Raw genomic sequence first — 117,652 nt, 5'->3', positions numbered from 1 at the left:
CTCAAAAATAAGAACTAAGCCACAGTACCCTCCCCGCCCCCTTAGCTACATAGTCTTTCAACCAACGAGGCGGTACCCTTTCACAGCACGGTCTCTGCACTCGACTAGTAGGTGTAGATTGCTCAGAGGACTTTCTTTTAGTACCTGCCGTAGGTAAGGAAGGAGTATTTCTCCCATCATTTAGTGGTTGTGGTGCTTCAATCGGCAGTGAAAGAAATACATCAGTCCAGAGGTAGCTTCAGCAGCTACCTCTGCCAATGACAACCCACTCTGGCCAGAACGCTTTCTCAACTGGTCAACATGGCGATGCCACACTGATCCATCAGCATGCTGGACCTTGCATGACACAGGCCCAGTGACCTCAGTGATAGAGGAAGGGACCCACCTCCATAGTTCCTAGCAAATGCCTGATCTTGCGGGGCAATGAATGGAGAGGAGGAGCTGAGAAGGCAGCACCCAGAGCTTGCTCCCGTTTGCTTTGTAAGTCTTCAGCTAAATCTGGGTGGAGACGGTCAAGGCAAGTTTTTAGATGCCACCCCATAAGAAACTCTTCAGGACTGGCTCCTGTTGTTGCACAGGGAGTAACAGGCTGAGCAACAAGAAACCCGGCAAGGCGTGCTGGCCAGTCTCCTCCCACAATGCACTTCAGGTCACCTTTTGTTGCCTGCATCATCCGTTCAGCTTGGCCATTTGCTCGGGGATGACGAGGTGCAATGGTGACAGCCGGAATAAGGTTCTTGTCCACAAATGTTCTAAATTCAGCAGATGTAAAAGCAGTCCCATTGTCTCAAACTATAGTATCAGGCAATCCATGGGTTGCAAATAAATGGTGCCATGCTGTGATTGCTACAGTGGCTGTTTGTGATGGTAATAAGGCTACTTCAAGTCACTTGGAGTAAGAATCTACCACAACCGAGAAGGTTTTTCCTTGAAATGGTCCTGCGAAATCAACATGGATTCTTGACCAAGGTTTCTTGGTCACTTCTCACGGACAGAGAGGTGCCCTTGTTGGATTGTGCCTAGTGGCTTGGCAAGTACTGCACTCACTTACAGTTTTTTCAATATCTGAGTCAATACCAGGCCACCAGACATAGCTCCTGGCCAACGCTTTCATGCAAATGCTCCCTGGATGAGCTATATGCAGTGTGATAAGGGTTTGATGACCCTTATCTAGAATAACAACAAGCAGTCATCCCTTATGGGCAAACATCTCCTGCTGATGGCATTTGAATGGCTTAAATTCCGCTGGCAGTTCCTCATCTAGCCATCCCCTCCATGCCCAGTTTAAAACAGGAGCCAGTACAGGATCTCGAGCAGTCAGCCTGGCAATTTGATCAGCCTGAAGAGGTGGCTTAGGAAGGGTTTCTAGCATCAAGACTTCCAGCGGCAGAGGAGGTACAACAAAATCTGGAATTTGAAGTGGTACCTGACTCAATCCATCAGCATTAGCTATTGCCTTCCCTGGCTTGTAGACAAGTGTATAATCATAAGCATGGAGCAGAATGATCCAGCACTGCATCCGAAGTGATAGTATGCAGGGAGTAGGCTTATCAGGAAAGGAAATTCCTAAAAGAGGCTTGTGGTCCATGCTTATTTCAAAAGCATGGCCATAGAGATAGTTGTGGAACTTTTTGACTCCTGCAATAACAGCCAAGGCTTCTCTGTCAATTTGTGCACAGTTCCTTTCAGTGGATGACATAGTCCTTGAATAAATAGCTATTGGTGCCTCTGTACCATCTGGAAATTTGTGGCTTAGCACAGCACCAACCCCATAAGAAGAAACATCAGTAGTAAGGTTTAGTGGCTTTTTTCATCATAATGTATAAACACAGAATTTGAACTCAACAAGTGTTTGACATTATGGAAAGCATTCTCAGGCTGGCCTGTCCATTTCCATGGAACTCCTTTTCCCAGCAAGCGATGCAGTGGCTCAGCAATGGTAGCCTTTTGTGGAAGAAACACATGGTAGAAATTGAGAAGACCCAAGAAGGCTTGAAGTTCCTGCTTTGTTTTTGGAGCAGGTGCATGGTGAGTTGCACGTATTTTGTTTTCAGTAGGGTAAATGCCAGAAGCATCAATCCGATAGCCCAAAAATGTTATGCTGGAGGCTCCAATTTCACATATCCCCTTTTTTACATGAATGCCAGATGTGTCAAAATGATGTAGGACTTCTTGATGTCATTCAGCAAGTCCTTCTTCTGTTGATCCCATGAGCAGGACATCATCAAAATAAAGTACAAGACCTGGAATTCCAGAAAATAGGGTTTCTATGAATTGTTGGAACAGTCCAGAGGCCACAGAAATTCTGAATTGCAGACGCTTTATTTGGAATGCCCCTCGATGAGTGGTTATTGTTTGGGCATCTGCTGTAGCATCATCAATGACCCACTGCTGATATGCTTGGGTCAGATCAAGCATTGCAAAGACCTTCCCTCCACCAAGAATAGCGAGGAGTTGATTGACAGCAGGCAGTGGATATGGATGCTGCTTAAGTGCCTTATTCACAGTGCACTTGTAATCCCCATACAGTCTCACCTTCCCCTTAGGTTTTAATGCTGCCACAATGGGTGTAGCCCACTGGGTCTGTGTAACTGGTTCTAGCACACCTTGTTTGATGAGATGCTCAAGCTCTTCTTTGATTTTTTTCCCCCCGTAATGCAAAAGACACGTTCCTGGCTTTCATGCAGATTGGTGCAATGGATGGATCCAGATGGAATGATACTGGCTTCCCCTTGTATTCTCCCAATTCTTCAGAAAATACCTGTCAGGGTAGAGACTGAGCCCAGAGAGCCCCAGAGCAGGTCTGATTCTGAGGAAGAGCAACAACCCATGGGAGAGGAGCTCACTCATCGCTCACGGGCACAGCGGCAGGGAGAGATTCCTGCCTGCATTCCTGAGAGAGATAGTGACCCTGGCAGCGAGAGAGCAGGGGATGGGGCCTTGCTGGATGCTCGGCGCAGACGCAGGGAGCGGTGCCTGATGAAGGGCGCCGAGAGGAGGGTGCTTGGCACTAAAACAACAGTCGTGTCCCGAGGACCAACGGGTAAGAGGAAGGACCTCTCCATAGCCCATAAATTCAGAGTCTTCCTGCGGTTCTCCTTCAAACGGGGACCAACTGCCTTACCTGGAGCTTAGGCTACCCTGCTAACTACCCCAGTGCAGTTCCTGGCTTAGTCGTTGGTGATTAGCATTTGAAAGAGTCATTAAGTTGTAAAAGGAATAAAGCCTTGGGAAGAATCCTTTTTGTCTGTGTCTTGAGTTGGCTATTGGAGGGGACTGTAAGAGGTAGCTAGGGCGCTCCTGACAATACCATTGGAAATGCATTAACAATTGCTGCAAGCTGACTTGTAGTAAGGGCATGAATTCCTTGAATGCTGGTTCCTATTGATGAGAACCAGTTTCTCCCCAAGAGGTTTTTTTTGCTGCCCCTCTACAATTATAAGTGGAAGCTTCCCTTGGAAGGAGCTATACACTATAGTGTACATCTACAGTGCAGCATCCAACAGCATCAACCTTCTTTGCAAATGCATGATGGACTTGACAACCTTGGAGCAAGGGTCCCGAAAAATATGTGCTTGAAGGTGTCCCTGTTAATTATGGATACCCCTGACCCTGAATCTACTTCCATTTTGCACTTCCGGCCATTGATTAATACTGTTGCATACAAGCCAGAATCATGAGGTTCCTTGCCACAGACCTTCCAAATGTGATACAACAGTTGAGCTTCATCACCCTGTGGACAATCGACCCCATGGGACACTAGGTGGAGTGATTCCTTGTTATAGTTCCTTGACCTTGTGTTGACATATTTTGAATGGCAGACTCACTCAAGGTGGCCTTTTTTCTTGCAAAACCTGCACTCAGCATCCTTGAATCTGCACAGAGAGCACTGTTGTGGTCCTCCACAGCCTGAGCAGGAATAGGTAAGCCACGGCCTATCTGCAGATTTTATGGAGGGTGCATTTCTTGTGTTCTGTTGACCTTGCTGCCCAGAATTCTCAGCCTGCTTGCTCCGGATGGCAATGACATCCTCTGCATCTCTCTTGGGTTCTGTGACATATTGTGATGCAGTCTCATTGGCTGATGCCTTTTCTTGAGCCATTGCAAATGTCAAGTTTGGCTCAGACAGGAAGCGTCACTGTAGTGCTTCATAATAAACCTCACAGACAAGGTGATCCCTCAACATATCCTCCAGAAAATCCCCAAAGTTGCAGTGTTGAGAAAGATGATGCAGTTCTGCAATATAAGCAGCAATGCCCTCTCCAGGTTGCTGCATACATTTGTGAAATTTAAATCTCTGCACAATAACTGAAAGATTTGGTGAAAAATGTATTTTCAGTAATCCTAAAAGTTCATCAAATGTCTGAATTTTGGGTGAGGCAGGAGCAGTGGGGGATCTTCTTATGGCAAATGTCTGTGGCCCACAAACAGTTAAGAGCACAGCTCACTTTTGTTCAGGATTAGCTATCTTATTTGCTTCAAGATAAATGAAAGCCATTCTGCATAAGAATCCCAGGAAGCAGGGATCAAACTCACATCAAACTCTTCAAAATGTCCAAGAGCAGCCATTTTAATTTTGAAATGTTTTTGCACAGGAGTTGCTCAAGTTCTTAAGGGGGCCTAGTTGACTGCTTAGCAGTTAGCTATAACTGGATTCACAGTCCTTGGTGTCTGTATAGCTCTCAAATCCCATCCTCGCTGCCCCAAAATGTATAGGTAGTAGTAATGCCTGCAAGACTCAGCAGGCCTCAAACACAACTGTTCTTTAATTCAGCACAGGCAGATTTGCAGAACTTAGCAGAAGCTCCCCCCACTGTTGCTACTCCCTACTCTGCAGATGCTGCCAAGGCTCAAAAACAAGAACTAACCCACAGTACCCCCCCGATACATAACAATAATATAGATAATTAAAACCATGATATTACACAAATGATAGTGAGCCACCCTTTCAGCCAACTCCCACATGCCTGTTGGCATAAAAATGATTTCACACATCTCCAAAACAAAACCAGAAAAGAACACAAAGAAGCCTTCCAGGGGAATGAATTCCAGAGCTCTGAAGCCACATTCTGAAGCATCCCCATATAGAAGACTTACTATTTATTTATTACATTTATATCCTGCCGCGTTTCCTCTTTAAGAAACCCAAGGCGGCGTACATAATCCTCCTCTCCATTTTATCCTCAGAACAACAACCCTGTGAGGTAGGTTGGGCTGAGAGCCTGTGGCTTATAACAATCCAGCTGAGAAGTAGGAAAATCATGAAGACAACAGCCAGATCTCTGTGTTCATGATAGGGATTTTAGAGAAATCCGCCGTGGATTCAAATGAGAATTTGGAATCCGCAGTGGGACAGCCCCACTTACCTCTGCTCCAGGAGGATTCCGTGCGGAACTGCTCTTGGCTGCTTGCTTAACTGGAGCCATTCCCCTCCGTGCCGATCGCCATTAAAAAAAAAAAAGGCAATCAGTGGGATGTGCCCATAGACTTATATGCAAAATAGAGCCATGAATCTTGTGTATAAGTCTATGTGTCTGGCTATGTGTCTATGGACACATAGACGTATACGCAAGATTCATGGCTCTATTTTGTGTATAAGTCTATGGGCATATCCTGCCGATCGCCACGTTGCTTTAAAAAATGGCAATCGGCAGGATGTGCCCATAGACCTATATGGAAAATAGAGCCATGAATCTTGTGTATAAGTCTATGTGTCTGACTCTATTTTGCGTATAAGTCTATGGGCACATCCGTGTTCGGCGCGGAGGCAAACGGGTCCAGGACGGACCAGGTAAGCGGTCCTCAAGCCAGGTGTCTCTGCAGAATCCTCGGATCCACTCCGGAGGACTCCGGGTGAGGGGGAGGAATGGATCGCCTCCCCCTCCGGGCATATTCCCCACCGAAATGGATGGTGGGGAATCCGTACATCCCTAGTTCACGATAGATGTAGCTGGTGAACCATCTGAACCTGAGAAAAAAGCTCTCTGTGGTACAGCTACCACTAAGAATCCATTAGTAATGCTGGGTTCAAGAGTACCCCTAAGCCATAAACGGAATCCTTGCAGGAGATCACATCCAGAATAGGGATGTATGATAATTTTGTCTCAGTTCATTAAGCACCAGAACTTGCTTCATTTGCAACCCTGAACACCAGAGTGAATTAGAGCACATTTCTTGGTGAAGGCTCCCATATTCCCGAGCTTGCAGTTGCATTAGAACAAAGTGTCCACTAGAAAAATGTGCATGTTAAAAATGGACATTTTGAAAAGAAAAAAAACACAATTTTACATGGTAGTCAATAGGGTGAGTATTCATTTGAGTGCAGATGTTAAAATATTGCGCAGCCAAAGGCCCATTTTTCCTGTTCAAAAAAAGAAGAAAGAAATTTACACACTGCCAAAAATGATCTCTTTGTATTAATGGATCAATTTTTTGCAATACAAATTGCAGGCATGGAGGTGGGGCTTTCCACATGGGGAGCAGAGTGGGGGGCAAAGACTTCAGCCCCCTAATGCCCTCATGCTAGGGTTTTAATCTGGAGAGGGTCCCCTGACCTTACTCTAGAGTAGAAAATAAAAGAAGACATCACTGCTAGGTATTTCTTTAAAACAACATGATGTTTTTGCCAGAGGCCCTGCATGGGCAGAAAAAAAAAAATGGAAGAAGTGTTCAGCTGCACAGTACTGTCTCCAAGTCTCTGGAACGCTGTTTTCCGGACCAAGCCTCAGAAGGAGAAGGCACCCTACATGTGCTCAAAAGGTGCTTTGTCCCTTGGGCAGCCCCCCCCGGCCCAGTGTAATCCAGATGTTTTGGACTGCAACTCCCATCAGCCCCAGCCAGCATGGCCAATGTCAGGCATGATGGGAGTTGTAGTCTAAAAATAGATGGAGGATACCCAATTTGGGATGGCTGGCTTTGCTTTCTCCTTTGAAAGACATAACTTTGCCCTAGACACTATTTTTTCTTAAAGGAACAATGGGTTGTATGTGTCCAATGCTCTCCTTCCATTCATGGAAGACTCTTTGATCTAGCAGGGACTTCTGCCAATGGAAGGAGAAGAGAGAGGCGATCTTCAGAAATTCTCCCATTGTCCGGCAGCCCGCTGCACTATTCCCCATACTGTTCCAGAGGACCCCACCCACTCTCCAGAGCGGGGAGGGGGGGCCACAGGTGGCTGCAGACAGATGTGGGAATCAGCGAAAATGGCCTCACCTCCCTCCACTCATGGAAGCCTCTACTGGATCAAAAAGTGCTGCTGCTGTTGTTGTTTTCCTACCAAGTGTTTCGCCAATAGGAGGACAGTGTTGTATACAACCCTGGTTTTAAAAAAAAATATGGGAAAGAAACACATAATGGCTTAGGGTAAAGTTATACTTGACTTGAAATGCATCTTTGCATTTGACGTGCAGGTCTTTAAAAATGAAATAGCATGAGGTGGGATGAGGCTGAGAATAATAACATTAAGATGATGATGATGATGATGATGATCCCAGGAGGTGTAACCCTTTCCTGCCCTGCTCCATACCTTAAAAAAACCCACACACACATTACATGCAAATGTGCATTTACAGTGTAATCTTATGCACATCTACTCAGAAGGAGTTTTCAGTGGGACTTACTCCCAAGTCAGTATGTATAGAATCGCGGCCTTAATGTAACATCCTTACCCGTCTCCTCAGAAACCTGTACGAGGGTCAAGAAGCAACAGTAAGAACCAGACATGGAACAACCGAGTGGTTCAAAACTGGGAAAGGAGTACGACAAGGCTGCATATTGTCACCCTGCTTATTTAACTTATATGCAGAGTACATCATGAGAAACGCCGGGTTGGATGAATCACAGGTCGGAATTAAGATTGCCGGGAGAATTATCAACAACCTCCGATATGCAGACGATACCACCCTAATGGCAGAAAACGAAGAGGATCTCAAGAGCCTCTTATTGAGGGTGAAAGAGGAGAGTGCAAAAGCTGGTTTGAAACTCAACATTAAAAAAACTAAGATCATGGCATCTGGCCCCATCACTTCCTGGCATATAGAAGGGAAGAAATGGAAGCAGTGACAGATTTTACTTTCTTGGGCTCCAAGATCACCGCAGACGGTGACTGTAGCCATGAAATTAAAAGATGCTTGCTCCTTGGGAGGAAAGCTATGGCAAACCTAGACAGCATAGTAAGAAGCAGAGACATCACCTTGCCGACAAAGGTCCGTCTAATCAAAGCTATGGTTTTCCCAGTAATAACGTATACATATGGCTGTGAGAGCTTGACTATAAAGAAGGCTGAGCACCGAAGAATTGATGCTTTCGAACTGTGGTGCTGGAGAAGACTCTTACGAGTCCCCTGGACTGCAAGGAGGACAAATCAGTCAATCCTAAAGGAAATCAACCCTGAGTGCTCATTGGAAGGACAGATACTGAAGCTGAAGCTCAAATATTTTGGCCACCTAATGTGAAGAGAAAACTCCCTGGAAAAGACCCTGATGCTGGGAAAGACTGAAGGCAAAAGGAGAAGGGGACGGCAGAGGATGAGATGGCTAGATAGCATCACGGATGCAATGAATATGAGCTTGAGCACACTCCGGGAGAGAGCCAGGAATGCCTGGCGTGCTATGGTCCATGGCATGGGGTCACGAAGAGTCGGACACGACTGAACGACTGAACAACAACAACAACAACAACACAATGTAACATCTGGTTTGGCACTGAAACATAGTAGGAAAGATACAGAGCCAGTATAACATTCTAATGGGGCTTAAATGACTTGCCCCATAAATATATCTGGCCAGAATGACATGTGAACTGTCACATGTCCAGATCTGTCACTTGAGCACAGGTGAACTCAGTTGCACAGAGCACTTTTTATCAGCTTAGGCTGGTATACCAACTACGCCCTTATCTGGACAGAGATAGCCTAGCTACAGTTGTCCATGATGATCACCTCCATCTGCATGGAGATCTGTAGATCAGCTTGTAAGAGGTTGAACTCCAGAGCTCTTTGACTGGGGGCTCAGAGGCCGTGGCTGCCTCTCCCAGAAGTATAATAATGATTTTCGTTTCTCTTCCTTTTTCAAACAGTCCTTTTAAAACTCAAGCCACTCAAAGGAAACCCTCACCCAGGCTGGGGAATAATGCCTTTTGGGGGGCAAAGTTGGTGTGTGTGTGTGGGGGGGAGGGTATGCCCCAGTGTTGGGGAATCCCTTTTGGTCTCCCCCAAGACCAGCACAATGTGTGATCCCACTTGGAACTGGGTCTTTCAAAGCCGGGTGGTGGAAAGCACAGGGGATCTTAACTTCACCCTGCTTTGAAAGACCCGGTTCCAAGCGACATCACACATCATGCCAGGCTGGGGGGAGACCCAAAGGAGTTCCCCAACACTGGGGCATCCCCTCCCACCCACACACACACACACACACACACACACACTGACTTCACCCCCCAAAAGTCGTTTCTACCCAGCTGGGGCAGAGGATCCTTCAAGCCACTTGCCTTCTAAAACACGAGAAAGATCTTTCAGCCAGGCAGGGGGAAAATGTCTTTTGGGGGCTGAAATGCACCCCCCTACCGAGAACTGGCTTACCCCCACAGTCCCTGGTAGTGATGGGGGGGGGGGTGGATTTCATCCAACCCTGATTTTCATGAGAAGCACTTTGAAAATCTAATGTAAGTGAATGAGCTCCATTGGCAGTTCCCTGGGACTGCAGACTCTGGCCTCATCCATCGGCTGGAGAACCGAGGGCCACTGGGAGGCCGCACCTGCCTCCCAGGAAGAACGTCATCACAAGGGGGAAGCCAACCTGGGCCTATGCATCAGCCAGAGCGGGAGCAGCTGCAGGGAGCTTGCTCCACCCCGCCCTGCTAGAAAGAACACAGAGCTCCAGCCACGGCGGGTTAGACCCTGAAGGGGCAGCACCAAAGTGGGTTGCCCCTTTGGGTTGTCACATGGGCGAGAGCGTCCCTCTGTTGGTCTGGGAGTAGGAAGGCTGCCAGGGTTCTGTGTGAGAGGTAGGCCTGTGACCCTCACCTAGGGCAAGAGCCTGGGTGGGGGAAGCTGGTGGTGTGTCGAGGCCTCCCCTGAGTGAGAGTCAGGGGTGGAGAAAGATAAGCTCCATTCAAGTTGGGGTGGGATATACCCACCTGTGTAGGCTTATAACTTGGGTGAACCACTCAGGGGAACCACAAGGGAGCAGAGGGCCTGGGCTATAGCTTTAAAAAATTGTTGGTGGGCTTATGGGGTTGTGTTTGTGATTTTAGGGGTGGAGTGCCCACCTGATAGGCAGAAGCAAGGGAGGCATGTATCCACCTGGAGGAGGCAGTGCAGGGAGTTCTTTGGGCCAGAACATACTGAGGCTGGACGGCAGTTGCTGGTGGAGCACCAGGGGCAGGCCATGCCAGGTAAGGGGAACAGGGCAGAGACGTGTAATATTGGTCAGGGTGGGAACTGAGCCAATAGAACCCCAGAGCAGTTCTGATTCTGAGGAGGAAGCTAGGGATGTCGGAGAATTTCTCCACGAATCTCCGGGGGGCCGAATGCCAACTCATTCGGCCCCCCGAAATTGGTGGAGAAACGGTCCGCCCCCCTCTCCCCCCCGGGATGGGACTTACCTTCGGCAAATGTCCCTCGCAGCGGCGGATCCCGGCGGCGATGCAGCGGTGGTGCGGCGGCCGGTCTTTCGACCGGCTGCCGCCGCCGCCATTTCCAAGTAAAAAAACAACAACCAACAAACGTGATAGGCTACGTAAAGATTTATGTAGCCTATCATGGCTAGATTTTCAAAAAACACAGTGATAGGCTACATAAACCTTTACGTAGCCTATCACTTTTTCTTTTTCTTTTTATACACTTCCTCGTTCTTCCCCGCAGAAGAACTTTCACGGCCGGAGAGGCGGGGCGAAGTTCCCCGGTCAGAACTTCGGCGGGGAAGGATGGGGCACCTCCCCCCTGCCCAGAATTTTGGGGGGAGGGATGGAGCGCTTCCCCCCCACCGCGAAGCAAGCTGCGGGACCAGGTAAGGGACTTTCATCCATCCCTAGGAGGAACAGCAATCCATGGGAGAGGAGCTCACTCATCTCTCACAGGCACAGCAGCTGGCAGAGATTCCTCCTGCCAGCATTTCTGGGATAGACAGTGACCCTGGCAGTGAGAGAGCACAGGAGGGGGGCTTGCTGGATGCTTGGCGCCGACACAGGGAGCGCCAACAGATGGAGGGCGCGGAAAGAAGGTGTAGTGCTCATTTGGCACGCAAACAATGGTCGTGTCCCGAGGACCCAAGGGAAAGAGGGAGGATCTCTCCCTAGCCCATAAGTTCAGGGTCTTCCCTTGGTTCTCCTTCAAATGGGGACCAACTGCCTTACCTGGAGCTTAGGCTACTCTGCTATCTTTCCCCAGTGCTGTTCCTTGCTTTGTCGCTAGTGATTAGTATCTGAAAGAGTCATAAAGTAATAAAGGAATAAAGTCTCGGAAAGAATTCCTCGTCATCTGTGTCCTGAGTTGGCTATTGGTGGGGACTGCAAGAGGCAGCTAGGGTGCTCCTGACAATATCTGCCCCCTGTTCTGGGCCTGTCCAGAGCCAAAGGATGGCTAGGGGATACATGACTCCATCCTCTGGCCTTTGACTGCTGCTGTTGCCCATAAAACATCTCTCATCCATGACATGATCCTGGATGAGGTGCAGACCTGGCATGTATTACAGAGATCTGGTTAGACGAGGCTGCTGCTCCCACTCTTGCGGCCATTTGCCCGGCTGGATTTCCATATGCACAGCAGCCGAGGGCTGGGGGTCAGGGAGGGGGAGTGGCTATTATCTACCAGGAGTCCTTCGTCCTCACCAGACTCCCTTTCTGGGAGACCAGGGTTGCTGACTGCATGTACTGGAGGTGGGGGCTGAAGGCCAGTCTGAGGATTCTGCTCATGTACCATCCACCCCGCTGCACGACAGACTCCCTGGCCGAGGTGCTTGAGGTGGTCTCTGATGTGCAAGTGCAGACCCCTAACTTGTTGGTGTTGGGGGACTTCAATGTATATTCGGAGGCCATCCTCGTGGGGGTGCCTCGGGACTTCATAGAGACCATGACTTCCTGGGAGCTGCACTGGGCCCATGATCCAACCATTGGGCACGCCTGTGTGCCGTAAGTACTCAATAAAGTCTCCTTGTAAGTAAACCTGGATCTGGCTTATCACTTCCGCAGCACCTCCAAACCCTACCAGCCCACGGCCAGGGCATACAGTCCACTGATGTAGCCAGTCATGCGTTAGTTTCCGGAGAGGTGGGGAGTGATCTGGAAATTGGGGGTATAGCCACCACCACCCCTTGTCATGGTCAGGTCACTACCTGGTGGGGTTGGACTTCTTGGTTCCACAACCCCGCTGCAGGGGTGGAGCACCCATTAAGATGGCCTGGCCCAGGCATCTTATGGATCCAAATGGATTCCTGACTGCGCTTGGGGATTCTTTGGAGCACACAAGCAGCCGCTTGGTCGAGACCCTGTGGATGGCTCGAATGCTGCAATCACTGGGGCATTACACCACGTGGCTCCGAAATGCCCCCTCCCCGTGAACAGAGCTCAGACTGCACCATGGTTCACCCCATGGTTGCGAGCTCTGAAGCGGGAGATGAGACGGCCAGAGCACCGGTGGTAGGGATGTATGAAAGTCACTTACCTGTTCCCGAAAGCTGATTCGAGGTGGGGGGGAAGTGCCCCGTCCCTCCCCCCGAAATTCTGGCCGGGGGCGAGGCGCCCCGTCCTTCCCCCCCAAAATTCTGGCCAGGCGGGAGGCACCCCGTCCCTCCCGCAACGAATCCCAGCCGGCCGGGAATGCAAATGGCGGCGGCCGTAGCCGCCACCGTTTGCGTCCCTGCAGTCAGCCATGATAGGCTACATAAATGTTAACGTAGCCTATCACGGCTGAGTGAAAAAAAAAAACCACGCGTACGCAAAAGGCGGCACCCATGGGTGCCGCCATTTGCGTTCCTTATTTTGGCACGTGTAGTCTACGTAAACATTTACGTAGACTACAGCAAAAATAAGGTGAACACAAATAGCGTAGCATCTACGCTGTTTGCGTTCCCCCTATTTTCGCCGTAGTCTACGTAAATGTTTACGTAGACTACATGTCCAAAATAAGGAATGCAAATGGCGGCGCCTATGGGTGCCGCCATTTGCGTACGCGCAGTTTTTGTTTTGTTTTTTTACTCAGCCGTGATAGGCTACGTAAACATTTACATAGCCTATCACGGTGTTTTTAAAAAATCCAGCCGTGATAGGCTACGTAAATCTTTACGTAGCCTATCACGTGTGTGTGTGTGTGTGTTTTTTTAAGTTGGAATTAGCGGCGGCGGCAGCTGGTCGGAAGACCGGCCGCCGTGGCCGCTGCCTCCGAACCGCTGCCGAGCTGCCGCTGGAGCCGCCGCCGCCGCCAGGGACATTCGCACAAGGTAAGTCCTGCCCCAGGGGGGCGGCGGGGGGATGTCAGAGAATTTCACCACCAATTTCGGGGGGCTGAATGCGCTGGCAATCGGCCTCCCTGAGATTTGTGGAGAAATTCTCTAACATCCCTAACCGGTGGTGGAAATCTCACTCTGAAGACACTCGGACATGGGTTTAGGGTTGGCGGAGAATTTCTCCAAGAATCTTCGGGAGGCCGATGCCGACACGTTCAGCCCCCTGAAAGTGTTGGGGAAATTCTCCGCCGGCCCCCCGCCCCCCCCGGGATGGGACTTACCTTCGGCGAATGTCCCTCTCGGCGGCGGGTCCCGGCGGCGTTTCGGCAGAGTTTCGTTGGGGGCAGGGGCAGCGGCCGGTCTCCCGACCGGCTGCCGCCACCACCATCACACAAAAAAAAGTAAAGTAAAAAAAAAACACACACACCCGTGATAGGCTACGTAACGATTTACGTAGCCTATCACGGCTGTCTTTGGAAATCTAGCCGTGATAGGCTAGGTACGTAGGGATGTACGAAAGGGACTTACCTTGTCCCGCAGCTTTTTTCGCGGTGGGGGGGAGGCGCTTTGCTTCTCCCCCCGAAGTTCAGGCGAGGGGGGGGAGGCGTCCCGCCTCGCCCGGCCGAAATTCAGGCCGGGGAGGGAGGTGCCCCGCTTCGCCCGGCCGAAATTCAGGCCGGGGAGAAGCGCCTCATCTCCCCGGCCGTGAAAGAAAAAGTAAAAAAACAAACAAACAAAAAACCCCGTGATAGGCTACGTAACGCTTAACGTAGCCTGTCATGGCTAGATTTCCAAAGTCAGCCGTGATAGGCTACGTTAATCCTCACGTAGCCTATCATGGGTGACTTTGGGGAAAAAAAAAAGGGCGCCGCCATTTGCGTTCCTTATTTGGGCACGTCTAGTCTACGTAAAGATCTACATAGACTACGGCGAAAATAAGGGCAACGTAAATAGCGTTCCCTTATTTTCGCTGTAGTCTACGCAAATCTTTACGTAGACTACCCGGGCCCAAATAAGGAACGCAAATGGCGGCACCCATGGGCCGCTGCCATTTGCGTACGCGCTTTTTCCCCCCCCCCCAAAGTCACCCGTGATAGACTACATGACGATTAACGTAGCCTATCACAGCTGACTTTGGAAATCTAGCCGTGATAGGCTACGTTAATCGTTACGTAGCCTATCACAGGTTTTTTTTTTTTTTTACTTTATTTTGTAATGGCGGCGGCAGCCGCCGGGACCCACCGCCGAGAGGGACATTCGCAGGTGGCAAATCCCATCCCGGGGGGCGGCGGGGGGGGGCGGAGAATTTCACCACCAATTTCAGGGGGCCGAATGCGTTGGCAATCGGCCTCCCTGAGATTCTCGGAGAGATTCTCAGAAATTCTCTGCCATCCCTAAGCCTATCCCGGGTGACTTTGAAAAAAAAAAAAACGCGTATGCAAATGGCGGCGCCCATGGGGCGCCGCCATTTGCGTTCCTTATTTTGGCATGGGTAGTCTACGTAAAGATTTAAGTAAAGCTATTTGCGTTGCCCTTATTTTCACCGTAGTCTACGTAAATCTTTATGTAGACTAGACGTGCCAAAATAAGGAATGCGAATGACGGTCCCCATGGGAGCTGCCACTTGCGTACGCACTTTTTTTTTTCCCCCCAAAGTCACCCGTGATAGGCTACGTGACGATTTACATATCCTATCACAGCTGACTTTGGAAATCTAGCCGTGATAGGCTACGTAAATCGTTACGTAGCGTATCACGGGTGTGTGTGTGTGTGTGTGTGTGTTTTACTTTTTTTTCGCGGCCAGGTAGATGGGGAGCTCCTACCCGGCCTGAATTTCAGCGGCAAGGGATGGGGCGCCTCCCCCCCGGCCTGAATTTTGGCCGGGCGAGGCGGGGCGCCTCCCCCCCCCTCGCCTGAACTTCGGGGGGAGAAGCGAAGCGCCTCCCCCCCACCGCGAAGCGAGCTGCGAGACGAGGTAAGTCCCTTTCGTCCCTCCCAACATGGGTTACAGCTGTAGCTTCAGCCTACCATGTGGCGAAAAGAGCAGCAAAAAAGCATTTTTATGCTGCCTCTATTGTGTCTGAGTGCTCTCCCAGGAGGCTTTTCCAAGTGGTCTTGAACCAATGGAGCATTCTAAGGCCTACTGTGATGAGTTTGCAAAGCACTTTGTGGAAAAAATCAACTGGATCAGGAGTGCTATTCCATGCACTAGGGATACAGTTAGTGAGCAAGGAGCGGCCAGTGGCAGACCGGCTGTGTGGGATTGGTTCCAGCTTCTTCCTTCTGAGGAAATGGACAAGGTGCTTTCATCTTTAAGGCTGACCACCTGCTTACTCGATCCTTGCCCATCAACTTGGCTCATTATGAGATGCAGGGAAAGACTTAGGGAGGGGATCAAGGCGGTGGTGAATGCCTCCTTCGGGGAGGGAGTGATGCCATCAGCCCTCATGGAGGCGGTAATAAGGTGTTAAAGAAGCTGACACAGTGTGATTTTATTTTTCCTATTTTTATGTTGTCTTCCCTAGATCTCCTTACATCTACATATATTTCCCTTAAATAGTTAAGCTTATATCTTACTTCTAATATCTTATCACTTTTATTAATTTCTCTCATTTCTTAAATCCACCTTCGCTTGATTTTTGTCAATAAAGATGGAACTTTCTATAACTTCTCCTCCTGCTCCTAGTAGATAACTAGGGATGGGGGAGAATTTCTCCCCGAATCTTTGGGGGGCTGAGCGCCAACGCATTCGGCCCCCCAAAATCGGCGGTGAAATTCTCCGCCGGCCCCCCGCCCCCCCCGGGATGGGACTTACCTCCTCTGAATGTCCCTCCAGGCGGTGGGTCCCGGCGGCAGTTCGTGTGGGGCGGGGGCGGCAGCCGCCATTACAAGTAAAAAAAGAAAAACGTGATAGGCTACGTAATGATTTACACAGCCTATCACGGCTAGATTTTCAAAGTCAGCCGTGATAGGCTACGTAAATCGTCATGTAGCCTATCACGGGTGACTTTGGAAAAAAAAAAAAAGCACGTCCGCATATGGCGGCCCCCATAGGGAGCCGCCATTTGCGTTCCTTATTTGGTCCCTGTAGCCTACGTAAAGATTTACGTAGACTACGGCGAAAATAAGGGCAACGCTATTTGCGGGCCGCCATTTGCGTACGTGCTTTTTTTTTTTTTTCAAAGTCACCCGTGATAGTCTACGTGACGATTAACGTAGCCTATCACGGCTGACTTTGCAAATCTAGCCGTGATAGGCTACGTTAATCGTTACATAGCCTATCACGGGGGTGGTTTTTTTTTTTTTTTTGCGGCCGGGTAGACGGGGTGCTTCTACCCGGCCTGACTTTCGCCGGCAAGGGATGGGGCACCTCCCGCCCGGCCTGAATTTCGGCCGGGCGAGGCGGGAAGCCTCCCCCCCCTCGCATGAACTTCGGGGGGAGAAGCGAAGCGCCTCCCCCCCACCGCAAAAAAAGCTGCGGGACAAGGTAAGTCCCTTTCGTACATCTCTAAAAAAAATAGAATGAAAAGTTTGACCCTCTATACAAGCCTGAACTGTAAACATCCTGAAATGTGACCCATGACATTTGACTGTTAACTGAGAACACTATGAAATGTAAAAAGGTCAATGTTCTAAACCAGTCCATGTCATGTGAATAGCCCAGACCAGGAAGGGGAGGTGTGAATGGAGAGTGAATGGTTTTATTGCAAGAGGGCCAGATGAGGGTGCTCTGGTATGTGCTGAAGATTGCCAAAGTATCAGTTACAGAAGATGGACATGGACCAATGAAAGAGGGGTATCTGCAGATGTTTTGATAACAAGGATGGCACGTACGACCACAGAAGCAACCTTGAGAAATGTTGGGGAGTCAGAAGGAGATGTCAATCTGTCAGTAACAATGTCAATCCTGGAATTGGGAACATGGTGTATTATCAACAAAGAACATACTGAACCCCTCTTTGATCTCATGAGCCCCATCAAGGAAAAAGGGTATAAAACCCGCAAGCTCTCCATTGTTCAGGAGGGGCATGGTTGCATCTTCATCATTTGTATGTGCACATACCAACAGTACCCTTGATCCACGAGACATGTATTAAATGCTCTGGCTAAGTATTTGATAGCGTTGTGGTGAGTATGTGTTGGGTAAAATTCAGGGAAAGGATTTTATTGTCCAGGGCTTAGATAAGGTGCAGTTATCTTTGTTCTGTCATACTTAACCAGTAGTGAAGGAGGGGTACCCACATCAAACTCTAAACCATGCCCCTTTTTCAAAAGTGACAAGTGCCCTGCCCCCTTTTGAGACCAGAAGTCCCATCTCCCGAAGTCCTGCCCTGGAAATCCTGCCCCTGACCCCAGCTGGTCAGGTCAAATGACCTTCAGGGTCACCTGATGGGGGTCAAGTGACCCATGCCACCGTGGAGGAAGAGGTTTTAGAGCCCTAACAGGTAGGAGTGCAGAAATGGCTCCAAAGGCCATTTCCAAACCCTCCCCAGATTGGCCCAGAGGGGTCATGTGACCCCTCTAAGAACTCGTCATGCCAACATGGACCAATAGGAAGAGGTTATAGAACCCTAACAGGTACATGTGCGGAAATGGCCCACAGGGCCATTTCCAAACCCTACCCGGATTGGCTGGGCAGGGCCCACATGGCCCTGTAAGGTCACGTCCCACCCCACTGACCAATAGGGGCAGCTTTACCCCCAGAAAATCAACCTTTCCTACCCCATCAGCCAGTCAGAAGAGATGCAGCCAGATTCGATCAATGTAGCCATTTAGCTTGTCCAGAGATGTTTCCTGCATAGAGAACATGGAGATGCTTGTTGTTGTTCAGTTGTTAAGTCGTGTCTGACTCTTCGTGACCCCACCCTTGAATACCCAACCCCCAGACAGGCTGTAAGCTGAGTCATGCCTACATACTTTTAAAAAGAACTAGCAAGGGAGAGCCTGCTGTAGCTCCTGTCAATGTAAGAAAAAAAGATGCAGCTGTGGCAGAGAACTTACCTGTAGACATTTTTACACAATTCCTGGAAAAACTGAGGAGGCTGTAAGAAGCCTGTTTAAACAATGATGACCATTGGCAATAAGCAGCTCAATAAAACTTCAAGGAAGAAAGGAACTTTATATCTATATAGATGTACTGCCACAAAAGTTACACTTGCAGTTTTCACAGCACTACTAGGGGGCAAGCCTTATGGAAGCAGAAAAAGAGGTTTCCCAGTCAAAAAAGCATTTTATAGTAAGCTGTCTAGCAGCACCCCGCCTTTCTTTCTTTCTTTCTTTCTTTCTTCCTTCCTTCCTTCCTTCCTTCCTTCCTTCCTTCCTGGACAACACTTGTTTTTATGTTTAAAACTTACTACAAGCTTACCTGCAATCTGGTCCTTCACCCTAGACACATTTAAAATGCTGCTAGGGTTTCCCAAAACCTATGCTCGCCCAGGTAAAGTGACTTTTGAGAATGTAGAAGCCACAGATCAGGCAAAGGAGTCCACAGAACTATCAGGATCAAGCTACAGTTTTGTTAGAGAGTGTTGTGTTAGTCTTGCTTAGCAGCACCCCACCCTTTTTTCTTTCTTCCTGGAGAACGCTTGCTTTTATGTTTAAAACTTACTACAAGCTCACCAGCAATCTGGTCCTTCACCCTAGACACATTTAAAATGCTGCAAGGGTTTCCCCAAAACTATGCTCACCCCTGTAATATTTATTTATTTATTTATCACATTTATATCCCGCCTTTTTTCCTCCAAGGAACTCAAGGTGGCGTACATAATCCTCCTCATCCATTTTATCCTCACAACAACAACCCTGTGAGATGGGCTGGGCTGAGAGTCTGTGACTGGCCCAAAGTCACCCAGTGAACTTCCATGGCCGAGTGGGGACTAGAATCCGGATCTCCCGACTCTCAGTCCAGCACTCTAGCCACTACACCACACTGTAAAGTGACTTTTGAGATGAAGAAGACACAGATCAAGCAAAGGAGTCCACAGAATATAAGGATCCAACCACAATGTTCCCCCTTGTTGTTAGAAAGTTTTATGTTCTTTCTGCAGAGCACTTGTTTTTATATTTAAAACCTACTATAAGCTTACCTGCAATCTGCCTAGGGATGTATGAAAGTCACTTACCTGGTGACATTCACGGTGGGGGGGAGGCGCTCCATCCCTCCCCCCGAAATTCTGGTGGGGGGGAGGCGCTCCATCCCTCCCCCCCCCCCGAATCCTGGCCGGCCGGCTCCGCAAATGGCGGCGGCCATAGCCGCCGCCGTTTGCGTCCCTGCAGTCAGCCGTGATAGGCTACATAAATGTTTACGTAGCCTATCACGGCTGATTTAAAAGAAAAGAAAAAAAAACGCGCATATGCAAATGGCGGCGCCCATGGGCGCCGCCATTTGCGTTCCTTATTTTGGCACATCTTAGTCTACGTAAACATTTACGTAGCCTATCACAGTGTTTTTTAAAAATCTAGCCATGATAGGCTATGTAAATCTTTACGTAGCCTATCATGTTTTTTTGTTTGTTTGTTTGTTTTACTGGAAATGGCAGTGGCGGCAGCCGCTCGGAAGACTGGCTGCCGCAGCCGCTGCCACCACCCCACTGCCGTCCCGCCGCTGCCCCGCCGCTGGCGCCGCCCAAGGTAAGTCCCGTCCCGGGGGGGCGGGGGGGCAGACCGTTCTGCCACTGATTTCGGGGGGCCGAATGTGCTGGCATTCGGCCTCCCCGAGATTCGTGGCAAAATTCTCTGACATCCCTAAATCTGCCCCATCACCCTAGACACATTTAAAATGCTGCTAGGCTTTCCCAAGAACTATGCTCACCCCTGTAAAGTGTTTGTATCATTAATTCCCATGTTGAGATGTAGAAGCCACCCCTGCAGATCATCAGGGTTATATTATGCAAAGTGTAGCAGCCTTTTATTTTCCCCACTGACAAAACTCTGTTTTGACAGAGTGGTTTCAATTAACCGCTGGGATAAGCCTCTAGCGCAGGGGATAGTACAACAACCAAATAACACTAAAACTCCTATCATCACTACAAGCGAAATAAGGATTGAGGCTGCTAGGTGTTTCCATTTTCCAAACCATCTCTCTAACGAGGCAGTCACGGGGTTGTTAATCCCTGAATTCTCGGCTAATTCTTCAGACAAGGCGGTGAGGCCCTGCAAAGCCCTTGTTACTGTGCCATCTGGGGCAGTGTTGTTAGGGATGAAGGTGCAACACCGTCCACCTAGCATGACACAAACCCCTCCTTTTTCTGCTAACATCATATCAAGAACACGTCGATTTTCCCAAGCCATTTGGCTGGTGGTATCTAGCTGTTCAGCCAATCCTTTTACAGCATCTCGAGTATAGTTTATAAACCTCTGTTGATTATAATAAACGTAATTGATCCAATCTACATTTTTGTTAATGGTCACCCACCAAAACAGGGTAGATTCAAATCCTGCAGAAATTTGATTTCTTCCTTTGAACTCGTCTGGCACTCCCCTTGGTACTCCTATGGAGTCAATATATATTTGATCATCAAAAGGGGTTACTGATCGTTTCTGCCGGGGTTGGCCAGTCTTCTCTGCTGGATGATATGCAATTGAAAAGGGGACTGCCAACTGAACTAACCCACAAGCTCCGGACCAATTGGAGGGCAATACCTCATACAACTCTAGACCACCACAATACCACCAGAGATCAGCTCGTGGGATTGAAAGGGAATTATTCCTAAAGCGGGTGGAATTAACACATCTTACTTTACTCGTTAGGTTCCCTATACGCCCCTCTGTGTCTGCAAGGTTTCGGTGTATGCATCCGGTATGGTTTCTTCTTTGCAGGAAGACTGTGGAAGGTCTGACGTGATCCTTTAATTTGAGTGGGGGGTATAATTTATTGAGGGTTTGGCATTCCTCCTCTCCCCATGCATCAGGGTGTTGGAACAAACGGATCACGCAGGTGAGGAGGGAAGGAGTGTCCCACCCCAGTGGAAAGGGCAGCACCTTTGCTACAGATCTCCCTGTGGCACAAACAAAACAGTCAGACTTATTTAAAGACTTGGCTGTATACTTTATCCACTCTAACCACACATTATCAGTTTCCTCTGTTATTGGGATTCCTAACCTGGTTCTCCAGGGACGCCTCTCTTTCTCGGGGAACTGTACCAGAAGTGGTTTGAGGGGTGTTGGTGTGACATTTCGGGGTTTTATCTTAAAGCTGTCAAGCCCAAGTCCTTGAGGTATCACAATCCACATTAATATTTCTTTAACTAACATTACCAACACCACCCACAATACTTGCTTCATATTACAAGTTTTTTGTAATTCGAACCCGAGCTTTTCCCAGATGTTGTGACTTGTATATTACAGGCGATTGTGGCTCCTGGATGGCTTCTTCGCCTGTGTCCCTGGCAGCTTCCGGAGGGGTGCCAGGGAGCAAAGGACTGTTGCCCGTGTCCTCCTGTTCTTTCCAGGTGACAGAAGGAAGCGAGGGTCGCTTAAATGGCTTTATCCGGCTGCAATGTGTCCATTTACTAGAACCCACAAGCTTTACACACGAGTGGCTGGTTGGTCCCACCAAATAAGGCCCCTTCCACCCTTCCTTTAAAGCTTCTTTATTCCACTTTTTCAGCAACACCTCGTCTCCCGTCTGGAAGAGATGGATAGGTGCATCTAACGGCAGTCTCTGAAACGGAACGGAATAAGCTCGTAGCTGTGAAAGAACAGACTGTAGAGAAGTCAACTGATCCCTTAGCATCTGATCACCCACCTCCCACTTGACTTCCTCCCTCCTTCCGCAGTGTACCCGAGGCGGGAACCCAAACATCAGTTCGAAGGGGGACAATTTTATGTCCTTTCTTGGCATCCTTCGAAGCTTCGTTAAAGCTATTGGCAGAGCCTCAACCCAAGTGAGCTTCACCCCTCGTTGGAGTTTGGTTAAAGTCTCCTTGAGGCTCCGATTGACTCTTTCAACTTGTCCACTTGCCTGGGGCCTCCAGGGGCAATGTAAATGCCACTCTACTCCCAGAGCTTGTGCCAGCCCCCGTGTAATAACTGAGGTGAAATGTGAGCCCTGATCGGACTCTATAACTTCGGGCAGGGAGAACCGGGGCACCACCTCCTGTAACAATTTAGCAACAACAGTTTTAGCTTGGCAGTTTCTACATGGAAACGCCTCTACCCACCCTGTCATTTGACATACTATTACAAGCAAATACCTGTAACCCCTACACGGTGGCATCTCAGCAAAATCAATCTGCGCCCTCTGGAAAGGATAGTAGGCCCATGGTCGCCCTCCTTTTGGAGGAGGGGGTGCCCTGGGAGGGTTGGTTTTCTGGCAGACTTCACAGGTTGCGGCTAGTCGGTGGGCGCATACAGTTAAGCCAGGGGAGACAAACAGCCTCTTGCAATAGTCGATCATGGCTGATGCTCCAGGGTGTCCAAGAGAATGGTGAACTTGCTCTAGAACAACCCTCTGCAGGGTCTGTGGAAGAAGCATTCTTCCATCTGTCATCTGGATCCATCCGTCGTCGCAGGGACTTATTCCGTGTTCTTGTGCCATCTGTAACTCAGCAGGGGAGTATGTGGGGCGCTCTTTTCTTTTGGGTAGAATGAGGAATGTTCCTTGGATTCCCTCTCTGGCTGCTCTTTTTGCGGCCTCATCTGCCTTCTGGTTTCCCTTTCTCCATTTTTCCTCTTTTTCTTTCCCATGGGCTCGGACGTGGACAACAGCTACTTGTGAGGGTAGCTGGAGGGCATCCAGAAGATCCACTATTAGGCCGCCATTAGCCACTGGAGATCCGTTTGCTGTAAGGAATCCCCTCTCTTTCCACAGTTGCCCATGAGCATGCACAACGGCGAAGGCATTTTTGCTATCGGTATAAATATTTACTCGCTTTCCCTTGCTGGCTTGCAGGGCTCTTGTCAGGGCTACCAGTTCAGCGGATTGGGTGGAGAAATGAGGAGGCAGCCTTTCCTCGCGCACACTCTCATCTAGAGTAACGAGGGCCGCCCCTGTGTAGCGCCTTCCATCCAGCATATAGCTAGATCCATCTACAAACAGATCTCTGGCTCCCTCTATTGGTTCATCCTCAAGGTCCGGTCGGCCTTTGGTGTCTAGGTCTAATACTTCAAGGCAGTCATGATCTGGGAGTCCTGATCCGTTTGTGCCCAGTAATGTTGGCAGTAGTGTGGCGATATTAAAGCTAGAGCAAGCCTTAAAAGTGAGGTTTTCGTTTGTTAGTAAACCTATTTCATATCGGGAATGCCGGGCTGGGTTGAGAAATTTGCTTCCTCCTCCTGATCCCAAAATTTGTGGCACTCCATGCGGCACCCAAACTTCAATGGGTCCTCCCATCGTCATTTTCTCAGCTTCAGTACAGATCAGAGCTGTTGCCGCTACTGCCCTCAGGCAACTTGGCCATCCTCGTGCTACGACATCTAGGACCTTGGAGTAATATCCCACTGGTCTCCAAGAGGGCCCTTTTCGCTGGCAAAGCACTCCCGAAGCTATGCCCTTATTTTCATGCACATAAAGTCTAAATGGCTGGCTGGGATTTGGTATGGCTAGAGCAGGTGGTGACACAAGAGCAGCTTTAAGACTGAGAAAAGACTTATTCATTTCCTTAGTCCATTTCCATTTATCCAGTCTATCTTTCTGCAGCGCCTCATACAGCGGCCGCGCTGTCTCCCCATAGTTTGCTATCCATAGTCGGCAGAATCCGGTCAACCCCAGGTAGGCCCTCAATTCGCGGGGGGACTTAGGGACAGGAGTGTCACGGATGACTTCGACTCTTTCTTGCCCTAGGCTCCAAGTCCCTTTAGTTATGTGGTAGCCTAGGAATTTTACAGTTGGTTGGGCCAACTGTACTTTTTCTTTTGACACTTTATACCCCCCCCCGCTAGATAGTTGAGGAGGGAAACCGTCCCACTCAGACACGCATTCTTGGCCTTGGCTGAAATCAAGAGGTCGTCACAGTACTGGAGGAGATGCACCTCTGAGTGCTGCTGGACCCAGGGTTCGAGATCCTTTTGGAGCTGCTGGCCAAAGATGACTGGTGAGAGATTCAGCCCCTGAGGGATGACTGTCCATGCTAATTGAAATTTTGACCCCCCCTCTGGGCTTTCCCATTCAAAGGCGAACAAAGGCCTTGAATCAGGGTGGAGGGGGATGCTGAAAAAGGTGTCTTTTAGGTCTATGACAGTGAACCAGGCGTGCTCTTCCGGATTTCCTACAAGGAGGGTGTGTGGGTTGGGGACCACAGGATGGGGGGCCTCGATCTGCTGATTAATGAGCCAGAGGTCTTGCACTAAGTGGTAGCCCTTGCCCCCCCTCCCCTTTTTGGCACAGCGATGATGGGCGTGTTATAGGGGGACATTATCTCAATGAGCCGGCCTTCTTCTCGGAGCTTTGTTATTACTGGTTGTAGGCCCTCCTTCCCTTGGCGGGAAAGGGGATACTGTTTCACATGAACAGGCCTTGCTCCCTCCTTGAGGGGAATTTTGTATGGTGCTGCCGACTTGGCACGAGAGGCCCCTCCAATCCCGGCCCAAGCTAGAGGGTTGACTGTTTTCTATTAGGCTCCAGTCCTCGGTGGCCTCTGGGGTGGATACTTCTGCAACCTTCAAAAGGGCCATTTGGTAGTTACTACTCTGCTGTTTAGGGAGCCGTATCTCCATCCTTCCATCAGGAGTAAAAGCAATCTCAGTTTGGAGTTTAGTCAATAAGTCCCTCCCTAGCAATGCCACTGGACAGGAGGGGGTACAGTCAAATGCATGTTCTAGGTGTGTTTTCCCAACCTTGGTGAACAGGGGACAAGAGAGGGGCACTTGGGTTGCCCTTCCCTCAACCCCCATTATGGTGGTGAACCCCCCACCTCCCGTTGGGGGCTCACTGAGGGGGAGGACGGACAGGGCGGCCCCTGTGTCCACAAGGGCTTTGTAGGAGCGGCCCCAACCTTTATTTTGACCATTGGGTCCCGTCTTGCCTCAGAGACGGCTAAGAGGGGGCCGGGCCCCGGTCTGTCCTAATCTCTTTCCTGTTCATACAGAACTCTCTCTGCTCCTCCCGTATTTTCCCCTCTCTCTTTCTGCTTCAAAGCCTCACAGTCACGCTTCCAGTGCCCCATTTTCTTACAAAAGGCACATTGACCTTTCCCCAGGGGAGATCCTTTCCTTCCCCCTTTCCTCCCCTTTCTAGCTCCCTCTTTGTCAGGTTTAAGAACCGCAGCAAGGAGCTTGGCCTGCCTCTTGTCTTTTTCTTTTCCTTCTTCTTCTTCTTCTTCTTCTTCTTCTCGCCTCTCATAAACCTTTTGAGCTACTTCAACTAAAACTCCTAGGTCAGCTGCCAACCCTCCTTCAACTTTTTGCAACTTCTTTCTGATGTCCTGGCAGCTATTTCCCACGAACTGAGTCATGAGGATCCTTAAATTATTTGGATCATTCAAGTCAATGTCAGTATATTTAGCGAAGGCTTCCCTCAGCCTTTGGAGGAACACGGCAGGAGGTTCGTTTTTGTCTTGCTTTAGAGTCAGGACTTTTTGCAAAGTGGGGGCCCTTCTCGTGGCTTGTTTCATGCCTGCTAAAATGAGTCGAAAATAGTCAGCATGTAAGCGTCTATGTGCCGCTGTGGCCACCCCCCAGTTGGGTCGCCCTGTGGGCAGAACCTCCGCCGTCTCCTCCTCAGTTGCCTGGGGATTTTCCTCCCTATACTTGGCTCGTGCCCCCGCAAGGATGGTTGGCTTTTGGCTGAGAAAACAGGTGTTCAATAGCATTTGTGTATCGTCCCATGTGGGGTTGTGAGTAAGCCTCACATTCTCCATCAGAGACAGGAGTGGCCCAGGATCCTCTTCAAAGGAGGGGTTAAATTGTTTCCAATTATACAAATCAGATGTTGTGAATGGGACATAAACAAACATCGTCCCTTGAGGATGTTGGGCGGTAGGGTCGGGGACTTCTCTGATGGGGAAGGTGAACTTCACCGGTGGTTGGGGGTCCTTTCGCAGGTTGTAGTTAGGTCCCCCTTTTGCTTCTCTCTGTAGGACCTCCAGTCTTTCCTCTAGGGAATATAGACGATCTTGGAAAGTGTCCCGGCGTTCAACTAGAGGGGTGGGGTCCTCTGGTACTATTTTGTGAGAGGGGTCCTTCTCGGGGGCATCTAACCACTGGGCAGGCCCCTCAGGAGAAGGTGGTGGTTGCAATGGGCGTGGTCGCCCTGCAACGGCTGTCCCGTAGGGAGGAGGAAGCAGTAGGTCCTCCGGTGCCATGGCCACGACCCTGGGTGGTCTTTCTTTTGGCGGTTTCCTTTTCACCACCATGGGAAGGGCACGGGACATGCATTTTACAACCCACGGAGCGGGTCTGCCGCCAAGGGGCACACAAGTTGCCCACGAATCAATATAAGGGAACTGGTCCCAACTTCCCCTCTGTGCTACTATTGTTTGCACATCAGATACACAGGTTGGGTCAAAAGACCCCTCGGGTGGCCATTTGGGTTCTAATATTGGCCATTCCCGGGTGCAAAAAAAGACAAGATGATCCTTTGTCGTCTTAGTTCCATAATCCTGCTTAAAACGTGACCAATTGCGCAAACAACACTCCAAGGGCGTATGGGACTTCTTCGCAGACTTAGATTGGGACCCGCCCATGACGGTGGGAATTTCAATCAGCAATTCTTGCGCTTCGCCCTCCTCTGACCTAGCCCGTCTCCGGGGTAAGGAAATGCAGATCGGGGCTCCCCACTCGCTTCGCCCGTAGGCGTCTCACACAATCACAAACACACCACCGTCCCGCGTTTATCCCCTAATGTAAGCTGTTTCACTTACCCCAAAAGCCTCTTCTGTCCCGCCCGCAGCTGCGTCCAGCTGCTCATTGGTCCACTGCCGGTGCCTAAAAGGAGTGATCACGTCTCCCTCTTCCTCTGGCATTGGTCCCCAGGTGCCTCTGCCGCCACCGTCGTGAGGAGAAGGCAGTGTAAAACAACCGCCTGTGGCCACTTCTCCTCCGCGGCCCCTCGGCTCAGCGCGAAGGGGACGCGCCCTGAAGCAGGATCCGAGTCACGGCACCAAATTGTTAGATAAAAAGTCCTTGCTTTCGATTTAGAAGAAAAGGATGCCAGGCAGGCAGCAGTGGATCCAACACTATTTTATTGAACGTTTTGCAAAACGGGTGCAGAGCAGTCTGGACCCCGAGACACGTGTGCAAAAGCCCTTTATATCATATCGCTTCTATTGTTCTTATCAATAACCAATGAAACAGTTAGTACATCAGCTCATTAAGTCAATATCCAATAAACAGTCACTATCAGCTTACCAAGCTGTTAGTCATGAGCGCGTCAGTATGATTCCCTTTTTGCTCCGCCTATATTTTCCCGCCACTCGGGCTCTTATGTAACTTGAGATGCCAACGGTTATGGAGTCTCCTTTTTTTTTCCTAACACAATCATCATACCCTGTCTATTCCAAAAGGCAGGAGTATATGCTGGTAGAGTTGAAGGGGAAAAACTATTTTTTCTTTCTTTCTTTAAGAATCATTTTGAAAGAATCAACTTTTATCACTAATTCCCAAAATGGAACTAGATTCCAAAGGGTGGTAGAGTTAAGGCGGAAAGTAAGCTTTCTTAAAGGATCATTTTGAAAGACTAATTAAACATAGAAATCACAGGGGTTGCAAGCAAAACCTTCAAAGGTCTTTCAGAAGTAAATTATTCTTTAAGCTCCACTTCGATTTTGTAAAAATCCTACACGGGGAGCCAAAAAACAGGCGCGGCCCTTTAGAAAAGAGTAGGGGTCAATGGTCTAGACTTCTGAATGGAAATACATTCTCACATTTGCTGTTAGCAGCTTGGTAAAATGTATTACTCTAAGCATCTGATCTTCGAGAATGTGGGGTGCCCTAATTTTTGAGAGACCGAAGATTTTGCAATAGCAGCCTTTTCAGCTGCTACATAGGAAACAAAAGTGAAATTTCAATTAAAAAAAAAATTAGACTGTTTACAGCATATCTGTTTATACGTAGGGGGAAATTGTACTGCTAGTTGTAGTTGTTAACAGCAGCTTTGTAAAGTGGGCCTGCAGTCTCCATTGGTACTTAAAGTGGGGCACCTTCTGTTTTTAACTCTAGAAGTAACCCCACAGATCACCAGGGTTATACTATTCAATGTGTAGCAGCCTTTTATTTTCCCCACTGAGAAAAGTAAGGTTATAACGTTTCAGTTCTGAACCAAAGGAGCCTTTTACAAGAACTCTGTAAAGAAGGCAACATTATACATTTTGTACAAATCAGAAAATAAATGTTGCAAGGGTTACACTGACCCCTCAAGATAGACATGTTTTTAAACACCACCAAGATTTTGTAAAAATCCTTTGTTTTTCTTTGTAAGCCAGCTGTTAGCAGAGTAGTAAAAGTATTGATCCAAGCTCCTATTATTGGAGAGTGTGGGATGCCCTAACTCCTGAGAGACAGAAAATTTCGCAGTAGCAGCCTTTAAGTTGCTATGTAATGGAAGTAACCATTAAAGATATATGTAGAAAGTGCTTGCAGCCCCTGGTACAGTTATACGTAGGGGAAATATACGGTTGTAGCCCTTAACAAGAATTTTGTAAAAGTACATATGTAGCTTTGCAGAAGCTTTGTTAAATTTGTTTTGCCTTGATTCAGCCTCCAATCATGCAGCCTTTTGACAGGGTTATAGATTTTTAATCCTTCCCCCCAATCTCAGAATTTTCAACTATTGAGAGATCTGGGTAACTAGGGGTGGACGAAAGTCCCTTACCTGTCGTCGAAGGACGTTCGCGGTGGGGGGGAGGCGCTTCGCTGCTCCCCCCGTGAAGTTCAGGCCGGGGGGGGGAGGCTTCCCGCCTCGCCCCGGCTGAAATTCAGGCCGGGGGGGAGGCTTCCCGCCTCGCCCTGGCCGAAATTCAGGCCGGGGAGGAGGCTTCCTGCCTCGCCCGGCCGCGAACGCGAAAGTTTTTTTTTTTTTTTAAACGCCCCCTGATAGGCTACGTGGCGATTTGCGTTGCCCTTATTTTTGCCGTAGTCTACGTAAACATTTACGTAGACTACAGCGACCAAATAAGGTACGGGAATGGCGGCTCCCTATGGGGGCCGCCATTATCCGTACGCGCTTTTTTTTTTTAAAGTCACCCGTGATTGGCTACGTGACGATTGACGTAGCCTATCACGGCTGACTTTGCAAATCTAGCCGTGATAGGCTACGTGAATCGTCACGTAGCCTATCAGGGGGCGTTTTTTTTTCTTTGATTGCAATGGCGGCTGCCGCTCCCGCCCCACTCGAACACCCGCCGAACCGCCGGCCGGACCCGCCACCAGGAGGGACATTCAGTGAAGGTAAGTCCCATCCCGGGGGGGGGGGTGCGGGGTGCGGGGGGGGGTTCGGAGGATTTCTCCCCGAAACTTGTTCGGGGGGCCGAACACGTTGGCGCTCGGCCCCCCGAAGTTTCGGGGAGAAATTCTCCGCCATCCCTATGGGTAACTTAAAAAAAAAATAAATCCGCAGACCCCGATACCACTGTTGCTGCATAGCACAAGATAGGAACTTGCAAGACCTTTGGCCTGAGTAATTTTTAATCTAAAAAAAAAAGGTAAAGGTGTCCCCAACCAGTCATGTCCGACTCTAGGGTGCAGTGCTCATCCCCCTTTCTAAGCCGAAGAGCCAGTGCTGTCTGAAGACGCTTCCGTGGTCATGTGGCCATCATGACTGAACACTGAGGTGCACGGAATGCTGTTACACCGAGGTGCACGGAATGCAGGTCAATATTTTCATGCTTTCCCAAATTACACAGAAAGAAGAAGAAATACAAACGGAGTGAAGAGAAATTAGAGAGGGTGAGGAAAAAGTTAGAGAGAGATGGATGCATGGACGAGGGTCTGAGAACTTGCTTTCAGGTGGCCCTGCAGGAATTCCCCAAAGAACCTCCATGGGTGAAGAAAAATGCTCTCCTAGTCCTCAAGGGGGATGATGGGGAAGAGCTTCAAGGGGAGAAGGAAGTGAGTATGACGTGAAGGCCCCATCAGCAGGGATGTATCTGGCCAGATTATGCTTTCTCCCACAAACACTCAGCATTGGACATTTAGAAAGTGTGCGGGATGGCCTGGAAACATGGGAGGTGATGACTCCCACCATGAGGAACTGCTTCATGGTGGCCCTTCAGCAGTTCTCGAAAGAACCCATTTTCATAAAAGAGAATGCCCAGATGGTCATCAGTGTTGTCAAAAATGGAAAAGTGCTGGAACTTGGATTTGTATCAGGGAATGGGGATGCCAAGGTCAGTGTTACTGCTAGTGATGGGGAGGATCCCCAATATCAGGTGATGGAGCTGACTTCAGATGGGCATCTAAAGGTGTTCCGGTGCTTCCCAGAGACATTGAGGGTTGTGAACCTAGAAGAACTGCAGAACAGATTGGCCCAAAGTGATGTGCTAAATGAGAAGCTGAAATTATGTTTCAATTACATCATAGATGAATTGCCTAAATACACAGAGCTTCTCATGGAGAAACCCCAGATGAACATTATGTGGGACAACTTAGGTCTGCAGCTACTATTGCAACATGGGGAGTTTGATATCACTGTTCAGTACCATGACGGAAAAGTAGGGATGTCAGAGAATTTCTCCACGAATCTCGGGGAGGCCGAATGCCAGTGCATTCGGCCCCCCGAAATTGGTGGAGAAATTCTCTGACATCCCCCCACCCCCCCCGGGACGGGACTTACCTTGTGCAAATGTCCCTGGCGGCGGCGGCTGCGGCGGCCGGTCTTCCGAACGGCTGCCGCCGCCGCCATTTCCAAATTTTTTAAAAAAGTGATAGGCTACGTAAAGATTTACGTAGCCTATCATGGCTAGATTTTTAAAAAACACCGTACTAGGCTACGTAAATGTTTACGTAGCCTATCATGGCTGAGTGGGGGGGGGAACCCCACGGGTACGCAAATGACGGCGCCCATGGGCACCGCCATTTGCTTTCCTTATTTTGCCACGTGTAGTCTACATAAACATTTACGTAGACTACAGCGAAAATAAGGGGAATGCAAATAGCGTTCCCCTTATTTTCGCCGTAGTCTACGTAAATGTTTATGTAGACTACACGTGCCAAAATAAGGAACACAAATGGCGGCACCCATGGGCACCGCCATTTGCATATGCGCAGTTTCCCCCCCCCAACTCAGCCGTGATAGGCTACGTAAACGTTTACGTAGCCTATCATGGCTGACTGCAGGGACGCAAACGGTGGCAGCTATGGCCGCCGCCATTTGCGTCCCGGCAGGACAGGATTTGCGGCCGGCCGGCTGGGGTGCCTCCCCCGCAGCCAGAATTTCAGCAGGGAGGGATGGGGTGCCTCCCCCCCAGCCAGAATTTCAGGGGGAGGGACGGAGTGCCTCCCCCCCACCACAAAGCAAGTTTCGGGTTCAGGTAAGGGACTTTCGTACATCCCTAAATTAGATACCCAATGTTGATCAGACAGGAAAAATTATAAATTTACTAAAAATTCTTAAGGCACAATCCTATGCATGTTTGGACAGGAAAAACATGTATAGGATTTCACCCTTCAAAACATTTCTGGAAGATTCCCTCTCCCTTACTTCATCCAAAGAAGACTACAAGGTATTCTGCCTTTCAAGGCATAGGTAGGATATCTTCTAATCACCTGACTGTTTCCTAATTAAATTGGGCTTAATTTAATTCCTTCTCTCAATCTCAACTCTTAAAGACAGAGTGATAAAAATCCTGTTAAGATTTACTACCCCTTCTATTGAGATCAGTTTCAAAGTATGTAATTTCCACTTCAGAATCCCATAAGCATAATAATGGCTTTAACGTCCCTTCCTATTTAAAACAATGACTGCACATTTCCTTTCTGGGAGGATTCAGGGAGGATTCTCACTCAGCAGAAATCAACAGCCATAAAATATTTATTTATTCACAACATGTCTTCTTAACCTCTTTTCAACACTAATAGTCATGTGATGATTTACACAGAACAAAAATAATACAAATATTTTTTAAAAATGCACGAAATGTAGAAAAATAAAACAATGATATTACAATTATGATACCGAATCACTCATTCAGCCAACTCTCACATTCCTGTTGGCATAAAAATGATTTCACACGTCTCCAAAACAGAACCAGAAAAGAACACGCCTTCTAGGGGAACAAATTCCAGAGCTCTGAAATTGCATTCCCCCATGTCATGATCTTCAGATGATTTGAGCTTCAGTTCTCATCATGCCTGACCATTGTTCATGCTGACTGAGGCTGATGGGAGTTGTGGTCCAAGACATCTGGAGGGTACCACATTGAAGAAGAGCCACAACCAAAACGGCCCTGGATCCAACCTCATCTACCAGGAGGACAGCAGCTGGAACAGTGGCCCAGAGGGAGAACCTTAGTGGATTCATATGGGAGCACGTGCTCCTTGAGACAGTCAGGGTCCAGCCCAACTAGGTCCTGAAAGGTCAAAAACAGCACTTTGAATTTTGCCCAGAAATGAACAAGTAATGAATGCAGGTGTTTTAGAACAGATTAATAGCAGCAGATGGAAAGAGGTCTTTTGTAGCGACTGACATTTGTGGTCCATTTTCAAAGGCAGCCCCATGTAGAAGAGGACTTGTAGGAGTCCAACAGGGAAGTTGCCAAACTGTGAAGAGAGCAGCCAGATCTCTGTGTTCTAGAAGCAGGTGCAGTTGGTGAGTAAACTGATGGTGGTAAAAAGTATGGCTGTGCAGGGAACCCCCCAATCCGATTCGGAAGCCACTTTGCGGCCTCCAAGGCGGGCCCAATCTGGTTGGGGCAGATTTGGGGCCCCCAACCCGTCTCGGCCCTGACCCCAAAGTGGGGTTCAGATTGTGAACCCCACTTTGCCCCCCTGATGTCCCACACCCCCAGCTCCTTACCTGGGCCGCCTCCTCCTCTGTTGCGTCCTCCGTCGCTGTGCCACCACCTTCGTCTCCTTCTTCGTTGCTGCCACCTGCTGCTGCTGCTGTCATCCTCTTCTTTTTATTTATTTATTTATTTATTTATTAAATTTATTAATCGCCCATCTGACTGGTCACCCAGCCACTTCTTCATCTTCATCCTCTTCTTCTTCACCGCCACCGTCTCCTCAGGTGTGGACGCGGGGTGACTCTTCTTGCAGGGAGTCACCAGTTTTAAAATTACTACTTACCCCCCCCCCAAATAAGTTAAGTTCCCAGATTTCGGGAAAAACCTCAGTTGCATCTGCCCATACCCACACTGCTGCGCCCGCCGTGTCTCCCCTTGCTGTCTCTCCCCTACCTCACATGCCACCACATCTCCCAGCAACCTGGCTTGTCTCCCCACCACATCTCCCTCCCGCCCACCTGCCACTTCTCACCCCCCCCGCACTAAGTCTGCCCCTGCCACATCTCCCAACCTTTCATCATGTCTCCCCCTGCCTTCCAGCAACACATTGCATCTTCCAGCTTCACATCTTCGAATCTTCGAATCTTCAAAGATCATGCCTGAATTAGAAAAAAAAAAATTCACGGAGAAGCCACGATTCTTCAAAGGTAACGCCTTAATTTAAAAAAAAAGGTGAAGCAGGGGATAGAAGGGGGTAAAGCTTAGTCTCATTCGAAGAGATAGAACAACCCCCTGCTCAATGCAGGAAGCCTGATTCCCAGGCAGTCGCCCATCCAACTACTGACCGGGCTAATGTGAAGCTTTGAATCTTCAAAGATGCCAGCAGCCCCCCCAAAACGTGAGCGCTGGGTGCCACCACCACTGCCCCTCTTCTTCGCACCAGCTGTCAAGGGCTGGCATGGGGAAAAGAGATCAGCAGACACCCTCCACCCGCTCTCCCAGGCCTCCAGTAGGTGGGGGGGGGGAGAAGAGGATAGGTTCCTCCTTCTTCCCTCCACCCCCACCTGCTACAGTGGTGGCAGCAAGGGACAAGCTGGTCATTTTCCTGAAGGCCAGGAAAACATGCGGAAAACGACAATCCTCTCCTGTGCCACTGCCACACGGTGGGCGTGGAATCAGCAGAAACAGGAAGAGTTTCTGATCCTCCAATGAGAGCCACTGTCTTTAAGAGCAGGAAAACAGCACAGCGCTCGAGCGTGAACCAAGCTCACACATTCGATGAAGCACTGCAACGGGGAAAATGGCTGAGTGTGGATAATCACATTTTAATGCGAGAGCGATTAACCCGACAGGACACTGAATTCGTTGCGATGGTGGGCGCAACGTAGATCGGCCCCTTGACTCTGTCTTGGCTCAGTCTGGCCTGAACCCGCCACTAGTCATGTGAAAACCAAGTGTTAAGTGTTCCTCACCAAATTTCTCCTTGGATTTTGGCATTCTGGACTAGTAAAAATGTTTCTTCGATTTGGACTCATAACATCAGAATCCAAGGTTCTTCCAGGATTGTATTTCTTGAAAATGTGCACTACAAAGGAGAAGGCTGTCCCTTTCCCCCCTTGCTTTCTCAGCAGCACAGTGATCCCCCTGCAGCTTCCTGCTGGCTGTTTCCTGGAATGGCTTGAGAGAGATGCAAAGTGATGTGTCATTGTTCTCAAGAAGGGTAGCCAGGGGCAAGCTGCAGATAGCCTCTCTCTCATGCAGCTCTGAGTAGTGTGGGCTGCTTCTTTCTTAATTAAAAAAGGGGGAAATCGTTATACACATTTCTTCTTCTTTGCTGTGTGTTGGACTTTTCTCTCCATAAGAGCTTGTTCCACCGTATTTTGCTGTGCTTCTGCTCTGCCAGGATTCTGAGTCAGCACTGTAGCAGCCATATCGGGGGTCAGACTAAGTAGCCTCATGCAGTCTCATGCTTCATGTTCTTGCTGAGCTCTTTCTCCCTTGAATATATTGTTGTAAGCTGACGAGACACAGGAATTCCTTATCTTGTCAAAGGTCATACAATTGTATATCTTGTTCTCTGCTGTTCTCTTCTGTTCTCTCCTTATCATGGCTATCCTATAACCCATTTCTTGTATTATAAACAATGGTGCTAGGAAGAGAAATGTTGAGGACTGCAACCCCACACGGGGGGGGGGGGGAGGAGGAGCCGTTTCCTATGTGTCACAATGTCTGTAAAAACAATGTGCTGATGTATTTCGGGGCTTCTGGCTTTGGAAATGATTCCAGCCTTAAGCGTTAAATAAAGAATCTCTTTTTCCTTCACTCCGTGGTCTCTCTGACTCTGGGTTCTGCAACAGCATGAGGACAGGAAACCCCCACCCTGAGCCTGAAAGCAGAGAAACGAAACTCCGGCTTTCATACCGCTGCAGGCAGACACAATGGCAGACGAGAATCCAGTCCAGAATCTCTGCGATGAAACTATGTGTCCCATCTGCCTGGAGTATTTCAAAGACCCGGTGATCATAGACTGTGGGCACATCTTCTGCCAGGCCTGCATCACCCGGTGCTGGGGAGGGCCTGACAAAGACACGTTGTGCCCTCAGTGCAGGGAACCTTGTCAGCAAAGGAACTTCAGGCCAAACCGACAACTGGCAACTATTGTAGCCATAGCCAAGAAATTCAGTCTTCAGATGGCCAAAGGGGCAGAAGCGTTGGGAAGAGTCTGTGAGAGACACCAGGAGCCTCTGAAACTTTTCTGCAAAGATGATCAAGCTCTCATCTGTGTGGTTTGTGACAAATCCAAAGAGCACAGGGAGCATGAGGTGATTCCGAAGGAGGAGGCTTTTGAAAAGTACAAGGTAGGACGCTGCAGTGGGTGGAGATGGGGAGATGGGATGTGCAAGAATCCCGCTGTCTGGTGACGCTGGGGTAGGACCTTGGGGGCAAAGTCCAGGTCCCTGCAACCCAGGCACCCCCCCCAAATTGCCACCCAGTCGGCGGCAGGGGATGAGGGCAGCAGAAGCAAACGCCATTTAATTCCTGTAGTCTTGACGAAGCTATAAATTAAGTGTTTTTAAAATGTGGATCTGCACATGCTCAGAGGATGGATGGATTGATTGATTGATTAGGATTGGCAAACAGTTTTTTAGTTGGGTTTGTGCATGCGTGTGTGTGTGTGTGTGGTGGGGTTCTAAGATATCAGGAATGCAGAAGCAGTTGTGAAGCACAGAATCGCAGGGGTGGGGGAGAGAAGAGAAACGTTTGTTGCGTGCTTCATGACTGAAGCAACGAACCCGGCCATCTAAAAGACCCTACCCTCCATAAGTCCATTACGCCCAGGGTCCTAGCTGCACCACCAGTCCCACTGCTCACTCTGTCTGAAATCATTCCAAGTGAATGTTTGCAAAGGACTGGGTACCTCCTCCTCCTCCCCCTTTCCCTGCCCCATGGGCCCAGAAACATACTTGGGGTGTTGGCAGAGGTGCTCCCCAGGTGCAAGCAAAGTCTCTTTTCACTTTAGAATAGGGGTGGAGAACATGTGGCCCTCCAGATGTTTTGGCCTACCACTCCCTTCAGCCCTAGCCAGTGTAGCCAATACAGAGGGATGATGGGAGCTGTAGGCTAAAACATCTGGAGGGTCACAAGTTGTCCGGTCCTACTTGGATCTACCAGTCCCAGAATCTCACTAGGAGTAATGGTGCATCATTTCTGTCTTCCAAGAACATCAGAGGCCCTTCTGCCAAGCGGAAATGTTGCCTGGAGCATCAGCTTCCCACCTGGGATACTGGGAATAGTACTCCTAATCCCACTCTGTCTCCCCCAGTGGGAAACGATGTTCTGCCAGGGTCTGAGGAGAGTCTGCTGCCACCATCTCTTTCCTCTGACCCAAGATAACTTTCTGGGCCCAAGGGGTAGGGGAAGGGTGGATCAGATTGACTGACTGACTGACTGACTGACTGATTTATTTATTTATTTATTTATAATATTCCTGAATCACCCTTTCACTCAATGAATGCTTGAGGCAATTTACAATAAAGCTGCCTTCATTGCCATTTCTTTGGTAGAAAGGCAGGGGTTCAGATCAAATCCATCAGTCAATAATACAGACACAATAAAATACAGAAATTCCCAACAAAACAAAACAGTGAACTTTGACCTCCATGTAAATAAATATATGAATAAATTACACCCCCCCCCAAAAAAAAATCTGGCAATATTCACAGCAAAGCACATGTAAAAGCTCCTTAACCTCAGAATATATCTGTCGGAAAAATATCAGAGCATTAAACATTCGTAATGTGAGCACATGGCTCAGAAATATGCTGCACAACTGTATCAATGTCTCCTATATCCAGAGGCCCAGAAATTTCCAATTGCAAATCAGTGCAAGAGGGAAAGGAAGGACTGGCATTGTGAATGGTATTTACTAGAAACTTTTCCTAAACTCTTTTTCTATCTTAGTATCATCGTACCTTATTCTTGAGCAGACACTGCCTTTATATTTATAAGTGCATCTTCTCTGCAGCCCCAACTAACCCAAACACCTTTTTTTTGGCAGCATAAAATTCAGAGACATTTGGTGTTTCTGAACAAGGAGAAAGAAGAATATCTCTCTTCCATAGAGAGTGGGGAGGCTGAAAGCAAGCATCTACTGGTAGGTACATTTGTACAACTGGTTGCCTCTGCAATATAGTTTTCACTTACAGCGTGGTGCCACTGCTCAGTGATGGAGCATGTGCTTCACATACATAATGTCCCAGATGCAATCCTTGGCATTTTTCCCCCCACTTAAAGCAGGCCTGGGCAATGTATAGTATTCCAGATGTTTTCACCTACAACTCCCAGCTGCCCTAGCCAGCATAGCCAAACCATCTGGAGGGCCACAAGCTGTCCACCATAAAATGTAGTAGAGCTAGGAAAGGTCTCTGCTCCAGATCTTGAAGAGCTGCCGGCAGTCAGATTGGGCGGTACCAGGCTACATGGGTCAATGGCATGATTCCTTCATATATTTACATTCTTTCCTGTGGTTGGATCCCATAACACCCAGGGAGCTTGGGCTATAGGGCAGTATAGAAATCAAATAAATAAATAACATCCTGCAGAAACAATGTTAGTGTAAAAGTATTATTTATTTCCTCTGCCTGTACTGCCATTGAATAATCTCCCAAATGGGTTCTAAGTAGGGATGGGTGAACCCCTTGACATCTGCCCCAGGGGGCAGGGAGGGCTGCTGCAGGGAAATCTGGGCCACTTGGAAATGACTGGATTTCCCCAGAGTCTTGGTGCATCCACCGGATTTCGCGGGGCATCCTTCTGGCTTTAAAAAAGACAAGATACGCTAATGGTGGCTGCCATTAGCCTACCTTTGGAAAATTACAGCCGTAATATGCGTATTTATGCCATTCGTGGCCATAAAGCACTTGCTTCTATGTAAACTGCAGCCATAATGCAAGTTATGGCGATAGTTTTCCCATGGTAGGCTCATGGCAGCTGCCCTTAGGCTAGCGTATCTTGCCTAGGGTTGTGCGAACTCACCTGAGTCTGCCTCGCGATCCGCTCACCAGATCCCTGCCCACTGCTGGACCTGGCTCGCGCTGGGACACGAGCCGGCTGGTGGTTCGCAGGAGCCCGGTAAGCATTGTTGCTACCGCCGCCGCGAGCAACTGCACCCCTCTCTGCCAAGCACTGGCAGAGAGTGGCACAGTTGTTCTCGGCCGAAGACTGGGAAGCGAGAGGGAAATGGTGCTTCCCTCGCTTCCCATCCTGCCGTCTCTGCTGCCACCCAGAGCAACTGCATCCCTCTCAGCTGAGCACTGGCAGAGAGGGGCGCAGTTGCTCTCGGCAGCAGGACGGGAAGGCTTCCCATCCTCCCGTCACCACTCAGGAAAGGAGTGGGGGCTGCTGCGCTTGCCCGACTTGGCATGCGCCCAGTCAGACAAGAGCAGGAACTTATGGACAAACTGGGGGGCCAAACTGGTGGGAACCCTCTGAGCTCAAGCCGGAATCTGGCTTCCTGTAACTTGAGCCCATTATTCTGTGTCCTGCACTCTGGGATGATCGAGAAGGGATCCTGGCCTTCCTCTCTGTGACAACCTTTCAACTTCTTTCAGTCTCTCTTCATAGGGCTTTGTTTCCAGTTCCCCGATCATCTTTGTTGCCCTCCTCTGAACCCACTCCAGTTTGTCTGCATCCTTCTTAAAATGTGGTGCCCAGAACTGGACACAGTACTCTAGATGAGGCCTAACCAGTGCTGAAATAGCGGGGAACTAGTACTGCCCTGGATTTGGAAGCTATGCGTCTATGAATGCAGCCCAAAAGAGCATTTGCCCTTTTTGCAGCCACATCACATTGTTGGCTCCTATTCAGCTTATGATCTCAGCTGAGCACCAGCAGAGAGGGGCGCAGTTGCTCTCGGTGGCAGGACGGGAAGGCTTACTATTCTTCCATCACCACTCAGGAAAGAAGTGGGGGCTGCTGTGCTTGCCCGACTTGGCAAGCGTCCAGTCAGACAAGAGCAGGAGCTCATGGACTGGCGTCTGCGGGGCCAAACCGGTGGGAACCCTCTAAGCTCGAGCCCCCAGGGGGACGCTTGTGACAACTGTAATCTTGCCTTTTTTAAAAAGGTGGAAAGATACCCTGCGCAAAATCTGGAGGATGAGCTGGTAAGGGGGGCTGGTCTGTTGCGGACTGTACAGGTCGGGTTCTTGGGAATCCAGCTTCAATGGTGTCTGCAGCAGATTTCTCCAGCTTCTCTAGTTTTAAGCTGTACCTGGTTGGATTCATCCTGAGTTTTCTACCATGTGCACTCTAGCCATTTGGCCCTACTGCCTCATTTGAAATTGCTCTCTAGAACACAAAGGAGCATTCTGTTTGACAAAGGGAGCTGATAAGCAGTCACAGCAATTCAGAATTCCAAAAATCATCCAGAGCCTTGACAGGAGAGCTTGCCAGACCAGCAGGTGGCTTCCCACTTCTCAGAAGCAGAGTGCGAACAGAGAGGAAGGGGGTTGTTGCTGCAGATTTCTGGGTTTGGGCGGGGTGGTTGTGTATTTTTCATAACCATCACCAAAAAAATAAAATAAACCACAGTCGAAGCAAAGACTTGGTTCTCCCATTTCAGTTCAGTTCAGTTAATCAGGAGTAGGAATAAGAGCTGGGTCTGATCTTATTAGGACCAGCAAGAAGGACTAAAATTAATGTGATTCAGACAGGCAATGAGGTTTATGGATTTAATCAAAGGCCCCACTACCCACCCCAATTCAGAAACTGACATAAAACGGTGGAGTCTTATATGTGACCTGAAATTAACTAGAGGTCTTTCTTGCAACCTTTCCAGATGCACAATAATGAAGGGTTCCAACTACATCCATGTTTTTGTAAATTAGCAATGTAGCTGTGGGAGAATTTTATTTTCCCAGCACAGAAGCGAAGTATCTTGTTTCTGGTGAATTGTCAGTCTTCTAGCATATACTCTGCAATGGTGCATGTTGTGTGAAACGTGCTTGTTTGCCTGCCATTTTGTGACTTAGAGATGAATCCTATGGTCCCTGGGTGAGGGTCCCAGGCACTACAGGGTTGCTTGGAAAAACCCTTCCAAGGTCTGACCTCAGAAGAGGAATCAGATATCCACCCCCGTCCCCTGCCGGCTGCCCTCTGAGGTCATAAAAGCTACGTGAGAGTAAGGATGTACGGAAGTCACTTACCTTTCCGCGGATTATGTTGATGGGGGGGAGGCGTTCCGTCCCTCCCCCGGTATCCTCGACGGCCGGCTGTGCTCTGCGGCAGCTCCGCGGAGCAGCTGGCCAGGCCCAGGCCAGAGCTGTCCGCAGCCGGATTTCCGGCCGTGGAGGGCTCTGGGTAAAAAAACAACAACCGCGTATGCAAATGGCGGCGGCTACAGCTGCCGCCATTTGCATTCCTTATTTTTGGCCGTCTTAGTCTACATAAATATTTACGTAGACTATGATGGTGAAAATAAAGGGGAACGCAAATAGCATAGCAGGCGCTATTTGCATCCCTTTTTGATTCACTGTTTTAGCCTACATAAATATTTACATAGGCTAAAACGGCGAATCAAAAAGGGACGCAAATAGCGCCCACTAAGCTATTTGCATTCCCCTTTATTTTTGCCATCATAGTCTATGTAAATATTTACGTAGACTAAGACGGCCAAAAATAAGGAACGGAAATGGCGGCGGCTGTAGCCGCCGCCATTTGCATACGCGGGTGTTTTTTTTTTTTTTTAACCCAGCCATGATAGGCTACGTAAATCTTTACGTAGCCTATCACGTCTTGTAAAAAAAACCAAAAACGACAAGACTGCAAATGGCAGCAGCGGCAGCCGGTCAGGAGACCAGCCGCCGCAGCTGCCGCCGGAGCCTCTGCCGCCTGGAACATCCGCCCCAGGTAAGTCTCGTCTCGGGGGGGATCCGCGGGGGGATCCAGCAAGGCCATCCCTTCTCCCTCTTTTCACTTTCTCATTACAGGAGGAGACACAAAGTGAGCGGCAAAAACTTGTGGCAGAGTTTGAGCAACTGCGTCTATTTCTGGAACAAGAAGAGGACCTCCTGCTGGTTGAACTGAAAGGTCTGGATGACAGAATTGAAGACATCAAAAATAAACAGATTGCCAAACTCTCTGACAAAATTTCCTCATTAGACAACCTTATCAAGGAGATGGAGGAGAAACAGAATCAGTCAGCTAATGAATTCTTGCAGGTGAGGTTAACAAATAAAAGAAACAGTTCAGGTTGTCTGCTAGGGAAGGATTATTCTTTTTCCAGCAGGCCCTTGGGTCATAGTTGGAACCTGGGGGTAAGCTGCTAAAATGCTATTTTAAAATGCTGTTTTAATGTTTTAATATAATTTTAATTGTATTGTTGTTTACTTATATTTTAACTTTTGTATATTTTTGTATGTTTTAATTGTATATGTTTTAATCTTTGTAAGCCGCCTTGTGTCCCAGTACTGGGAAAAAGGCGGGGTATAAATAAATATAATAATAATAATCCCTCCCCAATATACTTTTAATAATAAGACTTCCAAGGATAAATTTACACTCTAAGGCAAGTGTGTATGTGCATGCATATATAGTGTGGTGACTAAGAGAGCTTTTCACTGTATTGAGCTGTTCATTCTATCTCCCAATAATAGGGATGGACGGACTCACCTCTGTCTGGTCCCTTCAGGCAATTGCTGAGCCGCTGTCGTGGCCTGCTGCACTGTGGGACTAAAGGATGGCTCAGCAACTGCCTGAGAAGCACTGCAAGGCCGGCTGGCCTCTTACCAAGCTGCAATTGTGCGCACAATTGTGGCTCTTGATTACTTTATGCCTGTCATCTTGTGTCATTGCCCCTTTAAGGCAGCCATAAACGCAACTTTAGATATGCAGAAGTAACCAAGCCGTGATTGTGCGTACAACTGCAGCTTGGTAAGGTGACCAACTGCCTTGCAGCGCTTCCCACCAGTAGCCGAATGGGCGTGTGAGCCCCCTGCAACCTGGCAGGCAGGGGCTGAGGTCTGGGTGGCTGGGCAGCATAGAGTCCGTTGGGCTCCACCCCCTGCTCAGGACTTCTGCAACATCCCTACCCAATAACAACTGTTAGGGATAAGCAGATCTGTCTAGTCCGATTTCATGGAGTTTCTCTTTTTCCCACCTCCAAGTGCCAGTTCTGAGCAGGCGTGTGTGTGTGTGTGTGAATCTGTACAGTTTTTTTGTGTATTTAAAAAAATGTGTGCATTTTTCAAATTGTATGCATTTTTATGCCATCCACCTATTGACTAAAGTGTGTTTGTATAAATTTTTGATGTGTAAATATTTTTCTTTATTCACTTTTCAGATATGCACATTTAATCATTTAATCATATCCATTTTTCTGGTTCCTCAGAATGCATAGCAAGTCCTGAAATATAGGGATTTGCCAACAAAAAGTGTCCGCACAAAAAATTCAGCAGAACAGATTTCTCACACATTGCTGTTCTATATAGTGGGGTGGAGTGAGGGGGACAGAAGGTAGATGATCAGATGTTTTGGACTTCCAGGAAGCCCCTGCCAGCATGGCCAATGGTCAGGAGTGCTGAGGGTTGAAGTCGAAATCATCTGGAGATATATTTTCTGCCCGCATCTGCTATATAGCAGCACTAACACTAAAACCCATCATTTCAAATCAGATAAAAGGTTAAAAAAATCAGCAAGTATTACAAGGCCTCACTAGTTAAACAAACACATCCCAACATAACAGGGATGTCTGTTGCTGGGAAATCCAGTTCTTTTTTGACTCAATGGGATTCTGCAGCATGATTTGTGTTTGCAAGCCAAGCTGCAGACTTTTCCCTGAACTCTCGGAATTGCTTTTGTGCATTTTTTGCAGGTTCCACAGTTTGCGCACATTTCTGAGCAATTTGCACACATTTCTGGGCAATTTGCAAACATTTCTGAGCAATTTGTGCAAATTATGGCTGAATTTGCACAAATTGTTCAGAACTTTGGGTAAATTGTGAAACCTTCAGGAAAAAAACCTTGCAAAATGCCTGGAAAATCCACTGACTGGCCTGGTTCATCACCACAGATTGAATTAGGTACCACAGCAGGAACTAAAACAAAGTCTGAGGGGTGAGGGCAAACTTAGGAAAACCCATTGAACTCCACCCCCCAAATGGATTTCTCCAACATCCCTACAACATAATGCCATAGATTACAAGCATGGAGTTTAAAAGGCCTGTGGAAAAAGGGTTGTTTGCCTGACACTGAAGACATTAAAGTGGGGGAAGAACAAACATCCCTGGAAAGGGTATTTCATAACCAAGAGGCCACTGCTGAAAAGGCCCTTTCTTTCAGTCAGGACGTTCCCAGTTTGAATCTCACCTCTGTCATCATGAACTCACTAGCTGGCTTTAGGCAAGCCACTCTCTTTCACCCTCAGCCATCTGTAAAATGAGGAATAATATAATACTGGCTTACTACAGGGTTGTTTTAAGGATTACAATATGATAATACATGTGAGGGTCCTTGACACCTGAAGGCACTCTATAAACGTTAAGTGCTGTTGTTGGTTGGTGTTAGTTTCAAGAAAAGTGTCACTGGAAAATGAAGAATCCCTGTCATCCCAGGAAGTGACTTCCTCTGCTCTTTGTTAGGTTTCTCTGCACTAGCATGAGTAGAGGGGTGAGGGAAGAAGGCTGAACTGTTTGCACTCTGGCTTGCTAAAGAACTTACTGCATGCATCTTGTTCTTATAACGGTTCCCTCTCGCAGCTATGTGATATCATTCCCCTGAAAATAATAGTGCCTTGATTTCCCACTATAAATCATGCTTTATTAGAATAAAAAATTAAAGAAAATATAGTAATGCCTTTTAACATGGCTATATCTTGTTTCTGTTCATTGCATTGCATTGCATTGCATTTATTTTATTTCTATGCCGCTCAATACCCAAAGCTTTCTGGGCAGTTCACAAAAATTACAACCCAAAATGCAACATAATAAAAATGTAATATAATTAACATACAAAATTTTAAAACAATGTAAAAGAAAAAAAAAACCAGTTACAGTATTTGGGACTGGATAAAACAACTGACATTAAAAGCCCTGTCATACGCTGTCAAATGCCTGGGAGTAGAGGCAAGCCATAACCTGCTACTGAAAAGATGAGATGTTGCCACCAGGCAGAGCTCAGTGGGGTAGAATTCCACAATTGAGGGGCTACCACTGAGAAGGCCCTCTCCCTTGTTGCCATCCCCCAAACCTCCCTTGGAGGAGGCACTTGGAGGAGGGCCTCTGAAGTTGATTGTAGTGTAGTGTATGAGTAGGTTCACACTGGGAGAGGTGCTCCATCAGGTACTGTGGTCCTGAGCTGTGTAATGTTCATTTCTAATTGGCAGCTGCAGAAACATTACAGGAATTTCTTGCCTTGTGGTGACATTTCCTTGAAGGGAAAAGAAAATCAATGGTAGACACACTCCGGATTTCAGAGACCTGAGGAGGAGGAGTGCTTCAGGAACTAGCTGAGATTTGTTTTCTGAAAAGATTTTCATGCCAAAGGCTAAATCTACACATAGCAGTTATACCATTATCATAACTATTGGTACACATGACACCAATGGGCACAAATAGTTATGACAGCCTCGGATGGCCTTCTCTCTGTCCCATCAGCCAGGACAGCTAGACTGGTGGGGACGAGGGAGAGGGCCTTTTCTGTAGTGGCCCCCACTTAGGGATGTCAGAGAATTCCGCCACGGATCTCGGGGAGGCCGAATGCCAGCGCATTCGGCCCCCTGAAATCGGTGGCGGAACGGTCTGCCCCCCCACCCCCCTGGGACGGGACTTACCTTGGGCGGATCTTCCTGGCGGTGGCAGCGGTGCGGCGGCGGCGCTGTGGCAACGCGGTGGCGGCGGCTGCGGCGGCAGCTGGTCTTCTGACCGGCCACCGCCGCCACCATTTCCAGTTAAACAACAACAACAACAACAAAATATGATAGGCTACATAAAGATTTACGTAGCCTATCACGGCTAGATTTCTAAAAAACACCGTGATAGGCTACGTAAATGTTTACGTAGCCTATCACGGCTGATTTAAAAGAGAAAAAAAATGTGCGTACGCAAATGGCGGCTTAGTCTACGTAAACATTTACGTAGACTAAGATGGCGAAAATAAGGGGAAAGAAAATAGCGTAGACACTACGCTATTTGCGTTCCCCTTATTTTCGCTGTCTTAGTCTACGTAAATGTTTACGTAGACTAAGACGTGCCAAAATAAGGTACGCAAATGGCGGCGCCCATAGGCACCGCCATTTGCCTACGTGCTTTTTTTTCCCTTTTAAATCAGCCGTGATAGGCTACGTAAACATTTACGTAGCCTATCATGGCTGACTGCAGGGACACAAACGGCGGCGGCTACGGCCGCTGCCATTTGCGTCCCTGCTAGCCAGGTGCCAGATGTCCGGCTGCTGGCGGAGCTCCGCAGAGCTGGCCGGCCAGGATTCGGGGGGAAGGACGGAGTGCCTCCCTCCCCCGGCCAGAATTTCAGGGGGAGGGACGGAGCGCCTCCCCCCCACCACGAATGTCACCCTTCGAAAAGGTAAGTGACTTTCGTACATCCCTACCCCTACTCTGTGGAACTCCCTTGCTAGGGAACTCCGCCATGCCCCCTCTTTAAGGAGCTTCCGTCGTGCATTAAAAACGTGGTTGTTCAGGCAGGCATTTGGGGTGCGTTAGGGTATTTTAGAAAATGTTTTTACTGTAGAATTTTACTGTTTTAAACTGTTTTATTGTACGCTCTACATCGCCCAGAGTGGCTGGGTGACCAGCCAGATGGGCGATTAATAAATTTAATAATAAATAAATAAATAAATAAATAATGGTGTAACTGCTAAAGCCTCTGTTTTGCTGGTGATAAAATATGTAAACATAGTAGTTTTCTTTCATAAAATTGGTTTTCAGGTACAAAGTTCCTCCTGAGTACTGTGGACTATTGGCACTCCATTAAGGCTGCTAGAGCTATGCTAGTTCACACTAGCTGGAAAATGTTGCCGGAGTATATCCCCTCTATGGTTTAAGAGGTCTGTGGTGCATGGGGGGAGACTGGTGCACGGGTCTGATTGTCTCTCATTCTTTCTCTTCCCCCTAGGACATCAAAGACACCTTACAAAGGTATGTGGCTTTACTATGCTGGGACCAGTGGGCTGCATGTGAACGGCCTGCCTCTTTGAAGGGAAATTATAGGACTTTTTCTGATAGAGGAAAGTGTTCCTCCATCTACCCTCTTCTTAGTCTCTGTGCAATGTGTGTTCTGTTCATGCACAGAACTTGGCATTGGGTTTTCTAAATGTACACATCAACTGTGCATATCTTTGAAATGTACTCATTCTTCTCCCATTGATTAAAGCATCTGTGTGAGCAGTTTTCAAAAGTACATGTTTTTTTCATGCACATTTTCATTTTTCATTCTGTTGAACAAAGTTTTTTGGTCCACAAATCACATTGCAGGCTCAGAAATGTATGGAAGCAGATTGCGTCCAAGTCCTGGTTCAGTCCAGAAGGAGCGAACTGGGCAAATCCTGATCCAAAACAAACTGAAACAAATTCCTTATACATTCCTAACATTGCTTTTGGATTTTACATAATACAGAACTACCAGTTTCATTAACCCAGATGGCCGTGGGATAGTAGAAGCTGTAGTGAATGAGAGCCTCCATCTTCAGAGGCTTGTATCTAGCAAATTGAACTAGCAAGTGAATCCATTTCAGATTCAGCCAAACTTAATGGTTTCAGTTCACTTCTGATTTGACCTCCACTGCTTTCTGCTGTTCTCCACTTTTCCCATTCATTTTTACTGCTGAATTTAATAGACTTGAGAATAGAGATAACAAATATCAGTTGTTTCTTCTTAGGTGTAATGAAAATAAATGTGTGGATCGAACATGTTTTCCTACTGTATTTTCTGGATTAAGGGACCAAATTAATGAGATCTCCAAAAAGCATCTTTTTTTGAAGGCTGTCATGAAGGATTTCAAAGGTAGGCAACAAAGAATCAACGTATGAAATTTTTGAAGTGATTTTAAAAATATAGCTAATATGCTCCAGCTGACCTGTTGCAATCCAACCTTTTGTAATGCTTCTTTAGGGTTTCCAGACTGCAACCTACACAATGAGCATTTAATTTTAAATGTGCTGATAAAACAGGTGATGCAGTAGCCGTGGCTGCTTACCCACGTACTCCTCCCAGAACAGAAGCTGTGGTGAATCAGACTGACATTAAAGTTCAGCATCTAGTTTCTAAGAGTGGTCAATCAGATGCTTTCAGGAAGCCCATGAGCAGGAAAGGAAGCGTTACCTCGCCTGCATTGTTTGCCCCCCCAGCCATGACAATCCAGAGGGGGAGGGCAAGGGGGGGTCAGTTGCCCCCAGATGAGCCACAGTCTCCAGATTCTCAGCTTTCTTTCTTTTCTTTTTTACAAAGCGAGTCTCTAGTCCTTGTAGAACCCATGTTTTGAGGCAAAATGTGCAACCATTATTCTTCCCATACATTTTGTAAGGAACTCCCACTTTTCATTGCTTTAGTCCAATGACTGACACACCCAATGTCTGGAGAAGGAACTTTCTGGTGCATCTTTAAGCTATTTTTTGTCTTCCCTGATAAGAAGTGATTACTACCCCATGAAAACAAACAAACCAGAAATTGAATTTTAGTGCACCTGTCATTGGGCAGTAGTATGTCTACCCAATAACAAACAGTAGCAGCAAAGGCAGGAATTCATGATCTTTCTAACTTATTTTTAAAACAATTTCCCCCCGATCTTTAAACATTGAAATATTAAAAACACTGAAATGCCAATACATGTAGATGAAGTCCATTATTATTCTACCATATTGCAGGAACTGGGGCTATGGCTGAGAGACTGTGGATTATGTTAGCCCTGCAAAGTAACCCCATGTTGTTATACCCATTTTTCTGGGGGGAACAGAGGAACAGAGAGATGGAGTGATGTATGATCACCTTGGACTGTAGTCCAGTGTTGTTATCTAGTCTCCTGGTGTTTTGATTGATTTACTGAAATGCCGTGTGGGGATTTGGTGTGTGTGTGTGGGGTGGGGTGCTATGAAGCTGACTTCGGAAGCAGGGCAATTTGTTTAGGGGTACAGAGGGTTGTGATATTGGAGCCAATGCAGTGTGCCATGTAGTTCCTCAGAAGTTAATGTTTCCTCATGTTGTGAAGGTATCTGAGTATCTTGTGTATTGCCTGGAGAACAGAGCCAAGGGGTGTACTGTAAGATGAGCAGGTAACTTCACTCCCTGCATTAACCATGCCCAAAGACCATTAGGGGGTGAAGGGAGCCATGGAAAGAACTGAGGCTTTCAGCCATAGGTGGAAAGACACCACATCTACCTTTTGAGAAAGAACAGGCAGGCAATCCTGTTATACACATTTATCAGTGCTTCTTAGTCACCAAGTCTACGAGAAATTATCTGACATTATCTGGGCTTCTTAATAAATAAATTAAAAAGCAAAAGAAAGAAAGAAAGAAAGAAAGAAAGAAAGAAAGAAAGGGCAACCAGATACAAAGTGTCCAGTTCCAAAAGAACATTCCTAGAGTTCAAAATTCAAGCCATGCAAAAGAGGTATTCAGTTAGCTGATGTAAAATGCAGCTGAAAACGGTTTTAAAAATTAAGTGAGCAATCCAGGCTTCTCTAGAACTCTAAACGCTGATCAAGCATATTCATTTCTCCTCCGCCTACCAAAGACACTCCCCACAGACCCCATTGCTTCTCACTACAGAGTGTTTGCCAGTGTTTCCAAGATGAAGGAAATAATTCTAGAACATGGACCCTTTTCCTGACAACAGTGTGAAGTGGTCAGTGATAAGACCAGTGTTGCCATAAAATATTCAGTATGACATTCTAAAGGCTGCTGTACTGCAGCTGTGTAACTGTTCTTTCCTCTTGTTCTTAGGTGTGTGTGAGTGAGTGAGAATGAGAGAGAGAGAGAGAGAGAGAGAGAGAATGTCTACCTACCTACCTATATCTAAATAAGGTTTCATTGGACTTCATGATGCCTCTTGTGTGAAGCTTGACTAGAACAGTCTTCTGCTTTAGTACTATCAAATTCCAAGGATTTTCTGCTACTCTGTAAAGGATTCTAAATGTCATGGAATGTGATGTAAAGCAACAAAGCACACACACAAGGAAAATGCACAGGTGTGATGTAGTAGTGTGTGTGGTGCATGCAAATTATAATCACATATTGCTGTACAGTTTTGCCCCTCCCCTAGAAAAATTCCTGCACATGCCCCCAGTAACTGGTATCCAGACCAGAGCATGCTGTCTACAAACATGAAGTTTTCTATGGAGGCTGGTTATCACAGCTATAACTAACTACCCTCCTTTCATCTGGCCTCCTCTCCTGCCTGCAGTAAGGCAAATATAAGAGTACTGCTTGGTACTGCAGACTGGTGAGTCGGGAACAATTGAAAAGACTGGGGGAGCAACAAGCAAGAGCAACCGGGAGTCGGGATGTACAGGGTTTCCATTTTTGCTTGCAAAACATGCAAGCATGCCCTGTTTGAAGCCCTGAACACAAGTATGAGCTCAAGCACGTGCCTGCTGAAAATATTCGCAAATTGCCAAACACGTGCTCACACTCTTCTTGTTCCTGGTTCCAGTTCAATTTGCACACATTTTCTCTGCAGACTGCATCAGCACCACTTTAGTCTATGGAGAAAAATTGCACAAACTAGGAAAGCTGCACACATTTGGGGAAACTTGTGCAAAACTCCCATTTGATCACTGCTCAATTTGTGCAAGTTTCCCATTCACCTAAATTGAGCCACAATCATGAATGAAAATGGGAATCGGGCATAAGATGAGTGGCAAGACGATGTTTGTAGAATCCTGGTGATCTCAAGTATCACTCGTTCGCCCATCACTAGCTGGGGAATATCAGGTCTCCTGCTTCATTAGTGTGTTTACAGCAGGGGTGTACAACCTGTGACCCTGGCCACTCCCTGTGGAGCCCCCAAAGCTGACAGGACCAAACCCACTTTTCCCTAAAGCCCAGCTGATAAGGTGGACTATGATAGGGAAACTGCTGTTCCTTGGCAACTGAGATAGTTTTTTTTCTTTCTTTTCCTGGTGCTAGTAGTGTCAGGGAAACCACCATCCGGATTATGATTGCTGGGGGATGGAATAGGCTTTCTCCTCCATCCCCCCAACACAGACATACACACACACACACACACACTAAATGAAAATACCTTTCAACCAAGCACATAAACCATCTAAATATCAAAGTGATGCAATGATTTGTTTATTTTAGGTATTGATATTCCGTTTCCCACTTCAAAAGTCTCCAGTTCAAAAATATCAAAAAACCAATAAAATTTCAATTAAAAAATGAGATAAAACACTAAACCCTAACAAGAAAAATGAGATAAAACAGCAGATACAAACTACAATAACTAATAATACAAGCGTCAGGCACTACAACAGCAGATGCAATAATTCACCTATTAACATGGCAGTTCTGAACATAACTAGTCAGGAGTAAGTCTTATTGAGTTCAATGGGGCTTACTCCAAGCTAAGTGGGTATAGCATTGCAGCTTAAAAGCCTTAGTGAATAAAAAAGGTTTAACATGGCTCTTGAATCCTAGTAAAGTTGGCACCTCACACATTTGTCTGGGGAGATTATTCCATAAATGGGGCACCGCCCCAGAAAAGGCCCAGCCTCTACCCAAATAATGCCAGGCCTAACCTCTGAGACAAAGGCATCCCAAGAAAAGGGACTCCAAATGAGTAGAACCTTCAGTATTCTGTCCAAGGCATGGGAGAGATACATAGTTACAGTGGGGCATGGTTTATGTCTTCTGCAGAAATTATGAAAGCTACTGAATGACCAAAGGTGCATAAAAGGCTTTGTTGTTGTTCAGTTGTTAAGTCGTGTCCGACTCTTCATAGCACTCCAGGCCATCCTGTCCTCCACTCTCTCCTGGAGTGTTCTCAGGTTCATATTCATTGCATCGGTGATGCTATCTAGCCATCTCATCCTCTGCCGTCCCCTTCTCCTTTTGCCTTCAATCTTTGCCAGCATCAGGGTCTTTTGCAGTGACTTTTCTCATTAGGTGGCCAAAATATTTGAGCTTCAGCTTCAGTATCTGTCCTTCCAATGAGCGTTCAGGGTTGATATCTTTAGGATTGACTGATGTGACATCCTTGCAGTCCAGGGGACTTGTAAGAGTCTTCTCCAGCACCACAGTTCGAAAGCATCAATTCTTTGGCGCTCAGCCTTCCTTGTAGTCCAGCTCTAGGGATGTACGAAAGTCACTTACCTTTTCGAAGGGTGACATTCGCGGTGGGGGGAGGCGCTCCGTCCCTCCCCCCAAAATTCTGGCTGGGGGAGTGGTGCTCCATCCCTCCCCCCCAAAATTCTGGCCGGGGGGGTGGTGCTCCGTCCCTCCCCCCCCAAATTCTGGCCGGGGGGGAGGCGCTCCATCCCTCCCCCCCCCGAATCCTGGCCGGCCGGCTCCGCAAATGGCGGCGGCCATAGCCACCGCCGTTTGTGTCCCTGCAGTCAGCCGTGATAGGCTACGTAAATGTTTACGTAGCCTATCACGGCTGATTTAAAAGAAAAACAACAACAATGTGTGTACGCAAATGGCGGCGCCCATGGGCGCCGCCATTTGCGTTCCTTATTTTCACATGTCTTAGTCTACGTAAACATTTACGTAGACTAAGAGGGCAAAAATAAGGGGAATGCAAATAGCAAATAGCAAATAGACGCTACGCTATTTGCGTTCCCCTTATTTTCGCCCTCTTAGTCTACGTAAATGTTTACGTAGACGAAGACGTGCCAAAATAAGGAACACAAATGGCGCCGCCAATGGGCGCCGTCATTTGCATACGCGCGGGTTTTTTTTCTTTTAAATCAGCCATCATAGGCTACGTAAACATTTATGTAGCCTATCACGTTTTTTTTTTTTTTTTAACTGGAAATGGCGGTGGCGGCAGCCGGTCGGAAGACTGGCTGCCGCTGCCAGAGCCGCCGCCGCCAGGAAGATTCGCCCAAGGTAAGTCCCATCCTGGGGGGGCGGCGGGGGGGCAGACCGTTTCGCCACCGATTTCGGGGGGCCGAATGCGCTGGCATTCGGCCTCCCCGAGATTCGTGGCGAAATTCTCTGACATCCCTATCCAGCTCTCACAGCCATCCTAAGCCCACTTGACTTCACTCTCTAGGATGTCCGGCTCAAGTTCAGAACTCTGCATTCAGTTGGATATATCTTCCCCTTTCTCCCTTGCTTTTCGCTTCCCTGCTTGCCTCAGCTACTTGTAAAGCCTCATCAGACAGCCACTTGGCTTTCTTGCATTTCTTTTTCTTTGGGATGAATTTAGTTGCTGCCTCCTGAACAATGTTACAGACCTAAGTCCATAGTTCCTCAGGCACTCTGTCTATCAGGTCTAATCCCTGAAATCTATTCCTCACCTCCACCGTATATTCATAAGGAATATGATTTAGGTCATACCTGAATGGTTTAGTGGTTTTTCCTACGTTCTTCAATTTAAGCCGAAATTTTGCGATAAGAAGCTCATGATCTGAGCCACAGTCAGCTCCAGGTCTTGTTTTGACTGATTGTATAGAGCTTCTTTATCTTTGGCCGCAAAGTACTTAATCAATCTGATTTCGATATTGACCATCTGGTGATGTCCATGTGTAGAGTCGCCTCTTGTGCTGTTGGAAAAGAGTGTTTGCTATGATCAGCGTGTTCTCTTGGCAAAACTCTATTAGCCTTTGCCCTGCTTCATTTTGTACACCAAGGCCATGCTTGCGTGTTATCCTGGTTGTTTCTTGACTTTAGCATTCCAATCCCCTATGATGAAGAGGACTTCTTTTTTTGGTGTATTCTAGAAGGTGTTGTAGGTCTTCACAGAACCGATCAACCTCAGCTCCTTCGGCCTTAGTGGTTGGGGCGTAGACTTGAATTACTGTGATGTTGAATGGTTTGCCTTGGATTCATCCTGAGATCATTCTATCATTTTTGAGATTGTACCCCAGTACTGCTTTTCCCACCCTTTTGTTGACTATGAGTGCTACTCCATTTCTTCTAAGGGATTCTTGCCCACAGTAGTAGGTATGATGGTCACCTGAATTAAATTCGCCCATGCTTGTCCATTTGAGTTCACTGATTCCCAAGATGTCGATGTTCAATGTTGCCATCTCATGTTTGACCACCTCCAGCTTACCTTGATTCATTGATCTGACATTCCAGGTTCCTAAACAATATTGTTCTTTACAGCATCGGATTTTCTTTTCACCACCAGACACATCCACAGCTGAGTGTCCTTTCGGCTTTGGCCCAGCCGCTTCACTCTTTCTGGCGCTACTGGGAAATACCTCTGCTCTTCCCCAGTAGTATATTGGACACCTTCCGACCGGAGGGGCTCATCTTCCGGCGTCATCTTTTTTAGCCTTGTGATACGTTCCATGGGGTTTTCTTGGCAAGAATGCTGGAGTGGGTTGCCATTTCCTTCTCCAGTGGACCACATTTTGTCAGAACTCTCTGCCATGACCTGTCCGTCTTGGGTGGCCCTGCACGGCATAGCTTATGGCTTCACTGAGTTACGCAAGCCCCTCCGCCACAACAAGGCAGTGATCCATGAAGGGGGGTAAAAGGCTTTAATTAAGTTTAATTAAGTTTCTCCCCCATGCACATGTGCACACACAGAGAGTCAGCCGTGTCTCCGGCTGCGAAAATTCTTCTCCTGCTGAGGACGCAAATGGCGGCGGCTGTAGCCGCCGCCTTTTGCGTCCCTGGCCTGCAGTCAGCCGTGATAGGCTACGTAAATGTTTACGTAGCCTATCACGGCTGACTTTGGGGGGGAAAAAAAGCGTGTACGCAAATAGCGTTGCCCTTATTTTTGCCGTAGTCTACGTAAATATTTACATAGACTACCCATGCCAAAATAAGGAACACAAATGGCGGTGCCCATGGGTGCCGCCATTTGCGTACGCGGTTTTTTTTTCAAAGTCAGCCGTGATAGGCTACGTAAACATTTACATAGCCTATCACGGTGCTTTTTGAAAATCTAGCCGTGATAGGCTACGTAAATCTTTACCTAGCCTATCAAGTTTGTTGTTGTTGTTGTTGCTGCTGTTGTTGTTTTTACTTGGAAATGTCAGCGGCAGCGGCTGGTCGGAAGACCGGCCACTGCCGCACCGCCGCCGCTCCGCCGCCGGGAGCTGCCACCACGAGGGACATTCACACGAGGTAAGTCCCATCCCGGGGGTGGTGGTGGTGGGGTGGCGGATCGTTTCTCCACCAATTTCAGGGGGCCGAATGCGTTGGCATTAGGCCTCCCGGAGATTCGTGGAGAAATTCTCTGACATCCCTAGTGTGAACAGAATGCTGAACTTGATGGACCCTTAGTCTGATCCAGCATGGCTCTTCTAATGTCATATGTTCTTGGTCTCAGTTGGAGAATCTATGAAGCTTAATAGTGGAGAAGTCACTCTAAATGTGTTTTTGCTTGGCTCACATGCTGTTTTCTGAACTGTCATGGGAAAGCCATTTTTCTAGTAGTATACTAGGTTTTCCTACCCCCTTACTCAGGGATGCATAAGCCTTGGTTGCAGGTTGTAGCAAATTCTGTCACTGGCAATGTCTAAAACTCCTTTGGGCTCTGTCTCTGATCCTTTCCTTTATCTTATAGCAAAATGGACTGGAACGGAAACCAGGACAATTCCCACAGTAGGGCTATCAATGGATAGCCAAGGAACAACCCAGCCAATGCATCGAAAACAACAATAATTGAATTCGCTATATGATTATACTGGGCTTCACAGAGCTCCCCTGCGATTATATTGTTGGACCTACATTATGGGAATGGAACGAATAACCTCAGGGAGACACTCATGGGTAGTGAATGTGGGGAATGAAAAGTTCTGGGCTGTGGGGGTGGCCAAAACTTTTAGCTGTTTTATTGAGTTGCAACAGAAGATCTGGGCTCTAGGCCAGTTCCCTAATGGAAAAAAAAATGTATTCACCTCTCATAAAATATCTCATGGGCCAGACCCCTCTTCCACTTCTCAAAGTGTCTTTGGTCTGGAGGTTATGCCAAGAAGGGTCCGTGTGTCCTTGAACTATGAAGAAGGATTGGTGGCCTTTTTTGATGATGACAACAATACTTCCATTTATACTTTCAGTCTTGACTTCCATGGGGAGGAAGTCTGCTCCTGGCTCAGTGTGGGAAAATGAGATAAATTTGCTCTTTGGTACAAACTCAGTTTTACAGTGGCAAAACCAAAATCTGCCAGTTTCAGTTTCTCCCACATTCATCATCATCAATCATCTCAAGTTCCTTTCCTCTCTAACATGGAGGAATGTATGCATTTTGATAAATTCTTATCAATTTTTTTGATAAATTCTTATAAAAAATGAATTAAAACAAACTTATTACCCACTCTGGATGCTGAGTGAGGAAAAACATGATTTTCTTAGCATGGATGAATCCCAGCTTCAGTAATGTCCAGGTTTTCCCCTCTTGGCAAGAGCCTGAGGAACAACAACACACGAGCTGCTTGGAAGGGGGCTGTCTGCCTAGCCCCATCTTACGATTGTCCACTGGCACTTGCTTTGCTATTCAGAACACCCCCTGCCCCCACGTGTGATGCTGTTCATGTGTTTTTTAAAAGCATGCTTTAAAAGGCTGCTTTTCTTTTGAAGAAAAAAGCAGCCTATGGGACCCCAATCCAGAATGTGCTCCCAGTTGAGATTGGCAACAGTTACTCAGATTGGGCTTCAACCTTAAGCAAGGAACTTATAAGATCCTTCTTAGGTAGAGAACAGAAATAAAGAGAAACATGGTACTTTTTTATTAGCCAAACTGGAGACTGATGTAAGGTGGTGTTCCTAGGCTGAAAAAAAAGTTAATAGAAGCCAAATTAGAAAACGTTACCTAGTCGTTGGAGGAAATGTCCCCTGGCCCTCGAAGAATAAAGTCTTGTCTTCAGGTGGCAGAAAACCCTCTTGAACCTCTCTTGAATGACTTAAATTTAGTAAGGGAAGGAGGAAGACAGCAAGAACTTCCACTGAAAAATTTAGCCTTTTTATTTTGTATGAGAAGAATAGGGATCAAGAAGCTGTACAACCTTATATATTGTTGGGAGTAATATAGAGAAACCCCTTATTGAGTTAAGTCCTGTTCCTTCAAGGAATGACACTTCAAATTCATTTCAATCTGTATTTCATTGGTACTTAATGGACCCCCCCCCCCCCCGAGATCTATTTGACATGGTCTGCATATCTTTCTAAAGAAGGAGGGGGCCTGATATTTTAGAGTCAGTGTTTCTGTTTTGTTTTTATTAATATACAAAACATGAAGGCATTGCAATCAAAACAACCATCATAAAATTCAAACATTAATTTTAGTAATACTGAAAAAATAGGGCTGTACAGGGACTCCTCGATCGGACTCAGAAGCCGCTTCATGGCTTCGGAGGTGGGCCTGATTCAGCTTAGGCTGATTCAGGTTCACCCCAGCCCAACTCAGCCCTGAACCCAAAGCAGGATTTGGCCATCCGAATCCTGCTTCGGGGGGGGGCAGACACCCCCGCACAATCCCCAGCTCCTTATCTGGGCTCCTGCCTCCACCTCTGCCACTGCTTTAGTAATACTAAAAATACTGGGGGGGGGGACAGCATGAGAGGATGGGGTTGCCGCTTCTAAAGTGGCTCTTGCCATGTGCAGATTATGTATTTGTATTAAAAATAATTTGCTTGTTCTAAATATCTGCTTCCTTAATTCTTAGAGTTCCTTCTGTTGTTGTTGTTGTTGTTGTTACTAACAGCTTATTAGATTTATTTTTCATTTGTATTGTAATGCAGTACAAACCATAAATCCTTCCCCGCTGCTGCCCCCATTCCTTCCCCTTTAGGTCCCCCACCCTTTAGGTTTCCCCTTCCTTTCTTCCTATCATTCTGTATCTAAAGGGCAATGGTTTTATGTGTGTAAGTAAAATCATTAAGCAAAACTTGGATAATTAAGTGGTTACATTGGGAGGAAAAAATGAAATAGAAGGGTTGTGTCACCAAGTCTCTTTGCTGGCCTCCTCTGGTTTTACAGTAGATCGTATTCTTTTGTATATAATTAAAGGAATTGAATTAATTGGAATTTATTTTGTTTAGTAAGTTGGTGTAAGATACATTTTCATGGGCAGCATAGGTCAATACATCTTCAATCCAATAGCACATATTTCGGTTTTTGTTTGCTTTCCAATTTTGTAGAGTGAAGGCGCAATCCTATGGCCGCTAATCAGCAGCTAGACGGCCATAGGATTGCTTGGTTTCTGGGAACTGACCTCAGAGGCCATGCTCCGATGTCAGTTCCCAGAGAACTGCCTCCCCGCCCGATCCCCTGCTACTTCGTAGGTGGCGCGGATCATCCCCGGTCTCTGCGCTCGGAAGAGCAGTGTGGAGCAGGGGGGAAGCCGGCAGTCCCGGGGGTGGAGAGGGGTGGGGAGGGTGGAAGTGCTGATAGGATGCTTCCTATATATCATCCGGCCTCCCCACCCCGTGCTCCAATGTTCTACAGCTAGACAGCCAAAATCAGCCATTTAGCCACGAATGCAAGGCAGCTGGAGCATGGAAGAGAGAATCCCCTCCGCACTCCTCCCATTGTGCATTGGCTAGGGGGTCACCCAATGCCTCAGCTGGTTTGGCTTCCCCGGTCCTTTGTCCTCTCTGATGCAGGAAGTCACAAGGCAGGTGAAACTGCCTTCCTGGGGCAGCTTTGCTGTACACGGGCCTCCCCCTGCTGAGAAATTCACATGCAGTGAAGTCAGAGCCCCAGCCAAAACACCAATGGATACCTTGGCCACAGTCCAAATGATGGCAGGGGTCATCACAATGCTCCCTGGTGTTATTTGACCCATGGAGGGCTGGGTAGGGATCTCTGTATCATTTTGCCCCCACCCCAAAGCGTTTTCTCCATTGTAGAGGAAATGCACCAGAAGACTATCATGTTAGACAGAAAAGTGGTGTGCCACAATTGTTCTTTGCATGCCTGAATCTCCTGGAGAACCTTAAAAACCTTCCCCCCTTAAGAGCGCTCAAGCTTCTAGGCTGGAGGCTTTGCTTTCCAAGGTCAGTTGTCTGCTTGGGAGCATATGACCTTGAATCAATTAGGTTGGCCACTGTCCACTCGCTTTAGCTTATCTTTTGGGCGGTACAAGAATGTATGAACGTTATGAGACCTCAGAATTGGACCATCACCCAGGTGTGCTTAATTAGGGTGCTCCTCAAACCTGCATGTAGCAACAGAAGAGTTCAGGTATAAAAGTCAACAGAGGCTTGCCCACAGTGAGCTTCGAAGCAGACCTGGACCATGGAGGTGCTGCGTACCAGTCGTTTGACTGGAGTCTCTCTGTTGTCATTCACCTGGAGCTCCCAACAACTGAATGGGGAAGTAAGTTGTCTTGCTTAGTATGAATATCTTGTGTAGGGATGTCAGAGAATTCTGTGACGGATCTCGGTGAGGCCGAATGTCAGTGCATTCGGCCCCCCAAAATCCATCGTGGAATGAAGCCCCTGCCCCCCCAACTCACGAAAGGCTCACGGGACGAAGTCCCTGCCGCCCCCAACCCACAAAAGGCGTGTGAAACGGAGCACTTACCTGCTCCTGTCCACGCTGCTTTGTGAATGGTGGCCACAGGGCACCATTTGCTTCCTCTTCATAGCCATGATAGGCTACGTAAATACTTACGTAGTCTATCATGGCTAACGCGGGGACGCCATTTGCGTCCCTGCGGAGTCGGTGATAGGATACATAAATACTTACATAGCCTATCATGGCAGGGGGGAAAAAAACCCAGCGTACACAAATGGCGGCGGCTACAGTGGCCGCCATTTGCGTTCCCTTTTTTTGGCCATTTTTAGACTACGTAAATATTTACGTAATCAAGGCAAAAAAAAGGGGAACGCAAATAGCGTCCACTACACTATTTGCGTTCCCCTTTTTTTCGCCGTAATTGCTTACGTAAATATTTACGTAGGCTAAAAACGGCAAAAAAAAGGAAACGCAAATGGTGGCCGCCGTAGCCGCCGCCATTTGCGTACGCTGGGTTTTTCCCCCCGCCGTGATAGGCTACGTAAATATTTACGTAGCCTATCACGGCTAAATACAGGGACGCAAATGGTGGCGGCTATGGCAGCCGCCATTTGCATCCCTGCAGGCTGCCCAGCGGACAGATGTCCAGCTGTGGGTGGGTGGAACTGGCTGGGCAGGATTCCGGGGGGAGGGACGGAGCGCCTCCCCCCCCAGCGGAAACAGAATGGAACGGAAGGTAAGTATTCCGTCCATCCCTAATCTTGTGTTTCTCTTGTCTGGTCTTTAATAAAATCCTTGACTTCTATCCACTTGTGTGTTAATTGCTTCTGAATCCTAAAAGAATCTTTGCCTCTTGGCAAAACACCCACCCCTGCTGGAAATGATAGACAAAGGAAAAATAGGTACTCTTGTGAACATGGGGAATTATTGATACTTCCTCGAATGCATATTTTATGCTAGTATGAGATTCACAGGGCTGTTGTGAACAAGCCAAACTACAAACACTTCAGATGGGATAAAATTCCCTCATGGAAGTCACTTCTGTGTACAAATTAAAGCAGTGTGCAAATGACCTTTTGAAATTCCCCACCCTATTTATGGGCAGAGAAATTGGAGGGTGGGGGACACTTTTCTCCACTGGGAAGAGAAATTCTCCAACAATTTCTCGCAGGTAGGGCTAACCACTGGCAAGGGATTCTTTTCTATCAAATTGAAAGAGAATGGTCAAAAATAATGTGGAAGAAATTTTTGGCACAGCATTAGTACAAACACCCCACGTATAGGGATCATAACACAGACATGTAATTAGGGATGTCAGAGAATTCCGCCATGGACTGAAATGGGATCGAATTCCCTTCAGTCTGTGCCACGGTATCCTCTGCGGAACGGCACCACGAGGTCCTGTGGAGCCAGCAGTCATGCGGCTTTTTTTTGGTAATCTGCACAGAGTCGCGAAATTTTCGGAAAAAAAACAACAACACAAGGTAGTATATTCCGATAATAAATACGTAAGTTAAAAAAAAAAAGAATTGTGCTCACCGCCTTCTTTGTGGGTGTTCTTTTTCAATTGAAATCCTCCGTCTCCATTTACTTTCAGCCAAAACACTTCCTCCTCCTCGGGGCTTCCCAAAAGTCATACTGAGTTCAATGTGACTTACTCCTACACATGTCAGCATCCCACTTCCCCCAGCTCAGCTTTGTATTTCCACATCCAGCTCATTATCAAACCTCCTGTTAGTTATCCCACTGGGTGACTTTGGGCTGGACTCTCACCACTAGATCATACTTCTGTTATGAAACTCATGAAGAAAAAGAGACAGTATAACAGAAAGTTCTTTCTGAAGCAGTCACACTTCACTTGTACAAATGCAGCATGAAGGGAAAGATCAGCAACCTTCTCTTTGTTTGAATAAAAAGCACATTCTACACATGCTCAGGGAATGGACAAAATGAGGAATAAACATACCAGGGAGTATGAAGAACTATATTCCTCCATTGTGTGTGTGTGTGTGTGGGGGGAGAATCTCCCTCAGTCCAGCTGTTCCCTGGAAACCCCCCCCCCCCTTCACCCAAGGGTCTTCTGAGATAACTAACAGGAGGTTTGCTAATGAGCCGGATGTGGAAATACAAAGCTGAGCGGGGGGCAAGTGGGGTGCTGACATGTGTAGGAGTAAGTAGCATTGAACTCAATAAGGCTTACTTCTGAGTAGACATGCACAGAGTTGGTTCTCCTCTCTGCTCAGCTTGATGATCTAGTGGTGAGAGTCCAGCCTAAAGTCACCCAGTGAGATAACTAACAGGAGGTTTGCTAATGAGCTGAATGTGGAAATACAAAGCTGAGCTGGGGGCAAGTGGGGTGCTGACATGTGTAGGAGTAAGTCGCATTGAACTCAGTATGATTTACGTAGCCTGTCACGGCTGACTGCAGGCCAGGGACGCAAATGGCAGCGGCTACGGCCGCCGCCATTTGCGTCCCAGCAGGACAAAAGGATTCGCGGCCGGAGAGACGGGGCGCCCCCCCGGCCAGAATTTCGGCGGGGAGGGATGGGGCGCCTCCCCCCCAGACAGAATTTCAGGGGGAGAAACGGAGCGCCTCCCCCCCACCACAAAGCAAGCTTCGGGATCAGGTAAGTGACTTTCGTCCATCCCTACATTCTGGAGGGCTCAATGTCCTCTCAAATCCTGAAACAGCACTGTAAATGTGGTCCTGTTTAACCTCAGAACCTGCACCAAATGGGTCTGAATCACCCCAGTGGGTAACCAGGCTAATCCCAACAGACAAACATCACTACAGACAAAATTGTAAATTGACATCTATTTAAGGCTTTATTTCAGAAAAATACAAAATATAAATAAAGTGGCATCGTGGTTTATATGAGCATTAGAAACTTTCTCCATAATTACAGGGAAAGAGAATGCAACAAAAATAGAAGATTAATCAAAATAATTGCAATTGCCAAAGATGGTATTATGAATTTGGCTAATAAGATAACGGCTTGAGCTTCTAACATTGTTATGACTCCTTCTTCCAAATTCCTCCTGTTTACTACTTGCAGTTCAAAGCTAAACCAAAATAACCTAAAATAAGTGTTAACTCTCCCGTTACTACCTCCTGCTTCTTACTTGACTATAAAAGCTACACTAAAGCATTACTAAGTTCCTCTAGGCATGTGAAAAATAGGGGTAGGAGTTAGAGTGAAAGGAAAACCCAAGACCTGGAAATAATTCCATTTGCCAACTCTGAAGATGGGATTCCAAATCCCATCCTCAGAAATAACCTCCAAGTCCCAAACTCAGAAATAATTCTAAGTTCTACTTTCAGAAAATATTCTAAGTCCCAAAGTCTAAGAGTCTAAAGAGGACCAGAGTTACCCAAATCCTTGGGTCTGGTGGTGAAGTAGCAGCAGCAGGAACAAGAGCAGCCAGGAGCTCCCATTCCCTGGGCTTTTATACCCCTGCTCTGATCAAAGGTGGGGCCCCAAGGAGCAATGAGACAATCATCTTCCAATCAAAATGGGGTGCACGTGGTTAGAGCATTTGCTCACCAATCAGAAGCAAGGTGTCTCATCTATCTCCCACAATTTCATGTGTTTGCGGAACATATCTGGCACCATTACTAATGGGATACTTTGAAATGTCCCAAAATATGACCCAAAGTCTGCCATCTGGGCATGTTATCTTGATTGACGCATTTCTCCCTGGTATATCCTCTCTTTGAACTCCCGGTCATCTTTGGCCATTTTTGGTCATATTCGCCTGAACACCTCTTCCTAGTTGTTGCTCGTGCTCAGGGCTACAGCTTCCCCGCCCATCTAGTATCGAGTAAGGACATTCTGTTATCAGCAGATGTACACCATGAGATGTCAAAACAGTACTTTTCCTTCTCTTAGTAGGCATCTGAGCATGCTCAGTTCTGCTGTTCATCTCACTTAGACACTCTGCCAGCAAGTCGTGGCCTTGGGCAAGCTCTGTGAAGCCGCTTGTAAAGATGGCTGTGTTTTTTCCCTTTCTTCAAAGACAGGCCTGCAAAATCTTTGTTAGAGTCTTAGTTAATGAAATAATATCATTTAGCATAGAATCAAACTTCAAGGTCTTCTCACCCAGGGGTCAAGAGTCTGGAATATAAAACTGATTACAAGTCTGGGGTCTTTTAGGGGCTCTTCTTGTAGGTCTCCCCAAAACCTTCACTCAGGTCATTCAACCATTCCATGTCAAACTAGCCATCTTTACTCTTTCTTAACCCTTTTGTTGTTGTTGTTCGGTCGTTCAGTCGTGTCCGACTCTTCGTGCCCCCATGGACCATAGCACTCCAGACCTTCCTGTCCTCCGCTCTCTCCCGGAGTGCTCAAGTCCATATCCATTGCATCGGTGATGCTATCTAGCCATCTCATCCTCTGCCGTCCCCTTCTCCTTTTGCCTTCAGTCTTTCCCAGCATCAGGGTCTTTTCCAGAGAGTTTTCTCTTCACATTAGGTGGCCAAAATATTTGAGCGTTAACCCTTTTAGTACCAGATTAACAGTCCCCCCACTTGATATTCTGATTATCTAAATATTTTAATATCTGATAAGCACGAATATCATATCTAATTTAAACCAAATTAATCACTGAAGTACCACCATCGACCAGAACAAGGAACAAAAGCTATTCTACCCTATTTGTATTATAATTCTGTTCCAACTTGATCAGCCATATGTAGGGATGCACGAACGGCACTCTTTCCATGCTGCGTGAGTTCCGTGTTTGCATACAGAGCTCCGCTGTTTACAAGCCCCCAGAATTCTTCTTTTTTTCTGCTCTGAAAATTACGTAGATACTGTAAATACATACCAACGAACATAAATACTATACCCAGCCCTCTTTACGAGTCTGCGTAATAAATGTTTACGGGTTTTTTTTCCCCTTGGTGGGATTTTTTCCCGCCTTTCGTGTGCCCTGCTGCTGTCTTGTTTTCTCAGACAGGGACTGTAATTTTATTAATTTCTGAGTATTTCTGGTTTCTGTTCCTCTCATTTGTTGTTCTTGTGAGACCAGAAAACCCAGGGCCTTGCATAAGAAAATGGGCCTCCGCTTTCGCAAAATCTATTGGAAACTTCCTGGTCACTTCCTTCCTGTACATAGGGATGTCAGAGAATTCCGTGATGGATCTCGGTGAGGCCGAATGCCAGTGCATTCGGCTGCCCGAAATCCGTCACGGAATGAAGCCCCTGCCCCCCCAACCCACAAAAGGAGTGTGGCACAAAGTTCCTGCCACCCCCAACCCACGAAAGGCGTGTGAAACAGAGCACTTACCTGCTCCCATCTGCGCTGCTTTGCGAATGGCAGCCGTCCTGCGGCCGCCATTCGCTTCCTCCTCTTCATAGCCATGATAGGTTACGTAAATACTTACGTAGTCTATCACGGCTAATGCGGGGACACCATTTGCGTCCCTGAGGAGGCCGTGATAGGCTACGTAAGTATTTACGTAGCCTATCACGGCGGGGGGGGGGGAACCCCAGCGTACGCAAATGGCGGCGGCTACTGCCATTTGCGTACGCTGGGTTCCCCCCCCTGCTGTGATAGGCTACATAAATATTTACGTAGGCTATCACGGCTCAATACAGGGATGCAAATGGCAGTGGCTACGACAGCCGCCATTTGCGTCCCTGCAGGGCTGCCCAGCGGTTGGATGTCTGGCTGCGGGCAACCAGAGCTGGCCGGCGGCTCGGTGGCTTGGCCGCGGAGTGGAGCCGACCAGGCAGGATTCCAGGGGGAGGGAGGGAGCGCCTCCCCCCATTGAGGATTCCGGGGGGAGGGACGAAGCACCTCCCCCCCACCGCAGATGCCCCTGCGCGGAGCCAGATTAGGTATTCATACATCCCTACCTGTACATGGTGGTCTGGGTCAATCAAGCTTGCAAAACAAACAGTTCTGCTCTCTCTCTCTTTTTTCCTCCTCCAAACTCTTTTTTTCTTCTTGTGTGCTCCTGTTTATAATGGCTGCAGAAGGATCAGTCTTAGGGAGGAGGTGGGGGCGAGAGGAAACTAAGGCCTTGATCATTAATATAAAATCTGCAAGGCGGTGGGAGTGCTGTTTGGGAGCAGCTCCTGCAGGAACGAAGTCAGTGGGGAGCAAATCAGGAAGCGCATGCAACAGCTGGGTTATGAAAGTGCCAGGGGGCAATTGCGTTCAGAGTGGAAGTCCCTGAAGCGCTCCTTTATTAAGGAAGGGCTGGATGCAGCTGAGAGAAGGACACCAAGTTATCCCATCATCAACCTTGGGCCCATCTACACCTGGCTTTTACTCCGGGGCGGGTGCAAGTCGAGGTCCCTCGGCACAGTCGATGCACTCCCCACTTTGCACTCTTCTGTGGTTTCCGCCTGAAAAATGTAGGGATGTACGAAAGTCAATTACCTTTTCAAAGGGGGTGATTCGCAGTGGTGGGGAGGCGCTCCGCACCTCCCCCCGAAACCCTAACCTGACCGGCTCTGCTCTGTGGCAACTCTGTGGAGCCGCTGGCCGGGTGCATTCACAGGTGTATGGAGCCTGCGGACGCAAATGGCGGCGGCTACGGCGGCCGCCATTTGCGTTGTTTTTTGCCGTGATAGGCTATGTAAATATTTATGTAGCCTATCACGGCCTCCGCAGGGACGCAAATGGCATATAAATATTTATATGCAAATGGCGTATAAATAAATATAAGTATTTATGTAGCCTATCATGGCAAAAATGGGGAAGCGAATGGCAGCCGCAGATGCGGCCGCCATTCGCAAAGCAGCGTGAACGACACCAGGTAAGTGCTCCATTTTGCGTGCCTTTCACGGGGTGGTGGGGCGGGGGGCTCCCCTTTAAAAATCATGATATCATTACAATCCCTTTTTGATTTTATGGACCCTTGTTTTACCCAGTGCCTCCCAACACATTGGCTCCCTGGGTGGATGAGGGAGTCTCCTTTTTCAGCCAAGCAGCAGAAAGCCTTCAAAGTTAGGATTTCACTGGCTATTTAGGGCACAATCCTATGCATGTTTAGACAGAAAAATCTCCCACAACTCCCAGCATTCCTACTGTTTGGGTGGGAAGGGCAGTCTCTGTCACCTCCAAATAAGAAGGCAATTTGCTTTCAGTGGGATTTCCCTCCCTCCTTGAAAAGACACAGGCACAGGCAAACCTCGCAAGAGTACCTGCATTCCAGGAATTTAGGTTCTGGCTCTGTACCACCGGTTGCCATGACAACGTAGACACTCACTACCCACATCCTGTCAGAGATGTGAGAGTTCGCATCACTGCAACTGCGATGTGTCTGTGCACAGCGGACTTTCTCCCAGCAAAACTGCACAGTAACTTGGCCGTATATCGAGCTCCTTGAGCATCCACAGCGCAGGAGCTGTGCAGCTCCAACGATGCGATGGACCAAGTCGGTGCCATGTAGATGGGGCCCTTGAATGAAAACAATGATTTATATAGTGTGCTCCTGTCTGCCATTCTTCTGGGACCCCATCTACATGGCACCACTTTGACCCCCTACCCCGTCGCAACTGCGCAGCAATGTGGCTTCAAATCACCATACCCTGCGATACACTCACAATGTACTGCACACTTCCCTAACAGACTCGCTGTGCCCTTTTTTTGTCATTACACTGAAATGCGCAGCTGTGCAGTCCCATGAGTGTGGAGGTGTGAAACTTCAGTGGCTGTTTTGTATTTGAGGGGCTCTGCTGTATCTTTCAGACCCTGTTTTAAGTAAAAATTGGGTGTTTTGTGCTCCTTCTTTTCCGCACCATCAGTTTGTCAGTTCCCCATCCTGAGACTCTCGCGATGGTTTGCACTCACAAGCGTGAGCGCTACGTGCCTAGCTATCACTCTGAAATGGTGCCCGGAACAATGTTGTTCCTCCACCAAGACCCCCCCCCCCCAGCCCTTGGGTACTGAGTCCCAAAGCAACCGTTGCGAAGATACGAAGCTGTAAATATGTGTGAAAGTGTGATTAAATATGAAAACTTCCCACTGTGCCTCTGTAACTGAGCAGCTGTGAAGGGACAGGGGGAGTAAAGGGGTGTCACAGAGTGACGCAGGCACTACGCATGCCTACAACATGCCCACTGCAAAATGCAAAGTCAGTTTGGGGAAGAGACAGATGGCCCACAACTGCGGGGGAACCCATAGCAAACAAAAAACATTGCAGCAGAACGACTCCTTGGAACTCTGCATTTTCGTGGTGAAAGCTATTGGATGGCTGCGAAGTCACAACTTTGTCATCTATCATGAGGGACCTCGACTCACACCCGCCCCGGAGTAAAAGCTGGGTGTAGATGGGACCTGGGAGACTCCCAGTCTTATTCCCATCCCATTTTGTAGCCACCCCTCACCAGCCAATGCGAAAGCCCACCTAAAAATAAAGCTATGTCTTTGTGGACTCGGGTAAAGTCACGTAAGGATAAACAAACACATTCTGACATTTGGTATGCAATCCTATGCTTGTTTGGACAGAAAAAAGTACTACACCTCCAAACATCCTCTGGCCACTTTGGCTGGTGGAATGGATGCTGGGAACTGTATTACTTTTTCTGTACAACAACATGCATAGGATTGTGCCCCACTCTACAAATGATATTGCACACTGTGCATTTGCAGTGAAATGCTGCTCCTCCTGCTGCTGCCAGCCTCTGTGCACTTCATCCTTATTTATTTAGTGATTTCTGCATTTTTGTACCCCACCTTTCTACCAAGAAATGGCACTCAAGTCAAATGATGACCTAGTGTGGCATACTGGTGAGCCAGGAGGTCCGGGTTCTAGTCCCCACTTGGCCATGGAAGCTCACAGGGTGACTTTGGGCCAGTCACACAGACTCTCAGCCCAACCAACCTCACAGGGTTGTTGTGAGGATAACATGGAGAGGAGGATAATGTAAGCCGTCTTGGGTTCCTTGCAAGAGGAAAAAAGGCGGGATATAAATGCAATAAATAAATAAAATAATTCAGACATCAAGAAACATTAAAGTGTACATACAAGTGGCCACAACATTGCAAATGTAGAAATGCAGTATCGTTTTTGCAGTGAGTAAAAGTGCAATCTTATGCATGTTTACAGAAGTCCTACAGTCCCCATCATCCTACCAAAAACGGCAATATTGTGCAGCCTCCCTCCCTAATTATTACCTTAATAGACCTTGCTGATGGAGTAATTATGCAATACACTAACAGCCTTACAGAGGCCCAGAAAAAGGATGTGATATACGTTATTTGAATGTACGCCTAATATTGCATTGTGATGGGACCAAATCTGTGGTTGATATGGTAGGGAATGGTGATAGACTGATCAATAACTGTGGTTTTGTTCCCCACGTTTATAACTGAAATAATTTCCGTTACCGTAATTTCCACAGAGGCATATCGTGCATTGCTTGCCGAGGAGAGAGAGAGGGAGGCAGAAAGAGAAATGAGAGATGAGGAGGAGGAAGAAGAGGAGGAGGAGGAAGAGGAGGAGGGATCAGAATGGGGATCCGAATCCGAATCCACTAAGATTCCTGAGCAGCAACGTCAACCAACAGAAGGAGACCCGGGAGGAGCATCTGCAGAGGAAGGCCACCCTTCTAAGGTGGCTGTGACAATATCTGAAGTCCTCAGGCGTCTGCTGGTGGATGTGCAGAGGTTAAATAGGACCTGTAAGTATTACATAGATAATGACAGCTAACACACACTGCCTACAAGATGCATAGAACTATTGTGGTCTATTCTTCTCTTTCTACACAGGTAACAATCTTCAAAGAAGGGTTCAAGCCATTGAGAAGAGATTGCATCTCTGAAAATGAAGACCGAGGCCTGCAGCTGGCAAGACTGCCAATGTTTTTGGATTTAATCTCACCTGGGTTTGTTTACTTCTCTGTCACCTGTAAACGTCTATAGGTTTCAGCCATGAAAAAACAGGAAACACATTTTCTGTTCAAGACATCTTATTTTATTCTTAATATGTTTTCTAAAGTACTGACATCAACCAACATGGAGTGTGATGTGACGTGCCCACACAGCACCCCAAAACAAAGGCAATGACCCTCAGTGCATCAATTTTACAAATGTTATTTTTGAAATTAAGAAATGTTGAAAAAGTTGGGGGCATTCTAAACTTTGGAAAATGTTTGTACACATGACGAGTCTAGGGATGGGCGGATTCCCTACCTGTCGTTCCAGCTGGGAATTCGCCCTTGGGGGAGGCGAAGAGGATTCCTCCCCCCGGAATCCTCTTCGGCCAGCTCCGTTCCATGGCGATTCTGCGGAGCTGCAGGCGGACTCCGAAGCGCCAGCGATACAGCCGCCATTTCCATATCGCTGGCTGAGCGGGATTGACTGCAGATGCAAATGGTGCCCAGTACGCCATTTGCGGCCGTTAAGGTCTTAGTTTAAGGTAAATACAGCTGTTTCTTGTTGAGGGTGAAAGAGGAGAGTGCAAAAGCTGGTTTGAAACTCAACATTAAAAAAACGAAGATCATGGCATCTGGCCCCATCACTTCCTGGCATATAGAAGGGGAAGAAATGGAAGCAGTGACAGATTTTACTTTCTTGGGTTCCAAGATCACCGCAGACGGTGACTGTAGCCATGAAATTAAAAGACGCTTGCTCCTTGGGAGGAAAGCTATGGCCAACCTAGACAGCATAGGAAGAAGCAGAGACATCACCTTGCCGACAAAGGTCCGTCTAATCAAAGCTATGGTTTTCCCAGTAGTAATGTATGGCTGTGAGAGCTGGACTATAAGGAAGGCTGAGCGCCGAAGAATTGATGCTTTCGAACTGTGGTGCTGGAGAAGACTCTTACGAGTGCCCTGGACTGCAAGGAGGTCAAATCAGTCCATCCTAAAGGAAATCAACCCTGAGTGCTCATTGGAAGGACAGATAATGAAGCTGAAGCTCCAATATTTTGGCCACCTAATGCGAAGAGAAAACTCCCTGGAAAAGACCCTGATGCTGGGAAAGACTGAAGGCAAAAGGAGAAGGGGACGGCAGAGGATGAGATGGCTAGATAGCATCACGGATGCAATGAATATGAACTTGAGCACGCTCCGGGAGAGAGCGCAGGACAGGAAGGCCTGGCGTGCTATGGTCCATGGGGTCACGAAGAGTCGGACACGACTGAACGACTGAACAACAACAACAACAACAAGACCTTTACAGCTGCAAATGGCGTACTGGATGCCATTTACATCCCTGTTTTTTCACACAATAGGCTACGCAAAAGCTACACCACTTTGGGTTCCTTAGAGGAAAAAAGGTGGGATATAAATGCAATAAATAAATACAATACCCTACATCAGTCTTCCACCAACCTGGTGTCCCCCAGATGTCCTGGACCTCAATTCCCACCAGCTGTAACCAGCATGCCCAATGGTCAGGGCTAAAAAATCCCTCCTCTTCCTCTATTGCCTAGGGATTTTCTGCCAGCAAGACAAAGGCAGTTCTCTGTTTTAGATTCCTCCCTCCCCCAGCCTCATTTCCCACTACCCCCTCAGGCCTAGTAGAATAAAGTTCACCACTTCAAAAGTTATGGAGCTGGGGGAAATCCTCAATCTCTTTGCGATCAAGGATTGAGTTGTAAGGGATCCCTGGAGATAATTCAGACTGACTCAACCACATAACACTATTCCCTATTCTGAAGAGGTCTTGACTGCAGACCACTAAAAACAAACCAACAAACCAACAGGCAGACCATAATAGCTATTTTTTATTTGGCCATTTGTTTCCTGCCTCCCAGCAGAGCAGAGCACAGCAGAGCAGAGCAGAGCAGAGCAAGCTGCTCCAGCTGGTCCAGGGACTACAGAAGCAAGTAAGCTCCCAGAGAGCAAGCGGACAGGGGGAGCAAACAGGAGTTGGCCAGGGGAGTTCGGCAGGGGAGGTCAAGGGGGAGGCCCCTAACATTTTTTTTCATTTTTTTAGGGATGGCAGAGAATTCCACCACGGATCTTGGGGAGGCCGAATACCAGTGCATTCGGCCCCCCGAAATCTGTGGCGGAACGGCCTGCCACCCCCCCGCACGGATCCCCCCCGGAATGAGACTTACCTGGGGTGGATCTTCCGGGCAGCGGCGGCTCCGGCGGTGGCTGTGGCGGCTGGTCTTCCGACTGGCTGCCACCGCTGCCATTTGCAGACTTGTGGGGGGGGGGGTTGTTGTTTTTTTCAAGATGTGATAGGCTATGTAAAGATTTACGCAACCTATCATGGTTGGGTAAAAAAAAAACAAAAACGCGTACGCAAATGGCGGCGGCTATGGCCGCCGCCATTTGCGTTCCTTATTTTTGGTGTCTTAGTCTACATAAATATTTACGTAGACTAAGACGGCAAAAGTAAGGGGAACGCAAATAGCGTAGCGGGCGCTATTTGCGTCCCTTTTTGATTCGCTGTTTTAGCAAATCTTTATGTAGATTATGTAGATTCATAAATCTTTATGTAGGCTAAAACGGCGAATCAAAAAGGGACACAAATAGCGCCCGCTACGCTATTTGCGTTCCCCTTTATTTTCGCCGTCATAGTCTACATAAATATTTACGTAGCCTAAGACGGCCAAAAATAAGGAACGCAAATGGCAGCGGCTGTAGCCACCGCCATTTGTGTATGCACTTTTGTTTTTAACCAGAGGCCTCCGCGGCTGGAAATCCGGCTGCGGACGGCTCTGGCCTGGGCCTGGCCGGCTGCTCCGTGGAGCCGTTGCGGAGCGCAGCCAGCCATCGAGGATTCCTGGGGGGAGGAACGGAGCGCCTCCCCCCTTGTCGAGGATTTCGGGGGGAGGGACGGAACGCCCCCCCCATAAACATAATCCACGGAAAGGTAAGTACATTTCATACATCCCTACATTTTTTTTTCATTTTTTTCATTTTATTTTTTAACTAACTTTTTTTTCATTTATTTGTCTTGTAACACACACTTCCACACTAGTGGGACTCTGCTTTTAACCTCTACTGAGTAGAGGAGCAGGCACAGGCTAGTCTAGAACAATCACAAAGCTAGACACAAAAAGGGAAAAGAGGCAATGGAAGGACAAGACTCTCCAGTGGTGGTGACCTGCAAGGTATGTGCAATGTTTGTTTTCTTGCCTGAGAACAACATGGCCTACACCTGCAACAAGTGCAAGTTGATCATGCTGCTGGAAGAAAAAGTAAGTGGACTGGAGCGGCAACTGTTGACCCTCCGGAGAATAAGAGAACACGAAGAGTTCTTGGACAGAACTACGTAAATATTTACGTAGGCTAAAACGGCGAGTCAAAAAGGAACACAAATAGCACCCACTACGCTATTTGCATTCCCCTTTCTTTTTGCCGTCTTAGTCTACGTAAATATTGACGTAGACTAAGATGGTGAAAAATAAGGAACACAAATGGCAGTGGCCAGAGCCACCGCCATTTGCGTACGCTGGTACGCAAAAAGTGGTGCGCAAAAAGGTGCGCGAAATGGAGCACTTACCTGCTGCCGTCCGCGCAGCTTTGCAAATGGTGGCCGCCCTGTGGCCGCCATTCACTTCATCTTCTTAGTCGTGATAGGCTACGTAAATACTTACGTAGCCTATCACGGCTAACACAGGGACACCTTTTGCGCGGACAGCAGCAGGTAAGTGCTCCATTTCGCGCACTTTTCGTGGGTTGGGGGCAGCGGGGACTTTGTCCTGCGTGACTTTCGTGGGTTGGGGGGGTGGGGGCTTCGTTCCGCAACAGATTTCCGCACCGAGATCCATCGCGGAATTCTCTGACATCCCTACCGACGAGAGAGATTTGGATTCTGGGACCACGGGCTATACTTCCTGGAAGATGGGCTGTTGGCAAGGGACGGGTTGCACCTCACAAAGGATGGGAAGAATGTGTTTGGCCACAGCATGAAGAACTTCATCAGAAGGGCTTTAAACTGAATCCTACGGGGAAGGGAGATGTAATGTTGGGGGTAACAATGGACGTAGGCTCATGCACTGCAACGGAGAGAACAGCTCTAATAGTGCCCAATAATAGTCTTCAAAAATATGTAGGAAGAAAGCCAGACTATGAAGCACATGGTCTTCAATGTCTATATACTAATGCCCAGAGTATGGGAAACAAACAGAACAAACTTGAACTCTTAATACAGGAGGGAAATTATGACTTGATAGGTATAACTGAGACTTGGTGGGATGACTCTCATGACTGGAATACAGCAATGGAAGGATATAACTTGTTCAAAAAGAACAGGAGGAACAGAAAGGGAGGTGGGGTTGCACTGTATGTGAAAAATACATATCTCTGCACAGAAATACAGGAGGATGAGCTTTGTAGCCCCATCGAGAGCATCTGGATCAAAATAAATGGAGCAAAGAATAAAAGGAACCTGGTGGTCAGAATCTACTACCGGCCACCCAATCAAAGAGAAGACGAGGATGAAACTTTTGAAAAGCAAATAGCCAATGTTTTAAGGAAGCATGATGTAGTAGCAATGGGGGACTTCAATTTCCCCAATATTTGTTGGGAGACAAATTCTGCAAAACATGGCCCTTCAAGGAAATTCCTGACTTGTGTGGCAGATAACTTCCTCCTACAGAAAGTAGAGGAAGGAACTAGAGGATCGGCTATCCTTGACTTGATCCTAACCAACAGAGATGACTTAGTGGATAAAGTAGCAGTTACAGGAACTCTGGGGGAAAGTGACCATGTTGTACTTGAGTTCTTGGTTCGAAGGGAAGCAAAAGCCGAGTGTAGTCAAACGCGTACCCTGGATTTTAGGAAAGCTGATTTTAATAAACTCAGAACAATGATCAGTAAGTTCCCATGGCAAGCGACGCTAACAAGAAATGGAGTCCAAGATGGGTGGGAGCTTTTAAAAAAGGAAATTCTCAGGGCACAATTACAAACAATTCCAACAAGAAGAAAAGGTGGAAGACAACAGAAGAAGCCAATGTGGCTTCACAAAAAGCTTAGGGATGACCGGAAAACAAAAAAAGGACATATAGGAAGTGGAAAGAAGGCCAAGTAACAAAGGAAGAGTACAGGCAGGTAGCACAGAATTGCAGGGATGGCGTCAGGAAGGCTACAGCTGAGAACGAGCTGAGGTTAGCGAGGAATGCTAAAAACAACAAAAAGGCTTTCTTCAGCTACGTGCATAGTAAAAGGCAGAGGAAAGAAATGGTGGTTCAGCTATTAAATAAGGATGGCAAAACGATAACAGATGACAAAGAAAAGGCAGAGGTGCTCAATTCCTACTTTGGCTCAGTCTTCTCCCAAAAGAGGGTCTATGACCCCCCTGGCAAAGGCGAAGTACAGGCTGAAGGGGCAGGATTGCAGCTTGAGATTGATAGGCATATGGTCAAGGAAAACCTAATTACTTTGAATGAGTTCAAATCTCCAGGGCCAGATGAACTGCATCCTCGAGTAATAAAGGAACTGGCAGAAGAACTCTCAGAACCGCTGTCTATTCTCTTTGAGAAATCATGGAGGACGGGGGAAGTGCCATATGACTGGAGGAGGGCTAACGTTGTCCCTATCTTCAAAAAGGGTAAAAAGGAGGAACCTGGGAACTACAGACCAGTCAGTCTGACATCAATCCCTGGGAAAATTCTGGAGCAGATGATAAAGCAATCCACCTGGAAGCACCTTGAAAACAATGCAGTGATTACTCGAAGCCTGCCAGACAAATCTGATCTCATTTTTTGATCAAGTAACCTCCCTTGTAGACTGTGGGAATGCTGTAGACATTATATACCTCGACTTCAGCAAAGCTTTTGACAAAGTGCCCCATGATATCCTGATAAACAAACTAGCTCAAAGTGGGCTGCATGAAACAATGATCTGGTGGATCCACAGTTGGCTACAGAATTGGACTCAAAGAATGCCTATCAATGGGACCTTCTTAAACTGGGGAGAGGTAACAAGTGGGGTACCCCAGTGCTCAGTCCTGGGCCCAGTGCTCTTCAACGTTTTTATTAATGACTTGGAAGAGGAGGTGCAGGGAATGCTGATCACATTTACAGATGACACAAAATTGGGCGGGATTATACTTTGGAAGACAGAAACAAAATTCAAAGTGATCTGGATAGACTGGAGCGCTGGGCAGAAAACAACAGAATGACATTTAATAGGGATAAATGCCCAGTTCTGCACCTAGGAAAAAGAAACCAAATGCACAGTTACAAGATGGGGGATACGTGGCTCAACCACACTACAAGCGAGAAGGATCTTGGCATTGTTGTCGATCACAAGCTGAATATGAGCCAACAATGTGATGTGGCTGCAAACAAGGCAAATGCTATTTTGGGCTGCATTCATAGAAGCATAGCTTCCAAATCCCAGGAAGTACTAGTTCCCCTCTACTCAGCACTGGTTAGGCCTCATCTGGAGTACTGTGTCCAGTTCTGGGCACCACACTTGAAGAAGGATGCAGACAAACTGGAGAGGGTTCAGAGGAGGGCAACAAAGATGATCAGAGGACTGGAAACAAAGCCGTATGAAGAGAGACTGAAAGAACTGGGCATGTTTAGCCTTGAGAAGAGAAGACTGAGGGGAGGTATGATAGCGCTCTTCAAGTACTTGAAAGGTTGTCCCAGAGAGGAAGGCCAGGATCTCTTCTTGATCATCCCAGACTGCAGGACACGGAATAATGGGCTCAAGTGACAGGAAGCCAGATTCTGGCTGAACATCAGGAAAAATTTCCTGACTGTTGCAGCAATACGACAATGGAACCAATGACCTAGGGAGGTGGTGGGCTCTCCCACACTGGAGGCATTCAAGATGAGGCTGGACAGCCATCTGTCAGGGATGCTCTGACTTGGATTCCTGCACTGAGCAGGGGGTTGGACTTGATGGCCTTGTAGACCTCTTCCAACCCTACTATTCTGTGATTCTATGATTCTATGATTTATGAGGCAGGTCCTCCTGCAGGCTACCAAATGGAGGGCCTAACAGGCCATAGAGTTGCCTGGCTGGGTCTGCCAGACCCAGCCTCACCTCTCCCTGCAGGTCCACATTCTACAGCATCCACTCCCAGCTGAGCTTGATGGAATCCCACCCTCCACCCTCCACCCCCAGGTTTATTTTACTGACCTTCCCTGGCTGGGCCTCACAGGGCACTATAGGGATAGACGGGGCAGGCCTACACAGCAGGCAGGGTTGTTGTGAGGATAAAATGGGGAGGAGGAGGATTGTGTGAGCCGCTTTGGGTTCCTTGGAGGAAAAAAAGTGAGATATAAACGTAATAATAAGAAAAATAAATCCAGGGGGAGGCAGTTACCCTTTGGAAGTTGTCCCAGAAGCCTATATCTAAAAATTACAAATAAAATGAGAAGGAACCAAATGCAAGAGCAAAAAATTGGCAGGAGAAAATGTCCAGGGGCACAGAAGTATGCACTGCCGGTAAGACAGCCAGTGCGGCAAAATGGTTAGAGTCTTGGAGTGGGACTCGGGAGATCCGGGTTCCAGTCCCCACTCGGCCATGAAGCTCACTGGGGTGGCTTTGGGCCAGTCACTGACTCTCAGCCTAACCTACCTCATGGGGTTGTTTTGAGGATGAAAAATAGACAGGATGAGGACCACGTAAGCAACTTTGGGTTCCCTGCAAGAGGAAAAAAGGCAGGATATAAATAATAATAGTGTATTGGACTGAGGAGACCCAGGTTCAAATGTGAGCAATGCCTGCCTGCGCACTGCTAGTGCAAAAATAAAGAACTGAAACCAGCTGCATTATGAAGCCTTCAATGGCTCTGCTAGATGTAATTTCAAAGTGGGCATTCATCATTTTGTTTGGACACAAATGCCGGGAAAAGTGCCTACAGATTGTATGGATGAGTAGGGTAATGCAGGTTTTAAGTGCACTGTGCATTCCCCACATGGTCCATAGAGTCATTTCATTTGGGAACCCTTTCAGCTCAGTCCTTTCAGGAAGTTTATAATTCCTGCCAGGGGGTGTTGTTGCATACGCTGGGAACTGGATTGAACTTTGTACATGCTCAGGCATTGCACCTCCGGGATGGTTTAGCCTCAACTCCCTGAAAATAGGTCATGCTGCTTCTTGGAGGCTGTCATGATGTCAACGTGTGTAAAGAAGCTGATATACCAATGTAATAGGATTTCTCATCTAGAAATCCAGATCTATCCGTGCTGTTGTCCAATGCTAACAGGGTCTCTCCTAGTAATTCATAAAACATAATTATTATTCCCCTTCCCTAGCCTTTGTTTTCTCTTATGTTCTGCTCTTGCCGCTGGGGCCTCCCAAAGAATGGTCTTTTGTTAGGCGACGATTAGGGCAAATCAGTAGTTTGTTTTGTAAACCTGATGACCCACTTGAATGGGTCATCATGTTTTCCAAGGCAGTCATTTTTAGGTAGAAAAGCCTTTAGTAACATGCTAATGGTCTAACTCCGAAAGTCTGAGAATCAGCCCCATTCTGAACAGAGGGATCAGGCTACATTGCAAGAAAAATGAACCAAAACCCAGGTTGCTGAGCCAAGGGAAACTCGATGAGCTCCACACACCCCAACGAATTTCACTGACATCTCTAATTGATATTCTGGTTTCCCACTTCAAAAGTCTCCCCTTCAAAAATATCAGTAAACCAATAAAATTTTAAAAATTGAGATAAAACACTAAAGTCTAACAAGAAAAATGGGATACAACAGCAGATAAAACTAAAATAGGTAGCAGATAGCAAACAGGTAATTAATAATACTCTCCGGGAGAGAGCGGAGGACAGGAAGGCCTGGCGTGCTATGGTCCATGGGGTCACGAAGTGTCGGACACGACTTAACAATTGAAAACAACAAAATTAATCATACTAGAGTCAGACATTAAAACAGCAGAAGCAATAATTCGCCTATTAACAGGGCAATCCTGAACATATCTAAGAACATCAGAAAGAGCCCTGCTGGATCAGACCAAGGGCCCATCTAGTCCAGCATTCTGTTCACACAGTGGCCAACCAGCTATCGACCAGGAAACCACAAGCAGGACATGAGTGCAACAGCATCCTACTTCTACTCAGAAGTAAGCCTCATTGAGTTCAGTGGGTCTTACTCTCAGCTAAGTGGTTATAGGATTGCAGCTTAAAAGCCTTGGTGAATAAAACAGTTTTAATGAGGCACCAGAATGCTAGTAACTTTGGCACCTAACCAATTTGTCTGGGGAGATTTTCCATAAATGGGGCACCACCACAGAAAAGGCCTGGCCTCTACCCAGTTACCCCCCTGCCTAATCTCTGAAGGCAAAGACGGCCAAGAAAAGGGTCTCCAGATGAGTAGAACCTCCAGCAGTCTGTCCAAGGTATGTGACAGGTACATGGTTACAGGGGGGCATGGTTTACATCTTCTCCAGAACTTGTGAAAGCTAATGAATGGCCAAAGGAACATAAACGGCTTTCATTAAAGTTTCCTCCCTCTGCACAGGTGCACATACACTCAGTGTCTCAGGCAGAGTATTTATGAAGCCTAATGATGGAGAACTAGCTCCAGTGTTGGTGCTGTTCAGTCCGATTTCTGAACTGACCCTCTTGGGAAAGCCATTTTCTAGTAGTATACTGGGTCCTCCTACCTCTTCCTTACATGGGGTTGCATAAGTCCTCGTTGCAGGTTGTCACAAATTCTGTCACTGACAATATCCAAGCCCCACCCCACCCAGGCTGTCTCTCTGATCCTTTCTTTTCCCTTACAGCAAAATGGACTGGAACACCAGATATGGCAATTCCCACAGTAGGCCTAATGTATCCACAACAATCATCGAATGTGATATATGGATATGCCCAGCCTTCCAGAGTTTTCAATCAATTGTGTTGTTGGACCTATTTAATGGGAACAGAGGAAATCACCTCAGGGATACACTCTTGGGTAGTGAAGGTGGGGAATGAAAGGTTCTGGGCTGTGGGGGTGGCCCAGGAGTCCTTAAGGAGTGGCACTGCCATTTCACAAGATGGGCTCTGGGCTCTAGGCAGGTTTCCTGATGGTACACAAAATGTATTCACCTCTTCTCAAACATCTCTGGGGCCATGCCCCTCTTCCATTTCTGAAAGCGTCCTTAGACTGAGGGTTATGCCAAGTAGGGTCCGGGTGTCCTTGAACTATGCACAAGGATCAGTGGTTTTTCATAATGCTGACGACAATATCATCATTCATTCTGTGTCCAACATCATGTTCTCTGTGGAGGAAATCTGCTCCTGGTTCAGTGTGGGAAAATGAGATTAATTCGCTGTTTGGTACAAACACTGATTCACAGTGGCAAAACCCAAATCTGCCAGTTTCAGTTTCTCCCACATTCATTTTTTAATTAAGCCTGTGGGGCCCCAATCCGGAATATGCCCACAATCCAGATTGGCAACAGTTACTCAGATCTGACTTCAGCCTTAAGCAAACCCACAGGATCCTTGTTAGGTAGAGAAGACCAATAAAGAGAAACACAGCACTTTGTATATTAGCCGAGCTGCAGACTGATGTTAGGTGGTGTACTAGGTCGGGAAAAAAAGTTAATAGAAGCCAAACTGGGAAGCATTACCTAATAGTTGGAGGAAATGTCCCCTCGAAGAATAAAGTCTCACCTTCAGGTGGCAGAAAATCCTCTTGAACTGCTCTTGAACGACTTAAATTTAGTAAGGGAAGGAGGAAGAAACCAAAAACTTCCACTGAAAAATTTAAGGCACAATCCTATGCACGTTTAGACAGAAAAAAAAAAAAAGTCCTGGAACTCCCAGCATCTCCCAGCCAGCATGGTTGCCTGGGGGACAGTGGGAGTTGTAGGACTTCTTTCTGTCTAAACGCCCGTAGGATTGCATCCCTAGCAGTTTTATTTTGTATGGGAAGAATAGGGTTCAAGAAGCTGTACAACCTTATATTTTGTTGGGGTAATATCAAGAAACCATTTAATGACTTAAGTCCTGTTCATTCAAGGATGAACAAGACCTACTACTCTGGATTGGTAGCAATGATTTTTCTCTTAGGCCTTTAGTCTTGTAGTTAAGAACAGCTAGGATACTTAGAAGGCTTCTGAAGCAGACAGGCTGGAAGAAGTAATAGGAGAATTCAAGAGCCTAGTTAATACATCTTTAATATATACAGTTTTATCAGTACTTGCTGTGTTCATTGCTCCTTTTTATCAATTCCTTTTTAAAATTCCTGCTATTTTGCACACTGAATTGTCTTGACTACTATTTCATTGCTTTGCTTATTATTACATCATATTGCCTTGATGGAATTTCCCACCATGTTCTTGTGTAGACCCAAATGACCTTTTCAGTTTCCATGGTTTCTCCATTTTCCATCATGTATCAATCAATAAAGCATGTAAAATTCATTTCAGTTACACTCTTGAGTCTGTGGTCCTTGTCACTAGTTATGCTGTATCCACTGAGTCACTGGGTAGCAAAATGCACAACTGAACCCAGATTCAAAATATTGATACTACAGACTTAAAACTGTAGCAGCCATATCGGGGGTCAGACTAAGTAGCCTCTTGCAGTCTCATGCTCAGCTCATTGCTGAGCTCTTTCTCCCTTGAATATATTGTTGTAAGCTGACGAGACACAGGAATTCCTTATCTTGTCAAAGGTCATACAGTTGTATATCTTGTTCTCTGCTGTTCTCTTCTGTTCTCTCCTTATCATGGCTACCCTATAACCCAGTTCTTGTATTATAAACAATAGTGCTAAGAGAAGAAATGTTGAGGATTGCAACCCCATGCGGGAGGGGAAGGAGGAGCCGTTTCATATGTGTCACAATGTCTATAAAACCAATGTGCTAATGTAAATCGGGGCTTCTGGCTCTTTGGAAACGATTCCAGCCTTAAGCCCGCGCGTTAAATAAAGAATCTCTTTTTCCTTCACTCCGTGGTCTCTCTGACTCTGGGTTCTGCAACATAAATGGTGCCGTGACTCGGATGTGGCAGGCTCTGAGCCAGACAGGTGGCAGTTGCCTGCTCTTGATCGCCGCACCGGGAAGACGAGCTCGGCGCATGCCTCCCTTTCTTGGCGCCACCGACCTTTTTGTCGAGTGAATGGGAGAAAGCCTGCACCGGGATCGCCCAAACGGCAGCGAGCAGCAAGAGAACCTTGGGAAGCGGAGGAAGGAACTTGAGCCCTGCCTGTATCGCAGCTGCAATTGAGTTGAAACCCACATTGGAAGCCTTCAGGAGAAAGGCAAGTATATGGGAAAAAGAGGGCCCCGCCTTTAGGGAGAAAGGCCACTGGGCAGAAAAAAAGAGGGCCCCGCCTTATGAAGAAGGTCAGTGTTGGTGGTATACGTATACAAAAGAACCTACTCCTTGCGGGTAGAAGGGGGGCCTGATCACACCCCCGAGTGGGCGCCAGTACCCAGCACGCCAGTACTCAGTAGGAAGCTGAGGAAGCTGGGGAAGCCGTTTTCCGCTCTGGTAAAAAGTGGGAAAAGTGGGTGGCAGGGACATATGGATGTAGTGGAGAGATTGATGATTGTGTGAGTGGCTACTGCGGTTTCTGACGCATACCGTTGACCGTCCGGGTGCCCAGGCCAGTAGCAAAGTGCGTGGTGTGAAAAATCCTCTTGTGTCGGCCAGTGAGACCCCTTACTCACTGACCAATTCCCATTCCCTAATTGTGTCTGTCTTCAATTTAAGAGGGAGGCTATGGGTGGTGGGGGAAGCAAACCTTGCACCCCCTTGAGATGTATGTCAAACAAAGAAAGAAAAAGGTGTTTTTTTAAAGATTCAGAATAGAAAGAGAAAACAGCAAAAAGCTCAAGGTCGAGCTGAGAGGAAAAAAAAAAACAAGATCTGAGGCTGTTTGTTAAAAAAATGTTGCAGGACAGTCTGGCTTTTAACAAAGCGTGGGAGCGTGAGAGTGTAAGGCCGAAGACGTAGCTGTTAGCCTAGCGCGCCGAGAGAGGGGGGGCAGGAAAATTGCCCACAACGTTCTGAGTTGTGCAACATCATCACCTCGCCTAATTGAGATGAAATCCCTAAGAAATGGAAACTGAAAATGAAGACCCAGAAGATGAAGGCAAAATAGAAAATAAAGGTGAAGAATCAGCCCCCAGAGCACAGGCTAGACCCCTCTTCGAGTGAAAAGTGTGCCATAAGACTGTCCCAAAGCAGAATGAAGCGGAAAGACCACGTTAAAGATCTCTGTCAAGGTAACCATGTTTAGCTTTGAACTGTGTTAGAATTGCATAGAGCCTGTAGCTACTGACCATCAGCTATATGATTTCTGAAGAGCGTAACCATTAAGCTTTTGCCGTGAGATTCCCTGCAATGAAGAAATCTCACTGATTTGAGTGTCCAGTGTTACACTGCCTAAGTGTGTGTGCTAAAGAGACCGAGAAACCAGACAGCATGTTCCTGGCCAAGCCAAAATCACGCTACTGCCATGCTCCTGAAAGCTGCAATAAACTGTGTAAGCTGGGAGACCCAACCTGATTGAGAAGAAAAGAAGATATTGGAGCAACTGTCTTAAAAAACAATGAGATCTGTGTAGCTGGCTGGCTGACACTGTCAGTGATGTTACAACTTTAAATTAAGACTGTTTTCCTGTTTGAGACCCCAGTGAAGAAAGCTAACCCGAGTTATTTGTTGCCCGTGCCAAAGCAAGAATTTGGTGGCCCTGTACCTCATCGTGTCCTGTTTTGAGCTTGGGATTTACAAATACAAACAAACTGAGAAGCTTGCCTTTGAAGTCCTGCAAATCACCCCACCGCCTCCCCGAAGATTAATGGCTGCCTGAAAAATGCAAGTATAAGGCAATGCCCATCACCCCCCAGCGTCCTGAGTTTCGGCACTCAGTGTTTCAGTGCTTTCGTGTACCAGGTTAGAAGAGAAAAAAAAAAAGAGTAAGTTTTTAAAATGTCTGTGAGAGAACCTGACAGAAGTAAAATAAAATTTACAAAGGAGTTGCCCAGGTTAAAGTGTCACGGCTAGAGAGCTGAGCTGTGCCGCTCTGTTTAGACAGAGGCCTTGCTAAAAAGTTAAAGGCCCTTGTCTGTCAAAAGGGGTGTAGGGCCACACTTTCCCTTTTTAAACTGATGCAAAAGTAGAGAGCCTTTGCTGGAAACATCGCATCTTCATTGCCCAGAGCCGTCTCTGTTTGCTTCCATCAATGTCTGGGCTTTTTAGAGACACTCTGCACATGAACTAAAATTTTAAATTGTCAAAGACTTGCCATAGACAGTGCTGTAAAGCTTTTGATAAACTTGAACTCTCATCGCTGTAGACCATGTGTCTGTGTTTGTAGTCAGCTCAGTGTACAGCAAGCTAAGTTTGATCTGTGACTTTTAGATTTCCTTTTGCCAGAATTCATGCAGCATAGAGTTGCCGATGCAAAAATGGTGACCTAGAACTCTGCGTGTGTGGGTATGCCCGTCCCTTGATTTTGATGAGCCCTGAGCTTTCAGCCAGAAGACCAGTATAATTGCTGGATCTGCTCCATCATGCCTTACCATGCAAGAAGTGTTTTCCATTCATTGTGTTAAATTGCAGAAAAAGTTTGTTGTGTATATTTTATGATTTCTTAAATATCATAAAGTATATGTGATATTTGCAGATTAGTGTTAGTTGCAACTCCAAATGATACTAAGTGTGGTTCCCAATAGATGACGAAGAGAAAAGACAAAAGCAAGTAGAAAAGAAGGAATAGAGAAAGTAGAAGACAGATAGAAAAAAGAAGAAAAAAAAGGCAAGAGGCAAAGAAAAAAAAAATTGTAAAAAAAGAAGCGTGGCCATAGTTGCCCCCAGGGTAAATTAAAAGCAGCTGATTGTGCCTGGAGCTTATTACCTGGGGTAAAGTAGCCACAATAATGTAATAGTGCTTTAAAATGAAGAAAATGTAACTAGAAGGAGAAGAAGAGCCTATCCCAAATGTGTGTCAGTGGGACTAGTGTAAGGCAGAAAAGTTTAAGTAAGTTTAACTTGAAAAAGACAAATAAAGAGACAAGGCTGGTGCATGGAGCAGAAAGTTTTATATAAAAAGTTTGAAACATGATCTGCAATACAGGCAGATCAGCAAAGAAAAAGAAAGCAAAAGAAAGAGAAAAAATTTGTCTTCCCATACTAATAAATAAAAAGTGTTATCAAGCACTTTGGGAAGCGAAGTTGTTTACAGGAAGCTGTGCCTGAGAACCAAACACTTCTAGCCTATGCTGAAAATGCTTGCTAGTGTTATGGGTAACATGTATGGTATAAAACCCATTTAGCGCAATAGCTCGTGGTTCAGAGAAGCTGTCTGATCCAACCATTAAGTACGCCTGTGTGCTGTAAGTTACCCAATAAAGCCTCCTTGTAAGTACCCCCCCCCCCGCTGGAATCCCAAAACACAAGTGGGGCTAGAGCGCCTCACCCAGTATCAAACCCTGCTGTTAGAAGCCATAAAAGCAGGTATGAAGAAGTCAATTAATATGACCAAAGTGTCTAAAGTGCTGCAAGGTGCCACCGAGGCCCCAGAGCGTACTTGGAGCGTCTTTCAAATGCCTATCGCCAGTATACCCCCCTCCCTCAGCCCAGAGGCCCAAAAAGACGTGGACGAAAGAAAAAAAAAGAAGACCCGGCAGAGGCAGAAGATTCTTAAAAAAGAACTAGTGTGCCCAGTGTGGACAAGATGGACATTAGTGGCATGAATGCCCAAATAAAATAAATCAAATACACAAAGGAGAAAACCAAAGGGGCCAGAATGGGCGAAGAGGGAGACAGCTTGAGAGGGGCCGTGACATTGACTGTGAGGGGCCGTGACATTGACTTCATAATTGACACTGGAGCAGCATCAAAAGCAAGCAAACGTTAGCCTTAAACAAGAAGTCCAAACACTAAACAAAGTTCTTCAAGCCCAGCGTAGCTTTGTCTTAGAAAATAAGCCATTCCCATCACAGAAGTTCATCCTTTCCAATTAAGAGTTAAAGTATGAGTTAAAGAGGGAAAAATAACCCTTTGACTCCCAGATAGAGAAGACTGAAAACTGTCATACTTTCCACCCCCACAGCTATGAAAGTAGCTGAAGTTAAACCCTGGATACACTGGACACGAGTCAAGAGAGCGAGAGGGGGAGAGTAGACTGTAAACAAAAATCCTGAAAATCCTTTAAAAATCATTCTGAAAAAGCAGTAAGAAGACTCAGGCTAGACCTTACTGTGGACACACCGGGAAACTGTCCCCCTGCGTACGGTCAGACCTGCAACTGAAGAATTGAAGAAGGGGACTAGACCCTACTGCAGCTTGCCAGGTGAATAGCTGCCCAGCGTACGGTCAGATCCCAAAGAAGATCAAACATGCGTGTTGTAGTGTTAGTAGTGCTGCATTGTGTTTCCTTAATAAGGTGCAAAAAGGGGGGTCTGCCCCTGGAAGGAGAAGTTTGTCCCAGTGATTTGCTGATAATTACTGGCTTCACCTGGCTAACATCATGAAAATAAAACATTTTTGTTTGCCAAGAGGTATACCTGCAAACAGGCTTATTAGCTCTTGCCTAATACCTGTCTGTAGACATCCTGAGAAAATTCAAAAAGATACCATGTTAAAAGTTTATGGTGTAAGTTTAACTTATTCCCAAAATGCTAATTGGGGCATGGTTGCAAAGATCCTACCCCCTACAGAGTTCACTCTACGCACCCCCATCATTGCTGAAACAAATGCTACGTGTGCACAAATGCTTAATTGTCAAAATTTTTTCCAGAAAATATAAAGCTATCCCTGGCCCCCTTCCACTGTAATAAAATTCAAAACATATCTTTTAATGATGCCCACATACTTTTGCCTCATGGATGGTTTTAGACATGTAATTCCCGCACTTGGTCATTCATTCCTGCCAACTTGTCTGATAACCACCCATGTTGCCTCAGCCGCCAATTGAACTGGTGCCAATTCTTCCCCTGTAGCCCGAGAAAATCCGTCAACGGCAGCCTCGAGCACTCCAACTAACTAAAAATTGTAATAGTCATGTGCAGTTATATTCTGACTCAGAAAAATTGGCCTTAGCAATGTCACTAGTTGGGGTTCCAAGTTTAGCCGTAGCTAATGGTCTGGAAATCAACCGGTTAGCTTGCAGCTTAGCCAAATGCATAAATGCCACCTCACGAGCATTGTCATTGTTAAATAAAAAGCTGCGTGATCTAAAAGGTGCAGTTCTAGAAAACAGAGCTGGTATAAATTACCTCTTCCTTCTTCATCATTTAAGTTGTGAGACACACCAAAAGCTCTGTTGTTTTAACTTAACTGATAATGGCAATGCTGTAGATAAACAGATCAACAAGCTGCACAATATAGTAGCTAACAAAACAATAAGACAAAACAATTAGCTAAATTAGTTAACCCCTTGGCTTCCAGGTCTTAGCTGGCTTGAAAGCATTGTTCATCCTAATTCTACCAGTGTTGTTCATAGAGATACTGTTATGTCTCTGCGTTCCTTGTCTTATGTGCTGTTTAACCAATCTGTTTTATGTCTCAGCTAATAAAACTGCTGCCCTCTACGCTCTAATAGCCCAACAAGAGGCTAAGTAATATGTATGTCACAAAAAGCTTTGTATAGTTATCAGTAATGCTATAATTGTAATGAAATTATGCATTTAAGGGGGGAATGTAGCAGCCATATCGGGGGTCAGACTAAGTAGCCTCTTGCAGTCTCATGCTCAGCTCATTGCTGAGCTCTTTCTCCCTTGAATATATTGTTGTAAGCTGACGAGACACAGGAATTCCTTATCTTGTCAAAGGTCATACAGTTGTATATCTTGTTCTCTGCTGTTCTCTTCTGTTCTCTCCTTATCATGGCTACCCTATAACCCAGTTCTTGTATTATAAACAATAGTGCTAAGAGAAGAAATGTTGAGGATTGCAACCCCATGCGGGAGGGGGAGGAGGAGCCGTTTCATATGTGTCACAATGTCTATAAAACCAATGTGCTAATGTAAATCGGGGCTTCTGGCTCTTTGGAAACGATTCCAGCCTTAAGCCCGCGCGTTAAATAAAGAATCTCTTTTTCCTTCACTCCGTGGTCTCTCTGACTCTGGGTTCTGCAACAAAACTGCTTTGGCAGTCATGGTCTCTCCCAGGGAACAATGGGAATTGTAGTTCTGTAAGAGAGGGCAAGAGATTGCTAGTAGAGAATTCTCAAGACCAGACCACACTGAAATTATCAAGATGCTAACCTCAGTAAATGAATATGAACTTGAGCACGTTCCGGGAGAGAGCGCAGGACAGGAAGGCCTGGCGTGCTATGGTCCATGGGGTCACGAAGAGTCGGACACGACTGAACGACTGAACAACAACAACCTCAGTAAGGAGACGACTTGTCCTGATACCAAAAGGGTTTGCATGCACTTTTTGCATCTGCCACTAGGGGACCCAGTTGAGCTCTCCCAGCAGCTTCAAGACTTGTTCTTTACTTATTTTTAATGCTGCACTCTCAATAGTCTTGGCTGAGACGCACCTTGATCAGAATTTCCACCATTTACACTGAGGAGAGATCCAGTTCCTAGGAGTTCCTCTAAGTCAGTCTTCCCCAACCTGGTGCCCTCTTGACCCTCAAATCATGTTGTTGTTTTTGTTGTTCAGTTGTTAAGTCATGTCCGACTCTTCGTGACCCCATGGACCATAGCACGCCAGGCCTTCCTGTCCTGCGCTCTCTCCCGGAGTGTGCTCAAGTTCATATTCATTGCATCCGTGATGCTATCTAGCCATCTCATCCTCTGCCGTCCCCTTCTCCTTTTGCCTTCAGTCTTTCCCAGCATCAGGGTCTTTTCCAGGGAGTTTTCTCTTCGCATTAGGTGGCCAAAATATTTGAGCTTCAGCTTCAGTATCTGTCCTTCCAATGAGCACTCAGGGTTGATTTCCTTTAGGATGGACTGATTTGACCTCCTTGCAGTCCAGGGGACTCGTAAGAGTCTTCTCCAGCACCACAGTTCCAATGCATCAATTCTTCAGCGCTCAGCCTTCCTTATAGTCCAGCTCTCACAGCCATACATTACTAATGGGAAAACCATAGCTTTGATTAGATGGACCTTTGCCAGCAAGGTGATGTCTCTGCTTCTTACTATGCTGTCTACATTTGCCATAGCTTTCCTCCCAAGGAGCAAGCGTCTTTTAATTTCATGGCTACAGTCACTGTCTGCGGTGATCTTGGAGCCCAAGAAAGTAAAATCTGTCACTGCTTCCATTTCTTCCCCTTCTATATGCCAGGAAGTGATGGGGCCAGATGCCATGATCTTCGTTTTTTTAATGTTGAGTTTCAAACCAGCTTTTGCACTCTCCCCTTTCACCCTCAACAAGAGGCTCTTGAGATCCTCTTCGCTTTCTGCCATTAGGGTGGTATCGTCTGCGTATCGGAGGTTGTTGATAATTCTCCCAGCAATCTTAATTCCGACTTGTGATTCATCCAACCCAGTGTTTCTCATGATGTACTCTGCATAGAAGTTAAATAAGCAGGGTGACAATATGCAGCCTTGTGGTACTCCTTTCCCAATTTTGAACCAATCGCTTGTTCCATGTCCAGTTCTTACTGTTGCTTCTTGACCCTCGTACAGGTTTCTCAGGAGATAGGTAAGGTGGTCTGGTACCCCCTCTCTTTCAGAATTTGCCACAGTTTGTTGTCATCCACACAATCAAAGGCTTTAGCGTAGTCAATGAAGCAGAAATAGACGTTTTTCTGGAATTCTCTTGCTTTCTCCATGATCCAGCGAATGTTGGCGATTCTCTAGTTCCTCTGCCTCTTCGAAACCCAGCTTGTACTTCTGGTAGTTCTCGGTTCACATATTGCTGAAGCCTAGCTTGTAGGATTTTGAGCATAACCTTGCTGGCATGTGAAATGAGCGCAATTGTGCGGTAGTTTGAACACTCTTTGGCATTGCCCTTCTTTGGAATTGGAATGTAAACTGACCTTTTCCAGTCTTGTGGCCACTGTTGAGTGTTCCGTTGTTGTTTTTATTGCGCTGCAATCCAGTGCAGTAAGAATATTCAGATCCAATAAATAATTAAGCTCAACCCAATTTGATAAATCTCTGTTTGCTTGTGAGAACACTCATGTAACTAATCTAGTAAGAGGCATTAACTGATTGTGATTGGAGGGCACAAACAAGATTTGGAGGAAAGGTCATTCTTATTCGCACAATGAAGGGGTGTGTGTGGAAATGTTTCTGTCCCTGGAATTGCTATTTTCCGCCCCAAAAGCTAAAGAGTAATGGGTGCATTCTTAAAAATTGCTGGAGATTCACTCTCTGGATATTATCCAGTGGTGTCCTTCCATGAGCGGAGGGAACCACAGCTAAAACAGATTTCTGCCTCTGTCCCTGGCTGCCCCCTCACACCTTGAAATCTGCTCCTTATGGTTGGGGGACTCTTTGGAGCTGATCTGTGGTGTGCGGGGCGTGAGTTGCATGGGGAGGAGAGGACAGTGAAGTCCCATAGTTTCTGCTAGTGCAATGTCCTTAGCGCTGTTGGATCACATGACTGGATATAACCCAGTCCCTAAAACATCACTGATATAGACACACTGCTGAGAGATTATTTTGAGGGAAAGAATGTCACGCTTTAATTAAAAACACAAATGCCAGTGTTTTGCCCCCAACTGCCACCAAATTAAGGGTAACATAAAGTATGTGAATGCCATAGACAGATGTGACTGTGTAATGGATCTTCTAGTTGATACAGCAGATGTCAATTCTATTCTCCCCCTTGCCAGCTATGAACTTGACTTGCAAAATATGCGTGGAAATCATCCCCCCCTTTCCCCTGGTGTGGCTCAAACCCCTGCCTCTGGCTTCCCAAAATGATGCCCTATGGAGCGTGCCACTGTAGCACTGAGGGTCTGCAGCATTGCTGTGTGCATGCTGTGAAACAGGAAGCATGATGTGTGGATGTGTGGGGGGGGGGTGCAGAAAAAACTGGATAATCGGCTACCATATGTGCCATGGGCATTGTTGAAGGCTCTTTTCCTGAATGCGGCTGTGGTGTAGTTTCAGGTTACTTTGGCTGGCTGGCTGGCTGGCTGTGGGTTCATGGCTGTCATTTCTATGCTGTCTTTGTCTTTCTTGTTCTTGTCCTCCCCTCCCAGGCAGAATGGTCATTGACTGAGGTGGGAAATCCGTCGCAGTCTTCGTGCACACCCCAGTGGAAATGTGGGTATAGGACTGCTCAGAAAGATTTGGTATTGAGTGAAAGCATGCCTCAAAGGTAATGTAGAATACATTTGCCCAAACTTGACCAAATGCCAGGGATAACATCAGGGATGTTATAAAGAACATGTGAACATCCCTGGACTGCACGGACTCCCAAGGTAGCTTTGACATTGTAATGAATATCATTTTGGGTGTGGAAGATATCAATCCTTTTCTCCCCTTTGCCAGACATGAACACCATCTCCCCTTGGTCACACTCAATGACAAGACGGGCATTCTTCTGCAAAAGCCTTGGCTCCTTAGGAAACATCTCCATCGCCTTGTTGAAGCTCTCAAGGACACCCCTAGGTGTATCCTGCAGAGTTCTGAGTTTCTTCCGCATTTCCTCCAAATTTTCAACAGTGAGTGTGTGTTCCTGATCCTTGTTTAGCTTCCAAAATGGCTTCCAGGAATACTCTTTGATCTTGTGGTCTACTTTTCCGTCATGGTACTGAACAGTGATATCAAACTCCCCATGTTGCAATAGTAGCTGCAGACCTAAGTTGTCCCACATAATGTTCATCTGGGGTTTCTCCATGAGAAGCTCTGTGTATTTAGGCAATTCATCTATGATGTGATTGAAACATAATTTCAGCTTCTCATTTAGCACATCACTTTGGGCCAATCTGTTCTGCAGTTCTTCTAGGTTCACAACCCTCAATGTCTCTGGGAAGCACCGGAACACCTTTAGATGCCCATCTGAAGTCAGCTCCATCACCTGATATTGGGGATCCTCCCCATCACTAGCAGTAACACTGATCTTGGCATCCCCATTCCCTGATACAAATCCAAGTTCCAGCGCTTTCCCATTTTTGACAACACTGATGACCATCTGGGCATTCTCTTTTATGAAAATGGGTTCTTTGGAGAACTGCTGAAGGGCCACCATGAAGCAGTTCCTCATGGTGGGAGTCATCACCTCCCATGTTTCCAGGCCATCCTGCACTCTTTCTAAATGTCCAATGCTGAGTGTTTGCGGGAGAAAGCATAATCTGGCCAGATACATCCCTGCTGCTGGGGCCCTCACATGGTAATGACATTCACCAGCAGAAATGTTGATCTTCCATTCCTTCTTCCCTGCAGCAAAGCGAAGCTCTTTCCCATCATCCCCCTTGAGGATCAGTTGAGCATTTTTCTTCACCCATGGGGGTTCTTTGGGGAATTCCTGCATGGCCACCTGGAAGCAAGTTCTGAGTCCTTCATTCATCAATCCAGAACTCTCCAAGTTGTTCCTTACCCTCTCTAGATTCTCAATACTTAATGGTGGCTGCTGAAAGCGTAAACTATTCAGATGTCTCATTCCTGATGGGGCCCTCACATGGTACCGAAAGTCACCAGCAGAAATGTTGATCTTCCATTCTCTCTCCCCTGCAGCAAAGTGAAGCTCTTTCCCATCATCCCCCTTGAGGATCAGGTGAGCATTTTTCTTCACCCATGGGGGTTCTTTGGGGAATTCCTGCATGGCCACCTGGAAGCAAGTTCTGAGTCCTTCATTCATCAATCCAGAACTCTCCAAGTTGTTCCTTACCCTCTCTAGATTCTCAATACTTAATGGTGGCTGCTGAAAGCGTAAACTATTCAGATGTCTCATTCCTGATGGGGCCCTCACATGGTACCGAAAGTCACCAGCAGAAATGTTGATCTTCCATTCTCTCTCCCCTGCAGCAAAGTGAAGCTCTTTCCCATCATCCCCCTTGAGGATCAGGTGAGCATTTTTCTTCACCCATGGGGGTTCTTTGGGGAATTCCTGCATGGCCACCTGGAAGCAAGTTCTGAGTCCTTCATTCATCAATCCAGAACTCTCCAAGTTGTTCCTTACCCTCTCTAGATTCTCAATACTTAATGGTGGCTGCTGAAAGCGTAAACTATTCAGATGTCTCATTCCTGATGGGGCCCTCACATGGTACCGAAAGTCACCAGCAGAAATGTTGATCTTCCATTCTCTCTCCCCTGCAGCAAAGTGAAGCTCTTTCCCATCATCCCCCTTGAGGATCAGGTGAGCATTTTTCTTCACCCATGGGGGTTCTTTGGGGAATTCCTGCATGGCCACCTGGAAGCAAGTTCTGAGTCCTTCATTCATCAATCCAGAACTCTCCAAGTTGTTCCTTACCCTCTCTAGATTCTCAATACTTAATGGTGGCTGCTGAAAGCGTAAACTATTCAGATGTCTCATTCCTGATGGGGCCCTCACATGGTACCGAAAGTCACCAGCAGAAATGTTGATCTTCCATTCTCTCTCCCCTGCAGCAAAGTGAAGCTCTTTCCCATCATCCCCCTTGAGGATCAGGTGAGCATTTTTCTTCACCCATGGGGGTTCTTTGGGAAATTCCTGCAGGGCCACCTGGAAGCAAGTTCTCAGACCCTCGTCCATGCATCCATAACTCTCTAACTTTTTCCTCACCCTCTCTAATTTCTCTTCACTCAGTTTGTATTTCTTCTTCTTTCTGTGTAATTTGGGAAAGCATGAAAATATTGACCTGGCCATTGTCATCCTAATCCAAGATAGCTCCAAATTTTGAAGTCATCTGAACTTCCTTAGATCAACATTCACCAGGGTCTTTATCACTGCTGTTTTTTGTTGCTAACAAATTTGTTAGGATGTATAGGGCAACTTGTACCATGTAGTGTTCTACTGGAAATCTGCAAAGAAAAGCACATTTTGTTTCTGGTGAGGCTTTTTTTTTTTTTTAATCGTTTTCTTTTTCTCTCACAGCCCAAAGTAATGGATTTAAAACATTTTATATTCTGCCTCCCAGCAATAGTTATCCAGCCATCCAATTGAAACAGCAAAAGTAGCAATAATTGAATATTAAAATAAACATTTTTTAAAGATAAAACAACAGAAAAATACAATGTGAAAACAGACGCAAGGTAAGGAAAAGTACTGAACCCTGTTAAAAGCCTCAGAGAAAACCTTAGTTCTTTAACTGGGTCTCAAAACATCAAGGAGGGTGCTAGATAATGGCCAGCAATGGGGATTTCCACAAACAAGTGCATCAGAATCTGAACTCTGAGGAAATCTGGCAAAGTACTAGTTTGGGCAGTGAGCTAGGAAGAAGCTAAGCGGTTATGGGAGCTGTAGTCCAACCCATCAGGAGGGCACCAGGTTGGTGAAGGCTGTACCATGAGGTGAGATCCTTCTTTCGAATGGCCCAACTCTATGGAAAACAACAACTTGTTAACTGTTTCTAGCCTTTAATGTGTTTCTCCCCTGATACTTGGGATCCCCATTACTAGCAGCAGCACAGATCTTGGCATCCCCATTCCCTGATACAAATCCAGGTTCCAGGGCTTTCCCATTTTTGACAACACTGATGACCATCTGGGCATTCTCTTTTATGAAAATGGGTTCTTTGGAGAACTGCTGAAGGGCCACCTTGAAGCAGTACCTCATGGTGGGAGTCATCACCTCCCATGTTTCCAGGCCATCCTGCACTCTCAATGCTGAATGTTTGTGGCTGAAAGCATAATCTGGCCAGATACATCCCTGCTGATGGGGCCCTCACGTCATACTGATAGGCAACAGCAGAAATGTTGATCTTCCATTCCTTCTCCCCTGCAGCAAAGTGAACCTCTTTCCCGTCATCCCCCTTGAGGATCAGTTGAGCATTTTTCTTCACCCATGGGGGTTCTTTGGGGAATTCCTGCAGGGCCACCTGGAAGCAGGTTCTCATCCCACCATTCATCAATTTAGCATTCTTCAACTGTTTCCTCACAAGTTCCAGCTTCTCATCACTCAGTTTATATGGCTTACATGTGTAATTTGAAAATGTATGAACCTAATGAACTAACCATGGTCATCCCAATCCAAGAAAGCTCCAAATCTATCTGGACTTCCTTACATCAGTATTAATCATGGTCTTTGTCACTGCTTCATTTTGTTGCTCATTTCTTTTGTCCCAGTTCTGTTTTGTCTCCTGCAATTCTTTAGGCCTTCTATGACTGATTCACTGTAGAGCCTTGGTGTTAGATATGGACTAATTCCCACAGTTTGGGAATGAACTTGTAGCATTCATTGTTGTTCGTTTTCAGATCTGCAAATAAGTTTTCTGTTGATGGCAAGGTCCTTTTTAAAGAAAGAAAATAACAACATCTCAGATACCCCACACTGATTGAAATTATTTATATCCTCTCAGAAGCAGAGACAGGTCAAACCATGAGTTGAAACAGCAAGATCAGCAATAAAGTGCAATCAAAATTACAGATTTAAATATACATTAAAAGACAGGTAAAACAATATTAAAATCCAATTTAAAAAACACTAGAAAGGTCAGGGTGTCAAACCCATTAGAAGTCAAAGGTCTTGATCCAAATTTACTACCAGCAGAGAAGATTTTCAGCTGGGGGTGTGATTTTCAACATCCCCCCTTCCTCCTGCAGCCCCCTGTGCCAGCTCTCACGCTGCTCTGTCCCCCAGCCCACCAGAACAGCTTTTCAGGGAGTACACAGGGAGAACTGATTTCAACACTGGATATTTGACCATATTTAGAACTTGCTAGCTGACATATGGTGGGGTTAAGGCTTCAGTCCTAAAGGAAGACACAATGTAACATTCAACCTCCTCCATATGCACTGCTCTAAAAGCAGAGGGATTGTGCCCCAGGGATATGAGGGGGGAAATGGGGAAGGGAAAGGGAGAAATAAAATATCCCTTTGAAAACGTTTTGCATATTTTAGCACAGATGTGTTAAGCCAATTTCCACTCACAATCAGATGTTTATCCCAGCCGACAAATATGAAGTTCTGGTCACTGCAAGTACAAAAGAATATTGTAGAGTTGGAAAAAGTGCAGAAAAGTGAGGTTTTGAGCTACACTAGCAGGTTGGATCTTGCTTAGCATTGGCTTGGAACTGTAGGGGGCAAAAAGGAGTTGCAGGAGCCTTTCTGCTGCCCCCTGCTGGTTGGGGTTTATATTTCAGTGCACCCAATTTGCTGCTGCCCCTTGCTGGAGCAGAACATAATCAAAGTGCTCAAATTTCTGCATACACAGGGATCACCCAAGGGGTCCCTACACATTGCCTGTATCTTTGAATACACTTTGCCTAAAGCCGAAGGTCACAGACTTTCATAAGCACATCTAGAGGTTGGGAGGAGGCGGGAAGGTTTGGAGTCAGGGTTAGATTTGGGGGTCATTTCTATGTTGGCAATCCTTTGTTGGTGCCCTGTTGTTGGTTGACTTGAATAATATTTGCCCATCTCTTGGGGCGGGGCTGTGTGTGGGGAACACTGCTAGCCACCCTGGCCTGCAGACATCCGAATTGCAGTCCTAAATTTTCCTGAGCCGGGGTTTGAACCAGAACTTAATATAAAAGCAGAAGAATAAACCCTCGACCGTGAATCCACCCTGGGTGCTGTCTCAAGACTTACACACACACACACACACGTGTGTGTGTGTGTGTGTGTCCAGCCACACATGAAACCAGCCAATCACCAGTCACAGGCCTCCTCCTGCCATGTGGTGATCTTTTCTTCCCCTGCCCCTGATTTCAGACATGCAGAAGCAGAGCGGTAGCCCTCCCCCTGAGTGGGGCTCTCAAGGGATGCTGGAGTATTTGAGAGGATGTCCTTACCTTACACAGGCAAAGGCCCTCCTCCTCAACTGCTCCCATGCTGGCCTCTGCTGGCCCCAGTTCTGTGCACTACCATCTTCCCTTGCCCCAAGGCCCCGACACTACCTGCAGGCAGAGTATCTGGAGTACTGGCTGGCTGCTGGTGTGGCAAAGGATTCCTTATTTAGCTCTTCGGAAGAAACCGCACGTGATGTGGTGGCTTTCACTTTCAGTGAAAGTGAAAGCCAGGAAAGCTCTCGCTCACTGAGATCTGCTCCGTCCAGATTAGTCACTAGGGTGGTTTGATAAGGAAGAGAGGGCCTATTCCTGTGATGAGCATGGTGGCCTTGTGGTCCTGTTAGATAAAAAGGATGCCATAAGTAGCTAGTGACTCAGTCACGTAGGCATGCCCCTTATGATAGGCTGGAACCACACAGGTTGTATTTTCCGATTCCTCCGTCAGGACGATTCCGATTAACAACCCCCTCACCATTTGGCTGGAGAGGTGGTTTGGCAAATGGAAGCACTTAGCAGCTTCCGTTCTTATCTCATTAGTAATGGTGGTAGGAATCTTAGTGCTGTTTGGCTGTTGCATCATCCCGTGTGCCAGAGGTCTGTCCCAAAGACTGATTGAAACTGCTTTGTCAAAACAAATGCTCCTATTATACGACACAGCTGAAACAACCAGATAAGCACTGCCAAAACCAAGCTGTGAGACATGAGTAAAGACTTAAAGGGGGGAGTGTTAGATAAAAAGGACGCCATAAGTAGCTAGTGACTTGGTCACGTAGGCATGCCACGTGACCAATGAGTCAGCCTAAGCCGAGAGCATGCGCAGAGACAGAGAACTGATGGAAAAGTACTGAGCCGTTAGGGGTGGGTATAAAAAGGTTGGGCACGCCATGCTCTGGGTCCAGACTGCTCTGTACCCGTTTTGCAAAACGATCAATAAAACTGTTGGCTCCACTGTCGCCTGCCTGGCCTCTCATTTGACCAGAAGCAAGAACTTTTCTAACAGTCCTGGATCATGATGATTAGGCCTGGATGTGTGATTGCAGTTGCAGCTGCCCATTGCTGTGAACGCAGCTGATGCCAAGAAAAGCCTGCAGGAAGGAAGACACCCATCAACCCCCCCTCCCCCCGTAACGAATCGCAGCAACTCAGCATTCATAGGCCTAGTGAGTGCCAGCAGGAGAGAAGTAAATAATTAATTAATAAAATGATGTATCAAATAATTGACATTTTTGGGGAAATCAATATAATATTGATTTATACTTATAATATAAGTTGTTCCTATTATACCTATCTTATGAGGCTATTTTAGGGCAGATGGTTATGTAACAGAGACACCGTATCACACGCCACAGATGGGACGAAGACATGCTGTGACTAAAGCATGAAAATCACATGCCTATTGTCTGGTACAATCTCCGGTATTAACTTATTTACCATGAGGATGTTTATCTCAAGATACAGATGGTCTTAAGGTCTCCTTAGACTTTGGGCTAGTGTCGGTTAAAATCACCCCTGCTTTGGGGGAAGGAGGAGGAAGATAAAAAGTATGCGTGCATCCCATGCTTCATCAGAAGAGCATGCTGAATCAGATCAAGGGTCTTCAACATGCAGATGACCCATAAGATCTGTATATCTGGGTGTAAGAATTTTGACTGGTTCAGCCAGAGTTGTTCCTATTATACCTATTCTGAAATAATTACATTGGCTGTCTTTTTGCTTCTAAGTCCAATTTAAAGTGCTGGTGCTTACCTTTAAAGCTGTTGGGATGCAAATACTCAAAGAAGCCCCTCTTCCCATACCAGCCTGCCTGCATCTCACGATCTTCTGTAGAGATCCTTCTCTGAGTAACCTCTTTAGCAGATGTGCATTATGTATTTACAAAGGAGAGGGCCTTTTCCATGATGGCACTCCAAGTCTGGAACGCTCTCTCCAAAGAGTTTCGGCTGGTACCCACACTATAATCTTTTTGACACTAGCATAAGACCTTCCCAGTTGCCAGACTTTTTAGAGGCAACTTCACTCTGTTTTTATGCTTCAGTCTGTTTCCATTCTGCTTAGTAGGTTGTTGTATTTGGTTATGCTGATTTATTGTTTTTATTATATTGTATTTCTACATTCACATGAATAGTTTTATTCACTTTTGAATACCACCCCTGGAATCCTTTCAATGAAGGGAAGTTAAGAAATATTTTAAATAAAATATATAAATTAAAATCAGTGGGTGGGAATTCTTTTTTTCCTTTACTTTTTAAAGTGGAGCATTCAAGACTGAAGCCAGCCTCTCACATGCTCAGGGATGTGGAACACTTGATGCAATGGAACATAACCAAGCTTGAGTTTGCATCCCTAAGAAATTGCATTCATGCACCCTCCAACAACCTGGTGCCCTCCAAATGTGCCGGGGGACTCCCATCATCCCCCAGCCAGCAGGTGAATGGGAGTTGCTGTCCAACATATCTTGAGGGCACCACATTGGGGCAGGGTGGCTTCAAACACTTCTCTTTATGCAGCTCTTCATTGACATTCGTTCCTTAATGGTCTACATCTGTTTGTGGCATCTAATGCTTTCAAGGCTTTTAAATTCTGCCATTTTACTTGGTAATATTTCCTGGCTTTTGAGCTTGGAGGGAGGGGAGAGAACAGAAGAGGGGCTCTTTTATTTAGTGCACAAGGGCAATGTCCTTTCTGGGAAACGTTGTGACTGAGGTGCTTTTCATCAAAACGGAACACTCTCCCACAGCCCTGGCTCCAGGTTCTGGAGGGCCCCCGGACAAGACACCCTCCATGGGGCCCCTCCCTCAGTGCTTCTGCCTTCTCCCCACCATTGTCACCAGCTGCTATTGCTCCTTGCCCTCTCTCTCACCTTTGCTGCCGCTTGCTTGCTTAACGGGCAGAGAGCCAGTGAGCCAGTAGACCGGGGCACCACCACCACCAGCATCATCTGGGCAGAGCTGAGAGGGGGGTAAACAAGTCAGCTGAGGAGGAGGTCTGGGGACCTCTTGTCAGTGGTCCTCTGCTGGGGTGTGGGCCCTCGGCAGCTGCCCGACTATGCCAGCCCTGCTTCAGCTCACGGCTTACATGCTTTCCACAACAGCAGTTTGGAGGTTTTCCCTTCTCAGCTCCAAAAGGTTTGTGATCAGAAAAGGGTTCTGGGGGGAATGTCAGAAGCCTTCAGAAGTCCATGCGTGCTGGATGGTAGATTTTGAAAGCATCATCTGGCAAAACCAATTTTTCTCCTAGAGCTTTCCCATCATTCCTCCACGGATGTTCTGTGGTAAGATATAAGACAGAAGGTATGGTGGGGATGCAGGGGAGAGTAACACATGGAGGACGGTTTCATCTGGACCCCCTCCCCCTGAAAAATTCTGTGAATGGGGCACTATGTGAGAGAGAGAGAGAGGGAGAGAGAGAGAAAGTTGCATACACTACGGAATGGACCCAGCTTCTCACAGGTAGGAATAGCCCTTAGGTCAATACAGTGAAGGCTGCAAGCAACCTTGTGCAGCTGTCAAAACTGGACACCTTCTGCCTCCCTGTCTGAGTAATGCCCTGTCTGAGGGACACCCTGCCTGCTGGCACCCTGAGCCATGGCCCCACCGCAGTGCGCCCCTGGGGGAGAGTTCTTCCCCTGAGGAAATTCCTCTGAGGAGGTGCTGCTGCGGGGGAGGGGGGAGCAGACATATACCACATCTGCATTTACTTCAGGGAGCATTTCCTCAGAATATATATCACACATACAGACATATGTAACTCAAGGACGTGGGGGAAGCGCTACCAGGGAGAGGCTAGGACAGCTAGTTGGGGAGAACGGCCCGCTTCCTCCTTCCCTCCGCCGCAGGGACTTGGGGGGGCACTGAAGCAAAGTGACTCTGGGGAATGCCCCCCCCCCCGCGCAGTGAACGAGGGCACGGGCAGCCTGATGGGTTTGACAGGCTCCCCCGACTCTAGCCTCCCTTCAGCACACCGCTGCAAGGTCTTTCTCGAAGGCGCCCAACTCCAGGCCGCAAGCCTAGGCTGCTCTCGCTTCTGCCCCGCCCGCTCGGCTGACTGGCACGCCCACTATGAGCTGCTGATGCTGCCCCCTAGTGCCTGAAGTACGGAAGTGCACCTGCGAAGCCCAGGAATTCGTTGTCGGTCCCAGAACAGTGTTCACGGTCCAGTCATGCCAAACTCCCCTCCTGGTCTTTCCCCTCGAGCTCTCTTCCGTCTCCGCAGCCCAGCTTAGAAGGGCTAAGAAAAAAGGGGAGAAAAAAAGCCTTTTTGTTGGTGCTGCTGTTAAAACAATTGGGACTCAGGAATCCTTGGTGATCTATTGCAAGTCACCCAGTGATCGACCAGGAGATCCCAATGTACCAGGGCTGGCTCTCCCATGAGGTGGGATGAATCCCCACCTCAGGTGGAGCGGGACAGGAGGCGAGCCCTGCTGGCAGCTCTCCCACTGTGGCAAATGCTGCCTGCAGTGGGAAAGCAGCCCATGGGACTCTCCAGAGCAGCCCCTTCCCCTCCGGCTCGCTCTCAGAATTCTGTCAGAGTGAGCTTGTGCGCGGGGGGGCGGCGGCTCCCCGAAGAGCCGTGTTGGCCAAAGAAGGTGAAAGTTGCAGCCCTCCAGAGAGCTGGCCTGGCCCAAGTGCCTAGCTCTGAGGGAGTCTTTCCTCAGAGCCAGGCGTTGTGCGAGGGGTGTCCCTGCAGGCCATCTGGGGGGACACTGCTCCCACACTGTCGGGCTCTGGGGAAGGACTCCCTCAGAGCCAGGCACTAGGCCTGGCCCGCTCTCTGGAGAGCCACGCTAGTCCCTTCTTGAGACAGCGGAATTGTCAGTCTAGCTCATTGTTATGTCTTGGAGTCAGCTGGGCACTGCCTTTTCTCGGAAATCAGGTGAGTGAGAGTAAAGAAGTGGTCTGAACAACTTTGGGCACCAGGGGGTGCTGCTCATCGGCACAGCCATTACTTGCCATTAGTGAGCGCGGCTGCGACCGTGGAAAAGGCTAGCGTCAAACTGCCCGGTATCCCAATTGCTTGGCAAGAGTCATGTGACGCTTTGCTTGGGGCAAAACCACAAGGTGCCTTCATGCCAGTCAATGGAGTCTAAGGATTCTGCATGCAATGGAGCTGTGGATTGGGGTGGGATTGGATTTGCAGGGGACTGACCTTTGCTGCACATCAAGGGGGATTTTAACTGGAAACCCAGATCAGCCACTGACAGTGAGAAGGTGCTCAGATGCAGGAGAGGAAGGGGGCAATGACTCCTCCTGTAACACTGAGGCACAAACTACGTGGCGATGTGCAGTGTAAGCATGTTTGCGTGAGTGTTGGGGAGGGGGGTAACCTGATCACAGCAGGAGCATTGGGGCGAGCGTGATTGACTGTTTCCCCACAGGCCGTTTTGCCATTAAACACACACACACCCCTCCCCACCCTTGCGGGAAACATAGGGGAACTCCTGTGGCTGGACGTAGGCAGACAGTGGGTCATCTGAATCCTAAAATAGCCCATAGGAAAAGTATGAATCCCTCCCTACCCCAGTGCCATTGGTGGAATCAATGCCATGGCACACAGCCCCTGAACTGCATTTCCCCACAACCAGCCTTGTCTGTCAGTGGCGTAGTGGTAAAGGTTGACGTGCAGGTGCTCATCAAGACCCTCCCCATAGCCACGCCCTCAAGGAGAGTCCAAACCTGGCAGGCAGCTGTGCTGGTCCATATCAACAAACCTGTCCTAGCAGTTTTCATCTCCACCAGGAGCAGGTCTTTTGCATGTCACTTAATGTCACTTAATGGCCCACTCCAGACCAAGCCACCCCAAAACACTTTGCACTGCAAAACTCAACAATCTGCTGTTGTGGGGAAAATGTGTCCCTCCTCCACCCGCCCAGAAGCTACTGTGCAGACTGCAGCTCAGCTCATAGGGAAAAGGAAAGTCAGGGCGGGGGGAGATGATGTCAGTTCAGCATCCCTGCTGATCAAAGGGTGCTGGGGCTGTGCCCCTGTGAGCCCTGGCTCCACTATACCATGGTGGTCCATGAAGAATGCGGCACAAGTCCCTGGTTCTCCTGCCCTACTCTCACTCAGCCCCAAAGTAAAGGTTTCTTCACGTGGGGTTTTCTTTGATGCAATCGTCATTCTTCAGTCACGGAATTTTCCACATGCTTTACACAACATTATTGTCCTGCAGCTGCTGTCTTGCATCTCCCCCCGCCCCCTTTTCCCCACGTTATTTCTGAATGGGGAAAATGTGGTATTTTCTGCAGTTGAGTAACGACACCTCCTGTGTACTCCTGCCATTGCGTTTAGATCCCCTCTGTGTGGCTGTGATGTCGGCAATGACGAAGCAGAGGGAGTGTCCTCCTCCCCCTCCTCCTTGATTTCTCCTGCTCCCCCCTCCACCACCAATTCACCCGCTTGTGCCCACTGCCTCCTCCCTGAAAATTTTCCCAGGGGCCCCACAGCAGCTCTTTACAATGGGATCACAGCCTGTGCTTTGCTTTGCTCTGCAGTTGCTGCTTCCAGGAGAATCGGCTGCGGAGGTGGAAGGCGGGCAGGTGGGAGGAAGTGAGCAAACTGGCAGCGTGTGAGGGACAGGAGCGAAATGGAGCTAAGCTGTGCTCAGCTCCGCATCTCCGGGATGCCTAAGCAGATGGGCAGCAGCGGGGGGGGGGTGCAGTGGCCCCCACAAAATACAGGCAAACGTGAGCACATGCAGCCCCTTTCCACTCAAGGCCCTCTCCCAGTGGACACTCAAACAAGAAAAGTCTTATTGCTGGCTTTCACAGGGACAGTACTGACTGGGGAAGGGGGAGGAGAGACTTCTGAAGTTGCGAATATATAGTGGATTTGCCAAAATAGGGATTGGAAGCCGCAGAAGTGAAAAGGCGAGGCAAGGAAGTTGGAATGGAAAAGTTCATGCTGAGAGTGGGGAAGGGCTACCTCGGAGGGAGTGGAAACTGGGTGCACAATGCTGCTGACATCTGATAACATCCTGCCAGGCTCCACCCACCCATGTAAATGGCAGGTAGCATTATGCAGTTAAAAAACAACAACAGCTGTGTAAATAACTGATTTAAATCCCGCAAAAAGAAGGTGCGGGATAAAAAGCCTGGTGTGGTGAAACTCCAAGGGTAAACCCATGCAACTCAAGCAAGCACATATTGTTTCCCCTGCTTACCCTTCCCTCCTCTCTCTTCTTCTTCCTCTGTGGTTTTCCTTCTGTCAAACTGTAGGAACCTTTATACACACGACATATGTTGTGTGCTCATCTTTCCTCCCTCATGGTAGTATGCGGGTGCTTTACACAATGTCATTATCCTCCAGGGTCTCTCCCGTGCTTTGGAACTATTTTTGCATGGTGCTTTTTGTTTTGTTTTTTTCTGAAAAGGAAAGTCTGGTACATTTTGAATGGTAACATGAAACCCTCATGTATTTCTGCAGTTCAGCTATACTACAGCACCACCTAGTGGGTGTGTAATGGAACATGTAAAAAGTCAGAGAAAGAAAACCCCTGGGGGGAAAAAACACTTGTAAAGGAGCCAATCTTAACCCCACAAGGAATCCTGAAGCAGAAGCCTCGGTACAGTGGCAGGTTATAAGCCTCAAGTAGAAAAACATTAGATTGTATGCTCCTTGGGACCTGTCCCTGTCCTCTTAGACTCTTATATATAGCACACGGATATAAAAGCAACAACCTCAAATGTCATGAGACTTGATAACACTGTAATACATTGCAAAACAGTTGTACACTCCTCTACATGGGTCTGCTTTGCAGGGCTGTCGCAAGCTATGCTCTCTCAGTCACCTCCACCACCCAGCTGTCACTTTTATTCAAGGGGAGATGACAACAGCAATAAAATGACATCTATCAATGAACCAGTGCATTCTAGTCTAGAGTCTTTTAAAAAAATTAATTCCTTTATTTACATTTTTGTATAGTCTTCAGTAACCAAGGCTCACTGGGCAGAATACAGTAAAAACAACATTAAGCCATTTTTAAAAGATATAAAATATAAAGTCTAAAATCAAATAAAGCCAGCAAGAGCTTAAAACCAAATATAACCATCAGCAGATATAACATAACATAGCAAATGAAAAAAGTGCTACAAGATTTTAGAACTGAAAAGCCAGGGGAGCTCTCTGGGGAGGGAGTTCAACAACTGGGATGCCACCACTGAAAAGACTTTCTCTTTAGTAGCCACCCACGGCAACCTTATTTCATAAAGAAAGCCAGAGGAGGAGGACCTCTGAAGGTGGTGATAAGGACCAGGAGGAAATCTTTCAGGTAACCTGAACCCAAGCCATTTAGGGATTTAAAGGTTAGTACCACGACTTTGAAATGTGACTGGAAATGAATTGGAACCCAGTTCAGATGGCAAACACTGGCATAATATGATCATATTGGCCAGTCCCAGTTACCAACCTTGCAGCCCTATTTTGGATCAAAATTTGGGCCATTTTCAAAGGCAGACCCAGGATAATGAATTGCAGAAATCCAAAGGAGAGATTACCAGACCATGGCCATCTGTAGCTAGGTTATCTTTAACATGGGCCATTGATTCTTTCATGCATAGGATGGTACCCTTAATGTCTAAAACTAACTTGAGAAACCATCAAATAACAAAATCCAGTATACAAGTCAATGGTTATAAACAAGCAAATTACATAGATACTGCAGCTGTAGGAAGAAGCACTGAAAAACAAAGTTATACATTGGGGTGTAAAGGATTCTAATGAATAGCAGGTCACTTACAATAGATTTATCCTACTTTTGTCTCTTTTCCTTGCCCTGATGTAATTACATGATTTGTTAAATTTGCCATGAGTGCAAATCCCACATTTTGTCCAAACAGCCTCTGAAGATGAAGAATGGGATAACTGACAATCTCCAGTAATTTGCAGGCAGAATCCTGGCTACCATGACCAGACAAGCTACTTCGGCTCTAATCATGGTCCCTGGGAGAGAAATCCCTAGGATCATAGTATGTTTCAGATTTCCCTCTCGGAGGGTGGAGAGAAGGGTCTGACCTGGTGGCGGGCACAGGAGGGGGGGGAGAATCTGACCCTGCAAACCCCCTCCCAGCCACCAGGGACACTTCCATGGCCCTTGCTTCTCTATCTTTGGAGCTCCAATATTAGCAGTGGCAAAAAGAGGGGTTCTGTGGGCAGATTGGGGGAAAGCCTGGATCATCAGGATGCATGGCCTTTCCATGACCCTGACGCACATCCAGCCTTGGGTGAAAGGTATGCCAGTCCTGAAGCAACTGCACCTCCTCCTGCTGCAGCCAGTGGGACAGAAATTGTGAAAGTCAAACAAATAACCAGAAAGAGGGGGAAAGGAAAGGAAGATGCCTCTCCCTGTGCCCTGCCAGCAAACCCTATCAGGGTTTGGGATAAGGCCAGTCCTCTGCCTTTGGATCTCCCCCTCCCCAGTAGGATTGCTCTGCACTTCTTTTAATTCCTGAATAACATTCTGTTATCTCGTCAAAGATCTTCATATCAAAAAGGAGCATATCCATTTCGTACCTTCACTTTTACACGATAGGGTTAGACCCTGAAGTTCTCTTAAGTTCTGATTCCCTTCAGTTCTGGAATTGGAAAGGAGAATGCTCCTGGCAGGCTTTGTCAAAAATGCATAAGAACAAAAGAAACCGAGGGTTCCTCTCTTAGCTTTCATTTTTGCTTACTCTTAACACCTCTGCAAAGTTTCTCTCTCCCCGCTCCCCATTTTATTAGCAATGCCCAGTTACAGCATTGCAGAGGAAGAGAATGACTCCTGCCAAATAATCTTTATTTCTTTTTTTTCTCCAAGTTTAAGGAAGTTAACAAATTTTGCCAAATCAAACAGCGCAACTAAAACAGTGGATACAAAAAAATTATACAAATGAGACTATAAAACACACTATATGCAAGAGAGAACCCTACTTTGAACAAACATAAATCTGTCTGCAATAAAAATTGATTCCACAAGCTTTCTTCCATCTCCAGAACCAAATTTAGAAGTGGAGGAAAAGCCTTATTGTGGGTGACAGGCTCCCAACTGGGAATCAGAAACACTTGGTGATGATTTGCTACAAATTGCCTGGTGATTGACCATAAGATTCTAATCTACCTTCTGCTCCTGTGCTAAAGTCATGGATTGCTCTACTGTCTCTGGTGAGCAATTGTTGAGAGGGGAGGCTTGAGAAATCCTCTTTTCTGGCTTATTGCATCCCTGCCTTGTAGTTATATTTGACTGGTACATTTGGTTTATTTGGCCTACTAAGAAGTTGGCATTCCAGGCCATTTTTCCAGAATATGCAATATTGCCTGGAACAGGCACCCAAAATTGGGTTTTGTGGGTTATTGTATGCCTCCCACGGAGTTACATGAGACTGGTGAATTTGGTTTATTTGGCTCCGTTCAAAGTTGCTGTTCTAGGCCATTCTCCATAATCTGAACTATTGCCCAGAATGTCGTTTCTGTGGAAATTTTGTGGCTCATTGCATCACACCCAACCAGTGCTATGTAGCTGCAGAATTGGGTTGGTTTGGGTTGCTTGGAAGATGCTGTTCCTGGACATTTTTCTGGAATACAAACTACTGCCTGGAACAGGTATTGGAATGTGGTCCCCGTGGGAGTTTTGTGGCTCACTGCATCCCTCCCATGTTTTTATATGTGACTGGTGACCTTGGTTGGCTTGGCTCACTGCAAAGTTGCTGTTCCGAGCCATTCCATTCTGTTCCGTACAGGTTCTTGGCATTATGGGGTTAATAATACTATAATATTTCAAGGGTTTCAGTCCTAAGACACTGTTCTCAAGTGTCTCTAGCACATGCCACTGTTTTTTAAATAAGGGGACCGTTCCTGCCCTTTCTTTTCCATTTCGGCTTTCATAACATTCCCGTCTGGTTGACATCTCTGCGAATTCCCTGCACCCCCTTTTTATTTTATTAGCCATGCCTGGTTACAGTATTGCACAGGAAGAGAATGACTCCTATCAAATAATCTTTCTTTCCTTTCTTTCTCCAAGCTCAAAGCAGGTAACGAATTCTGCCAATTCAAACAGCACAATTAAAACAGTAGGTACAAAAAAATAATAATACACAAATGGGATTCAAAAACACAGCCTATGCAAGAGAGAAACCTGCTTTGACCAACAAGAAATATGTCTGCAGTAAAGATGAATGCAACAGCTTTCTTCCATCTCCAGAATTTAGGGAAGGAGCAAAAGCCATTTTGTGGGGGACAGGCTCCCAGTTGGGAGTCAGAAACACTTGGTGATGATCAAATTGCCCCATGATCTACCAGAAGGTCCTAATCTACCTTCTGCTCCTGTACTAAAATCATGGATTGTTCTGCCATCTCTGGTGAGCAATTGTCAGGAGAGGGGGGGTGGGGTGGGGTGGGGAAGGCTTCAAAAGTGCTGAGAAAACCTTGTAACCACAGAAAGTTAAGTTGTTGTCCCTCTAACACATTCTTACATTTTCAAATCAGCTGGGGACTGCCTTTTCCAGGAAATCAGGTGAGAATAAAGAAATGGCCCCAGCAACTTTGGAACTTTGGACACTAGAAGGCGCTGCTCACCAATACAACCATTATTGTCCGGAGGAAGGCTAGTGCAGCAATAGCTATACCATTTGAAAGGCTGGCGGCCATTTGCCTACTGCCCAGGCTGACCTGGGCTGGGATACTGCTGATTTGCTTGGGGCAAAACCACAAGATGGCTGCATGCTAGTCAATGGAGCCTAAAGCTTTTGTATGCAATGGAGCCCTGGATTTGGGCTGGGATTGAGTCTGAGGGGGCAATTCAAATAGAACAACCTTCACTGCAAAGTGAGGGGTGTTTTGTGTGTGGGATTTTGACTGGGAATCCAAATCAGATGCCACCAGTCAGAATGTGGGCTTCTTCACATGGAGCTTTTATCCTGATATTGAGATTGCTCACTCACAGAAGTTTCCAGGCCCTTTAGGTGACGCCGTGTCCCTCCAGGGCATCTCCTGCACTAAATGACCTTGATTCCATTTTTAAATAGATAATGAGGTATCAAATGACCCGGCTTGTATTCTGTGTGAATTCCCTCCATGAACAAGGAAAAGCTGCAAGAAAAGGAGCTAGATCAATGAAACCTATGGGAGACTCAGATAAGGGGGGAGGGAGGAGGGGGAAAAGGGACAGGGAAAAGGAAGCACATGTAAAGGGAGTCTGTCATGATCCTGCATTTAAAACGGAAGCAGAAAGCCCCATTTTAAATGGGGGATTTTAGGGTGGTGTAGAGATGCTTCATGAGCAGATGCATAGAGGGAGGGTGTGATGAATTCTCCTGCAACATTTAACAACCACGGATGCCCAAACGACATAGGCATTCCATGAACAAAAGACCTGCCAGTTTAAGGTCACCGCTGTTAAGGCTATTACATCTTGCTCATGCACCAAAGAGCAAAGAAATTGGAAGCTAAGGCTGGTTTCTCAACATACATCTCCCGTGGTTGGTAATAACGTGGTGCAATGTCACAAATTGTGCTTGCTTACTGCTTACCCTCCATGTGCCCAAACTTTTCCTTGGTCATTCAGGCCCAAGTCCAGATGAGGAGGTTGCAGTGGCCGGGACCAGCAAAGATGCCCCACATTGTCCTGGGCCAGCATTGCCCTACGAAGCATCTGAGCCTTACTGCTTTGCTAGAGGGATTCTCCTGTGAGTTCGCCCAAGTTTCTTGCTGACTGTAGTGTTTGAGATAGGTCCATTCCTGGAGCCAGTCCAGAATTTCTGAATGCCTTCAATTCAGCACAGATAATCCACCCCAGGATTTAGACTAGACAGGCAAGGCAAGGGCCAGTCTGCCTATGGCTGTCTGCAAGGAAGGAACATGAAAATAAACTACTCATCATCTCCTAGGTTTTGCATGGAACCAAATTCTTACTTCCAAGGGTCCCAGGCCCCTGGACACAACATGTACATCCGTAGCTGTCAGGGTGGGTTGAACAGTGCGAGGGAGTCCTTTTCAAGCAACCCTCGCCATCCTGACGCTGTTTTTTGTGGCACTGTGGTAAGACTGAATTGCATGAGAGCTCAAGTTTCTTATTCTGGATTTGGAAGGGCACCATGGTAAATCAGGGGGAAACTTAGTCACCACTACATTTAGATTTCCACCAGCAAGCATCAGTCCCAAACTGTGCAGTAACATGTAGTTTAACCTTGTGAGTTCTTGTTCCGTGACTAAAGGAACAGGCATCACCCATAGAATACACAGAATTCCTCTGAAAACACCGGAGTATTGGCAGGATACTAGCTTCCGGGCAGAACTGAGAATGCCCAACCTAACTTTGCCAGCAGTTGCTGCTGCAGGCTTTCATGGGGCAGATAAACCTTCACAACTTTCGAACTGCTGCTCAGAACTTCATCCAAGCCATGAATGATGCATGTCCTCCATCAACTGAATAAAGGACATCAATATTTTTCATCAATGTTTGAAAGAACTGTAAGAAATGTCCAGCCACTGCTTGGAGTAGAACAAAAGTCTATTGAATTTTCAGCACTTCTTAACTTGCTGTACCTGTGGCAAATTTTTTATTGGGCTGGTTTGAAATCTTGTACAATTGGAGACTGCTTCTGGGAGATCATGGATTCCATATTTCACATTACTAGCTGAACAGGAGTCACTTGTGAAACAGTAGAAGTGTTAGGGTTATAATGGTGTGACCTTTTTCTTTCTGTTATTGCTGACTCACCTTAATGAAAGGGGCATTCCCTGTGCCCCTTTAATATGTGTCCACGGGGGGACTGTGAACCTGATGACAGAAGCACCAGAGGGGAGGGGTGATTAACTCTTTCCCTCCAGGCCATTTTTGCAGTTGAAATGCCTTGTTGTTGTTGTTCAGTCGTTCAGTCGTGTCCGACTCTTCGTGACCCCATCGACCATAGCACGCCAGGCCCAGGCCTTCCTGTCCTGCGCTCTCTCCCGGAGCGTGCTCAAGTTCATATTCATTGCATCCGTGATGCTATCTAGCCATCTCATCCTCTGCCGTCCCCTTCTCCTTTTGCCTTCAGTCTTTCCCAGCATCAGGGTCTTTTCCAGGGAGTTTTCTCTTCGCATTAGGTGGCCAAAATATTGGAGCTTCAGCTTCATTATCTGTCCTTCCAATGAGCACTCAGGGTTGATTTCCTTTAGGATGGACTGATTTGACCTCCTTGCAGTCCAGGGGACTCGTAAGAGTCTTCTCCAGCACCACAGTTCGAAAGCATCAATTCTTCGGCGCTCAGCCTTCCTTATAGTCCAGCTCTCACAGCCATACATTACTACTGGGAAAACCATAGCTTTGATTAGGCGGACCTTTGTCGGCAAGGTGATGTCTCTGCTTCTTACTATGCTGTCTAGGTTGGCCATAGCTTTCCTCCCAAGGAGCAAGCGTCTTTTAATTTCATGGCTACAGTCACCGTCTGCGGTGATCTTGGAGCCCAAGAAAGTAAAATCTGTCACTGCTTCCATTTCTTCCCCTTCTATATGCCAGGAAGTGATGGGGCCAGATGCCATGATCTTCGTTTTTTTAATGTTGAGTTTCAAACCAGCTTTTGCACTCTCCCCTTTCACCCTCAACAAGAGGCTCTTGAGATCCTCTTCGCTTTCTGCCATTAGGGTGGTATCGTCTGCATATCGGAGGTTGTTGATAATTCTCCCAGCAATCTTAATTCCGACCTCTGATTCATCCAACCCGGCATTTCTCATGATGTACTCTGCATATAAGTTAAATAAGCAGGGTGACAATATGCAGCCTTGTCGTACTCCTTTCCCAATTTTGAACCAATCGGTTGTTCCATGTCTGGTTCTTACTGTTGCTTCTTGACCCTCGTACAGGTTTTTCAGGAGACAGGTAAGGTGGTCTGGTACTCCCATCACTTTAAGAATTTGCCACAGTTTGTTGTGATCCACACAATCAAAGGCTTTAGCGTAGTCAATGAAGCAGAAATAGACGTTTTTCTGGAATTCTCTTGCTTTCTCCATGATGCAGCGAATGTTGGCGATTTGATCTCTAGTTCCTCTGCCTCTTCGAAACCCAGCTTGTACTTCTAGTAGTTCTCGGTTCGCATACTGCTGAAGCCTAGCTTGTAGGATTTTGAGCATCACCTTGCTGGCATGTGAAATGAGCGCAATGGTGCGGTAGTTTGAACACTCTTTGGCGTTGCCCTTCTTTGGAATTGGAATGTAAACTGACCTTTTCCAGTCTTGTGGCCACTGTTGAGTGTTCCAGATTTGTTGGCATATTGAATGCAGCACTTTAACAGCATCATCTTTTAGGATTTTAAATAGCTCAGCTGGAATACTGTCATCTCCGCTAGCTTTATTGTTACTAATGCTTCCTAAGGCCCACTTGACTTCACTCTCTAGGATGTCCGGCTCAAGTTCAGTGACCGCGCTATCATGGCTATCAGGGACATTCAGATCTTTCCTGTATAGTTCTTCTGTGTATTCTTGCCACCTCTTCTTAATCTCATCTGCTTCTGTTAGGTCCCTGCCTTCTTTGTCCTTTATCATGCCCATCTTTGCACAAAACGTTCCCTTGAGATCTCCAATTTTCTTGAAGAGATCTCTAGTCTTTCCCATTCTGTTGTTTTCCTCGATTTCTTTGCATTGTTCACTTAAGAAGGCCTTTTTGTCTCTCCTTGCTATTCTCTGGAACTCTGCATTCAGTTGGGTATATCTTCCCCTTTCTCCCTTGCTTTTCGCTTCCCTTCTTTCGTGAGCTACTTGTAAAGCCTCATCAGACAGCCACTTTGCTTTCTTGCATTTCTTTTTCTTTGGGATGGATTTCGTTGCTGCCTCCTGAACAATGTTACGGACCTCCGTCCATAGTTCCTCAGGCACTCTGTCTATCAGGTCTAATCCCTGAAATCTATTCCTCACCTCCACTGTATATTCATCAGGGATATGATTTAGGTCATACCTGAACGGTTTAGTGGTTTTCCCGACGTTCTTCAATTTCAGCCGAAATTTTGCAAGAAGCAGCTCAAGATCTGAGCCACAGTCAGCTCCAGGTCTTGTTTTTACTGACTGTATGGAGCTTCTCCATCTTTGGCTGCAAAGGACATAATCAATCTGATTTCGATATTGACCATCTGGTGACGTCCATGTGTAGAGTCGCCTCTTGTGCTGTTGGAAAAGAGTGTTTGCTATGATCAGCATGTTCTCTTGGCAAAACTCTATTAGCTTTTGTCCTGCTTCATTTTGTACACCAAGGCCATGCCTGCCTGTTATCCCGGTGATTTCTTGACTTCCTACTTTAGCATTCCAATCCCCTATGATGAAGAGGACGTCTTTTTTTGGTGTTAGTTCTAAAAGGTGTTGTAGGTCTTCATAGAACTGATCAACTTCAGCTTCTTCGGCCTCAGTGGTTGGGGCATAGACTTGAATTACTGTGATGTTGAATGGTTTGCCTTGGATTCATCCTGAGATCATTCTATCATTTTTAAGATTGTACCCCAGTACTGCTTTTCCCACCCTTTTGTTGACTATGAGTGCTACTCCATTTCTTCTAAGGGATTCTTGCCCACAATAGTAGATATGATGGTCACCTGAATTAAATTCGCCCATGCCTGTCCATTTTAGTTCGCTGATTCCCAAGATGTCGATGTTCAATCTTGCCATCTCATGTTTGACCACCTCCAGCTTACCTTGATTCATTGATCTGACATTCCAGGTTCCTAAACAATATTGTTCTTTACAGCATCGGATTTTCTTTTCACCACCAGACACATCCACAGCTGAGTGTCCTTTCGGGTTTGGCCCAGCCGCTTCACTCTTTCTGGCGCTACTTGGAAATACCCTCTGCTCTTCCCCAGTAGCATATTGGACACCTTCCGACCTGAGGGGCTCATCTTCCGGCGTCATCTCTTTTAGCCTTGTGATACGTTCCATGGGGTTTTCTTGGCAAGAATACTGGAGTGGGTTGCCATTTCCTTCTCCAGTGGACCACATTTTGTCAGAACTCTCCGCCATGACCTGTCCGTCTTGGGTGGCCCTGCACGGCATAGCTTATGGCTTCACTGAGTTACGCAAGCCCCTTCGCCACAACAAGGCAGTGATCCATGAAGGGGTTGAAATGCCTCCCACCTGTTAAATAACTTTCCATGTGGGAAAAACAGGGGGGCCCTGTTAGGTGGGTGATGGACAATTTTAAACATAAAATGGCCTGCAGGGAAAAGAGTTAATCCATCCCTCCCACAGTGCCATTGGTGGAATCAGTGTCATCACTCCCTGCCCCTGAACGGCATTGTCTCAAAACCCACCTTGTCCATGAAGAATTTGGCACAGCCCCCTAATTCTTGTCCCCTTCCATTTAAAATTGGTGGATACTCTTTTTTCTTTTTTTTAATGGAGCATTCAAGACTGAAGCCAGCCTAACCTGGGCTAGAGGACAGATGCTGTGGGTCACCTTATTCAATGGCACATAATCAAACTTTGGTTTGCATCCCTAAGAAATTGCCTTAAAACACCCTTCCCTGTTCTGGTGCCCTCTGAATGTGCTGGAGTACTATTCCCATCATCCCCAGCCAGCATGGGAATGGGAGTTGTAGTCCAACATGTCTGGGGGGCACCACATTGGGAAAGGTGCTTTAAAACTAGTGCTGTGTCAAAACCGCATCTGCCCTTTCACAACCTCTTCGTTTCCTTGCAAAAGCGGCAGTAGCTTTTCTGCCTCTTTCATTGGGATGTTAAGAATTTTTGGAGAAATTTCTCAGGGTGCAGGGCCTCAGTGTTTACCTTACTGCTGGGATGTGGGACTGTTCTTTCTTTTACCATTTTCCCCCATTCTGTCATGCAGCTTCTCTGGCTGCTTGAGCTAGAGCTGTGCACAAATGGTCTCTCAAAATTCTCCACCTTATTTGTGGGCAGAGAAATCTGGGAGACAATTTCACCACATTTCCCCAGAGGGAGGAGAAATTCTCAACAGTTTCTCATAAGGAGGGATCCCCATTAGCAGGGCTTGTCACACAGCTTCTTTCTTTTTTTCTTAAGGGGGTTTGGGGTTTCCGTACTGCATCAACTGTGTTGGCAGACTGGTCCCCATTTTGCATTTACCACAATGCAGGTGTGAGTGGGGGGCAGTTAGGGATGCCACAGGCACCTGTTTCAGTCCACAAATCCATTGGACCACTGGCGCCCGCATTCCTGAGCTGCTCCCAGTGAGCCCTCCCCCCTGCTCAAGCCCCTCCCATACCCATAGACTTATACGCAAAAGCGCCATGAATTGCCCATATCCGCAAGATTCACAGCGCTTTTTGCATATGTTTATGGACACAGACTTCTGATCATCATGTTTTTTAAAAAGATGGCGATCGTGGCGGAGGTGGACAGGCCCATGTAAGCTGCGGGCCACTCGCAGAGTGCGGGAGGGGCTCGAGCATGGTCTGGGGACTGGCGAGCAGGGGCTGGGTGGGTGCCTGGACAACCTGGACCAGAGGGAGGGGGCTCTCATCCATTCGTGGGGGCAGTGTTGTATCTAGCTGAAGGGAAGAGGTAGTGCTGAGCCAAAATCTGTCTTCCGGTGTCCTGAAATTTTCTTCCCCCATGAAAGATGTTTCCATTGTTCTGCCTCATTCCCAGGGTATAATTCTTTCTTGTGGTGTTTTTGAGCTTACCTAATCACTAGGGATGTCAGAGAATTTCGCCACGAATCTCAGGGAGGCCGAATACCAGCACATTCGGCCCCCCGAAATCGGTGGCGAAACGGTCTGCCCCCCCGCCCCCCCGGGACGGGACTTACCTTGGGCGAATCTCCCAGGCGGCGGCGGTTCGGTGGCGGTTTGGCGGTGGCGGCTGCGGCAGCTGGTCTTCCGACCAGCTGCCGCCACCGCCATTTCCAGTAAAAAAAAAAAAAAGTGATAGGCTACGTAAAGATTTACGTAGCCTATCACGGCTAGATTTTTAAAAAATACCATGATAGGCTACGTAAATGTTTACGTAGCCTATCACGGCTGAGTGAAAACAAAAACAAAAAACCGCGCGTACGCAAATGGCGGCGCCCATGGGCACCACCATTTGCGTTCCTTATTTTGGCACGTCTAGAAAATTCTAAGAGGACGCTACACTATTTGCGTTCCCCTTATTTTCGCCATAGTATATGTAAATGTTTACGTAGACTAGATGTGCCAAAATAAGGAACGCAAATGGTGGTGCCCATGGGCGCCGCCATTTGCGTACGTGCGGTTTTGGTTTTTTTTTTTTTACTCAGCCGTGATAGGCTACGTAAACATTTACGTAGCCTATCACGGCTGACTACAGGGACGCAAACGGCGGCGGCTACAGCCGCCACCATTTGCAGACCCGGCTGGCCAGGATTCGTGGCAGGAGGGACGGGGCGCCTCCCCCCCAGCCAGAATTTCGGGGGGAGGGACGGGGCTCCTCCCCCCCACCTTGAATCACATTTCGTCAAAAGGTAAGTGACTTTCGTACATCCCTACTAATCACTGCTATCCTCCCAGGCTGCCTGCACCTCCTGATCTGAAAAGGCCCTATGGGAGGAATTACCTCATGATGCCTTCCCCTGCGCTTTAATTGAAGTGAAAGAAGCTGAGGAGGCTACAGGCTGCTGGAGAGAGGATTGTGCAATGAACACAGGATATTTGCACTCACTCCTCGGCCACCTTCTAAGTAAGGTAAGCCCAAGAAACCCAAACCCATGAGAATTTCTCCAAAATTTCTTCACCATTGAATTTCTTTTTGAAAGCAATTTCCTTTCTATCAAATTAAATGAGAACGAACGGTCGAAAAAAAACATGGAAGAAATTTTCGGCATGGCACTAGCTTGAGCTTCTCAGAAAGCCCCCTGGAAGACTTAGCCAGGACTTCCTCCCTTGGGGCTTTCCAGTGCTGCTGCCTGAAAGCTGAGAGAAGAGTTGTTGGTATGCCTCTTATTTTCCTTCTTTGTCGTAGTCTTGTTGTAAGGACTTTAAGAAGAAGAAAGTGAAACCAAAAATTCCTCTCTCTGCTTTCAGGCTCTGGAAAGGCCCAAGAGAGGAAGCCCTAGGGGGCTTTTCAGAAAGAATGCACACATACCCTCAGCCACCTCCATACAGTAAGGTAAGCACTGAAGCCCTGCATACTGAAAAATTTCTCTGAAATTCTCACCCCTGACCACAGTTTTTGGGTGCAGTTTCTTTTCGCCCCTCCCCCCCAACGAATGGTCAAAAATAAATAGGTTGAAAAATTCGGCACAGTCCTATTTAAAACATTTCTCTTTATGACCAAGCTTAAGTTTACATCCCTTACCACACACACACCCCACCAGGTGCCCTCCAGATGTAGGAGTGTTACAAAAATTGTATTCTATCCCTGGTAGACTCATCCAATTTGTTTACCAAGAACGAGAGGAGGCAGAGATCTGGTCCAATACAATTTTATTCTGCAAAATAAGGCAATCTTTGGGGCTAGTGCACCAACAAAGATGGCAGTTTCAATACTGTGATTCAGAAACTTATATACACAAGTCCTACACTTGCACTCTATTAATCTCTTTGTCTAGATGAGAAGGAGACAGGAAACAGGCAACACCTTTCATATATGCAGGCATGCGCAGAGAGAGGTAGCAGAGAGGTAGTCACGTACTCTAATGTAAATACATTCTTGGCATTCTTGAGTCTCTGATAAGGCACTGTATTTTTGTTAGCATGGCACTCTTCCACGGAGGTAGAATAGATATAGCATAGCTTATAAAATAATGGAATAGTAAATGTATTACAACTGAAATTTCCATAACAGGAGTACAACTCCCATCATCCCCTAGCCAGCATGGGCCATGTTGGCAGGGGTGATGGGAATTGTAGTCCAACATATCTGAAGGGTGCCAGATTGGGGGAGGGTGCCTTCAAACATTTCTCTTTATACTTTATTGACATTGTGTGATACTGTTTATTAATGGTATACAATTATTTGTGGCATGTAATGTCTTTAAATTCTGCCATTTTACTTGGTAATATTTCTTGGCTGTTAAGCTTGGAGGGTGAGAGAAAATGGAAGAGGGACTTTTTTATTTAAATACTGTGGCAGTGTTGATAAAAGCCCTGCCCTTTCTGAGAAATGTTGGGGCTGAGGCAATGCTTAGTCAACAGAAAATAATGCAAGAAACACCCTCTGGGGAGATAGAAAGGAAGCCAACCAAAATAAGCAAGAACAGACTCAGAGCTCTGCATCCCACTCCATATATGTTTTGACCAACGTCTGTCCGGAGGGTTTTTTTTTTCCTTTCCAGCTCCACAATTAAGAAAAGAGAATATCTGCCCAGGTATGTGATGAGCGGGGCCGGCCTTGGGAGTGGGCGAGCTGGGCCGTTGCCCGGGGCGCCAAGCTGAGTGAAGCACCAAGTTGAGCTGCGGGAGGCCACGGAGCTGAGGCTGCCCTAGGAAACATTGTAGGACTGCCGCCCTGGTCTCCTCCCCTCCCCACCCCAAATGGCCCCTTTTCCCTGTCTCCGCACTCTGTTTTCTGAGCACAGAGAGGTAGCCGGCGCGGCTCTCTCCATGCCAGCTATGAGGAGGAGGGGAAGGGGGTGGGGATCGCGGTTTCCTGGCCCGGTGGGCCCTGGCCCTGTTTCTGACCTCATAGCCAGGAAACTGAAGTATCCTATGTCCCCCAGACACTGTCTAGGGGACATAGGATTGCTCCCTTCCATAAACATTTTTTTTTAAGAAGGCAACTTTGTTTACTATGTTGTTGTTTTAAATTTGGGAGAGGAAACAAAAGAGATG

The 117,652-nt window shown here is 47.1% G+C and overlaps 2 protein-coding genes, 2 long non-coding RNA genes and 1 pseudogene across 12 annotated transcripts in view; 4 read left to right on the top strand and 1 right to left on the bottom strand.

Moving 5' to 3' along the window:
- Positions 1-12,067: 12,067 nt before the first annotated feature.
- Positions 12,068-35,640, top strand: LOC146355396 (uncharacterized; annotated as a pseudogene).
- Positions 35,641-35,673: 33 nt separating this feature from the next.
- Positions 35,674-70,697, top strand: LOC146355395 (zinc finger protein RFP-like). Of its 2 annotated transcripts, XM_084830568.1 has the most exons (7): positions 35,674-36,114; positions 37,815-37,910; positions 41,743-41,973; positions 46,880-46,902; positions 47,643-47,767; positions 68,706-68,984; positions 69,073-70,697. In XM_084830568.1, exons 1-7 carry the CDS (start codon positions 35,695-35,697, stop codon positions 69,123-69,125), a joined length of 1,227 nt encoding a protein of 408 aa, XP_084686694.1. In that variant the 5' UTR covers positions 35,674-35,694; the 3' UTR covers positions 69,126-70,697. The 2 variants fall into 2 exon arrangements, with proteins under 2 accessions (XP_084686694.1, XP_084686696.1); XM_084830570.1 differs by lacking the exons at positions 68,706-68,984; positions 69,073-70,697 and adding an exon at positions 55,454-57,910.
- An 11,618-nt stretch (positions 70,698-82,315) lies between these two features.
- Positions 82,316-85,321, top strand: LOC146355394 (uncharacterized). The gene is made up of 2 exons (XR_014787169.1): positions 82,316-82,396; positions 85,228-85,321. It is a non-coding gene; the product is annotated as an uncharacterized LOC146355394 (long non-coding RNA).
- Positions 85,322-89,744: 4,423 nt separating this feature from the next.
- Positions 89,745-96,089, bottom strand: LOC146355393 (uncharacterized). Of its 8 annotated transcripts, none has more exons than XM_084830558.1 (4): positions 95,956-96,089; positions 95,093-95,135; positions 93,775-94,451; positions 89,745-93,025 (listed from the first exon to the last, which is right to left on the bottom strand). In XM_084830558.1, exon 4 carries the CDS (start codon positions 92,874-92,876, stop codon positions 90,396-90,398), a length of 2,481 nt encoding a protein of 826 aa, XP_084686684.1. In that variant the 5' UTR covers positions 92,877-93,025; positions 93,775-94,451; positions 95,093-95,135; positions 95,956-96,089; the 3' UTR covers positions 89,745-90,395. The 8 variants fall into 8 exon arrangements, with proteins under 8 accessions (XP_084686684.1, XP_084686685.1, XP_084686686.1 ...); XM_084830559.1 differs by having other exon boundaries at positions 94,178-94,451; XM_084830560.1 differs by having other exon boundaries at positions 94,228-94,451.
- Positions 96,090-117,042: 20,953 nt separating this feature from the next.
- The window catches only part of LOC146355392 (uncharacterized), a 14,445-nt gene continuing 13,835 nt past the window's right edge, over positions 117,043-117,652 (top strand). The window contains exon 1 of the long non-coding RNA XR_014787167.1: positions 117,043-117,189. This is a non-coding gene — a long non-coding RNA (uncharacterized LOC146355392). The remainder of the gene's footprint in view (positions 117,190-117,652) is intronic.

The sequence above is a fragment of the Heloderma suspectum genome, chromosome 2 (assembly GCF_057233095.1).
Source record: "Heloderma suspectum isolate Gila_16-S chromosome 2, 16-S_ref, whole genome shotgun sequence".
NCBI classification, from domain to species: domain Eukaryota; kingdom Metazoa; phylum Chordata; class Lepidosauria; order Squamata; family Helodermatidae; genus Heloderma; species Heloderma suspectum.
The sequence above is the reverse complement of the archived record's forward strand: the minus strand, read 5'-3'. Positions and strand labels throughout refer to the sequence as shown.

Excerpts from the sequence above, each read along its gene's own strand:
- LOC146355395 (XM_084830568.1), top strand. The coding sequence starts at position 35,695 with ATGGCAGACGAGAATCCAGTCCAGAATCTCTGCGATGAAACTATGTGT. Across the intron at positions 36,115-37,814 it reads AGGCTTTTGAAAAGTACAAG|CATAAAATTCAGAGACATTT; the intron begins GTAGGACGCTGC and ends TTTTTTTGGCAG. Across the intron at positions 47,768-68,705 it reads TGTCATGAAGGATTTCAAAG|AGGCATATCGTGCATTGCTT; the intron begins GTAGGCAACAAA and ends TAATTTCCACAG.
- LOC146355393 (XM_084830557.1), bottom strand. The coding sequence starts at position 92,876 with ATGACAATGGCCAGGTCAATATTTTCATGCTTTCCCAAATTACACAGA.